This window comes from Bufo bufo, chromosome 5 (assembly GCF_905171765.1).
Source record: "Bufo bufo chromosome 5, aBufBuf1.1, whole genome shotgun sequence".
NCBI lineage: Eukaryota > Metazoa > Chordata > Amphibia > Anura > Bufonidae > Bufo > Bufo bufo.
In genome coordinates this window covers 493,675,126-493,819,304 of record NC_053393.1, presented here as the reverse complement: position 1 = coordinate 493,819,304, position 144,179 = coordinate 493,675,126, and the positions used below count along the sequence as shown (strand labels likewise).

The following is a 144,179-nucleotide window of genomic DNA, read 5'->3' as shown; positions in this document are numbered from 1 at the left end:
TTCCTGAGCTCAGGCAGCGTGGTCTTCCTCTATATGCTGTGCCGGGACCTCATCTCCCCAGAGGCAGACAGTATAGAACAGCTTCAAATGTCGCTCCTGACCTGCTACTTCATCACCCACTGCTACACCGGCAATGAGAATGGGTATCCAGAAACACCATTCCTGGTGGGCTCAAGGACGGCCTTTTGGGACCGATGCCTGTCATACATCAACATTATGAGCTCCAAGATGATGCAGATCAATTCCAACCGCCAGATTTATAGCGAGACACTTGCTGAGCTGAAAGCTATAGGGCGATAAGACTCAACCTGTGACCTGCCTTTAATATCAAGATGTATGCTGTATGAATTCCTAGTTTATACATGCCCCCCTCACAAGACGCTCTGGATCTCCGAGGACTTTTTATATTGATATCTCTTAGAGATGATACAATATGGCTCTCAGAGCAGACAATTTTTTTTCACATTGCTGCACTAAGGTGCAATGACATAAGTGATCAGACTGGACTTTGCAATTAAATGCATGATTTTTGTTTGGCTGGGAGCATTTCTTTGTAGTTGATAGCTGGAGAATCCCAGGGACCAAGTTTTTAATTTTGTAATTAACTTTTATTACAAAATTGTTCCCTGTTACGAGCACTCAGTCATGTGATCCTGGAAGCACTGTTGTGATCTGGTAGTGATGACCTTTTTTTTCCCACTGGTCACATGTTCCAGGCTCATAAATCATGCCCTGTGGACAGCACATCACCACTTTTGGGCTGGTGCTCTGTGCTGTGTGCAAGGTGCATGCGATGGCCAAGCATACAATAGCTGGATCCATGCATGCGCAGAGAAAAGAAGAGCTTGTCCTCTTCTACAATAAAGATGGCAGAGAAGTGAGAGGAAGTAGACAGCGACATTTGGCCCAAAAACACTGAAGCGCAGACAAGGAAATGTAGTTTTGTAACTACTGACATACTTTACAACTTCAGCTCCTTAATGTCAACAAACTGCGCATGACAAGGAGGTGGAAAACAGCAGAAACATCAATTTCAACAAGTGAAAATCAACACATGGCCTTCTGAACAAAAGATAGAAGTAGAAGCTTTGCTGAGATTTGAACTGTTTCCTATATACACCCAGTGGACTTAAGTTACTTAGGTAACTTTGCTTTTGAAGCATGCTGAATTTTCTTCTATTAAATAAACCGAATTTTACCATTTAGTTGTTTCTATTTTCTATAATTTTAAGGTTTCTGAGTAGTAAAGATAAGAGATAAAAAAACACAAACTATATAATAAATCCTGGATATGTAGTGCAATCAGGCCGAGTCTGCCAGAAAAGTTGTAAGAAAACTCCTGCTAAAAAGTGAGTTCTTCATGGGGGCTCTCTGGGACAAGGGAGAAGGAGAATTAATTTAATGCTGTAGGCTTGAGAAAATAGGGTTCGGATTGCTCTATCTGAACCCGATTCGGTTGAAAACTTTGTTTATAATATCTCCTCCATAGCGCACTAAAATGTATGGGTTCTGCCGAGGACTTGAAAATCTTGCTGTAAATAACGGGAGACTTGCTTCGTCTTACGTCTATGCTGTTACATTTCGCTTATACGCGTATAAATTATTTGAAATACTCTTTCAAAATCTCATTAACGAAGCGGAGTTCAGCTTTGGAATTTGAAACACTAATTTCTGCACATAACCGGAGTCTAACGTCATAGACGTGAGACAAAACAAGTCTTGTGTTATTTGCAGCAAAATTTTAGAAGCCTCAGCGGAGCCTATACATTTTAGCTCGCTACAGATGAGATATTGTAAACGAAGATTGCTGTATCCAAACCCAATTCGCTCAACACTATAAGGCTGTATGAAGTGGAGTACAAGTACAAGTGCTTTCATCACTTATAAAGGGCCATATTCATAGCTGATGCCACCCTAGGCACCAAGTCTTAATACTCCCTATCAGGGCTAGAATGAGGGGAGTTCTAGACGGAGTAGAAGCTCAAAGTGACAGACTATGGGGCTGACACAAGTATGGTCAAGTAGGTGGAGACAAATACTACTGTGCACCACCAGCCCCCTTTGACTATAATGGTATTTAGTGGTGTTTCGGCCGTATTCCAGCGGGATCCCAATATAGTCAATAGGGTCTGGCGGTGCACAGCAGTATCTGGCTAGGCCGGATATGGTGAACTTTAGTAGGCTGTTCCTCTGCCAGAACAGCCTGCCAGATAGATTTACCGCATGTGTGAAACTAGCCTTATTTCTATAAACTGGCTGTCGATGCCTCCAAAATATTACACTATGGGGAGATTTACTAACATATAGTATACCAGCCATTGTGTTAATGCCTGTGGGAATATGGCGCTATCTCATAAATCTGCTCATGCTCCCTTGAATCTATTACCTTTTCCTGAATATTAGATCAGACTACATAGAGTTTGTTTGTAGTCTGTTACCATGGAAAAATATAGGTTTGAACAGGGGCGTAGATAATGGCTCATGGGCCCTGGTGCAAGAGTTCTGCTTGGGCACCCCTCTTCCCTCAGTGCTTGTGCACCTAGCTTTTCTGCTGCCGGAGGCAAAAATTATCCTCAGGACAGGTCATCAATATCAGATCGGTAGGGGTCCAACACCCGGCAACCCCGCCGATCAGCTGTTTGAAGAGTAGCGATTGTATGAGAGTTGCTTTCTCTACTCTGTTTACCTGCTCGCCGTAGCATTTGCAGTGATGAGCAGGTAAACAGAGCAGAGAAGGCAGTACTCTTACGGAAAAAAAAAGGGACAAAGCCTTTGAAGACATACTTGGAACACATTACATACAGCGCTACAGAACATACAGGATAATACAGCCCCACATATGTACCTCTTACATCCAGTGACTTCTCTTCTCTGATGTAGATATTCTCTTTCCTCTTCTTCTCCTGTCAAACCAGACCGCCATGGTGACTTCCATCAGCCACACCTCGTCTCTGCAGAGTTTAAGAGACATATTATTTTCCTACTTTTCCATCATCCTCCTCACCTTCTCAACACCCCATCCTGCCACCCCCAATACTGTGTCCGCTATGCCCCAATACTATCCTACAGAAACAGACCCCCCTTTCAGATCAGACCCCCATATAAAACTCTAAATAAGCCCCCCCACTCAGACCAGACCCCCATTAGACCTCTATGTCAGACCCCATATAAGACCCCAGTTTTAGACCTCAGATCAGACCCCCATTAGACCTCCACGTCAGACCCCGACCCAATATCAGACCCCATATAAGATCCCCATTAGACCTTCAGGCCCCCCTATAAGACACCCATTAAACCTCCTGACCAGACCTGCAGAGCCCCATTACAACTCAGACCAGACCTCCAGACCCCATTACACCTCCAGACTCCCACTAGACCTTCATTAGACCTCCAGACCCCCAATCAGACCTCCATAGCCCCCATTAGACCTCTCCAGACCGCCAGTCAGACCTCCCCATTAGACCACTCCATACCCCCATTAGACCTCTCCAAACCACCAGTCAGACCTCCAGACCCCCCCATTAGACTTCTCCAGACCCCCAGTCAGAACTTCACAGACCCCCCAGTCAGACCTCCAGACCCCCCATTAGACCTCTCCAGACCCTTAGTCAGACCTCCCATTAGAACTCTCCAGACCCCCCCATTAGACCTCTCCAGACCCCCAGTCAGTCCTCCAGAGCCCCCATTAGACCTATTCAGACCCCCATTAGACCTCTCCAGACCTCTAGTCAGACCACTCCAGACCCCCTTATTAGACCTCTCCAGACCCCCAGTCAGACCTCCAGACACCACATTATACCTCTCCAGACCCCCAGTCAGACCCCACCATTAGACCTCTCCAGATCCCCAGTCAGACCACTCCAGACCCCAAATTAGACCTCACCAGACCCCCCATTAGACTTCTCCAGACCCCAGTCAGAGCTCCACAGACCCCCCATTAGAACTCCAGAACCCCATTAGACCTCTCCAGACCCCCCATTAGACCCTTCACACGCCCCCATATCAGACCTCAGATCAGACTGTAAAATAATAAAGTAACTTACGTCCTGTCCTGGCTCTCTTCCTTTCTCACGGCACAGTCACCCGACCTTCTGCAGCGTCAGGTCAGAGTGCGTTCTGTACGTCCTGACGCTGCAGGCAGCAAAGACACCGCAGTACCTGAGAAGAGCGAGAAGGAGGAGGGGTAAGTACAGCGCTCACAGCCCTTCCCTCTCCGCCTCCTGCATTCTATTGAGTGCTTCCATGAAAGCTCTCACTAGTATTCCCTTTATAAGATGCACTGCATCTTATAAAGGGAAAAGTACAGTACCACTGGTAAGGGGGGCCCTCTGGATCCCCCTGGCTTAGAGGCCCGGTCGCAACTGTGACCCTTTATAGTTACGCTAGTGACGGAGGCTATAGAAACAAAACTGTAGGAGATTTGAATTTAGGCAAAATGCAAACTTGTTTTATTTCTCATTAGATGCTTTGGAGAAGTAAAGTTAAAGTATAACTGTCGTATTGGATTGTGGTGATTAATATCTCCTTGGTGGCCCTATTTAAATTTTTCACTGTGTATTCAATTACCCCTTAATTCCACAGTTTTGTTCCCTGTACTGCCTACTTTTTCCTGTGCTTAAAATAAGGTTGCTAGGCATGGTCTGTCCTCTGTTGAAGGACGGAGGACACTGCGTGCAAGGTCAGATTACTGACAGCCAGGGACTGTAAGTAAATGATTAAAGCCAGGTCCTCCCCAGCAGCTGATAACAGTGCCTGGGCTGTGTGCACTTCTCTCTGTCCCTGCGCTTGGCAGACGCTCCCTCACTCAGCAGAGCTGGAGAATGCAGAGTTGGAGCAGCGCAGACCAGGGAAGGGAGATCTGCCATCTGCTCAGTGTATAAATGAAAGCAACATGTGGTAAGAGGACCCCTTTGTGCTGCAGGAGATTAACCCTTTAGGGGGGAGGGCTCTGGTTACTGAAACTTTTTGGGGGCTATTGTTACTGGCTAGTGAGGGCAGGCGGGATTAGCCTCAGGGTGAGGGCAGTGGCGGCCTTCTTAACTCAATAGTGAAATTGCAGTTTTATGCAGACTGGTTGCTAAGGGATGAATCTTATTAAATATGGGGTAAGTCAGTCTAATAGTAACTGATTCTGGAATATCATGTTATTAGTAACTACATATATGAAAATTTAAATTAGGGTCTGAAAGGAATCCATGTTTCTTTTTATGTCAAAACCAATTCTGCTTTTTGCTGAAGTTTCATTTCTCTGTTAGAAAATTACTCTGATTGCTGTTATACTAATTGCTGGTAAGTTTATTTTCTCTGTAACCCTGAATTTTATCTCTTTGGCACTACTCCCGGACAATATTCCTAATATGGAAGTTCCGTTTTTGTTTCTCATTTTCTGTCTGTAGAATAGAACTTGTTAATATGATAGGTTGAATACATAGCTTACGATGATATGCTAATAAAGGGGGTAAAGCCCCCTCTATATAACCTGTGTGCATTAAAAATAAACCTCAGAGTGTTCATTCAGTACATCACTGTTGTGTCATTTATTACCTACTGAGTGAAGCGCTCTCCTGACGTCAGAAAGGGACTCAAACCAAGCCGATACTAGAAGTTTGGTGCCAGGGGTACCAAGTGGAACGTTGAGATTCCTATCAGTTTGGGGGCTCGTGTCCGGGGATTGAGAAGGTCATCCTCGGGTTCGGTAAGAAAGGCATCTGTTATTGTCCTCTAGCCGATCCGAGGACCACGTCTCGATCTAGTAAGTAGAACCTACAACTTCTAGTATAATTACTGTATCAGGGATACAGGGAACAGACTCCGGGAGTCTGGGGGAGTGACCCGGGGACTCCGGGAGTCCGCCGTGAGGATCACTCAGAGAAAATATAGTGCGCACTAGATAATATTGTCTCAGGGAGACAAAGACGGAGCTTGGTTTGACTCTTTTTAAAGTTGTTTTAAAGCTGTTTTAAAGTATAAGAATATTAGAGTTGAGATAAGGATACTGATGTCCGGGTGGTAAGTGTACGGACTGAAGTTCACTATTTGCATATAGTTACAAAGCTACTGTAAAACCAGGTGTCATTTCAGTGTTCCAGAAACAATACCTACTGCCAAAAGAGAAACTCGATGGACTTAGGCCAATGATAAAAGAATTCCTACAAAAGGGGAATCCTGGAAGAGGTGATTTCACCCTACAACACGCCTGTAAATCCAGTGACAAAGGCAGATGGTACTACCCGCTTTGTACAGGATTTAAGGGCCATCAACAACATCATTGTGCCTAAAGCCCCTATTGTACCTGACATCACTCAATTACTATCTGCCATTCCAGCAGACGCTGTTTGGTTCAGTGTGAAAGATCTGAAAAATGCATTCTTTTCTATCCCAGTTGACAAGAAGACCAGACTACTTTTTGCTTCTTCCTTTGACAGACGTCAACTGACCTGGGGCAGAATGCCCCAGGGATGTGCTGATTCACCTGTAGTGTACAGCATAGTCCTCCAAGCCACGTTAGAACCATGGTACCCCCCCCCCCCCAAGGTTCTGTGCTGCTGCAATATGTCGATGATTTGTTACTGTGTAGCATGTCAGCGGAGGCCAGCATTCAGGAGGGTTTATCACTGTTACAATGGTTGTCAGGATGTGGTCACAAAGTGGCACTTAGGAAAATGCAATGGTGTAAACAGCAAGTCGAATACTTGGGGTTTGTCCTCACAAAGGGGGAAAGAAGGATCAGTCCAGGGAGAGTTCAGTCTGTAGCGGGCCTGGTCACCCCGCTCTCCAAGAAGGAAATGCTATCCTTCCTTGGAATGATAAACTACTGCAGACAATGGATCCCAGACTGTTCCTACTATGACAATATCTTGAGGCAGGCAACACTACAGGACAAACCTGATTTAATAAGATGGTCTTCAGAAATGTACAATGCATTTGATTATCTGAAATGTTCATTAATGTCAAGTCCAGGATTGGGCCTCCCTGACTACAAACTGCCCTTCCACATGTTTGCACGACAAAATTGTAAAACCATGGCGGGTGTACTGACACAAGAACACGGAGGCAAGTTGCGTCCTTGTGTATTTTTCTCGAAGGTAATGCCCACCCCTGTTCAAGGGATGCCGGCATGTCTGTGTTCTCTTGCAGCCTGTGCTATGATGGTAGAGTTGGCAGCTCCTTTCACAATGTGACTTTACACCATTTTTGCACACTACACATGATGTTGTAGGCCTACTCAAGGGCATCCACACTCAACACAGCAGGCAGCTGAGCTCATTGCACTCACTAGAGCATGTATTCTACATGCTGGCAGACCTGTGACCATCTATACTGATAGTAGATACGCACATGGGGTAGTGTGGGACCATGGTATGATTTGACAGAGGAGAGGATTCATGGCAGCAGATGGTAAGGATCATGTCTCACAGGGCAATGCGCTGGCAGATAAGGTGGCGAAACGAGTGGCCAAATGCAACCCCACCGGTCCATGTAACTATTGGGAGATGCCATGTTTGGCACCTCCAACCCCTGAGATGTCACAAATGCTTACTGATCTTCAAAGATATGCCACTGAACAGGAACAGCAAGACTGGTGTTATCCAGTATTGCAGAAAAATCCTAAGACAGGATTAGTCTGCAAAGAGGGGTAGGATATAACAGCATTGAGATTCCTTACAGATACTCATCGGAAGGCCTTTCCCCACCCCCTGGGCAAGACACCCAACAATAGTGCAGGAAGGAGACCTTGATTTAATAAGGGAAGAATATGTCAACAAATTGATACAGGTACTTAATAAAACTGAGGAAAAAGTTGCTTGTAAGTCTCCCTCTCTTCCACAGGAACCCACCCACCCATATAGGGTGGGGGATGAGGTAGTGATCAAAACACTGAAGAAAGGAAAATCCCAAGGTGACTTCGCATATGGCCCATCCACTACCATGGTCACAGTAACCAGAACAGCCGTGCTGACTGAACAGTCTCCAACTTGGATCCACACCACCCGAGTGAAGCTTGTGAGAGCAAGAGAGGAGGCAGAAACGGAGGCAGACAGCCTTGGCCTTGAAGAAGGACGAGAGGTACTAACGGGGGCAGACAGCCCTGACCTCCAACGAGGCCCAGAGGTACTATTGGGGGCAGACAGCCCTGACCTCCAACATGATGAGCTCCTCACTCTTTTCTGGAAAATGGTTGAATGTACTGACTAAGATTGCTTCAATAATCTTGTTGATTTTACCAATTAGCAGTATGGGAAAAGTAGCCGCAACTAGTAAGGGCGGCGTCATCACCTTTTGATATAATTAATCTAACACTCACGTAGCTACCTACACCTTTTGTCTTTGTGATATATTAAAAACATGTTCATATTATAACTACTGTTCCAACAACTATGTAGAAGGACAGGCCTATATATGTGTAACAGACTCATACTGGGGAAAAGGTTGTGAATATTGGGGATCAGTGTGATGGAATACAGGGACATAATGGGGATATAAACCAGAAAGCACCCTCAAAAGGAGGGATAAAAATTCTAAGTCCCTTTTGACTAGAATGACACTCCTTGAGAGAGGGACATTTTATGTGGACACCTCCTCATTGAATTATTCAGCGGAAATGAAAATTGTATTGACAATAGAAAACCCTGGTAAATATGATGAAGGAGATTATGTACTGGGATGGTACTTCCATAAAATGTGGGGAGCTGCGACTTCACGGGTAACACAAATGTTCAGACTTAGAGATATGTATAAGTCTAAGGAATACCAACCCATCACAGGTGTCCCCAAAAACCCACTAGCCCCACATATAGTTTCTCTAAAAAACCTAAGGGCCATATCTGATCCCACATATGAGGATACTTTCGCCATGGAGACGGGTTTTTCTGATGCTAATTTGTGGCTGGAGTGGATGAAGTATAGTGCAGCCTCTGTGAATAAAAGTAACTGTTACATATGCGGTGCTGCCTAGCCACACCTAGGTCGTACCCCTAGTGTTTGTAGCAAAATTCAAGGTTTAGGTTTATGCAACGCAATGATGGCTGCACGCGTTTCTTTGCAGGTCACCATGGTTAATGTCATGGTCTTACCTTCTTGCTGTTCTCCTTCGTTTGACATGTGCTGGCGGCCATCTTGGTTTCTGGGTTTCTTGTAGCCTTCCACCCTGCGGCTCCTCCTTCCCACTGGGAGGAGCTGGATGCCTAGCTCATATATATAGGAGGTCTGTGGCTTCAGTTCCTTGTTTGGTCCTCCTGTGTTCACATGCTTCTAAGACTGCTGCTGCTTCTGGTTCCTGATCCTGGCTTCGTCTGACTACCCTGCTGGTTCCTGATCCTGGCTTCGTCTGACTACCCTGCTGGTTCCTGATCCTGGCTTCGTCTGACTACCCTTCTGGTTCCTGATCTCTGGCCTCTCAAAGACTCTGCTTCGGTTTCACCATTCGTTTGGACTTTTGCTTTACAGCTTTATTTTCAATAAAGCCTTCTTATTTTCACTTATCTCTTGTTGTACGTCTGGTTCATGGTTCCGTGACATTAGGACCAAGCCATGAGTTCTGACGGTACAGGGCCATCCTTGCTACCCATGCTGGTTGCCAGACTTGATCAGCAGGATCACCTGTTGGGTCGGTTCGCTGTGGCGTTGCAAACCCTGCTTGAACGCACGGCTCATTTCGCTCCCGTTGCCGATGGGTCGGTTGTCGCTCCTACTGCCGCTCCGGTTGTTGCGCCAGAGTCTACCCCGACACCTGTTGTTGCGCCTGCGGTGTTTCGGGGTATGACCGGTTCTGCCCCTCTTCCACAGCGCTTTGGGGGAGAGCCAACTCAGTGCCGAGGTTTCCTTAACCAGGTGGGCATTTATTTCGAGTTGCTGCCACATGCCTTTCCTACTGAGAGATCAAAGGTGGGCTTCTTGATCTCGCTGCTCTCGGACAAGGCCTTGGCCTGGGCCAGCCCTTTATGGGAGAACAACAATCCGGTGGTTGCCGAGTTTTCCGGTTTTGTTGCTTCTCTTCGGAAGGTATTCGATGTGCCGGCTCGTGCTGCCTCTGCCGCGAAGCTCCTTATGTCCATCAGACAGGGTTCACGATCCGTAGCTGAATACGCCATTGAGTTTCATACCCTGGCAGCAGAGGTGGGCTGGAATAATGAGGCTCTGGTCGCTGCTTTCTCTCATGGTCTCTCGGATGCCTTGAAGGATGAGGTTGCAGCTAAGGACCTACCAGTGGAGCTCGAGTCTCTTATTTCTTTCCTGATTTTGATTGACACCAGACTCAGGGAGAGACCTTCCTTTAAGGAGAGCCTGCGGAGGTCTTCTAACAGATTGGCGCCTACGTTTGCTGTCCCACCCGTGCCTCCCTCTCCTCCCACGCCTCCTGGGGATGACTTGTCTGGGGGTGAACCCATGCAGCTGGGGTTTGCTCGCCTGTCCGGGGGGGAGAGGGTACTCCGGAGACGCGAGGGCCGATGCATGTACTGTGGTCTCGGTGGGCATTTTCGGTTGGCATGTCCGAACCGTCCGGGAAACGCTCGTACCTGAGATCCTGTCGGGGGCAGATCTTGGGTGGAGTCTCCTCGTCCCCGGTTTCCCGTGTTGACAAACCACTGATCACTGTTGTCCTCTCCTGGGTCGGGGGCTCGGTGACGACCCAGGCGTTGGTGGACTCTGGTGCTGGTGGTTTGTTCATTGATAGTGTGTTCGCTGCCGCCAATTCCATTCCTCTGCAGGCTCGAGGTTCCCCACTGGCTCTTGAGGCGATAGACGGCAGACCCCTTCTACCGCCACACGTGACTCATGAGACCCTTCCAGTGGGGATAGCCATTGGTGCCGTTCACAGAGAGTCGGTCTGCCTCCAGGTTATTTCGTCTCCACACTACTCGGTGGTCTTGGGGTACCCCTGGCTCCAGAAGCATAATCCGACTTTCGATTGGAGATCGGCCGAGATCCTCTCGTGGTCACCGCAGTGTGGGGCTAGTTGCATCCATGGGTCTGTCAAGTTGCTGTGTACTTCCTCGGACTCTCTGTTGCCTCCTGAATACGAGGAGTACCGGGATGTATTCGATAAGGTGCGCGCGGTTGCCCTACCTCCGCACCGCCCATACGATTGTGCCATAGAGTTACAACCTGGTGCCGTTCCTCCTCGTGGCTATCCACTGTCGGTAGCGGAGAATGAGGCCATGGAGGAGTACGTGAGGGAGGCGCTTTCACGCGGACACATTCGCAAATCCTCGTCCCCGGCAGGGGCTGGATTTTTCTTTGTGAAAAAGAAGGGCGGTGAGTTGAGGCCTTGCATCGATTACAGGGGTCTCAATCGCATCACGATCAAGAACGCTTACCCGATACCCTTGATTTCCGAGCTGTTCGATCGCCTTAAAGGGGCCACGGTCTTTACCAAACTCGACCTGAGGGCGGCATATAACCTGGTAAGGATCAAGGCGGGCGATGAGTGGAAGACCGCGTTTAACACCAGGACCGGTCATTATGAATCCTTGGTTATGCCCTTTGGGTTGTGCAATGCGCCCGCAGTCTTTCAGGAATTCATCAACGATGTTTTCCGTGACCTGTTGCAGCAGTGTGTGGTGGTCTATTTGGATGACATCTTGGTATATTCTGAATCCATGGAGGCCCACATTCTGGATGTCAGACGAGTGTTGCAACGGTTACGAGAGAACAAGCTGTTCGGTAAGCTTGAGAAATGCGAATTTCACCGATCCCAGGTAACCTTCTTAGGTTACATCATTTCCGCTGAGGGGTTCTCCATGGATCCTGAGAAGGTTTCGGCTGTCTTACAGTGGCCCCAGCCCAGTGGTCTTCGTTCCCTGCAGCGCTTTTTGGGCTTCGCCAATTATTATCGGAAGTTCATCAGGGACTTTTCCATGCTGGCCAAGCCTCTCACGGATCTGACCAGGAAGGGCAGTAATTCCCAGGTCTGGCCGCTCGAGGCCATCCGAGCTTTTGAGGCCCTAAAGTCCGCTTTTGTGTCGGCTCCGATTCTGTCGCATCCCAACCCTGGGTTGCCCTTTGTCCTCGAGGTGGACGCGTCTGAGACGGGAGTAGGCGCCCTTCTGTCTCAGCGTAGAACACCAGAGGGTCCTCTGCTTCCTTGTGGGTTTTACTCCCGGAAACTGTCTTCCGCGGAGTGCAACTATCAGATTGGTGACAGGGAGTTATTGGCCATCGTGCAGGCCCTTAAAGAATGGAGGCACTTGCTCGAGGGTTCGGTGGTTCCGGTTCTCATCCTGACGGACCATAAGAATCTGACCTACCTTTCTGAGGCCAAGAGATTGACACCACGTCAGGCCAGATGGGCTCTGTTCTTGTCACGTTTTAATTACGTGGTCTCCTACCTACCCGGTTCCAAGAACATCAGGGCGGATGCCCTATCACGGCAGTACTCCGAGCTGTCCAGGGAGGAGTCGATTCCGACTTCGGTCATACCTCCGAATCAGATCCTGGCCGCCATTCGCACCAGCCTGACCTCTCCCCTGGGTGAGCAGATTTTGGCGGCTCAATCTGGTGCTCCCTCTGGGAGACCCAACGGCAGATGTTTTGTGCCTGAGGAGTTGCGCACTCGGTTGTTGCGAACCTACCATAACTCCAAGACCGCGGGGCATCCTGGAAAGAATCAGCTGTCCTGGGCTGTTTCACGTCTGTTCTGGTGGCCTTCCCTACGTTCCGACATCGCCGCATATGTAGCGGCATGCTCCGTTTGTGCCCAGAGTAAATCCCCTCGGCACCTTCCGTTGGGCCTTCTGCAACCCATAGCCACCGGGGAGCGCCCATGGTCACACCTGGGGATGGATTTCATTGTGGACCTCCCTGCATCCCGAGGCCATACGGTCATTCTCATGATTGTGGATCGGTTTTCCAAAATGTGCCACTGTGTTCCTCTCAAGAAGTTACCCTCTGCACAAGAGTTGGCCACGATTTTTGCCAGGGAGGTCTTCCGGTTGCACGGTTTGCCCAAGGAGATTGTGTCGGATCGGGGGAGTCAGTTTGTGTCCAGGTTCTGGCGCGCCTTTTGCTCCCAGTTGGGGATTCATCTCTCCTTCTCCTCGGCCTACCACCCTCAGTCCAATGGGGCCGCAGAACGATCCAATCAGGCCTTGGAGCAATTCCTTCGTTGCTATGTCTCCGATCACCAAGACAATTGGGTTGACCTTCTGCCTTGGGCTGAGTTTGCCAGGAACACGGCGGTGAACTCTTCCTCTGGGACGTCTCCCTTCATGGCCAATTATGGGTTCCAACCTGCCGTGTTACCGGAGGTATTCTCTCCCCAGGATATTCCGGCTGTGGAGGATCACCTTTCCGTCCTACGTGCTTCTTGGGTACAGATCCAGAAGTCCCTTGAGGCCTCTGCGCAGCGCCAGAGACTCCAGGCTGATCGCAGACGAGCGCCTGCTCCTTCCTACCAGGTCGGAGACCGTATATGGTTGTCCACCCGCAACCTCAACCTTCGAGTGCCCACTCCCAAGCTGGCGCCTCGCTTTGTTGGTCCCTTCCGAGTGCTTCGCAGGGTAAACCCGGTAGCCTATGCCCTTGCGCTTCCTCCTGGCATGCGGATCTCTAACGTGTTTCATGTCTCCCTGTTGAAGCCACTGGTGTGTAATCGTTTCACTTCCTCGGTTCCTCGGCCTCGTCCGGTCCGAGTGGGCAATCATGAGGAGTATGAGGTGAGCAATATCCTGGACTCACGCCTGGTCCGCGGTCGGGTGCAGTTTTTGGTCCATTGGCGTGGTTATGGTCCAGAGGAGCGTTCCTGGGTTTCCTCCGCAGATGTCCATGCTCCTGTCTTGCTCCGAGCCTTCCACGCACGCTTCCCTCAGAAACCGTTTTTTGCTCCGCGGAGGAGGAGCCTTTGAGGGGGAGGTACTGTCATGGTCTTACCTTCTTGCTGTTCTCCTTCGTTTGACATGTGCTGGCGGCCATCTTGGTTTCTGGGTTTCTTGTAGCCTTCCACCCTGCGGCTCCTCCTTCCCACTGGGAGGAGCTGGATGCCTAGCTCATATATATAGGAGGTCTGTGGCTTCAGTTCCTTGCTTGGTCCTCCTGTGTTCACATGCTTCTAAGACTGCTGCTGCTTCTGGTTCCTGATCCTGGCTTCGTCTGACTACCCTGCTGGTTCCTGATCCTGGCTTCGTCTGACTACCCTGCTGGTTCCTGATCCTGGCTTCGTCTGACTACCCTTCTGGTTCCTGATCTCTGGCCTCTCAAAGACTCTGCTTCGGTTTCACCATTCAATTGGACTTTTGCTTTACAGCTTTATTTTCAATAAAGCCTTCTTATTTTCACTTATCTCTTGTTGTACGTCTGGTTCATGGTTCCGTGACAGTTAACAATGGAAGAACAATGATTTCAAGCATCACCCTCCTGTTACCAGAAAGTGTTGAAGAATGTTTTTTGACTCTTTTTGTTAATGTCTTATAACCACAGTGTATGTACAGAATGGAAATCAAAATACCCTCTGTTGTTAAAAAATCCTTGCTCTGGGGCAGGAATCCAGGTATATCCAGGTAACTACATATGTTACAAAGGGAGTACACATGGGAGGAATGTACAGAATTTCACCAAAGGTTATTGTCACAAATACAGCAATCTGAACATATCCCTCACTCAGAACCAAGTATACTCCATAGGAGATGTGTACTGGATCTGTGGAGATGGAAAAATAAGATCCAGATTGGAAGGTGCCTGGAAAGGTGAATGTGCGCTTGCCAAAGTTATAATGAACATACACATTTTTACTGAATCAGATATTATAGAAAAAGGGGTGCTAAAGATAAACAAAAGAAGCAGCCCCCTTTCAAGTTTTGATCCCCATGTGTATATAGATGCAATAGGTGTTCCAAGAGGGGTCCCAGATGAGTTCAAAGCTAGAGATCAAGTAGCTGCCGGATTTGAATCAATATTTCCCATCATTACTGTGAATAAAAATGTGGATTGGATAAATTACATATACTACAATCAGCAAAGGTTTGTAAACTATACCAGAGATGCATTACAAGGGGTAGCAGAAGAACTACAAGCAGACTCAATCATGACATTCCAGAATCGAATGGTGTTGGATATGATTCTTGCAGAGAAGGGCGGAGTGTGCCGAGTATTGACTGATCCAACCTCCTGTTGCACATACATACCAAATAATACTGGCCCCACTGGTAAGGTCACAATAGCTATAAAAAAGCTTGAAGATCTGTCAATAGAACTGAAAAAGAACTCAGGTATAAATAATCCATGGGATCAATACTTTGGGTGGTTCACAAGTTGGAAACAAGGTCTCATGCAACTAGGGATTGTCATACTAATAGTAATTGTAGTAATAGGTGTAGTAGCATTATGTGTTATTCCTTGTGTGAGACGAATGCTAGAAAAAGGGCTCTCTAATATGTCATTATATCAGACTACTCTACCCCAGGAGGATCGAAGCCCAGATGGGTATAAGAATTACCTAATATCATATAGAGAGAAAAATGACAAGAAAGGAAAGAACCATGTAGTGTGATACACTAAAGGTTCTTAAGAGGGGATTTGAAAGGAATCCATGTTTCTTTTTATGTCAAAACCAATTCTGCTTTTTGCTGAAGTTTCATTTCTCTGTTAGAAAATAACTCTGATTGCTGTTATATTAATTGCTGGTAAGTTTCTTTTCTCTGTAACCCTGAATTTTATCTCTTTGGCACTACTCCCGGACAATATTCCTAATATGGAAGTTCCATTTTTGTTTCTCATTTTCTGTCTGTAGAATAGAACGTGTTAATATGATAGGTTGAATACATAACTTACGATGATATGCTAATAAAGGGGGTAAAGCCCCCTCTATATAACCTGTGTGCATTAAAAATAAACCTCAGAGTGTTCTTTCAGTACATCACTGTTGTGTCATTTATTACCTACTGAGTGAAGCGCTCTCCTGACGTCAGAAAGGGACTCAAACCAAGCCGATACTAGAAGTTTGGTGCCAGGGGTACCAAGTGGGACGTTAAGATTCCTATCAGGGTCTAAGTGTGACAGTTATCCTTTAAGTATTTCTACGTTATTTTTGAGAGAAAAAAAAAAAACCTCTGTAATGTTATAAATACTCACCATACTCCTGTTGGTTTTCAGGTTTTCCAGTACCCCAGAACAGGCTCTTTATTTTATGTTATTTAATCTGTTCATGCTTTATATTACGCTTCGTATTCTTAAAAGCTCTCTGTAGGTGGCACTCTTTAGTTAATTATTTCCTGACTTAGCAGAGGGAAGTAGCTTTCCTCTCTGACAGAGGAGTTTTCTTGTGAGTACTGCATCAGCCAATTAAGTTTTAGCTCTGCCTGCTGTTCAGGAAAGATATGAGTTTAGCTCCAGGATCAGGGAGTGTACCGGGAGAAGAAGGGGTGCACCCTCGTGTCACTGCCCGGCCCTAGAGAGTATGGGTGTGAGGATTGCCACTGTGAATAATTATTTCAGCCACTTCCACTCCCATTCTCTGCTCCTCCAGGGCTTGCGGCATTTCTTCAATGAGAAACACTATTCGCCCTGAATACACATTACCATATGCACATACAGTCGTGGCCAAAATTTTGAGAATTACATAAATATTGGAAATTGGAAAAGTTGCTGCTGTTTTTATAATAGCAATTTGCATATACTCCAGAATGTTATGAAGAGTGATCAGATGAATTGCATAGTCCTTCTTTGCCATGAAAATTAACTTAATCCCAAAAAAACCTTACCACTGCATTTCATTGCTGTCATTAAAGGACCTGCTGAGATCATTTCAGTAATCGTCTTGTTAACTCAGGTGAGAATGTTGACGAGCACAAGGCTGGAGATCATTATGTCAGGCTGATTGGGTTAAAATGGCAGAATTGACATGTTAAAAGGAGGGTGATGCTTGAAATCATTGTTCTTCCATTGTTAACCATGGTGACCTACAAAGAAACGCGTGCAGCCATCATTGCGTTGCATAAAAATGGCTTTACAGGCAAGGATATTGTGGCTACTAAGATTGCACCTCAATCAACAATTTATAGGATCATCAAGAACTTCAAGGAAAGAGGTTAAATTCTTGTTAAGAAGGCTTCAGGGCGTCCAAGAAAGTCCAGCAAGCGCCAGGATCGTCTCCTAAAGAGGATTCAGCTGCGGGATCGGAGTGCCACCAGTGCAGAGCTTGCTCAGCAATGGCAGCAGGCAGGTGTGAGCGCATCTGCACGCACAGTGAGGCGAAGACTTTTGGAAGTTGGCCTGGTGTCAAGAAGGCCAGCAAAGAAGCCACTTCTCTCCAAAAAAACATCAGGGACAGATTGATCTTCTGCAGAAAGTATGGTGAATGGACTGCTGAGGACTGGGGCAAAGTCATATTCTCCGATGAAGCCTCTTTCCGATTGTTTGGGGCATCTGGAAAAAGGCTTGTCCGGAGAAGAAAAGGTGAGCGCTACCATCAGTCCTGTGTCATGCCAACAGTAAAGCATCCTGAGACCATTCATGTGTGGGGTTGCTTCTCATCCAAGAGAGTGGGCTCACTCACAATTTTGCCCAAAAACACAGCCATGAATAAAGAATGGTACCGAAACACCCTCCAACAGCAACTTCTTCCAACAATCCAACAACAGTTTGGTGAAAAACAATGCATTTTCCAGCACGATGGAACACCGTGCCATAAGGCAAAAGTGATAACTAAGTGGCTCGGGGACCAAAACATTGACATTTTGGGTCCATGGCCTGGAAACTCCCAGAAGTGATTATGAAAGAATGGGTTGCTATCAGTCAGGAATTGGCCCAGAAGTTGATTGAGAGCATGCCCAGTCGAATTGCAGAGGTCCTGAAAAAGAAGGGCCAACACTGCAAATACTGACTCTTTGCATAAATGTCATGTAATTGTCAATAAAAGCCTTTGAAACGTATGAAGTGTGTGTAATTATATTTCACTACATCACAGAAACAACTGAAACAAAGATCTAAAAGCAGTTTAGCAGCAAACTTTGTGAAAACTAATATTTGTGTCATTCTCAAAACTTTTGTCTACGACTGTACATTAGACACACAAACACACTACACACACACGGTAAATATATACAGTCAGGTCCTTAAATATTGGGACATCGACACAATTAGAACATTCTTGGCTCTATACACCACCACAATGGATTTGAAATGAAACGAACAAGATGTGCTTTAACTGCAGACTGTCAGCTTTCATTTGAGAGTATTTACATCCAAATCAGGTGAACGGTGTAGGGATTACAACAGTTTGCATATGTGCCTCCTACTTGTTAAGGAACCAAAAGTAAATGGGACAGAATAATAATCATACATCAAACTTTCACTTTTTAATACTTGGTTGCAAATCCTTTGCAGTCCTATACAGCTTGAAGTCTGGAACGCTTAGACATCACCAGACGCTGGGTTTCATCCCTGGTGATGCTCTGCCAGGCCTCTACTGCAACTGTCCTCAGTTCCTGCTTGTTCTTGGGGCATTTTACCTTCAGTTTTGTCTTCAGCAAGTGAAATGCATGCTCAATCGGATTCAGGTCAGGTGATTGACTTGGCCATTGCATAACATTCCACTTCTTTCCCTTAGAAAACTCTTTAGTTGCTTTTGCAGTATGCTATGGGTCATTGTCCATCTGCACTGTGAAGCGCCGTCCAATGAGTTCTGAAGCATTTGGCTGAATATGAGCAGATAATATTGCCCGAAACACTTCAGAATTCATCCTGCTGCTTTTCTCAGCAGTCACATCATCAATAAATACAAGAGAACCAGTACCATTGGCAACCATACATGCCCATGCCATGACACTACCACCACCATGCTTCACTGATGAGGTGGTATGCTTAGGATCATGAACAGTTCTTTTCCTTCTCCATACTCTTCTCTTCCCATCACTCTGGTACAAGTTGATCTTGGTCTCATCTGTCCATAGGATGTGGTTCCAGAACTGTGAAGGCTTTTTTTAGATGTCGTTTGGCAAACTCTAATCTGGCCTTCCTGTTTTTGAGGCTCACCAATGGTTTACATCTTGTGGTGAACCCTCTGTATTCACTCTGGTGAAGTCTTCTCTTGATTGTTGACTTTGACACACATACACCTAACTCCTGGAGAGTTCTCTTGATCTGGCCAACTGTTGTGAAGGGTGTTTTCTTCACCAGGGAAAGAATTCTTCAGTCATCCACCACAGTTGTTTTCCGGGTCTTTTGGTGTTGCTGATCTCACCGATGCAATCCTTCTTTCTAAGAATGTTCCAAACAGTTGTTTTGGCCACGCCTAATGTTTTTGCTATCTCTCTGATGGGTTTGTTTTGTTTTTTTCAGCCTAAAGATGGCTTGCTTCACTGATAGTGACAGCTCTTTGGATCTCATCTTGAGAGTTGACAGCAACAGATTCCAAATGCAAAAAGAACACTTGAAATGAACTCTGGACCTTTTATCTGCTCATTGTAATTGGGATAATGAGGGAATAACACACAACTGGCCAGGGAACACCTGAGAAGCCAATTGTCCCATTACTTTTGGTTCCTTAACAAGTGGGAGGCACATATGAAAACTGTTGTAATTCCTACACTGTTCACCTGATTTGGATGCAAATACCCTCAAATTAAAGCGGACAGTCTGCAGTTAAAGCACATCTTGTTCGATTCATTTCAAATCCATTGTGGTGGTGTATAGAGCCACAAATGTTAAAATTGTTTCGATGTCCCAATATTTATGGACCTGACTGTACATACACTTACTTTTTGTGCAGACTACTTGTAACGGATCTCCTGGGTACCTCCGTTGATGGATGCTCCTAGTGCTTCCCGAGGACTCCAAGCACTCCGCTCTACACCGTAACCACCACAGGAACAAGAACAGCTCTTACAAGAGCTAGGGGTTATAGCCAGGGGAGTATACAGCGTATAGCAATCCCCACACACATGAGACGAGGCTCTATGTTGAAGGCAAAACAGAAAAACTTTTTAATGGGTTATTTTTCAGCCTTTTATGCAGGTCTCCTAGCAAGGGACACCTTGTAGAAGACTGTGACAGTTTATATTTTAGCCAATCACATGCATTTACAGTATTGAGCCCAGATGCCAGCTCTTCCACTGGGGTAGCCTGTGGGGAGTCAGGCTCTGGACAAGAGGATAGGGGAGGGCAGAGGCCGACTGCACTCTGCCCAGATGCCAGCTCTTCCGCTGGGATGTGGTCAGGGAATCCTACCCCCAGGACCTTGTTGCAGATCGGCTGCGGAGAGGAGGAATCGCTTACCTCCTCCTCCTGGCATTCCTGCGGGGTTGGTGGGGGATCTGTACCGGCCGTCCAGCATCCCGGTAGGCCTAGTGAAGAGACTGCAGTCCCATCTGCACCATCTCTACCTGCCGTTGGGAGGTCTTCCCAGAACCAGTCGATGAAGTTCCCTACTTTGGGAGTTGGTAGGGAAGCAGGGGGTATCGCCGCCAAGTCTTCCCAGTTGTAGGGGGGCAGATCTGGCTCTGCTTGTCGGGTAGGTTGGGGATGAATGTAGCTGAGCAGGTGTTGGTAGGTCTGCTCCAGCTCCCACTCCCTTGTTACCAGGTGGGTCATGTCTTTGCTCACCTCCCATCCGTCAGCATAAACATGCATGCCCATCCGGTAGTCATAGATGTACCAAAATCTAGACTCCTCCATGCTGCCAAGATCAATGTCCTCCTCCAAGGCCTCCCATAGTAACCCAGGTCCATTATAGTAGTTCCCTTCAGGTAAGTCGTGCTCGGCCGTCCAGGGGGAACGTTGAATGACATGCCACCTTAGGGCCCGGTAAGCGTCCTCTACCCAAAGCTCCTTACATACCAGGCTCTGGTGCTCTGTTACCCACTCGTCCAGGGGCTGCTCTACCAAGAGACCCATCCGCATCGCCATACGCTTCTGTAGCCGCTGCTCATAACTGGGGAGGCGCTCACCTCGCCGCCGCTGGGCATTTTCCAGGGCATCATACCAGACTTCCTTTCTGTCTGCATCCCTGTAGTCCGCAGCTGCCTCCTCCTCCTCGTCATGGAACACTGTCCGAAGACTAGCCGATTCCATCCTGCTGTATCCAGGGGCGCTCTACGAATACTAGCATTTCCTTCAATTTTGTAAATCCACGAACGGTGTCTCCGAGCTGCTTCTCCTCCTCTCACTAGGAGGCCATCCCACTGCTGCCACCAATGTAACTGATCTCCTGGCACCCTGACTGGGTACCTCCGTTGATGGATGCTCCTAGTGCTTCCTGAGGACTCCAAGCACTCCGCTCTACACCGTAACCACCACAGGAACAAGGAACAGCTCTTACAAGAGCTAGGGGTTATAGCCAGGGGAGTATACAGCGTATAGCAATCCCCACACACATGAGACGAGGCTCTATGTTTAAGGCAAAACAGGAAAACTTTTTAATGGGGTATTTTTCTGCCTTTTATGCAGGTCTCCTAGCAAGGGACACTCCCCCTGGGGCCCTTGTAGAAGACTGTGACAGTTTATATTTTAGCCAATCACATGCATTTACAGTATTGAAACCTTCCCAGCAATTGTACACGAAAAACCCTTTCCTCTGTCTGTAACGCAATCAACAAGATACAATGGGCATGGTCTTTGACGCAATCAACAAAATACAATTACCAAAACACATTGGGCTCTGCCTGTGATACAATTACCAAACATAATGGGCTAACTTAATCAATCACAGGCAGAAAACACAAATTTTTCCCAAAACACAGAAAACACCTCTTAACCCCACATATCCCCATAATATATATATACATCCATGCATAGCTCTGATCTGGGTGAACAACATATCCCAAAATTACCCAGATCCGAGCAGGGGTTCCCGAATTCCATGGAAGTCACATTTGGCCGACCGCAAGCATGGCTTTCCTTCCCAAAACAGTTCCACAGATTTAAGCTGTGCGGCCGGTCTGTCTTCTCCTGTAAAGTTAGAATATGGGCCATAATCCTGAGGCAAGAGGCTGGCAAACAGGCCCCTCCAAAACCCAGTGGCGAGGTTATTTTCGCCACACATCTCCCCCTCCCAGGGAATACTAACCAGATACCTGACCTCACGCCGAAAACACTAGGGAGAGGTGCAGAGTACGACAGGACTTTCCTCAGGATTGTCCTCAGCCCAGCGTTGCAGAGCAGATACCTTCTCCATTCCTCTCACCTTTACTGCCGCCAGTTCATATTACAGCCATCCTGGAAGTTCTGGCTGTTACAGAACTCCCAATCATCCTGGATCCAGCAGGACAATCCTGGATTTCAGGTGCTGCCCCAATGTTCAGAGAAGTCAGCTTTATGTCCCACTCTAGAGCCCTACCCCCTTCTATATACAGCTCTTCTACACATATCAAGTATTCCATATAGTCCATAGGTGATTGGAAAGCACTTGGATCTCCTTCATTTTCCAAAACGTCATATGGAAAGTGCTTGTACTTCCCCAGCAGCGTCTCCATGCACCATCCAACCTCCTATGGACTATATGGACTGCTTGATTACTGAACACCTATAAATGAATATTTCTTGAATCCATCACCGATTGTGTATTGAACTGAATTTCCTACTACTGTGTGGACAATACTGAGGGATGAGAGAGTCCTTATTTTCTAGGACTATTGCGTGTATCGGTTTTATTTCATTTTTACTATGAAAACTGATTCATCCAACTTTATTGTAGTGACGTCTTTTAGGAAATGATGTGTGCATGGGCTCTATGTGTATACAAGGTTAGTGCATCACCAGTATTACTCAGTCGACAGCTTTCCCATTTTAGGGGTATTCCCATAAAAAAACACTAATACCATATCCACAGAATAGATGCAAAGGAGTAAAAAGTAATCAAAAAGTCATTCTCAGAATACGGCGACAAAAACAAATAATTTTTTATTTTATTTAAAAGTGATTGTTTTGTGCAAAAGTAATGACACTATTATGACCAAAATAAGTGATGTCCTGAAGGGGTTAAAAAGGATTCCAATTAGTGAAGATAGTTTCCCTTTAAGAAATAAAGTTGCAGTAACTATGAGAGGTGATGTTGTTATAGCAACCACTCTGTTCTATTGTCGTGTATTAGGTTCTAGAACACGAACACCTAGAACGTATGGGAATTACACGCAGCTTTTCCTCACATTTCACACATTACAGGTGAAGTGAACATTTACCTACCGTGCGATTACTACTACTACTAATATTAGCGGAAGGGAAATTACTAAAACAGATCTCCAGAGCTGAAAAGGTAAAGTATAATAAGTGTAAAGTACCGTCATATATAATCAGATATTGGGGAAAATGTATTAAGGTTGGTGTTTCATACGCTGGTATTAATATGTAATGTAGATGCCTCTTCTAGCATCTTTTCATGTTGCAGAGAAAAAGCTATGCCGCTTATCAGCTGGTGTAGATTTGCTCTATATTTTAAGCCAATTTATGGAGCAAATTAAAAATCTCTGGGAGGCCACATCCCACCCAATTTTTTAGTCCCTGTTTTGGATGATTCTTGGACAATCAGGGACTGTAAATATGATCTGACCGCACACTGCTGACCTGCAGTCATAGCTTTTGAGGTCTTATACTACATTCACAGTAGCGTTATGTGCAACTATTTGTCCATCTAAAAGCCATTATTACGCCGCAAAGCAGCTGGATCTCATTGTAGTCAATGGGATCTGGAAGTTTGTAGCATTATCTGGCTATGCCGGATACGGTGAACGTTGTCAGGCTGTTCCTCTGCGGGAGGAGCATGCCAGACTTCATGATGCTACTGTGAACGTGGCCTTAGACAGAACTAGATTATATGGTGCATTATTTTTAGTGTATTATGTGCTCTGCCACCAAAATGCCCAAATGCACATTTTCAGAAGTCTGGCCCCTTTATTATTTAAAAACCAGAGGTAAAAGCCCCATTTGATTGTGCAGGAAAGGTGGTGTTGCCGTGACAACCAGATCAATCGCTATTGTTTTATACCCAGTTCTAACTGGTTTACACTGGGGTTAAACGTTATGTAAATGAGAGACATTCATTCTATAATAAAAAGTTATACAATTTTTCAGTAAATTGCTGTCATTCACACAGCTCTCTCATATATGTATGTATCATGTGTCCAGGACAGGTTTTATTCCCTGAAAGTAAGCAATAAGGGGGACATTTATCATTTGTAGTTGTTTTTGTCTCAGTTTTAAGTCTGGCTTTGTGTTGTGTGTCTGCTCCAAATTTATGAACTGGTGCACCTTGATAACATATTTGGCTTGAGTGTAAAACTAGACCAGGGGGTTGCCTGGCGCTGGTTGTCACTTTTTTGCGACTTTTGCACAAAGGGCACATAGTAAATGAGCCATAATCTAGGTCTAATCTCACTTTTAGTTCTTAAAAATAGACCCCTTTGAGAAATGGCGAAGAACACCAAATGTTGTATAAATTGATGAAATGTTGCAGAAAACAGCACAATCTCCATGATTTGCGAATTATTTAAGCCACAAAACTGATATATCTGATTTGATAAATGTCCCCCTAAGTGTGTATTCACACAGAAATGGTTTTATTGTAATTGGCTGAGGTTTTGCAATGTGATAATTGGCTGTGCAATTTTCAGAGTTCAAGCATCGATAAAAATAAGTAAATAAAATATATAAAATAAAATAAATTCATTTCACCTTTAAAAAAAACAGAAGGCCAATAACTGCCTTGCAAAACTGCATCTTTTTAATGCAGTTTTGACACTTCTCTAACTATATGTGCCAGTTGTGCCACATTTTTTGCTGTGTTTCTAAAACCCTCATCAAATAAAGTGTGATAGGTTAGGGGACATGCCTGGGACCGGTACCAGTCTCAAGAATGTAGCCTTGTCTTGCGGCCGCAGTGAATGGAGAGGTGGCCATGCATTTCCTAGTCTCTCCATTCATTTCTATGGGAGTTCCAAAAATAGCCAAACACATTCACTCAACTAATTTTGAAACTACCATAGAAGTGAATGAAGCGAGATGTGCGTGCATGGCCCCGTCTACATTCTCTGTGCATGCAAGATGGGGCCTCTTTCTTGAATAAGGTGTAGGGCCCAATGGTGACACCCGTGCCTATTGGCAATCATGGCATATCCTGTGAAAACATCATAAATGTTCATATGGAAATACTTCTTTAATGTATACTAGAAACCAAGGCTCATAAATGAATTGTTCACATAATGGTTACCACTGACAGGTCTGACAGACCTTAATGAGTCCATCACGTTCCATTGAGGTCCTGTAATTTTATCAGGGAGAGCAGCGTTGTATGGGTTAAGTGACTAGAGCCTTACTTGGTATTTCATTGTCTGGAATGTATTGGCTTGTGAGGGTTATATTGTTTATATTGGATTTTTGTCTTTGAAGGGAGTGTGAGCTTCTAATATAACCATGGTGAAGAGACGCCACTGTTGTCCCGACTTACCAGCCAAACGGCGTCTGATTGACCCTGCACAATCATCTCAGAGGCGTCTTGTGCTCTACACCCCGTCCAGTGAGCTCCTGAGGTGTCTTGGACTATTTCTACATGGGAGGTGCTATAAACTTGATCTTTCGCCTACACAGGCTATAGGATGGCTGAGAAATATTGACAACTATCTCCTTATTATGGGTTACCAACCTGTAAGCTTCCTGAGCTCAGGCAGCGTGGTCTTCCTCTATATGCTGTGCCGGGACCTCATCTCCCCAGAGGCAGACAGTATAGAACAGCTTCAAATGTCGCTCCTGACCTGCTACTTCATCACCCACTGCTACACCGGCAATGAGAATGGGTATCCAGAAACACCATTCCTGGTGGGCTCAAGGACGGCCTTTTGGGACCGATGCCTGTCATACATCAACATTATGAGCTCCAAGATGATGCAGATCAATTCCAATCGCCAGATTTATAGCGAGACACTCACTGAGCTGAAAGCTATAGGGCGATAAGACTCAACCTGTGACCTGCCTTTAATATCAAGATGTATGCTGTATGAATTCCTAGTTTATACATGCCCCCCTCACAAGACGCTCTGGATCTCCGAGGACTTTTTATGTTGATATCTCTTAGAGATGATACAATATGGCTCTCAGAGCAGACAATTTATTTCACATTGCTGCACTAAGGTGCAATGACATAAGTGATCAGACTGGACTTTGCAATTAAATGCATGATTTTTATTTGGCTGGGAGCATTTCTTTGTAGTTGATAACTGGAGAATCCCAGGGACCAAGTTTTTAATTTTGTAATTAACTTTTATTACAAAATTGTTCCCTGTTACGAGCACTCAGTCATGTGATCCTGGAAGCACTGTTGTGATCTGGTAGTGATGACCTTTTTTTCCCACTGGTCACATGTTCCAGGCTCATAAATCATGCCCTGTGGACAGCACATCACCACTTTTGGGCTGGTGCTCTGTGCTGTGTGCAAGGTGCATGCGATGGCCAAGCATACAATAGCTGGATCCATGCATGCGCAGAGAAAAGAAGAGCTTGTCCTCTTCTACAATAAAGATGGCAGAGAAGTGAGAGGAAGTAGACAGCGACATTTGGCCCAAAAACACTGAAGCGCACACAAGGAAATGTAGTTTTGTAACTACTGACATACTTTACAACTTCAGCTCCTTAATGTCAACAAATTGCGCATGACAAGGAGGTGGAAAACAGCAGAAACATCAATTTCAACAAGTGAAAATCAACACATGGCCTTCTGAACAGCAGATAGAAGTAGAAGCTTTGCTGAGATTTGAACTGTTTCCTATATACAACCAGTGGACTTAAGTTACTTAGGTAACTTTGCTTTTGAAACATGCTGAATTTTCTTCTATTAAACAAACCGAATTTTACCATTTAGTTGTTTCTATTTTCTATAATTTTAGGGCTTCTGAGTAGTAAAGATAAGAGATAATACACAAACTATATAATAAATCCTGGATATGTAGTGCAAACAGGCTGAGTCTGCCAGAAAAGTTGTTGTAAGAAAACTCCTGCTAATAAGTGAACTCGTCATGGGAAATCTCTGTAGGCTTGAGCAAATAGGGTTCGGATTGCTCCATCCAAACACAATTCGTTTCAAAACTTCGTTTACAATATCTCCTCTATAGCACACTTAAATGTATGGGCTCCACTGAGGCCTTAAATCTTGCTGCAAATAACATGAGATTTGCTTCGGCTTGTGAATATAACATTATATAATTTATACGCGCAGAAGCGAAATGTAAATTACTGTTTTAAAATCTCATTAACGAAGCGGAGTTCCGTTCGGATTTTGAAACAGTAATTTATGCGCATAACCGAAGTGTAACTTCATAGACTTGAGACAAAGCAAGTCTTGTGTTATTTGTAGCAAGATTTTCCAGGCCTCAGCAGAGCCTATACATTTTAGCATGCTACAGAGCAGATATGGTAAACATTTTCAAATGAATCGGGTTAGGATACATCAATCCGAACCCGATTCACTCAAAACTATAAGGCCTCTTTCACACGGGCGTGTGCGCCCCGTGGTCTTGCTGCAGCATGCAAAATGCAGGCCACAATGCACAAGCACAGTCCGTGGGGCAGCCGCAGTGGATCGCAGACCCATTCACTTGAAAGAGTCCGCGATCCAGCCGTTCCGCAAAAAGATAAGACATGTTCTATCTTTTTGCGGAACTGAAGTACGGGACGAAACCCCACGGAAGCACTCCGTAGTGCTTCCATAGGGTTCCGTTCCGCACCATTCCGCATCTCTGGATTTGCGGACCCATTAAGGTGAATGGGTCCGCATCCGTGATGCGGAATGCCCACGGAACAACACCCGTGTATTGCGGATCCGCAAATGTGGTCCGCAATACGGCAACAGGGCGCACACACCCGTGTGAAAGAGGCCTAAGGCTGTATCAAGTGGAGTACAAGCAGCATTTTGCAGAAAAAAAATGCAAATTCATAAACTTTCAGTTTTTCGCTGCTTTTATCACTTATCCCGTATTTATAGCTGGTGCCACCCTAGGCACCAAGTCTGAATACTCCCTATCAGGGCCAGGATGAGGGGAGTTGTAGACAGAGTAGCGGCTCAAAGTGACAGACCACGGGGCCGACACAAGTAGGGTCAAGTCCAGTAGGTGGAGCTTACATACGTGCATGGAGTAGAGGGTCAGGATTTTGTGCACTTTGGTATTTAGTTCTGCAGCATACCAAAGTGCAGCACAATATACTGCCCCAGCAAAATCAAATACCACAGTGTAGCACAATATACTGCCCCAGCAGTACCAAGTACCACAATACAGAACAATATACTCCCCCAAAGAAACCAAATACCACAATCCAGCACAATACAGATCCCCAGCAAAACTTCATGTTCAGCTGCGGTATTAAAATGCCCCAATGCCTCCAGTTATATCCCCTATATTGTCCCCAGTAATGTCCCCTATAGTGCACACATATTGCAATAGTGATGTCTCCTACAGTGCCTCAGTAGTAAAAATGCCCGCAGTGAAGACCCCTATTGTGTCCAAGTATTAAAAGTCCCCAGTGATGCCCCCTATAGTGCTGTCAGTAAGGTCCAACAGTGCCACAACAGTAATGCCCCCCTAAAATAACATCCCCCAACAATAATGGCCCCCCATAGTAACATCTCCCCCACAGTGCCCCCTAACAGTAATATCATCCTAAAATAACATCCCCCAACAATAATGGCCCCCCACAGTAACATCTCCCCCACAGTGCCCTGAACAATAATGTAGCCCCCAAAATGCCTCCATATATAATGTCATCAAGTAGCCAGGTACAGCCTAGAACGATGGGGTGCAGGCGTCCAATCGCGATGACGTGACAAACACTACAAATTTACAATGGTAAATGCAATTTTTGAAATGTAAAGTGATTGAACTACATACTCTTTTTTTTTTTAACTTGTTTTATTAAAAGAGAATGACACAAGTATGGCGTACATAAGGCAGCATGATAACCCACGCAGGGGCTATTTAGAAATGCAAGGATAGCACTGTTACACAAGGACATTGATATATACCGGGAGTCCCGGGTGAGAGATTACATGATATTGACTTGGGAGGTACACATTTTCCATGAAGCAAACATAGTGCATACATAAAGGGCTTAACGTCAGTAGCTACACCATCAACACTGCAAAGTTCCTGCTCATGGGGTAAATGATCAGAGAGGACCGTCAGCTGTCGAGTGCAAATGCGAAGTATGCAAGGTGAGTGGAGATACACACCAGTCTCCCCAGACCTTATCAAATTTTTGTGGACACCCCCTGTGTTTATAGACAATATTCACCATGGAGACTGCATGGTTTACTAGAGAGAGCCACTGTCCCTTTGGGGCGGGGGCGGGGGGGGGGGGGAATCTCCCATCCATCTTAAGGCTATCGCTTTTCTGGCCAGAAATAATGTTTCCGCTAGGAAGATTCTGTGGTAATGCGACCACGACTCCTCATCTATAACTCCTAAAATACACATCTTGGGACATAATGGCAGTCTCACAGGAACCATGGTTGCGAGGACTTCCAGCACTAAAACCCAGTACTGGCGAATGATCTCACATTCCCACATCATATGCCAAAAATTAGCTCCCTCCGCATCGCACCTATGGCACCTGGAGTGATTAATCCTACCCATCTTTTGTCTAGTGGGTGTGAGGTAGCTGTAATGAAGGATAAAAAGCTGAATCATCTTATTGTTTATAGAGGGTGATACTTTGGTCGGGGCTATTAACGCCTCCTCCCATTCCTCAGAAGATAAAGAGGGTATTAGCAACTTCCACTTATCCTCGACAGCCAACCGGGTCACCGACATGCGGCAGTTAAGCAAGTGTGTATACAGAGCAGACACTATACCTCTAGGCCCCTGTGATTTCAAAACCCCAATGATGGGATATTTAGACATACTCCTGTTCCCACTTCGGAATTGGGCCTGCAGTGCGTGCCTCAGTTGAAGGTATCTGAAGAAAAGAGCGCGCGGCACCTGGAATTTATCTTGGATCTGGGAGAATGAACTTAGCTGCCCACTCTCATATAAGTCTCCCAACGTCAATATCCCGTACCTTTTCCACTCAGACACCCTTTCCAACTGTACTAAGTGAGGAAACATACAGTTGTCCCATATGGGGACTTCACTGGGTAAATCCTTGTAGGTATTTAATTTAGATGCCTGCCATATCTGATGGGCTAGTTTGTGTATTGGAAGGAGGCCCCTTTGTATATGGCGAGAGCCTTCCAGGACAAGCCACAGCGTGGATACCTGCAAGTAATCATGTAAATAGGATTCTGCGTTTGGCCTTGAAGCCTCAGTGACCCAGTATCTCAGAAATCTCAACTGACTTGCTATAAAATAAAGAAAAAAGTCAGGAAGAGAAGCGCCTCCCTGCAGCTTCGATCTTTGCAGAACCGACAGTGAGAGCTTCCTCCTAGATTTACCCCAAACAAATAAGGTTATCAGAGCATGGATGCACTTGAAAAAGCCCCGGGGAACCGGTGTACAAGCGTGGGACAATAGGTACAGACCTTTAGGCAATAGCACCATCTTTGGAGGATGACGGCACGGTCCACATGCACCACAAAAGGCATCCTATACACAACGAGGCATTGTTTGGATGAAATTATAATCATATACATCACAGAAAAAAGGCACCAAACGGATATGCCACTGACTATACTGGCTAGTCATAAATACAGATATTAAAAGCTGAGACTTTTGCCAATATATTCCTGTCAGGAAAATATCGAAGCCCATTATGCACCACGTCACGGTCTCTCAGCATGGCAAAGGGTCCTACCACTACGCTAACTATGGTGTGAACACGGTCTGAAGGTGATGAAATCCAGCTTGGGGTTTGAGCAGTTCCCCCATATTTGCCACTATATTTTTGTGATTTTGTTTTATATGTATTGAATGTGCCTTCACCTGGCATTTAAACATTCTTTTGCACCTGGTAGCCTCCATCACACAGTCTGATATGGGTGTGGCTTACAGTCTTGCTTTGTTCACATTGCATTAGTTGTCCTGCTATGCGGTTGTGTGGAAGCTTGGCTGTGAGCTGGATTACATCACCTTCAGACCTTGTTCACACCATAGTTAGCGTAGTGGTAGGACCCCTTGCCATGCTGAGTGACCGTGACGTGGTGCATAATGGGCTCCGATATTATCCTGACAGGAATATATTGGCAAAAGTCTCAGCTTTTAATATCTACTTGTATGACTAGCCAGTATAGTCAGTGGCATATCCGTTTGGTGCATTTTTTCTGTGATTTATATAATAGCACCATCTTTACCAGATTCAGTCTTCCCATAACTGACAATGGGAGAGCCTCCCATGTTTTCAACTTATCTTGAAACATGGACTCTAAGGGTTCAATATTCAAAACATAGGAGAGCTGAGGCTCTTTGGTGATTATTACTCCTAGATATTTAAACCTGTCAACTACAGGCAAGTTATACCGACATTCAGGCCAATCATGCATCCAAAGGGGCATGATGGCAGACTTGCCCCAATTTATGTGTAGTCCGGAGTATTGCCCAAAGCGCTCTATGATTTCAATTGCTCTTGAGATAGACACTTCCGGATCCGACATAAACAAGATCAGGTCGTCTGCATACAGTCCTATCCTCTCTACCTCCCACACTTACCCCTGCATATACCTGATCCTGTCTAAATCTGATGGCCAGATGCTCTATTGCTATCGCAAACAGCAAGGGCGAGAGTGGGCAACCTTGCCTTGTGCCTCTAAGTAAAGGGAGCTTGTCAGAGTGAGAACCATTAGGCTGAATACTGGCAGTGGGGTTCTTATATAGTATTTCTATTCCACTTAATGAATTTGGGACCAAAGCCAAAGCTCCCCAGCACAGTTACCAAAAAGGGCCATTCTAGCAAATCGAAAGCTTTAGCCGTGTCTAGCGAGGCCAGTGCCCACCTCACTTTCTCAGCAGTGCCTACCTGCGCAACCACTTGAGCTCTCCTAATATTGTCCGAAGTGGACCTTCCGGGCATAAAGCCCGATTGATCAGAATGGATTACTGACGTGATTACCTTGTTCAACCTGTTGGCTAGAATTCTGGTCAGGATTTCATAGTCCAAGTTCAAAAGAGAAATTGGACGATAAGATCCACAGTCCAACGGGTCCTTGCCGGGTTTCAAGATCACAACAATGGAAGCATCGTACATGGAATCCGACAAGGAGCCACGGGAATGCGCCGCCCGATACAAATTCAATAGCTGAGGGCTCAGATTTTCCCCATATCTAGAGTAGACCTCTACCGGGATGCCATCCAGGCCGGGAGCTTTCCCTAGCGGTAAATCCTTGATAGCTCGCTCCACCTCCTCTAGCGTAACATCCTCCTCCATGAGACCTTTATCCAGATCTCCTAGCCGAGGATGGGACACTTCACCGAGGTAAGACTCTAAATCTTGCCCTACATTTCAATATGTCTTGCACCGACTCCACTAAGTGACCATCAGCCTCTTGTAGGCGGAGTACGGGTGGAGCCATATTGTTGGTATGTGCGATATGCGCAAGTAGCTTCCCTGTCTGGTTACCTGTTTCAAACGCCTGCTGCTTAAGGAAAAAGAGCTTCCTTTTGCTCTTTTCTTCCAAATGCAGTATATACATTCTCCCTCTGGACAACCACTCCACTCTGCGCTCCTCAGAGGGGGATTCAGTAAACGCCTTCTCTGCCTCCCTACAGTTGGCATGCAAGTCATTCTCCTTACGCTGCGTGTCCCTCTTAACATAAGAAATGGAGGATTTGATACACCCCCTGAGGTACGCCTTTAATGTCTCCCACAGGAGCAGAGCGTCAGTAGAATCGCCCTGTACTTCAAAAAACATCTTCAATTGATCAGGAATTCTGTCATTTAAACCGAACAGGGACAGCCAGAAAGGATGTATACGCATCTTACTGCTAGTGCTAACATAATCAGTCAGGGCCAGTTCCGCCAATACTGGGGCATGATCGGAAGGTCCCTGAGGCCCGTAGTGGATATCCACCAGGTCAGTATACACTGTGGCGTTACCGAACAGGTAGTCGATTCTAGATAGAGCTCCTCTGGCTGGGGTGAAGAAGGAGTACTCCCTTGTGTGTGGATTCCTGGCTCTCCACATGTCTATCCAGCCCATCTCCTGAGAAATTCTGGCAAGGATCGTGGTATCCCTTCCTAGCCCCCCTCTGTCGGCTCTACAGCTAAACCTATCTAAGTCCTCACTCACTACTTGATTGAAATCCCCCATACAGAGGAAGCGGGTAGTGGGGTAGTTAGCCACGAAACCCGCGACTGCTTGTAGCAGGGAAAGAGATGCAGGAGGGGAATTATACAAGTTAACAATCACATAGGGGACGCAGTTGATATGAGCATGAATGAAGATGTACTGTCCTCCTTGATCCACAGCTGAATAGTGAATCTCGCATCTGAGGCTTCTATGGAACAACAGGGTGACTCCTCTGGAATGGGAAGTGCCGTAGGCATTGAATAAGTGTTGGGCCCAGGGCTTCTTTAGCCTATTCCCCGTTTCCGGGGTGAGATGGGTTTCCTGAAGGCCCAGTATATGTGGGTTAAAGGAACGGATTTGGGAGAACACCGCCATGCTCTTTTTAGGATCACCCAATCCCCTCACATTCCATGACATCACTCTTATGGAAGCCATGGTAGCGCTAGTTTTGAATCAAGGACATATGCCCACACCCATAATGAATGTACTGGCGGTTCAGATATTTGATCTATATGAAGCAAAGACTCCCTTGCTGCTATCATGAAGGAATATAACCATACTTGAGACATATAAGCTTGAGCATACAAAAACATAATGCAGAACATTAACATTGATAACCTGAAAGTGTCGGAACCAGAACCGACTAACTTGGTGGCCCTTAACTCGGGGACCTGCATAGTGTAGCTAGATGTTATATCCATACAGGAGGTGCTCCTACCCTCTTTTCAGCATAGATATGATAAACTGCTAGTATTGATACATGACAGTGGGACATATTAATAAGACGTCCAGGGCTGCATACAGGGAAACCCCCTATAATTAAGTGAGTTCCATCATAAGTCCAACAATAATGAACGACATCGTTAAACTGTGGCCGAGAATAACTATACCGCATATTAAACAACATCAGACTCAGGGGGTCCTCGGTCAAATCCCATTAGAAGTAGGCATGAGGGGTGATTAATACTTGCTGTGAACAAACAGTAAGGAGTTCAGCGTGGTCCAGGGCGCGCAGACTTCCTTGAGGCCCAGTCCTCAGCTTCTCTGGGGTCACTGAAGAAAACGGCTTTATCGCCATCTATGACTCTGAGGCGAGCCAGGTAAGCCATTGAGTACTGAAAATGTAAATCCCGGAGGCGACGTTTAACCGCAACAAATGTGGCTCTCCTCTTCTGGAGATCAGCAGAGAAATCCGGGAAAAGGGAGACCCATGCATTGTCATGCCTGATGTCTTGCTTGCTTCTGGCCTGGCTAAGGATAAGATCCCGGTCTCTCCAGTTCAAAAGGCGCGCTAACAGGGGTCTTGGAGGAGCCCCAGGTGGGGGGTATCTGGCTGGAACATGATGTGCCCTCTCCACAGCATACGCAGGAGAGAAGGGCGCCTCAGGAAGTTGCTCTTTGAACCAAGCCTCTAAGAAGACCGCAGGATCTCTGCCTTCAACCTTTTCTGGTAGGCCCAGGATCCTTACATTATTGCGACGCAATCTATTTTCCAGGTCGTCACATTTCCGTTGCCACTGACCCACGAATCGCTCCAAATCTTGCAGCTTCCCAGACATTGGTCTGGTCAGGTCTTCCAGCTCAGACACTCGGTCTTCAGTGTTCTTGATCCGGACTCTCAGCTGTTGCATGTCATGGCGGAGCAGGCTCACATCCACTCTCACCTCCTCCAGCTTCCCGGTGAGTGAGGACTGGCATTATGATATCACCACCAGCAGCTGTTCATAAGCGGCTTTAAGAGTAAACTCTGGCTCGGTGCTGTCTTCAGCTTCAGCCTGCTGGGCAGCCTGCCCGCGGGTAACAGCCGCGCGCGTTGGAGTTGCGGTCGCGGCGCCATTTTGGGCCTCTGATCGGGCGAACTCTTTTAGCCTCTCAGCAGCCGTTTGCGCTTTGCTGGGCCCCATATTCGGTGTGCGGGGTCTCCTCCTGCGTCTACACACCGTCCACTCTGTGCCTGGAGTCGGCAGTTTGTCAGGATGGTGCAGGATCGTTGAGGGTAAGCGGAGCTGCTCTCAGACGCGTGCTTACATGCCGGCTGCTGGCCACGCCCCCCCGAACTACATACTCTAATGCAGAAATATTGGCCCTTCAAACACTTGGGTGTGACAATTTTTGCGCAGTAATAAACGCCTATTCAACTAGATGCTGTGATGCAGTATGCCTTCACTAACAAGTTGCAATTTGCGTTACAGCTGTGGAATGAGGTAGAATTATTGAAAGCTTTTCTCACAGCATAACACGCATTCACTAAAACTCATGAAAGATTTTTGCAGTGAAAAAGTGATACATGACGCGTCTTTTCAACTGGACACTGTGATGCAGTGTGCCTTCACTAACAGTTGTGAAAGAGATGCTTTTCAAAAAAATAAAAATAAAAAATTTGGCAGGAATCTAATGTAGAACTAGTTGCCAGAAGATAAGCTGACAGTAACCTGCCAGCAAATACACCTGACAGTGGCCAGTTCCCACTCCCTCCCTCTATAATCTTCTTACGCTGCCCCTTCCTATCAAATAATTCTCTCTATATAATTTTCTTATACTGTCTCTAGGTAGGATGCTCAGCCTGCAGAGCCACAACACTGCTTCCTGCCAGGTCACAATTACACAGCAGAATGGCATTCTGCACAGGCACCTTCATGTCTGCTGCCCACTGCCAGGGTGGTCTAGACTGCCCGGTAGCCTGCTAGCCAATCAGGGTAAGCCCTACCCGCCACTTCCTCTCATTGTCATGTGAGCATTATTCTTTCCCTGTGATTTTCCCAAATTCCCACAGTAAAATGAAGCTGCATGCTGTTTTAAGTTATTAATCAGAAGCAAATCACAAAAATAAAAAATTTGAGATGCAAAAGTATTCACCCCCCTTGACTGGTATTTTGTTACATTACAGCCTTAAGTTCAATGTTTTGGTAATCTGAATTGTATGTGATGGATCAGAACACAATAGTCTAAGTTGGTGAAGTGAAATTAGAAAAATATATAAATAAAACTATTGTTTAGAAATAGAAAACAGAACATTGGCATGTGCGTATGTATTCACCCCCTTTGTTAGGAAGCCCATAGAAAGCTCTGGTGCAACCAATTACCTTCAGAAGTCACATAATTAGTAAAATGATGTCCACCTATGTGCAATCTAAGTGTCACATGATCTGTCATTACATATAAAACACCTTTTTGGAAAGGCCTCAGAGGCTGCAACACCTAAGCAAGAGGCATCACTAACCAAACACGGCCATGAAGACCAAGGAACTCTCCAAGCAAGTAAGGGACAATGTTGTTGAGAAGTACAAGTCAGGGTTAGGTTATGAAAAAATATCCAAATCTTTGATGATCCCCAGGAGCACCATCAAATCATAACCAAATGGAAAGAACATGGCACAACAGCATACCTGCCGAGAGACGGCCTCCCACCAAAACTCATGGAAAAGGCAAGGAGGGCATTAATCAGAGAGGCAGCACAGAGACCTAAGGTAACCCTGGACAAGCTACAGAGTTCAACAGCAGAGACTGGAGTATCTGTACATAGGACGACAATAAGCCGTACGCTCCATAGAATAGGGCTTTATGGCAGAGTGGCCAGAAGAAAGCCATTACTTCCAGCTAAAAACAAAAAGTCACGTTGTGAGTTTGTTAAAAGGCACGTGGGAGACTCCCAAAATGTATGGAGGAAGGTGCTCTGGTCTGATGAAAATTTTACTTTTCGGCCATGAAAGAAAACGCTATGTCTGGCGCAAACCCAACACATCACATCACCCAAAGAACACCATCCCCACAGTGAGACATGGTGGTGGCAGCATCATGCTGTTGGGATGTTTTTCAGTAGCCGGGACTGGGAAACTGGTCAGAGTTGAGGGAAAGATGGATGGTGCTAAATACAGGGATATTCTTGAGCAAAACCTGTACCACTCTGTGCGTGATTTGAGGCTAGGACGGAGGGAGGTTCACCTTCCAGCAGGACAATGACCCCAAACACACTGCTAAAGCAACACTTGACTGGTTTAGGGGGAAACGTGTAAATAGTCAAAGCTCATATCTCAATCCAATAAAAAAAAATCTGTGGTCACACTTAAAGATTGCTGTTGTTAACAAGCACAAACCATCAAACTTGAAGGAGCTGGAGTAGTTTTGCAAGGAGGAATGGGCAAAAATCCCAGTGGTAGGATGTGGCAAGCTCATAGAGACTTATCTAAAGCGACTTGGATGGCTCTACAAAGTACTGACTTTAGGGGGGTGAACAGTTATGCACATTGACTTTTTCTGTTATTTTGTCCTATTTGTTGTTTGCTTCACAATAAAAAACAAACCAACATCTTCATAGTTGTGGGCATGTTCTGTAAATTAAATTATGCAAATCCTCAAACAATCCATGTTAATTCCAGGTTGTGAGGCACCAAAATACAAACAAAGTCAAGGCGGTGAATACATTTGCTAGGCATTGTATTTGAGAAAAAAAAAAAAGCTAGCCACTATTTTTTCCCCACCCACTGCACATTCTTACCCTTGCAGCGTGCTCAATTCTACACTGCTGGATATAGTGTCGATGAAAAAATAAGGACAGAACAGACAGGTCTCCACAGCAAAAACACTTTATCCTCCTGGTCAAGTAGCGATCAGTGTAGGTCACGAGTCCGATCCAGCCCCCAGGTCACAGTATGTGATGTGTAGGACGTGGATTAAGCATCACACCACTAGCTCCACCTGACCTCTTGTTCTGATCTGAACAAAGTGGAGCTAGTGGTGTGATGCAGGCATCCGCCACCCGAGTCCTGCCTCTGCTCCACTGGCTCTATTGACAGGAGGGCCCAGCTGCTGAGTAGCAGTGACAGGGGAGGGCCCCTTTTCAGGATGGTGGCAGGATGCCGCCACCAATCTTAGCCCTGCATGGCACAGGTTTTGGCCCACAACGTCTCATTTAAACACAGCTAGAAAAGTCGGAAAAAGGAGATTTTTGTATAACTTACCAGTAAAATCTTTCTCGCTCTTCATTCGGGGACACAGGAACCGTGGGTATAGCTATGTCCTTTAGGAGGCGTTGACACTTGTAAAAGCTGTTAGCTCCTCCCCTGGCAGCTATACCCCCTCCAGCCTGGAGAGAGAGCTTCAGTTTGTGTACAAGCAGCAGGAGAAGCAAGCCAACCAAAGAAAAAAAACATGGAACACCAACCATGCCAAAAGACCCAACGGGGCTCAAACCAGCAATAGCCACAACTGTGGTCGAACAACAATACTGGGTGGGTGCTGTGTCCCCCAATGAAGAGTGAGAAAGAGATTTTACTGGTAAGTTATACAAAAATCTCCTTTTCTCGCCCATATTCATTGGGGGACACAGGAACCGTGGGACGTCCGAAAGCAGTCCACAGGGAGGGAAAAACCACAGACCCACAGAAGCAAGCGTCCCTGCAGACATCTAAGAACTGTCGCCTGCAAGACCACGTGGCCCAATGCCGGGACCGCCGATGCATAAGTATGCACCTGGTAATTTTTTGTGAACGTATTTAAGGAGAACCAGTAGCCACCTTACCCAACTGAACAGCCGAAGCGCGATGCCCCCAAGCCCAAGAAGCGCCCACCGCTCTGTGGAGTGAGCTGTGACACCTAAGAGCGGAACCCTGCTCCGGGCGCGGTATGTTTTAGCACTTGCAGATCGAATCCAACGTGCAATCGCCACCTTGGAGGCCGCCAATTGCTAGCGAGGACCCTTAGGAAGACAAAAAGGGGTTCCGTACGCTGGAAGAGACTGGAGGCTGCCAAATAATGATCGGAGCTCTGACAACGTCAATTATGTAACTCACTTCCGTAGGGTGTGAAGCGGAGGAACAGTGAAGGAAGAACAATGTCCCCATTGACATGGAAGCCAGAGACCACCTTCGGGAGAAGAAGGAATGAGCCGGAGAACCACCTTATCCTTGTGAAGAACCAGGAAGGGCTTCTGCAAGAGAGCGCCCCCAACCCGGACTCCCGACTGATGGATGTGATAGCCACAAGAAAAGACCACCTTCTAGGACCGGAGCCAGAGTGAGATCTTCCGCAAGGGCTCAAAGGGAGAAGACTGGAACGCTGAGAGAACTATATTCGGATCCCAAGGCGGTAAAGGACGGTACGGAGGAACCGTATGTGCCACTCTCTAAAGGAAGCCTCCGTGGAACCAGGGAGATCAGAGTACACTGGAAGCTGCCCCAGGATAGAAGCACCAACACCGGTCCCATAAAGGACTAAGGGCTAAACCAGGTAAAACCCTGATTGTAGAAAGGATAGGACCGTGGGGAGAGAAAAGACGGAGTGAGGGGATGTCCCGGCTTCACAGAAGCCCAGGAAGGACCTCCAGGTCCTAATAGAGCCTGGGCGATGCAGGCTTCCTGGCCTGAAACATAGTGCGGATGACGTCCGCCGAAAACCCTCTCCATGTCAGAATGGCGGATTAAACAGCCACGCCGTCAACCAAAGACCCTAATGCTGATGTAAGACGGGACCCTGTGAAAGAAGGTCGTCTCTGAGTGGCATTGACCAAGGGACATCTCCTAGAAGGAGACCGAGGCCAGCGTGCCACGCGCGACGGCCAATCCAGAGCGACTAGGATTCATTGGAATGCCCTCCCTCTTGATCTTCCCAAGAACCTGGGTAGGAGGGCCAGGAGAACAAAAAACACGTAAGGAGGGAAAACTTCCGCCAAGGAGATATCAGGGCGTCCACGCCGCATGCTTCCGGAACTCTTGCTCGGGATAGAAAAGTGGGAAGCTTTTGTGTAGATACTGTTAGCACACCCGGACCAATGGAAGAAGTCCCTGTTGAAGGAGGGATGAGGAGGACGCCACAGTCCACCAGTCGGACCGGAACGAGTCTGGAAATGGAAGGCCACCAAACGAATGCCCCGTGCAAATGCAGAGGAGGGAAGGTAGTAACATGGGAACTACCAAGGCCTGTGGGGTGGGTATGAACCATGAGCCAGAGGAGGAAAAAGACAGGAGAAGAATAGGTCTAAGTCCATTCCCCGTATGAGACCGGCACTATACAGAAGTAGCCAAGGATTAGGAGGCTGTGCAAAAACAAAAACTCTGCCTGAGGATGAAAACCAGGCAAGGGGAGTCACACTGTATTGCTAGCCCCATACCCCGGCAGAGGAGGGGGCCACCCTCAGAGGCCACCAATGAAATGCTAGAAGAGTCCACTACCTGAAGAGTGAGCTGAAGAAGAACCTAAGTATGTAGTGGTAACACAAATACCACTCGCACAGTAGTAGCCAGCGCTTGCCCGTGAGAGCAAAACCGAGGGGGGAAGCCTGAGACTATCTGTAGAAGCCACGTACCATAACGCCCGTGTCAAGTAGAGCAAACTTAAAAACCCTACCCGGGAGGGCGCTGGACAGGAGCAACCACCAAGCTAGCGCCAGGGTAAGGCCCCTAACTGAGGGGGAAGTCCCACTGCGGCGACTACGAACTCATTAGCAAAAAAGCTGCATCTGTGGAGAGTGCCAGCATAACCACTTCCCAGAGAAGGAGGAGTGGTGGATAGAGAATACAGAGTCAGTGAAACACTCGACTCGCTGGAACGTACTCACCAAATATGTGCACTGGTGCACGCACTACGCATTGATGCAGATAATATCATGACCGACAGGAATGGTGGAGGCCCATGGAGATTGGGGGGGGGTGTCTCTGGGACACATATGTGATGCTAGGCAACCCCCTGAAGACAGAGGATGAACATGTCCAAAACCCGCACCAAAAGAAGGAAGGAATAGCCACCGTATCCACTGGCGGCACCAGTATACTACTAGAGTAAAAGTACTGACTGCTGCCACGCCCCTTTGTGAAAAGCGAAGGCACCTAGAGCCGTGGCGTAGTTGAAATGCAACATCCGAGACGTTTAGATATTCCCCGCTAGTGGATCACTTGCGAAAGGGGCTAATGCAACAGGAAGCACAGTGAAGTGCAACACTCCGCCCCTTGGCAAGGGATAGCGCGAAGTCGGGACCGTATGCAATGGCAGTGCAATTACTCTACCTATGGAAGGTGGAATGCATACGGCAAGCACTTAAGCCAGTGGTAGGGAAAATACTCCACCTATGAAGGGGGGGTTAATGCCCACGGCGGAAACTAGTGCATATGGCGAGTCCTGTACCCCGTGGGAGTGCAATTATTGCACCTAAGTAAGGGTGTAACGCCTACAGCACACAATGGAACTAGATATGTCAGCGCGCAACCTAAGGAAGGGCTAATGCATACGGCAGGTACTGAACCCAGTGGAGATGCAATTTCACCACCTACAGAAGGGGGAAAGTATACTCCCGGCCCTGAAACCAGTGTCCCGGTACTTAGTCCGGGACACTAGATGTCCTGCTGTGGTCCGCTTGCGCGTAGGACTACCCTTTAGAATCTCGCCCCTGGCAGTTGTGGACTGCGCAGGTGGGGACTATCAACCAAACTACCCAGGGGGTGGAGTGGGAACTTCTAGAGGTCCGTCCACCGGATTGCGCAGGCGGTGCATTATCAACCAAACAACCCCGGAGGGAGGATTGGGAAGTTCCAGAGGTCCTCTGCTGGATAGCGCAGTTGGAGAATTATCAACCAAACGATCCGGGAGGGCGGATTGTAATATCAGAGGTCCTTATTGAATTGCACAGGTGGAGAATTATCAACCAAACGACCCAGGAGGGTGGATTGGGAAGTCAGAGGTCCTCTATTGAATTGCGCAGGGGGAGAATATAGACCAAACGACCCAGGAACGTCAGAGATCCTCCTTGATTGCGCAGGTGGAGGATTGTCAGCCAACGGCCCCGGAGAACGTATTGGGAATCCTGCAGGGTTCCCTGTATTGCGCAGGTGCACGCAGAAGTATCAACCAAGCGGCCGAGTAGGGCGGATTGGGACTGAGAGGTCCTCCTGACCGGAACAGGGTACGGGCCCAGTCTGTACCGCACGGTCATTATATGTGCTGAGGGGGACCGTATTAAATGCTCCCTTTTTGTTTTTATTTTATTTGTATGGAGAAGTATTTAGGGTTACTTCCATAGTAAGAGACCGCACTTATATCCAACCCTTAGATGACCCAGCTCCGGCCTAAGAAAAGGCTGGCCAGGAAGGGTTAAAAAGTGCCTGAGACAGGGGCAGTGCTCAGCTGGCTTCTGGGGGAGGGGATCAGCTAGGCGGGAGAATTCACGCCAGTCCGCCGTGCCCCCGCCCGCCCCTGCACCAGCAGGGATGAGTTTTGGCCTAGTCTTTGCAAAACGCGGGCCTAAATTTACACACGCGGCCGACCGGGGGAAAAAAAAAGGAGGCTGGAGCGGGGAGTGAGCGCATCGCCCCCGCCGGCCGGGGGTGCTCCGGGAGGAACAGACACTGCCGCTGGATCCACACTCCTCGGGTATTCACCCCCGCAGCCAGAGAGAGCTCCACTCATAGGAGTGTACCCTTTAGGCTATGCAAATCTCAGGTTGACCAGGAGGGGCGATATGGAGGATTGCATTGCTTTATTTTTAATGTGGAATGTGTACTGTTATTCCTGTATATTCCTCCGCCATTTTCTAGCACTGTCCTGACTCAGGCGCTTGCATTTACGTCTTCACTGTCGCACTTACATATACTGATGCTTGGAGACTTTAATAACTTTGCAAATAAAGTACTGGATACATTTCCTGAGAGGCAGGGGCCACCTGGCGACCCAAGCACTCCCTTTGGCAGGTTATTGGACGAGCTGGGGTTGGTAGATATTTGGAGGATCAGGAATCCAGATGAGAGATGTTTTTCTTGCGATTCAGGGACATACGCTTCTCTCTCACGTATTGATTTAGCGTTAAGTAATCATGTAATGCTACCATGGGTGGGACAGGTGTCGTATGCCCCTAGGGTGATCTCAGACCACTCTATCCTGTCAGTAAGTCTGTGTATGGAGGGGGGAGGGGGGGGAGATGGAGGAATGGAGGTTGGAAAATGAACCCATTCTGGATTAAACTCATGAAGATAGGGGAGATCCGAACACAGGTAGAAGAATTTTTGAGGATTAATGAGGGCTCAGCTGGCATGGGGGTGTTGTGGGATGCCCTAAAGGCGTTTTTGAGAGGCATCTTTATTGCACAGATCTCCAAGATTAAAAAACAAACGAAAGCCATGGGGAAGGAGCTTAGCCGCAGGTTGACAGAAAAAGAGATGCTGCATGTCCAAAACCCTACTCCAACATCAATGGCGAATTGGAAGGAGGCACAGGAGGCATTTAATGCATACAGTTTAGAGCAGGCGAGCAACAGACGCTTCTTCATGAGGCAAAAATATTTTGAGGAAGGTGAACAGGCAGGACATATGTTGGCAAAAATAGCTAGGGCGCAGTCGGAGTCTTCATATGTGCACAAGATGCGAACCGGGTCAGGGATGGTGGTCACTAAGACCGCGGACATTCTAAAGGTGTTTCAGCAGTTTTACAAAGAGCTCTACACTTCAAAATGTAGATATAATGAGGAAGGCCTGATACAATATTTGAGTCATGTGACCTTACCAGAACTATCGCAGGAGGAGAGAGAGAGTCTAGAATTACCCATCACATTAGAGGAGCTGAAAATAGCCTTAAGTAGTATGGCAAATGAAAAGGCACCTGATCCAGACGGACTGCTGGTGGAAATGTTCAAGTCCCTGGGAGAGAAATTACTGCCAACAATGCTAAATGTCTATGAAAAAACACTAGAAGTAGGTCAGCTACCAGACTCCCTTTATGATGCCATCATAGTAGTCATTCCTAAGCTAGGGAAGGATCCTGATCTCCCAGAATCATATAGACCTATTTCTCTACTAACAGCAGATGTAAAGATCCTGGCAAAAGTACTTGCCAATAGGCTGGCGAGGGTAATTTCATCTGTTATACACCCAGAACAATCAGGGTTCATACCGTCTAAATCTACTGCTATTAATCTGAGAAGGCTGTTCCTAAATATGCAGGCAATTCCAGGGGGCCCAGCGGGTAAGGCAGTGATGACATTGGATGCTGCAAAAGCGTTCGATAGTGTTGAGTGGGGATACTTATGGGCTGTTCTGCGGCGTATGGGATTTGGGCCAGTATTCCTTTCATGGGTTTGGTTATTATATGTGGTGCCTAGAGCCAAAATTAGAGTAAATAATGAAATATCCGATAGCTTTGACCTGGAGAGAGGGACGCGGCAGGGGTGTCCGCTATCACCACTCCTATTTGCAGTGGCTATAGAGCCATTGGCTGCGCTTATTAGGCAGGATTCTCAGATTAAGGGCTTTAAATACGCAGAGTCTGAGGAAAAGATGGCATTATATGCCGACGACATGCTATTATTTTTGGATGATGTGAGAATCTCTGTGGGTCGGGTTATGGAGATTATAGATCTGTTTGGCAGCTACTCAGGGTTATCTATTAACTGGACCAAATCGGCAATTATGCTGATGTCTCCGCAAGAAGATAAGAGGTGGGTGGAGAAGATCCCAATCCTGAGTGTAGATACCTTTAAATATTTAGGCATTTGGATAACCCGTAATGCACAAGATTACTGTGTTTATAATATTCTTCCGATACTGGGTAAAATGAAACAAAAGATACAGTCTTGGCTCAAACTGCCTCTTTCAATGATGAGACGGGCTAATCTGGCTAAAATGATTTTAATGCCACAATTATTATATGTCTTACATAATGCACCAGTATGGGTTCCAGGTTACCTACAGTGGCGGAAATAATTATTTGACCCCTCACTGATTTTGTAAGTTTGTCCAATGACAAAGAAATGAAAAGTCTCAGAACAGTATCATTTCAATGGTAGGTTTATTGTAACAGTGGCAGATAGCACATCAAAAGGAAAATCGAAAAAATAACTTTAAATAAAAGATAGCAACTGATTTGCATTTCATTGAGTGAAATAAGTATTTGAACCCTCTAACAAAAAAAGACTTAATACTTGGTGGAAAAACCCTTGTTTGCAAGCACAGAGGTCAAACGTTTCTTGTAATTGATGACCAAGTTTGCGCACATTTTAGGAGGAATGTTGGTCCACTCCTCTTTGCAGATCATCTCTAAATCCCTAAGGTTTCGAGGCTGTCTCTGTGCAACTCTGAGCTTGAGCTCCCTCCATAGGTTTTCGATTGGATTAAGGTCCGGAGACTGACTAGGCCACTCCATGACCTTAATGTGCTTCTTCTTGAGCTACTCCTTTGTTGCCTTTGCTGTATGTTTTGGGTCATTGTCGTGCTGGAACACCCATCCACGACCCATTTTCAGTTTCCTGGCAGAGGGAAGGAGGTTGTCGCTCAGGATTTCACGATACATGGCTCCGTCCATTTTCCCGTTTATGCGAATAAGTTGTCCTGTGCCCTTAGCAGAAAAACACCCCCAAAGCAAAATGTTTCCACCCCCATGCTTGACGGTGGGGACGGTGTTTTGGGGGTCATAGGCAGCATTTTTCTTCCTCCAAACACAGCGAGTTGAGTTAATGCCAAAGAGCTCTATTTTGGTCTCATCAGACCACAGCACCTTCTCCCAGTCACTCTCTGAATCATTCAGGTGTTCATTGGCAAACTTCAGACGGGCCTGCACATGTGCCTTCCTGAGCAGGGGGACCTTGCGAGCCCTGCAGGATTTTAATCCATTGCGGTGTAATGTGTTTCCAATGGTTTTCTTGGTGACTGTGGTCCCTGCTAATTTGAGGTCATTAACTAACTCCTCCCGTGTAGTTCTAGGATGCTTTTTCACCTTTCTCAGAACCATTGACACCCCACGAGGTGAGATCTTGCGTGGAGCCCCAGAGCGAGGTCGATTGATGGTCATTTTGTGCTCCTTCCATTTTCGAACAATCGCACCAACAGTTGTCACCTTCTCTCCCAGCTTCTTGCTAATGGTTTTGTAGCCCATTCCAGCCTTGTGCAGGTCTACAATTTTGTCTCTGACATCCTTGGACAGCTCTTTGGTCTTTCCCATGTTGGAGAGTTTGGAGTCTGCTTGATTGATTGATTCTGTGGACAGGTGTCTTTTATACAGGTGACTAGTTAAGACAGGTGTCCTTAATGAGGGTGACTAATTGAGTAGAAGTGTCTAACCACTCTGTGGGAGCCAGAACTCTTAATGGTTGGTAGGGGTTCAAATACTTATTTCACTCAATGAAATGCAAATCAGTTGCTATCTTTTATTTAAAGTTATTTTTTCGATTTTCCTTTGATGTGCTATCTGCCACTGTTACAATAAACCTACCATTGAAATGATACTGTTCTGAGACTTTTCATTTCTTTGTCATTGGACAAACTTACAAAATCAGTGAGGGGTCAAATAATTATTTCCGCCACTGTATATTCAAAGAGGCACTGTACAGAAATTTAAGAAGCAATGGCATGTGTGGCTGGCTGGACCTGGGGGGGAAGTCTCAGAGATTGATGCATATTTGGAATGGAGAGAATTAGAGCATTTTTGTCCATGGTGAGGGAGATGACCACACGGAGAGGGGGAGGTGGGAAGGGAGTTGGGGGGGACTGGGAGATTTAATAAAGGTTTATTTGATGCAGTGTTATTGCCGTGCTGATCTGGATAAAGTATGATTGAATTAACTGTATTGATATCCTATTGTCATATAATGTATGGTTTATCTGAATAATTGGCTGTATGTAAAACCTTTAATAAAAATGATCTGATTAAAAAAAAAAAAAAAAAGAGCTCCACAGCGCGAGGCGTCCGATATGTAGTCCGCCATTAACCCCTTCGGAGCGGCGCGCATGGCGCCCGCTCCTGACAGGGGCGGAATATGAGCCGGATAGCGGGGGGAGGGAGCCTCTCTCTCCCGCTGTAGTTTGAAGTGATTCTACCCAGCATCTATTAACCCCCTATGAGCCGTACAGTCAGCCCAGAGGGGGAGTGAGAGGGACAGATTTAGGGGTGATGTGCTCCCTTTTCCAAGATAAGAAGCAGGGAGCCTTGTGCCTTGCTGTGTCCCCCTCAGAAAACTCTGAGCTGTATTGTTAGCTCCATTGATAGGTTGAGATACAGGGGAGGGGAGATCTATGCCAAGAGGGAGGGGGAAGAGGTTAATACTTACCTAGTCCCGTGTACTCACCTCATCTTCTGTCCGGCCACCATCTTCACCCTTCCTCTGTTCCAACAGGGTCACCCCTTCAGCTACTGGCACCGTAGTGGCAGAACGCTGGAAAAAGGGGCTTAAATGGGTGACCCTTGTGCTGGCGGGATGCAGGGGAGCAAGGCTGCCCTGTTCCACCTTGTCTTCTGTGGGGGAGGCAGCAGTGAGAGTGACCGGCGCTGGCGCAACTCAACCCCAGGAGAACAGGGAGGCGAGGCGTCCACTGTTTTCCCATCTGAAAAAGGAAAAAAATCTTCAGGAGATTCCCTGCAGAGCAGGGAGGTCTGCCTTCTATTGACACTAGAAAAAACTGAAGCTCTCTCTCCAGGCTGGAGGGGGTATAGCTGCCAGGGGAGGAGCTAACAGCTTTTACTAGTGTCAACGCCTCCTAGAGGACATAGCTATACCCACGGTTCTTGTGTCCCCCAATGAATATGGGCGAGAAAAGCGTCTTAGAGTGTGTAACACGGTTAATAAATCCATTTCACCATCTTATTAGTATAACTACATCTTTAAGTGGAACTGGCAGATCACTCAGTATGGAGACTTACTGACAATGCTCCATGGGTAATAAATATGCAAATGGCTCACTCAGAGGTAAAGAGAAGTGACAGCTCCATATAAAGAGGACCAGTCACCTCTCCAGACATGTCTGTTGTAGTAAGTACTTACAATAATTCTGGAACATCTAGTCTTATGACTATGTTGTGCTGTTCCTGTTATTTCTACTAAAACATGACAAATGAATCTCCAGCAGCCTGCAGTAAGAGTACAGATGGGTGTTACCAGTTGGGGGTGTGTCCCTGTACAGAGACACCAGAAGCACTGGTCAGACACACCCGCAACTGGTAACACTCAGCAGTACCTTTACTGCAGACTGCTGGCTATTTGCAAACTTCTAGCAGGAATAATACAGAGTTATAAGAATAGATGCTCCAGAAGTGGTATTATATGGAGAACGCATTTAGTTACTAACACAGGCATGTCAGGAGAGCCGACAGCTACTCAATCAATTGAGACTCTATAAACACGACTTTGGGACATGATCAGGAATAGCCAAGCCCCGTATATATGACTTGACCCACCCTGGTAATGTTCCAAAAAAAAAAAAATATAATAAGTTGCAATTCTCAGTTCTTCTGTCCATTCTTCACAACAGCCCAAAAGGTTTCAATGTGGATGATTTGAGTTTCCAGGTTAAGGTAAACCGGCACTCAGACAAAATTGCCCTTAACCCCTTAAGGACCGGGCTCATTTTCACCTTAAGGACCAGGCCATTTTTTGGAAATCTGACCAGTGTCACTTTAAGTGCTAATAACTTTAAAATGCTTTGACTTATCCAGGCCGTTCTGAGATTGTTTTTTCGTCACATATTGTACTTCATGACATTGGTAAAATGAAGTAAAAAAAAATATTTTTTTTGCACAAAAAAAATACCTAATTTACCAAAAATTTAGAAAAATTAGCAAATTTCAAAGTTTGTTTCTCTACTTCTGTAATACATAGTAATACCCCAAAAAATTGTGATGACTTTACATTCCCCATATGTCTACTTCATGCTTGAATTGTTTTGGGAATGATATTTTATTTTTTGGGGATGTTATAAGGCTTAGAAGTTTAGAAGCAAACCTTGAAATTTTTCCGAAATTTACAAAAACTCAATTTTTAGGGACCAGTTCAGGTTTGAAGTCACTTTGCGAGGCTTACATAATAGAAACCACCCAAAAATGACCCCATCTAAGAAACTACACCCCTCAAGGTATTCAAAACTGATTTTGAATACATTGTTAACCCTTTAGGTGTTGCACAAGAGTTATTGGCAAATGGAGATGAAATTTGAGAATTTAATTTTTTTGCCTAATTTTCAATTTTAACCCATTTTTTCCACTAACAAAGCAAGGGTTAACAGCCAAACAAAACTATCTTTATTGCCGTGACTCTGCTGTTCACAGAAACACCCCATATGTGGCCGTAAACTACTGTATGGCCACACAGCGGGGCGTAGAGTGAAAGGTGCGCCGTTTGGTTTTTGGAGGGCTAATTTTGCTGGACTGTTTTTTTGACACCATGTCCCATTTGAAGCCCCCCTGATGCACCCCTAGAGTAGAAACTCCATAAAAGTGACCCCATCTAAGAAACTACCCCCCTCAAGGTATTCAAAACTGATTTTACAAACTTTGTTAACCCTTTAGGTGTTGCACAAGATTTAATGGAAAATAGAGACACAATTTCAAAATTTCACATTTTTGGCAGATTTTCCATTTTAATATTTTTTTTCCAGTTACAAAGCAAGGGTTAACAGCCAAACAAAACTCATTACTTATGGCCCTGATTCTGTAGTTTACAGAAACACCCCATATGTGGTCGTAAACCGCTGTACGGGCACACGGCAAGGCGCAGAAGGAAAGGAATGCCATACGGTTTTTGGAAGGCAGGTTTTGCTGGACTGTTTTTTTTTTTACACCATGTCCCATTTGAAGCCCCCCCGATGCCCCCCTAGAGTAGAAACTCCAAAAAAGTGACCCTATTTTAGAAACGGCAGGATAGGGTGGCAGTTTTGTTGGTACTAGTTTAGGGTACATATGATTTTTGGTTGATCTATATTACACTTTTTGTGCGGCAAGGTAACAAGAAATAGCTTTTTTGGCACGTTTTTTTTTTTTTGTTATTTACAACTTTCATCTGACAGGTTAGATCATGTGGTAATTTTATAGAGCAGGTTGTCACGGACGCGGCGATACCTAATATGTATAGAATTTTTTTTATTTATGTAAGTTTTATACAATAACTTCATTTTTAAAACCAAAAAAATGTTTTAGTGTCTCCATAGTCTCAGAGCCATAGTTTTTTCAGTTTTTGGGCGATTATCTTAAGTAGGGTCTCATTTTTTGCGGGATGAGATGACGGTTTGATTGGCACTATTTTGGGGTGCATATGACTTTGATCGCTTGCTATTACACTTTTTGTGACGTAAGATGGCAAAAGATTGCTTTTTTTTTTACACTTTTTTTTTTTTTTTACGGTGGTCACCTGAGGGGTTAGGTCATGTGATATTTTTATAGAGCCGGTCGATACGGACGCGGCGATACCTAATATGTATACTTTATTTTTATTTATGTAAGTTTTACACAATGATTTCATTTTTGAAACAAAAAAAAAATCATGTTTTAGTGTTTCCATAGTCTAAGAGCCAGTTTTTTCAGTTTTTGGGCGATTATCTTGAGGTGGGTCTCATTTTTTGAAGGATGAGATGACGGTTTGATTGGTACTATTTTGGCGTACATGCGACTTTTTTGATCACTTTTATTACCTTTTTTGGGAAGTAAGGTGGGCAAAATTTCAATTTTCTCATAGTTTTTATTTTTTATTTTTAGGGCGTTCACCATGTGGGGAAAATAACATGACCGTTTTATAGATCAGGTCGTTACGGACGTGGCGATACCTAATATGTGTAGTTTATTTTATTTTTTTAATTTTTATTCAGTGATAAGTTTTTTTTTTTAATCTTAACTTTTTTCACTTTTTTTTTTAATTTTTTTGACCCAGACCCACTTGGTTCTTGAAGATCCAGTGGGTCTGATGTCTGTATAATACAGTACAATATATATTGTACTGTACTGTATTTTACTTACACTGAACAGATCTATGCTTTTAGCATAGATCTGTTCAGCACCATGGACAGCAGGACGCCTGAGTAGGCGTCCTGTTGCCATGGGAACCTTCCCCGTCTGCCACAACTTCGCAGACGGGGAAGGGTAAGCACAGGGCTCAGGGGGGCTCTCTCCCTCTCCATCGGGGGGCTGCAAAGGCACAGCAGCCCCCCGATGGAGAGGGAGGGAGCTCCCTGACCGATGACAGTAACTTTTTCCATACAGCGGTCCGTACGGACCGCGGTATGGAAAGGGTTAAACGGCTGACATTTGCACAGATGTCAGCCGTTTATACCAGGGTGCCAGCAATGTGCTGGCACCCTGGTATACCCACTAGAAGCCAACGATCGTTCATGGGGAGGCGGGCGGGGGATCGCGATCCCGCCTGCCGCACCGCCCGCCTCCCGCAACGCCCCCACCGCCGGCATCAAATCATGCAGGGGTGCAGGGGGGGGTGAAAAATATTGATTTTAGGCACTGTAAAGTTTCTGATCCCCGCGGATCAGAAACTGCAAAAAGCGCAGCAAACCGCAGGTCTGAATTGACCTGCGGTTTGCTGCGATCGCCGACACTGGGGGGTCACATGACCCCCCCTGGCGTTGTGACAGGATGCCGGCTGAATGATTTCAGCCGGCATCCTGTTCAGATTAACCCCTGGGGCGCCGGAATGCCTATTTAAAGTTAGGACGTACCGGTACGTCCTTGGTCCTTAAGGACTCGGGAAATAGGGCGTACCGGTACGTCCTATGTCCTTAAGGGGTTAAAGGGATTACATAGTAACAGTTTATAAAGGCTTAAAAAACACATCTGTCCATTCAGTTCAGCCTGTTATCCTGCAAGTTGATTCACAGGATTGCACACTATATATTTTTTTAGGAACACATGCAGCAGTGATGTCTATGCAGGAAACTGACAGACAGGTACTGAAGTGCAGTGAAGAAGCCAGGGAGCCACAGAGCTGGAAACAAACAACGGGGAACAACATATCCAGTCATTACTCTTTATACGCTATCCTAGGATACCGGTCCAGTGTACTATGCTGGAAAACATGTATCACTTCCAATAAGACAGTATGGTTGTTATCTACTAAATAAACAGAGTATAAATTATTTCAAGTTTTTTATTTTTATTATTTTAAACACAAATACATTTACAGCATGCAGAAAGACTGATGGAAATGGCAATTGTTCTGTCCCAATATCAGTGTATTATGTGCAGGACCTGTTACTGGCATGTATTCTGTCACCCATGGCCAGTAATAGCCACGGTATTAAACAATTAAAATAATTTAGCCGGTCGCCATTAATAAATAGGTACATACTGTGCTTGCATTGCTGTGCTAGTCCCGACATATGTATGTGCCAAGGAGAAAACATGAGAACGAAAGACGAACCAAAATGGTTCAAAAACAAACCCTTCTGATCTAAGCTAGAAGCATTTACCACAAACCATTTCATGGAAGCCTGACGTAGGGAAAACGAGGAGACAAACCATTCATATAGTGTAGATTTTAGGAGATTTATTTTCACCGTTCAGTTTGACAGAGCAAAAACATATCCGGATATGAAGCTAAAACCTGAAAAAAGAACAAAAATGCAGACGACGACTGAGGCACAAAAGGAAAATATTCTGCTTCCTGTTAGTGTAGTGTGCATCGGTCTCTTACTATATACCTGTGGTTTCTAAACAGGGGGCGACACCGTTCTTGTGTAAATCTGGTGACCGCTATGTAGTAGCATCACGGTGGAATTATACTTGTCATAAACGCTCCTGGCTTGCACGGCACAGCCCAGCATTGATCTACTGACTATGATAACAGGTACAGGTCGTATATTAGTTCAGCCCACAAAAGTCTGTTTGTTTAAAGCGACTGGTACATTTTAAACCCGCTAGACCACTTATGCACTGTCCGAGACCGCATGAAGGAAGGGATTAGTGTTAATCATATATTTTATAGAAAGTCAGTATGAATAACCCTACAACTCTTGGAGTGTATGTGATACCTAGGATAATTCAAACATTCAGCTTCCATATAGGAATGATGGACATAAGCAGATATAGCCACTACGTGAAGCCAGTCTACCGCCATTATCTGTCTATTTCAGTCTATACCAGCTCATGTAATAACGGTAAGCAATAAAAGGCTTTATTATGGGAGAGTGTATAAGCTCCAATAGTATTTCATGACTGGCTTCTCATGTGGCTGCAGAAGGAAGATCACTGAAGCAGCAGACACAGCCATCAGCATGTCTAAGCTAGGGATGAGCAAACTTGTTTCAGGTTCGGCGTACAAGGTTCGTGTTATCTAAGAATTTCCGTTATGGATTCTGCTACCACGGACCATAAGTTAAGGTCTGTGGTAGCGGAAGCCATAACAAAACTCTTAGATAACCCAAACCCTGTATGCCGAACTTGAAACACAAGTTCGCTCATCCCTAGTCTTAGCATCAGGTAAACTGTAGTGACCGTAAATGGTTATGCTAAACTGTTAGCATCCGTGCATTCATATATATATTAAAAAAAATAAAAAATTAAGTCAAAATCAAAGTCTACACAATAATCTCCATTTATAACTGCACGAGAACGTCAAATCAATTATGGAGGTAGAGCGCCAAATCAATGAAAAATAAAAATCCATCAAGTTTTAGGTACAAATCATTAAACAAAAAAAAAAAAAAAAAGTCTAAATTTCCTACCTACAAATTCCTATCTTTCAAAGAGGAATCGTCACCACTCAGACACATCTGCGGTAGTAAATACCTCTAATAAAACTATTCTCCACCATCTTTTCTTAGACGTTTCTGTTAATCCTAGCTTATTCTTCATGGAAACAATCTTAAAAGCTAGGCGTTACTATTCCCCTTGCCAGTAGCATGTTTTCCTACACAGATACTGTAGCACCTATATGTCACATTTCCCAGAGGAATAATGGAGGAGCAGCACAAGTCAGAGTTCTAAGAAACGTTGGGACAGAATTGTTATTTCGCAACTATTTACTGCAACAGACATGTTGAGCTGACAGGTCCCCCTGTCAAGACGCCCTTTTAATCCTCTTTTCTAAACCAGATACTAGTTATATACCGGCAGTGGAACACCCAGATTTCTGTTAAATAACTAAGGGAAAAAACATTGCTTTTCCAGTGCATGTAAATATATAATCATTCCATAAAAACACCCCTGCAAGGAATGTATATAGACTTTAATACTACAATGGATAATCCAGAGTGGTATGATGGGTAAATTAAATATATACATAAAGAAAAACTATAGCCAGTGCAAGCGCCGTTATACATGGATAGGTATCGCTGATCCCATACACATTTATTAATAGGATAAAGCAGAACGTTTTCACACAGTAACGCTCATGAACAGGACAGTCTCTGAACAGTCTTGGATATAAAAGTTTTCCTCCTGCGTCTTGTTCCTATACATTATTTAAAACGACAACCACACGGCAGCAGATCTTCCACCACAGAATAATAGAGCGGCCGCGAGTATCCTGAAATCTTAAGAGTATTTGGTAGTATAGATTTCAGGCCAGCGACCGGTATAGTAAAGCACACTTTAGTAGCTAGACGCTGTACAATCTACAGTATTTTATTGTAGCGCTGATATTAAAGTCACGAGTCTACCGCCCCTGTATAATGACACAGTAGACTCGTAATGTATTGTAAAAGGTTAACCTGGAAGTGTATTAAACCGTTAATTTGCTCCATGTCCCTATGACGAAGATTTACAGAAACGTAACTAGGTTCTACCCGACCAGTAACGTACATTCAGACTTGGCACAGTGCAGACTATATTTAAGACATGGAGACCAAACTGTGCAATAGATGGAGCCATTAAATTACATGTCATTTCAAAATACATCAAAATTGCACTCTAAGTTTTGCTGCAAATAGAGAAAAAAAATAATAAATGCAAAAAAAATAAAAATAAAATTGGGAGAAAGGAAGAGCTGTACAGGCCAGATATAAATTACAATTTCAAAAACAATCCTACAATCCCCAAAGTTAAGTGAACCCCAGTAGTGATCACCACTTGACTGTTCTCAATGCCATCGATGCGTCGGTGAGACTTCAGCAGCTGAAAAACAAAATGTACAGGTAGAAGGTCAACTTCATAAACCACTAACACTGGCAAGTGCAATGATCGGTTCTATACTTCAAATGTATACAACTATCTTACACTGCTAAAGTAATCTTCATTAAATGTTTCTTATTACATTGGACTTCAAACCAGTTAAAACCACAAATGTCCATCGACGTGTCCCCTCATATCTGAACAATAGTAACGCTAAATATGAAACTATAGTGCACCAAGCTGTTACAAGTTAAGGGGTTGCCCGAGATTTTTATACATCAGTATCTGTTGGTGGTGGTCCGACACCTGGGACCCCTGCCAATCAGCTGTCTGAGAAGGCAGCAGCAATTCTGTCTCAAGGTAAGTGATGACACATTTATCTGTCACCTGACCTAGGAGCAACTTAGCCCCATTCAAGGGGGTGTCAGACTCCAACCGAGATAGATATAGATATAGATATAGATATAGATATAGATATAGAGAGAGAGAGAGAGAGAGAGAGAGAGAGAGAGAGAGAGAGAGAGAGAGAGAGAGAGAGAGAGAGAGAGAGAGAGAGAGAGAGAGAGAGAGATATATATAAAAATCTCAGAAAATCTATTTAATTATGAGTTAATTGATCATCCATTTAGAGGTTATTCTGTTTTAGAGACTCATTAAGTGTTTTAGCACTGAAATCAGCTATCCTGGAAACAGTTAACAGGGTTGTTGCACCATTAAATATTATTTAAATATAATTCAGCAAGAACAACTAGTTACTTTTGTAATTTACATTGTTAAAAAAATGCTCCAGTTCTTAGATATTCTATTTACTTCATTATAATGTCACCCACGGTCTTGAATCGGTATAGTAATGTGCAGGTCCACCTGCCGTATCTACTGTTAGAAGCAAGGGTGTGCCCCCTGAGCTACCAGCCTGAATAGAATCTAACAGCAATTGGAGAAATCAATGGAAGATCTCTGGATTCATATGACTAATTTATTTTTTTATAAGGAGGAAAAACAACAAAAATATAAAATTGCTAAGTAAGGTTTGTGGAAGCTACAAGTCTAACCTTTGATACTAAGGGCTCTTTCACACTTGCGTTGTCCGGATCCGTCATGTACTCCATTTGCCGGAATTACACGCCGGATCCGGAAAAATACAAGTGAACTGAAAGCATTTGAAGACGGATCAGTCTTCAAAATGCGTTCAGTGTTACTATGGCAGCCAGGATGCTATTAAAGTCCTGGCTGCCATAGTAGTAGTGGGGAGCGGGGGAGCAGTATACTTACAGTCTGTGCGGCTCCCGGGGCGCTCCAGAATGACGTCAGAGCGCCCCATGCGCATGAATGACGTGTCCATGCGATCACGTCATCCATGCGCGTGGGGCGCCCTGACGTCACTCTGGAGCGCCCGGGGAGCCGCACGGACGGTAAGTATACTGCTCCCCCGCTCCCCACTACACTTTACCATGGCTGCCAGGACTTTAGCATCTTGGCAGCCATGGTAACCATTCAGAAAAAGCTAAACGTCGGATTAAGGCCGGATCCGGATTAATGTCTTTCAATGGGCATTAATTCCGGATCCGGCCTTGCGGCAAGTGTTCAGGATTTTTGGCCGGAGCAAAAAGCGCAGCATGCTGCGGTATTTTCTCCGGCCAAAAAACGTTCCGTTCCGGAACTGAAGACATCCTGATGCATCCTGAACTGATTTCTCTCCATTCAGAATGCATTGGGATAATCCTGATCAGGATTCTTCCGGCATAGAGCCCCGACGACGGAAAAAAATTCTTAGCCCCATAATGTAACCATTTTGGAAGATTTTTTTCTTATAATTCTGAGCTAAACAGATCCTATTGACTATAAAGAGGTCAGTTCAGTTTCTGTTTGAGAATCCGCTTTTTCAGCAAAGCTGCATGCAGCAAGTTTTTTTTTCTCTGCTTTTGACAGACTAAATGATGGAGGCCGCAAACTGAACAAGGCCTTGCCAATTGGGGGTTTATCCCTGCACAGTCTGATACTATCCAATCAGTGCCGTCATTGCCAGTCTGTGTAGGGGAACATACTTTTGACAAAGTAAATGGTAACATCCAGTTGTGTGTTTCTTCATACATTTCTAAGAGGAAAGGCACAATTCTAAAACAGTAAATACTTCTATTCTCATTAAAATAACTAAGACAAGTCAAGACAGCTCACGGATACTTTTAAAACTCCCACTGTATCAGTATAGTTCTAAAAAACAAAACAAAAAAAAACCACCCATATAAAACTTACATTTTGTCTTGCTTAACACTTCCTCCACGGATAGGCATAGGCTGATTATTCTGAGGGAACACAGTTCCGCCGCGAATTGCATTTGGGTGCGTTGGTGAGGCAGCTGGGTGCTGACCGGGACGGATTGGTTTAGCTAAATATAAATGACAAAAAAAAAATTATGTATTACACAACTTACTTGTGCTCCATTTTATAGTTTCGTTAAGCATAATATTCTAAAATGTTACCAACTTATCACAATTTTTTTGGTAGACAAGTCTCTCCCAACGGTACTTGAGACAGCTGAAGAAGGCCCATAGGCTACAATAGAAGTATTTCCGTAGTCTTCAACTGGGAGAAGATGAACGGACGCAAGCAGGCAGTGTACGCTATGACAGCTCTATTAGCAGCTTTCATTCTTAGAAATTATGGGGGTCTTCGTGTTCAGACCCCACACATGAAAACTGGAGGTATTCTTCAAATATCAGGAACACAGGAAAGTTCATGCAGTCCAACAAACCAACATAAAAGAGTACGTACCAATCTGTGCAGAATGTCCCCTTCTTGCCATATTCTTGGATCTAACGGCTTCTTTAATGCGATCCACCTCTTGTTGATACCGCTTCCTATCACGAGATGCATTTTCTTTGGCTTCTTTTAGCGCAGACTCCAAGGCTTTAACTCGTTCAGCTGTAGCTCTAAGCCGTTTTTCCAGCTTTGGAAGCTCACAACGCAGGTCTGCATTATCGCGTACCAGCTGTAGAAAATAATATTTCAGAATAATTTTTGTACAGATTCTACTCTGCACAAAATAAAACTATTAGGTAAGTGGGAATCCTTACATACCTGTTTATGGACCTTGGTTAGCTGCTCAAGGTTATTTTCCAGAAAGGAGATCTTCTGTTTCTGTGCAGCGCTCCCCCCAGTATCATCCGAGTCCATTTCCGCACTCTATACAGGCAGAACATACCACAATGAGCAAATGGAAAACCAGAGCATTCCATAAAAGTAGGTATCTGGAAATGGATTACCTTTTTCACTCTAGTTGTCAAATCCTGAACAAATAGCTTTCTGAGATTATGCAAGGTCTGGAGCTCCTTAGCCTAGAATTAGAGATTTAAGATTCATTTTTAAGAAACATTAGATAATTAAATACATTATTATAATGTAATGCTTGCTTACCACTGTCTCTTCAAGTCCCTTCAGATCCTGACGTGCTTGCTCCCTTCTGTCCTGCATAACCCTGAAGAAATATTGCAAGTAAGCAAGCAAATTGGACGTTTAAATTTTTTTTTTTTTTTACTTTAAGCAAGTGTGTAAAAACCCAGAGCCTTAAAGGGGTTGTACAAGAATGGAAAAACATGCAAGACTTCAGAGGAGCTGGATCTGTCAGAACATCTCTTTGTTCAAATTAGTTAAATAAGAGGAGGGGGTCCTCAAGTTGGAGACCTCTTTCTATGACAGGGATCAGCAACCTCCAGCGCTCCAGCTGTTCAGAAACTACACGTTGTAGTTTGACAGCAGCTGGAGTGCCAAAGGTTGCCGATGCCTGTTCTATGAGGTATGTAATCCTTATTAGGGCATATGGACATAGGTTCAGAAATGGTGACAAATTAAACCTATGATCTTAATACGAGGTCTAGCGCGAAAATTATTATGGTTTAAATGAGCACAACAACTTTTTGCACAGTTCTGCATATTTCAATAGTGAAGGCAAAGAAAGTTTGCAATATATTTTATCAGAAAAAAGTCTCTCTCCTCTCCTCAGCTCTTTTCATGCTCCCCTTTTACTAAACTAACAAACATTCTCTTAATTCTGCGATAAATCAGGCTTAAGAGACCAAGACGGACTGTCAACTCACTGGAGGAGCAAATTACAAGCCCCTGTAGAAGTCTATGGAGAAAAAAAAAAGAAAGAAAAGAGCTGTAGAGCTAGAAACAGGCAAAGAGAAACAAACAAGGAGGCTGGAGTAGATAACAGTAAGTGTTCTATTCCACTCCAAGTGCTTTACTCATGTCTATGTATGTCCTACAGTATATGGTGCTTCTGAGTAAGAGAATTAGGAAGCAGAATCTGCTACTTCCATTTACAGTCTATGGGCAGACATCACGATAGCTAAGTCTGAAGTTGTAAGTACTTTTTGAGGATCTTTATGTACTTACGTGAGATCATGCAACTTCTTGCTTTTCTCCTGATCTGCACATTTTAATTTTTCATGCTCTACCCGCAGTCGTTCTTGCTCAAGGATCATCTTCTGGTTTTGGCTGCAATAATCAAACAGTATTATAATGGAGGAAGCAACGTATGTCTCTGATTTGTACTTGGCCTCTTAATCCTGCACACAAATCGGAATATAGTGATCGATTACAACATCGAAATTCCATGTTGTAATATTACCCTAATAAGAAACAATGACATGGATTTCAAGTTGAGACTTTTTGTTTTACCAAAAATGCCAAGTCACAAGAAATAGTAGGCAGTTTTCCTACCAGTAAATGTACCACATTTTGCGCTCCATACGATGCACTTGGTTCCCCCCCCCCCCCCAAAAGTGTGTGTGTGGGGGGATGGCAGTGCATCTTATCCAGAGAATACTAGTGAGCGCTTCCATTATGGAAGAGCTCACTAGTAACACAGTAGGACCAGGAGTGGTCAGTACAACGTTCTTGCTCTTGGCTGTACTCACCACAACCCGGTCTTCTCCAGACACCGTGCAGCACTGTCCTAATTGCGTACAGAGTCAGGATGTAGTGTACACAACGAGGGTCTGATCTGAGGCCTAATAATCAATGGGGGTCTGATATGAGGAATGGGGGTTTGATCTGAGGTCTAATCAGCACTGGCAGTCAGATTTGGTAGATCCAATGAAATGTTTTTTCTTAATTTCTTCCTAGGTGTGTCTTATGATCCAGGGCGTCTTATGGAGAGGAAAATATGGTAATTTATCTTCACATTACTTTTAGATTAAAAAGTCTGGAGAAGTCTAACCTACATAATCCATTATAGTCAATGATTATTAATGACTTACTCTTGGAGGTCAGTGATAATCTTCTCCTTTGTATCAATCTCATCCCTCAGGCTGCTCAGCTGCTTGTGATGAGTTTCCCGATGACTTTGAATCTGCTGTTCCACAGCGTGCTAAAGAAGAATAATTCATTAAATTCTGAAACATTATCAGTTTTTCCTATTAATACCCAGGATTGTATCGTTTCCAGGATATGAAGTAATAAACAACTGATTATAGAAACTTGTATGCCCAGGCCACAATACGGGCACAACATCAACCTTTGCAGTTCTATTTCAAGCTTATGGTGATCCACGTTTGGTTTAGAAGAACAGAGGAGTTTCCTGGCTGGGAATGTAATACAGATCCCAAAATGTAGTTTACTTCAGGGTGGTGTGAGACTGGCCTTAATCTGCAGAATGCATTGCACATGCACTTAATCTTAAGGAACTGTTCACATCACATTGTTGTCCCATATGTTAAAAGGATGCCTCAGGTGAATACCATGTGGAGCAAAAGCCATCTGCAAAAGGTTTCTTCTTTAATTTAATGTTATGTCATGTATTGCTATGTTGTGTACTGCAACCAGCATAGCCGTGCAAGGATGGCATAGTCATGGTTAATAACCCAGGCTCATTCTTGCAGGTTGATAGGTGCTGGCTGCCTCCACCCTTAGCCGTAGAAAGTTTTGGGAAGAGTTCAGAGAGCAAGGAAGCTGTGCCCTGTGCTCCTTCTTACTAGGCCCAAGAAAGCTACAGAGACTAACCGATCTCTGCAAAATCTACAGAAAGAGAAGGAGACAAAAATAAAGGAGAGAATTGGGGAACTTGGAATCTGCATGGCTAAGCATGGAAGTCAGCAAGGTAATCTGCTTATACAGCTAGACTTTGCTGCTGTGAGGGACACTGTTAAGACACCCTTCACAGACGTACACGTCCTGGCCAAACATACCATCAAAACCCTGTATCTCGCAGTGGACACTACAGCCAACATTACCAGAGTACTACTAGTTGCCATAGATTCTGAGAGAAACTTTAGCAAGATAGTGTACAAAGAGGGTCATAACGCCTAAATCTATACATTGCTATGCAGGAGAAAATTGCAATGAGTACAGTTGGAACTGTGTTTTGCTATTATGGGATGTACTACAACTCCCATTTTGCACCGCAGTAAAGAAAAACTTTATTCTTCTACCTCTGGCTCGGTTTCCTGACTCCTATACTATAAGCCAGCTGTTGCACTGTACACGTCCTGCATTGCACCCAAACACCTAACATCTAGGGCACTTCAATTACCATCAAGCAGGAGCCCCCAGAATCAGGGTGTGCCCCGAGAGAACAAAAAGGTGCCTCCTCCTGTTCACTGCACAGCCCTAGGAAGCAACCGTGAGAGGACAGCTGTGACAGCCAGTGTGATGATTCACTGTGAGAGCCAGAGCCACTACCACTCCCATGCTGCGCTCTGGCATCTCATGGGCTTGCTGCACATGCATCTGATATGATAGGGTTTCATTGTATTTTCATATAAAACAAAATTAAAAAAAAAAAAAAAAAAGGGTATCCGTTTGTGGGTTTTTTTTTTTTGCTGGAAAAGAATGTACTATGCTTTTGCATCCTCTTAACTAAAATATATAATTATATATATATATATATATATATATATATATATATATATATACACACACATACACACACACATATATATACACACACACACAGTTCCTAAAATACTCTTGAAGTTCTAAGGTTTATGAATGTAAAAATGGAGGAGATAACGTGTTAAAAGGGTTTTCTGGTACTTAGATATTGATCAATTCTCAGGATAAGTGAGGAATAACAGAGCAGTTGAGGTTTGACACCCTACATCCCCATCAATCAGCTGTTTCAAGTAGCTACAGGAAACTATATTGTGGAAAAAGCCTGAAGAACATGGTTCTGTTCACTGTGTAATGGCCATAGAAGCGAGTCAGAGCTGAGCCGCAGAATGCTGGTGACTATACAATGGATGAATCCTTCTGTTGCAAGTATAGTTTCCAGCGCCAGTGGCTACCTGACACAGGTGATTAGCTGCGGTGCCAGGTCTCAGACCGCTAACTGATCTGATATGGACAAACCATCCTGAGGATAGGTCATCAATATCCAAATATCGGAAACCCCTTTAATTTGCTAGACGGATTAGCAAACGTCTAATCGTTCACATTATATAAACACAATAGATCCTAAAAAACATCTAAGTACTGATAAATCTTCCAGAAATCTTTTGAAGGCTTTTAAGAAATGATTTAACTATTTGTATACTGATTGAAATATCTAATTATTATTCTCCTTTAAAAAAAAAAATGTGTTGATAATTTGGTAGTCCCCTGTCAGTCTTTGCAGAACTATTTAGTGAAGTAGTGGATGGCTTGGTTACTGTAGAACTTCATATACGTCGCTTACCAATCGTCGTCAAGTAAGGCAGAGCAGTCTGATGACAGATCTGCTTTAAAACAAGTACAACTGACTTCATATAATCTTTACAAAAATAGAAGGAAAACCCCCTTTAAAGGGTGCCGACACACCTTTAGGTTTTTTAATGCAGTTTTTGTAGCCAAAACCAGAAGAAGTTGTACCTGTCCTTCATTCTTATTCTTCTACTATGATCCATACCTGATTTTGGCTTCAAAAACTGCATTAAAAAGTCTGACAGTTTCACACTAGCATTTGAGAGCTGAGCTCTGCTAGGCTGTTACGGCAGCCAGCCTGAGCTCTCTGAACCTGGCATTGGCAGAAGCTGCCTGAATGCCCGCCAGCCCCATTAAAGGGGTTGTCCTCCACAGGATAGGTCATAAATATCAGATCATCTGTGGCTAGGTAATCAATAGTAAAAAGCGGACAACCCCTTTAACAATAATGGGGACCAGGGGAGATCTGGCCGCAACTCAACAAATATGCAGAGAATCAGCCGGACTAAAACCACTGTGTGCAGCTGTATTTGTCAGACCGATTCTTGCCATATTTGTCGAGTTGTGGCTAAATCTACGGCAGTCCCCATACAGTTGTCAATCATGCAGCTTCTGGCAATTTCATATCCAGAGGACTTTGGCAGGCTGTCAGCTCTGAAACTATTGTGAAACTAGCCCAATTCAAAATGAAAAATACAGCTCTTGTGAGGTCAATAAAAAAAGCAAACATGTTCAGCACAGTGTCAAATAATTTGATACTCACCCTACTGTTGCAATGATTCCCAGTTCTCTGCTGGCCTGTACTTCCTTGTCTCTCTTGACAGATAGGAAGTAACCGTTCAGCTGATCGCTGACCCGCCTCAGCCTGTGATTGGTTGAACGGTCATTTCCTGTGTATTAAGAGGGACCAGGAAGTGGAGACCGCTGGGGATCTGGCAAGCATCCGAACAGTGAATATTAACTTATTTTTTATTGCTCTTGGCAGCATTAAAAAAAGTAATCCGCTGAACATACCTTAACTTCATTTGCTGTCTGTACTTTATTCAAGTGCTCCTTCTCCATTTCATGAACTTTTTCTAAAATAAAAACACAACAAAAAGAACAGTCATGAAAATTGTATTCACCAATACAACACAAGAAGCACACCACAACCATTAAGCAATGAAGTGGTAAAATTCTTCACACTAACAACCCCGATTGAAACCTTCCGGAAAGACCCAGAAGCTTCTGTACAGTGCACTTCGGGGCTTGTTTTGGTTTTTGCGTTGGGGAGGTGGAGAGGAAATATGAGTTTTTATATGTATAAAACTAATGTACTAAAGGTGTAACGACCAATATCATAACTAAGTGCTGCCAGTTGAAACAATCATACAATGAAAGACTATTACATATCACTGCCTTACAAATACTCACACCTATAAAGAATAAATCACTGGACTGGTCATATTGGAAATCTTAGCTGGCGCTTTCTGAAGCTCACAATTCTCTGCACAAATTATTTGGCACACAAGTGATGGCTTTAATAAAATACATGCAGGGGACTGTTAAGGCTGTGTCTTATGAAATTTAGCTCTCCTCTAGAAGGAAGAAAACGATAGTCTTACTTGGCCCTTTTCCACATGCTATTTGAAGGAACTCCCTTGCAAAATGTCAAAGCATGCCGTCACCTAAATTTGTTTTTAACATATTCAGTGTTAACAGTGTGTATATTACTAGTGTATCACTTTCTGGGGGTAACTGTGTACTGAACAACACAGCCAGGCGATGGATGGCAAATGAAGAGCAATCTTCATAGCATTTACAGGGAATGAATTAATATAGGAGTAGTACTGCCCACAGGAGTCCAAATCACTATTTTTTGTTTTCCTACTGCAAGGCTGTACTTTAAAGCACAGTCCGGACTGCGGTCAATTATTATTTTTTTCATTCACTCAACTTTTTGAGACGGTCAATACTTGAAGGCAGAAATCTGAGACCTGTCACACCTCCCAGTTTTCATAAAATACTTAGTGAGATTTCTCGTATATCTGGTCTGTGTAGTTCGTAAAGACTTTTAAAGAATGATTATAAAGCATAACACAGCAAGATGCCCCACCCTGTGCCCGAAGCTTGACAAGCTCCTCATTTAAAGAATCCACGGACTCCTCCATTTGCCTCTTCTTCTGCTCCAGGTTCTGCACATATTCTGTCAGTGACTTGATCTTTGCTTCATGCTTTAAAGAGACATGAAAATGGTAGTCAATGTAAAATTACCCCCTTCTTCATTAGGAGAACCCCCTTAGATGAGCTGATAATTGGGGTCCAGCTGCTGGAACAGCTAGTGATTAACTTGTCACCAGAAAAAAAAAGATGCATATACATATTAGAGCAGCCCTACCTCCACTGCACCTCCTATATTAAATCATGCACATCCTTCTACTAACTATACAGATTACAGGGCACCCCGAACCCAAATCAGTGACTCATACATCATAGCGATAGTGTGTCCTCTATGGGAAATATTAAATGTAGGACACCATTTATAGTGGTGTTTTTTCACCCTTGAGGTGCATCTTTTTGTGTCGATAGCATTTTATTCAAATAGCAGCACGCTCTGATATTTCTTCCTTTTTCACCATTAGACATCCACTGCTTTTTGCAGCTTGGGCTATGTGTCTTGGTGTTTTTTAACAATGGTTTTCCCCATACAGATCCAAAGAGAAAGGGACATCAGAGCTGGGCACATACTTTCATCTAAAAAAATAAATGGCAGGCATGTAAAAGTGGCATAAAAAAAACGCCAAGTGGTAGAGCACTTTATATGGACAGAATCGCCCAAAAAATTTAATAAAAAATAAAACACAAAAACGATGATCGTTCTCCTCAAGTGTTTTTTGTTTGTTTTTTTCACCCGAAAGAAAAACAGCAGCACCAAAACTTTGTGTGAAGGAACGTTAAAGTTTCACAACCCAGCGTGTTTAGCTGTCACAGACAACCAACAGGTGAGACTGGAAGCACTTACCTGAGAGATACGAAGCTGGCATGCAGCAAGTTCCTTCTCGTTCTCTTCCATCTTCTTGTTGCTCTCAGTCTGGGTGCCTTCCAGCTGTTTGCAGCGTTTCACCATGGTCTTCACTTCAGATTTCATCTTACTAATGTACAGCCTGGCAACTGTGAACTCCTCGTCGATCATGCCACTCACTTCAGGTTGCTATCGTGGAAGATTATGTGAAAGGTTTTATTTGTGTCAAAAACCTAACTCCACAGATAATCAACACCGGCTGACTCAGTAAAAATATTGAACTATGGTATAGCAATGAACACATTCATTAAAACAGATATGCCTATATAACTGGCAGAGAACAGCAGGACAGGTCGACTATGAACAGGGGCATCTGGGACATTTAATAACCATTAAAGAATTTGCCAGAGTAGGGCAACTTGACAAAAAAAATAAAAATAAAAAAGGAGAAGGGGGGGGGGGGGGAGGGGGGCAGACACACAAAAAAAATAAATAAAAGCATTACTTATCCCTGTCCCCTGAAATCCTAGTGGTGCCACTCATTATCCACACTGGTCTCTGCTTTCTAGACTGCAGCTGCAACATGCCAGTATACCTATGTGACTGCTGCAGCTAATAAATGGCCTCAGCAGTATAGGGCACAAGACAGCTGAGGTTAGTAACTGGCTGCAGTGGTCATGTGGGTTATATGTGTACTATATGTCACAGGCACTGAGAAAAAGCAGCTCATTTTCTTCCTGGCTGTGACACTCTCCGCTGCGATTGGACCATGCCACAGCCAGGGAGAAGGAGACGTCCCCTGAGAAGCACCAGTGTCTCCTCCTGCTTGTACCGATGCAATCTATTAGCATACAGGGCGCAAAAACAGAACAGTGAAAGGTCCTCTAAGTGGATGTATTATTACAATTCTTGCATACAGAGGGCAACTAAATTTGCACAATTAACAACAAATATATTCACAAGGAATGGACAATGTAAAAAGTGGGAAGAATAACCTTTGAGTCATTGTTTCCCACTGCTATGCCAATCTCTGCCAGATCCTTCAGTAAAGAGGTCATCATCTCCGTAGCCCTTTTTTTCTGATGGTTAGTCATCTCTTTCAGCTTCTGGAGCTCTGAGTCTAAACTGGACAAAATTACCTTCAAAAATAAAGAAAAAAATAATTCAAAAACGTGCTCAGTAGACAAGAATCACAAAGACAATGTTATAAAAAAAAACCAAAAAAAAAAACACCACATTAATGAAAAAATAATTGGAGAGGTCTCAATCTAAGGTCTTCTGCACACGAACATGTGCTGCTTGTTGCCGTATTGCGGACCTGCAATACACAGGTGCCGTTCGGTGGGCATTCCGTATCACGGATGCAGACCCATTCACTTCAATGGGTCCGCAAATCCGGAGATGCGGAACTGAAGCGCGGAGCGGAACCCTACGGAAGCACTACGGAGTGCTTCCGTGGGGTTCCATCCCGTACTTCCGTTCCGCAAAAAGATAGAACAGGTCCTATCTTTTTAAGGAACAGGCGGATCGCGGACCCACTAAAGTGAATGGGTCCGCAATCTGCTGCGGCTGCCCCACGGACGGTGTTCGTGCATTGCTGGCCGTAATTTGCGGGCCACACACGTTCGTGTGCAGGAGGTTTAAGTGCAATTATAACACAAAAGACTAGCCCATTAACAGCCTAATACAAACTGCCCTATCACTAAAGGATTGTCCTGGGCTAGAAAAACATGACTGCGTTGTATGACAAAACACTACATCTGTTCAGTCCCTTTCACATCAATGGAGCAGAGCTGCAATACCACACACAACCTGTGGACAGTTGTGGCACTGGCTTGGAACAAAAGCAGCAACATTTTCCAAACCCTGTAATACTACTGTACACCATCGCCACCCTTTCACTCTGCTGCAGGCAAACAATGATTCTGTATGGGGAAGAGTGATGGCATTAGCAATCACTCCTGTCCATACTGTGGAGGAGATCGCTGCATGTAAATGTCTCCTTCATTGAGAAGCAGGTGATTGCCGGGACGGAACACTTACTTTCCGACAATAGTCTGCTCAACTGAGCAGTGTAAAGGGGACTTTAGTGTTCAGTTTCCATGCGGCGACAAAACAGGGATACTAAGAATTAGGCTCCATTCACACACCCGCAATTCCATTCCACATTTTGCAGAACGGAATTGCGGACCCATACATTTCTATGGGGCCGCACGGATAAGAATAGGCATATTCTCTTAGTGCCGGCAATGTGCGGTCCGCAAAATGCGGAACGCACATTGCCGCTGTCCGTGTTTTGCGGATCCGCAAAACACACACGGATGTGGGGATGGACCCTTACACGGTGTCCATTCAAATCAATAGATTCTCTGTGTAATATAGGACAGGATAGGTCCTTCAGAGGGAGCTACACTCTCCACTATGAAATACTGGACAGAGCCCTCCCCTCTATTAACTTAAAGGAATGTGTCAACAACATTTTTATCTGCTAGTTAAAACCAGATAGTAACACAACTCCTTTTTTCGAATCTGTTTTTATTTTCAAATTGCACATTTTTAACTATTTCCTGACCATGATTATGGGGGCGGCCATCTTGCCTGAGCTGTTCTTAACAGCATTCAGAAAGCATTAAGAAAATTGCTTTACGCCAGACACATGGTGCATAGACACAATGGTCAGGAGGGGACCTCAGTGACTTCTATGGGAGAGTATGACCTGTGCAGAGGTCCTTGTACAAGGAAAGAAGAGATAAGCTCCGACAATCGCTGATTGTGAATGGTGGATCTAGTCTTATCTGTACGCACAATCTGCGACATGTTCCCCCCCAGTCGGCCAGTCTCATTTACCATTTTCTACACCTGGTTTAGGCTTAGATAATGGTCTAAATGTAAGACAGCAGGGAAGGGAAGAGGCCAGCACATCTACATAACTGCAGTGGATCCACCGCCAATGTAGAGCTTTAGCAAGACCAGTTTAAAAAACGCTGGTCTTAAAAAAAAAAAAAAAAAAATGTGCCCCTAAGTCATTTTCTGATGACACATTCCCTTTAAAATTTACTAATAGGTTATGTGAAAATTTGTTTTCCCAAACTGGACAATCCATTTAAGGGTCCCCAGCAGTACTAATGACATTTTATATTTATTGTACAGTGACCCTTCTCTGCCTCACCGATTTCTGGCTGAGCTCTTCGCTCAGAATCTCATACTCCTTCGCCTTGTCCTCCACTTCCTGTGATTTCTGATCATAATTGACAGCCAGTTCTTCCAAGGCTTGAAGCACTTCTTTCACTTCCTCTTTGGATGCATCATTTTCAGCCTGCAGACGATTTAACTCTGCTTGCATATTATCCTGGTCTCGTCTTGTGGAAGCCAACAGCTGAAAGTTGCGAAAAATACATTAAAGTTTTTCTGAGACTTTTTAAATTGATGAACTATCCTCTGTATAGGGTGCAAAGCAGTTTACTTGTCAGAAGGTGTTCAATAAAAAGAATTACAAAGTTCAAAGGTGGCCAGGCAAGCCAAATAAAATTAGGTCCATTTATGTTATTGCGGATGTCGTAACAATTAGGCTATGTTCAAATGGCAAATTTTGCCAATGTTAAAAATCTGCTGTGGATTCATTGACAGAAACACTGGCTTCTGTTGTGGCTTTTCAATTTGAATGCTGCAAATTCACCTGCAGTTTTAAAGGGGTTCTGCACTTTGTTTAAACTGATGGTCTATCCTCTGGATAGAGCAGTATCTGATTGGCGGGGGTCCGACACCCGGGACCACCGCCGATCAGCTGTTTGAGAAGGCAATGGCGCTCCAGCAGCGCCGCGGCCTTCTCACTGTTTACCGCTGGCCGAGTGACGTCACGACTTGTATCAACTGGCCTGGGCGGGGGCTAAGCTCTATTCAAGGGAACGGAGCTTAGCCGCGCCCAGGCCAGTGATACTAGTCGTGACGTCACTGGGCCTGCGGTAAACAGTGAGAAGGCTGTGGCGTTGCTGGAGCGCCGCTGTCTTCTCAAACAACTGATCGGCAGGGGTTCCGGATGTCAGACTTCCGCCGATCAGATGCTGATGATCTATCCAGAGGATAGATCAGTTTAAACAAAGTGCAGAACCCCTTTAAAGTCCCACTGAATGGAGCTAATGCGCAAACACACTGCCACCAAATATGCCAAGAAAGGGAAGGTCCATTCTTGGTGCGGTGTGGTGAACCACAAGAAATTAATCTGCATGAATAGCAGAGCAGACTCCTATTGAAAACAATAGGTAGTGGTTTCTGCGCAGATGCCACATGGTTTTCAGCATGGAATCAGTGCTGAAATAATTGAACAAAATTTAGCATATAAATATAGCCTTACTAAAAACAATCGGAGGCATTAAAGGGGTTTTCAGAGTTTTTAATATTGATGACCTATCCTCAGGTTAGGTCATCAGTATCTGATCAGTGGGGGTCCGACTCCCTGGTCCCCTGCCGATCAGCCATTTGAGAAGGCACCAGCGCTCCTGTGAGCGTCACGGCCTTCTCAATGATTTTCCTATGCCAGTGATGACACGTTCATTGGTCACGTGGCCTAGGAGCAGCTCAGCCCCACGCAACTGAATGGGGCTGAGCACGATACCAAGCACAGCCGATATACAATGTACAACGCTCACAAGAGCGCCACTGCCTTCTCGCTCCAGCTGATAGGTGGGTGACCAAGGAAAACCCTTTTAAACACTTATGTATTAAAGCCATTACTATTTTAATAATGGCAATAACTGGGGAAGTGGGGGGGGGGGGGGGGGAGAAAGATATACCCACTTATAACCTACCTCTTCTTGATCCAACATTTGCTGTTTTAGTTTTTCGACCAGTTGACTCTGCTGGTTGATCTCTTCATCCTGAAAAAATAAGAATGTATATATTTAAAAAAAAATATATTAAGTATAAATAATACAGCACAAAACCAATAACTCTTTACATAAACTAAAGAACAAAACTATGATGTAAAAAACTGTTCTATGGTCCCAAATACAGGAGTCAAATTATAGGATAGGGGTTAACTATTAGATTGGTTGGGGTCCTACCACTGAATCGGTGAACATTTGAACAGTATAGTCAATTCTAAACACAAAAGCATGTCCGATGCTGCAAAACACTTTGTGAATATGCACCAAGGAGATACAAGCTCACTCCAGATGAAAGCAATAGAAAAAGTGCACTGACCCAAAGAGGAGGGTTCTCCTCAGACGTAAAGCCTTTTGGATACTCCCTATGGAGAGCTGTTATCCAAACGGCTTAAACCTCAAATCGGATTTGGCTTATTTTTATTAATTATGCCATTATTCTTTATTTTTTATTGGTGTCTGTTCACATTAGGTTACTGAAAATCATTTGCGTTTTCCATGTATTCTTGTGCTTTCTTGCATATTCTCTATAGGCACAGTCCACTTTTCCATGTCAGATTTTCCAAAGTGTTGTTCTCTGTGCAAGCCTTGCTTTTCTGAATTTAAACTAATTTTTTTTTAATGCATTATGCCATGACTAAAGGGCTTATCTGCCCAAAAGCGGTCGGCGCTATGTTTTTAACTTGTTTATGTCCTGAGATGAAATAGACATTTTATGCTTATCCTGCGAGTGCTGGGCAAACCACACTTCAGACAACGCGTTTATCCTGGGACCCACCCCTGTGTTCGTGAACTGCACCCAACCCCCCTCAATGGCCAAGATAGGAATACCCCTTTAAAGTTCTAGAGGTCCTCCCTATATATTGTTTTGAACAGGGGCACTGAACAGTTAAGGCCCAAACTATTACATGTCAACGAGACTTTGACATGTAATAGTGTGGTCGTCATCAGGGTCTCACTGAAGTGTAATAGTGTGGATGTTATCAAGTTCTCATTGACACATAATAGTGTGGGCCTTATCCATTTAATTCAGTGCCCCTGTTCAACATAATATATAGAGAGGTCCTAAAAATTATATATATAATTTTTTTTAACTAGAAGCAGAACACAATAAGAATATCAAAAATAGATTTGATACACATTCACTCTCCATCCATTTCCAAATACATCACAACCAAAATCCAGGTCTGATGTTTACAACTTTGCAAACTGTAAGACCAAACTGGAGGGGGTGAAGATCTAATTCCATAAATATCACTGGCAGAACCTAGGAAGATTTGGATTTGGTTGGTCCCAGGGGGGTTTAGATGAAAATACGGCAGTCTTTAGTTTTCTGCGTGCCTTCCCAATAATTACTTGCTTGCTCTGCACATCTAAATGTGCAATTAATGTAGCTGCTTGCAAATGTCCATGCTGAAAGAGCTATAGATAAAACTTTACTTTGCATATTATGAGAATTATTTTGGATAAGAAAGTGACAAAAAACATTTTTGGTAAGAAAAAAAACAAAAAAGAACAAAGTGCATATTTAGATGCTTCAACAAGACCAGCTTACAATAGATCAGCTTTTAACCCCTTAGGCTGGGTTCACACTTGAGCGTTTTACAGCGCGTTCAAACGCGCAGTAAAACGCTCAACACATGAAAACCAATGCTTCCCTATGGCCCTGGTTCTCACTTGAGCGTTTTACAGCGCGTTTGAACGCGCTGAAAAACGCCCTACGCTCAAACAAGTTCTTGAGCTTCTTTGGGGCGTTTTGACGCGCGTTTGTGGCCATAGGACACTGCAGTCAATCACACAAACGTGCGTCAAACGCGCGTTTACTATTGCATAAAAACGCGCGTTAAACGCGCAAATCAAATACGCTCAGGTCTGAACCCAGCCTTAAGGACTCTGCCATTTTTCACCTTCAGTACCAGGCCATTTTTAGCAAATCTGACATGTCACTTTATGTGGTGATAACTTTAAAACGCTTTTACTTATCCAAGCCATTCTGAGATGGTTTTCTCGTCACATATTGTACTTCATGACAGTGGAAAAATGGAGTCAAAAAATTACATTTTTATTTATAAAAATAAATAAAAATTACCAAAAATGTCCAAATTTCCATTTCTCTACTCTTATAATAGATATTAATAACTCAAAAAAATTGCTTTTTTGACACTTTTTATGGTGTTGACCTGAGGGGTTAGGTCATGTAAAAATTTTTATACAGCAGGTTCTTACGGACGCGATGATACCCAATATGTATACTTTTTTTTTTACGTTTTACACATTAACAGCATTTTTTAAACAAAAAAAAAATATATATTTCTCACCCAGTTTCCTTGGGGGACACAGAAGACCTTGGGTATAGCTCATCTCCATAGGAGGCGTGACACTAAGTGAAGACTGTTAAGCCCCTCCTCCACAGCTATACCCTCAGCCTGGAGAGAGAGACTGCCAGTTTTTTGCTTAGTGTCCAAGGAGGCAAGACACTCCCTGCTCTGCAGGGCTGGTTTCTCCTTGTTTAAATTTTGATTTTTACTTTTCTTTTTGTTCCAGATCATCAGGGACAACAGAGACGCACTGTTTCTCCCGGGGTTGAGCTGCGCCAGTGCCGGTCACCCGCACTGTTGCCTCCCCCACAGAAGACAAGGTGGATCAGGGCAGCCCAGCTCCCCTACATCCCGCCAGCGCAAGGGTCGCCTGCACGCCAAGTCCCTCTTCCAGCGTCCTGCCACCACGGTGCCAGTAGCTGAAGGGGCGACCCTGCTGGAACGGACCGAGGGTGAAGACGGCTGTGGTAAGAGAGTGGCTTCTCCAGCCCTACGTTCCCCTCCCTGGTCTCCTGCGTGCTGGACCCCCATGCTAGTCCCTGCTGGACCTATGCTGGCCCCTGGGGTGCCGTAGGTGAACAGCCATGTTTCTGGCTCCAGAGCTGTCGCTCATATCCAGCTGTTGCCCAATAATTATATAGCCCCACACCACCACCATACTGGTTACCGCGGGGCGACAATACAATGCCCCTCCATAGGGGATTGCACAGGGGTGAGCATGGCATTGCTGTGGAGGAATTCTCTAGGGCCAGAGACCTGCTCCTAGCTGCCCCTGACACAGGGATTATGCCGACCCTCCCCCTTACCGGCCGCAGATTCAGTACAGGGGGCCCGCGCTAGCTGCCCCTGTCTCTCCTCTACGGGTGCCTGTCTATTAGGGCAGGGGGTGCAGTGCTGGACTTCAGGGTCTCCCTCCTTACCGGTGTGCTAGGGCCAAGGGGCCGCTCCAGACACTGCCGGACGCAAGGACCTCGCGGCCTGCATGTGGTGAACGCGATGCTCCAACAGGCCCCAGCCGACTGCTGATGCTTCCGGTCAGTCGGGTGCCGCAAACTTTGACCCAGGCTTTGGCCTGCTCGACCGCAATCGGGTCCTCTGTCTCTGCCGGCCCGCGGGGTGGGCACCCGCGGCCGTTAGTACATGCGTCAGCCGGCTCCCTCCAGGTCCAGCTGACCGTCGTTGCCTCCTGGCCGGCCGGGCGCCGCAAAAATCTAGGCCCCGGCTTCGCGACCTACTAGGCCGCAAAATTCCGGCCTCGGTTGGAGGGGGCAGGAACGTCTCGCGGCGCGAATTCTTTCCGCCCGGAGGTCCCCCGCCCCCAGGGGATCGCAGCGCCGCCCCCAGGGGATCGCAGCGCCACCCCCCAGGCCGGATCTTTGTTAACCTGTTGGGTACCGGCCATCTCCAAGGGCCGGCTCCCATCTAGAGGACCCCCTCTATGTTCTGGTGGGCTTCCTAATAAGCCTGTACGAGGCTGTGCCCCTGTATGGTGGCCCCTTTCTTGCCTCGAGTGGCTTTTTTTTTTTTTTTTTTTTTTTTTTTAAAAACACAAAGGGCTTCCATGGCGGAGTTAATAAATAACGGAATGGCTGCGCAGAACGCTGCAGCATGATACAGTAGTGCTGGCCGCATGCTATGCCCCCCTTCCATAGGCGGCATGTCGCGCTCCCCGGCTGCGGTGCTGGCCAGCTGCATGTCTCCTTTTTAGGCGGACCCTTGCCATCTCCCGGGATACGGCGCTGGCCAAGTGTAGGCGCCCCTCTTCCGCCTGTTCTATGGCAGGACGTCACCTCTCCAGTTATGGTGCTGGCCATGGGCATGACCCCCTTCCTAAGTGGAATTCTGCGCTCTCTGGCCGCAGGCTGGCCATGTGCATAACCCCCTTCTATAGGTGGAATACTACATTCACCGGATCGGTGCTGACCATGGCACAACCCCCCCCCCCCCCCCCTTCCTTAGGGGAACGCTGCATTTACTGGATTTAATGCTGGACAGGTGCATGACCCCCTTCTGGGGCGGAATAATTGCACTCTCACCGGATACAGTGCTGGCCATGTGCACGACCCCCCTCCTTAGGGGAGCGCGGCACTCTCACTGGATTCCCTGCCGGCCATGCGGCCATGTGTGTAACCCCCTTCTTAGGCGGTACGCTGCACTCTCACTGGGTTCGCTGTCGGCCATGTGTATGAAACCCTTCCTTAAGAGGAACTCCGCACTCTCGCCAGATGCGGTGCTGACCATGTGCACGTCCCCCTTCCATAAGCAGAACACTGCACTCTTACTGGATTCACTGCCGGCCATGTGCATGACTCCCTTTCATAAGCGGAATGCTGCACTCTCATTGGTTTTGCTGCCGGCCTTGAGCATGCCTCCTTCTCTCAGGCGGCATACATACACTCTTACTGGCTGGGGTTGTTCTCTCGCGGTAGGTTGCTGGCCACGTGCCTGACCCTCTTCCATGGTTGGGTGCTTGCACTCTCACCGGATCCGCTGCCGGCTATATGCATGGCCCCCTTCCGTGGGCGGTGTTCCGCACTCTCGCTGGATTGCTGCCGGCATGGCCATGCCTCCTCTCCTCAGGCGACATTCATGCACTTCACTGACTGGGTTTGTTATTGTGCCAGCACGTTGCCGGACAGGTGCATGACCCCCATCCATAGCGGGATGCTCGCGCTCTCCTGGGATGCGATGCTGGCCATGTGCACCCCCCCCCCCCCTTCTGGGAGGATCACTGCACTTTCACCGAATACATTGCGGGCCCTGAGCATGGCTCTAACAGGGGTGCGCTGCTTGCACTCCCTTTGGAAATGGTGTTGGCTTTGTGCATGACCACTTCTCATTCCATGGGCGGAAATTTGTACGCTCACGAGATTCACGGCTGTCCTTGTGTATGCTGTACTGGACGTTCCCCTTTCATGGGCGGAGTAGTTGCACTCTCACGAAATTCGGAGTTGGGTAGATTATTGCACAATCATTTAATGCTAGGATAATCCGGTGCATGCCCCCCTTTCACTAGGTCCTTTTGGTGCGGGCCTTTGCACTCTTGCCATCTGCAGAGTTTGCCAGGTACCTTCCCCCCCCCCCCCCCCCCTTTTCCGGGCGGACTGCTTGCGTTCCATCGCATGCCTGTACTGGTCTTGTGCATAACTCCTTTTCAGGTTGCACTTTACACTTCCGTGGATACTGTGGGACGCTGTGGCTGTGCGCTCTGTGCGGTGTTTGGGCCGTGTATGCCTTCTCCTCCCGTGGGTGGGTTGGCCTTCTCGCTGCCTGCAGGGTTGCTAGTACGTATGCCTCCCTTCTTCCTGCGACATACTTTTTTCTCTTGGGGTGAGGTTGCTTGTCGCAAGCTTTGCACTCTTCTCTGAGGAGATCATTTTGTCCACTTATGAGCCTAAGGTGTTGTTGTCCAACACGCAACAATGAATGCTCAATGTATTCACAGCTGTATATCTTGTATATACGTAGACGAGCTCTGCTGGCTCGCTACTGCACCGAGCTGAGTGGTACCCATTCTCTGGTGTGGTCCAGTTGTGTCGGCACCCACCATGTTCGTTGGCCTTTCCACCTGGGGAGTGTTCGGGTTCCTTGATGCGTACCCATTCGTCATCCCGTGACATTGTTTCCCCACGCAACCGGTCGGGGTTGAGAGTGTTGTCTGCAGTGCCGCTCGACTTCTACGTTGGCTCTGGCGGGACTACGGTTCCCTCGCCTACTACCATTTCCTCCTCTCGGATGCAGTGTGGTATGGGTCCTTCCTATTGGCGCCCTTTGCGCTTCAGTCTGCTGCTACCAAGTTCAGACTGCTCCTCTCGGGTAGGTCACCCAACTCTTCTTGGGTGCTTGATTATCCAGGTCCTGGTCCTCCACTTTTGGCTTCTTCAGGGTATTCGCCTGCGGTGTGCAGGTCGTCTCACAGAATAGCGGGGATTTGGCTCTGCTTTTCCTCGCCGGCTCGTTTTTTTTTGGCTTCTGCTCTGGGTTTGTCGCTCCAATGTGGCTTCTGCCCCGGCCAGGCCTCAGAGGCTGTTCCGTCATTTGGTCGGCGTTCGGTCTCTTGTGTTTCCAGGAGGTCAGTGCAAAAGGTTGATGGCCTCCAGGGTGGCTTCCTCCGCTTTCTCAGAGTGTCTATTGCTGTGGTTATCGCACCAATGGCAGGGTTCTGCTTTCGGTGTCACCGTTCATTTCACCAGAGCAGTCGGTGCCTCCTGGGGCGGAGGCATTAGGTTTCGGCCATACATTTGTGCAAGGCGGTCACTTCTTCCTTGCACACCTTACCGAGTTCTACAGGGTGCATACTCGGGCTTCGGCGTATGCTGCCTTGGGCCACCTGGTCTGCAGGCGGTGGTTTCTTGATGCCTTCGGGTGCTTCGCCTTGGTGCTGTGGTCCCTCCCCTCTTGGACTGCTATTGAACGTCCCAAGGTCTTCTGTGTCCCCCAAGGAAACTGGGCGAGAAAACGAGATTTTTGTATAACTTACCAGTAAAATCTCTCTCGCTCTTTCCTTGGGGGACACAGCACCCACCCATTCTTTGTTTTTTCTTTACACAGTTTCCGAGTTTGTTTTACCCGTTGGGTAGTTGGCTTGTTGGTTCCACTTTTAGACTTTGCCTTTTCTCACTACTTGGACACGCAACTGGCAGTCTCTCTCTCCAGGCTGAGGGTATAGCTGTGGAGGAGGGGCTTAACAGTCTTTACTTAGTGTCACGCCTCCTATGGAGATGAGCTATACCCAAGGTCTTCTGTGTCCCCCAAGGAAAGAGCGAGAAAGAGATTTAACTGGTAAGTTATACAAAAATCTCGTTGTTTGTTTTAGTGTCTCCCTAGTCTGAGTGCCATAGTTATTTTTTTATTTTTTGGGCAATTGCCTTACTTCGGACCTCATTTTTTGCCGGATGAGATGACGGTTTGATTGGTATGATTTTGGGGTGCGTATGACTTTTTGATCGCTTGGTATTACACTTTTTGATTTAAGGTGACCAAAAATTGCTTTTTTTTTTTTTTTTTTTACACAGTTAATTTTTTACAGGGTTCACCTGAGGGGTTAGGTCATGTGATATTTTTATAGAGCAGGTTGTTACAGACGTGTCAATAGCTAATATATATCCTTTTTAATTTAGTTAAATTTTACACAATATTTTTGAAATAAAAAAAACAAAAACATGTTTTAGTGTCTCCATAGTGACTGAGAGCCATATTTTTTTTGGGCGATTGTCTTAGTTAGGACCTCATTTTTTGTGGGATGAGATGACGGTTAGATTGTTACTATTTGATCGCTTGGTGTTGCACTTTTAGTGATGTAAGATGACATCACTAAAAGGCGTTCATCTGAGGGGTTAGGTCACGTGATATTTTTATAGAACCAGTCGATACAGACGCGTCGATACCCAATGTCTACTTTTCTTTTTTTTTGCCTATTTTTTACTTTATTTTGGGAAAAGGGCGCTTTTTTTTTTTACTTGAAAACGTTTTTTTTTTTTTAAAACGATTTTTTAAAACTTTTTTCATTTTATTTTTTTGTCCCACTATGGGACTTCTAGATTTCAGGGTCTGATCCCTGTTTTAATACAGCACAATACATCTGTACAAGCTGCCGCAAACCCGCTGTCTGCCGCTTTCAGCGTGACCGTGGCATACAGGGGGGTTAATCCGCCTGGAAGATACAGCAGGGGCCCGGCTGTCAGTATCAGCCGGACCCCTGCTGCTGATCGCGGCAGCACGTGTGGGGCAGCGCATTAACCCTAGGACGAGAATGCTTGTCCGAGTTAAGTACCTGCAAGTTAGGACGAGCATTCTCATCCAAGGTCCTGAACGTGTTAGATTTTTATAACCCCTAACGGATCTCGTTCACTAGTCAGTCAGGTTCCATATTTTATGTCAAGAATATAAAGCTGCAGAACATGGTATTTGCCATCAGTAAGTGAGAGAAAATTTCACTGTGAAGACAGCCCATGTTGTAGACTGGACTAACAAGGTATCTGAGCAGAGAATCTGTCAAAATGAAATGATACTAGGACTGGATTCTGAACAGAGAAAATACCATTGTGAACAGATCCTGTGTTGTAGACTGGACTCTCATTGACACTGAAGATGCTGACCAAGCAAAGAATCAAAACTAAAAGAATACTCGGACTGGATTCTGAAGTTTTCAAATATATACCTTGTCATCCAGTTGTTTGTACAGTTTAGCAACTTCATCTTCACATTTCCTCCTCTCAGCATCCGTAAAATTAGCAGCAAGGGTGACAGCAGGCTTGTCGTTTGCTACCACATTGTCCACTACAAATGCATCCAGATTGGCCTTTTCCTTATCAAACTGCTCCTCAACTGGTACATTTTCACCTGCAACACATAAGTAGTTAACCCCTGCTGAGATATTCTGACCGACCTTATCAATACACGGGTTAAATAGTATTATCCAGTTAAAGGTTCTTTTCTGGAAACTAAATATTAATACCCTATCCTCAGGATCGGGCATAAGAATCAGATTAGAAGCGGTCAAGCTCCTGACATCCTCGTCACCAGCTGTCTGAAGAGGCCACAAATCTTATGCGAGTCACAGCCTCTTCAAACAGCTAATCCACAAAAGGTGCCCGGGGTCTGACCTACACCGATCAAATTTTGAAACGTTATCATTAAATTCAGTACAAAACACCAATAAGTATGCAGCAACAATGCCTGGTCACTAGAGCAGAACCTACAATGTGAAACTATAAAGGGACAATCACTGAAACAGTGCTTTCAAGTGTATTTTTACTGCATTTTTCGGCACCTGCCTCTTGCTACACATTTTGTGGAAAAACCGCCAGCTCCAGATGTTAGCTGAGGGTCTATGGTAGGGATGGCCAACCTGCGTCCCTCCAGCTGTTGTAAAACTACAACTCCCACCATGCCCTGCTATAGACTGATATCTGTAGGCAGTCTGGGCATGCTGGGAGTTATAAGTTTTGCAACAGCTGGAGGGACGCAGGTTGGCCATCCCTGGTCTATGGGAAATAGGAAATGCAGGACAAACTTTTCTTTGTTAATTAGGTGTCTTTTTTTACTTTTGCTTTTTTTTTTTTTTAACATAGCATGATAGATCTTTTGGTGTTTTACAAAGTTTTCACATCACTTTATAGGGGAAAAATTTAATGAAGAAAAACAGCAGAAGACCCACTGTGTGAAAAAAATTAGATTTTTTGTACTCCCTGTAAAATCCTTTTCTCGTAGTAGGCATTGGGGGACACAGCACCATGGGTATATGTCCAACTACCACTAGGAGGCACTAGACACAAAAAGTGTTGGCTCCTCCCAGGTGGCCTATACCCTCTCCACAGGCACAAGGCTATTCAGTTTGTACCAAAAGCAGTAGGAGAGAGAAAAAAAGCAAGGAACCAACAACTCCCGTACCGGGAAAGATCGAGACCAGCCCGGAGAATCGTAAGTAAAAACATAGGGTGAGATCTGTGTCCCCCAATGCCTACTACGAGAAAAGGATTTTACGGTGAGTACAAAAAAAAAATTTAATTTTCTCGTGCATGGCATTGGGGGACACAGCACCATGGGACGTCCAAAAGCAGTCCCTGAGGGTGGGAAAAGGACAGCCATACCACCGGTTGGGTATACAGGTGCAGGAGAACCACGTGACCCAACAGGAAAAAACACAGAATGGGCAAGAGGTTCCATAACAAGAAAGAAACCTCAAGGAAGAATCAGTGAAGACTGTCAGCACCCCAGGAAAAATGCCTGGAAGAAAATCCCAAATGCAAGAAGGCGGCAAAAGGGAACACCGAGCTCAGCCAAGGGCTGGAGAAAAAATTAGGACAGCACCGCGTGTTGGAACTACCTAACGCTCTAAATTGTCTCAGACCCAAAGAGCGAAAAAACCTGTGGCCAACCCCTGACAGGCCAGGGGAGAAAGGAAACAAGGAAGTACTGGAAGCCAAACTAGTGAGGGAAGCCATAGCAAGGCTCACATGGGAAGGGAGCAGGTCTCCACTCACCGCAAGGCCAGGTGATGAAGTTAAGCGTCCTATTTAAAAGGCGAAAACCCAAGGCTGCTAGAGGAAACCGCCAACACTTGGAGAAGGAGGAGGTTGTAGGTAAAAGCCAGGAAAAGGAGAGTAAGACCTGCGTCCAAAAAAAAGGAAACGAGGCTCGAGCCTCTGAAAGAAAAAAAAAGAATAAAAAAGAAAATAAAACAGCAGGACCTGCAAAAACAGCAGGACCTGCAAAAAAAGCAGGACAGGTCTGCCTCCTACGGACACTAGACAAAAACTGAATAGCCTTGTGCCTGTGGAGAGGGTATAGCCCACCTGGGAGGAGCCAACACTTTGTGTCTAGTGCCTCCTAGTGGTAGTTGGACATATACCCATGGTGCTGTGTCCCCCAATGCCATGCACGAGAAAATTTTATTAAACAAAACATCGCGCTTTCAGGCAGTTAAAGAAAGAAAATAACCGCCAGAAGCAAATTCACATATGCCAGCACCCAAACCGTCAACTTACCTTTACGCCAGCGAGCCAGCTCATTCTCAAGCCACTGCACCATATTCCGCAAAGTCTTTGTTTTCTCTTTTTCTCTCTCATATTTCTTCTTCCACTGCTCAGCAGTGAGCTCCACATTAACACATACTGTATTCTTGATGGTCTTCGCTCTAAACAGAAGTCAGAGTAAGGCTACAAGCACATGACAATGTGTTTTGCAGTCCGCAAAAAACAAAAACAAAAAAAAAAAAAACGGACGACATCCGTATGCCATCAGTTTTTTTTTTTTCCGGATCCATTGTAACAATGCCTAAAACAGACAAGAATAGGACATGTAAGTGTGCGTCTCTCTGTTCAGGCTTTCTCGGCGTCTCACGTGGAGTGGTACTTCCAAGTTCCGTTGTAATGGAGCGATGTCGTATAGTCCTGACGTAAGCAGTGACGCTGGGGTTACCTTTTGCACGTGACCCGGATGCCGGAGAGCAGTACGCTGGATTCAATGGAGTACTTTTGATGAAGGGACTACGTGTCTCGAAACGCGTTTGAGGATTTTGGGGATGTACCCTCTGCTTGCAAGCTAGGAAAATAACTTTGTTTGGCCTTTCAATTTGAAATAACCAGAAAGCGCATGGTGATATCAATGTGAATAGCGATAAAAAGGTACTCCATTAAATCCAGCGTACTGCTCTCCGGCATCCGGGTCACGTGCAAAAAGTAACCCCAGCGTCACTGCTTACGTCAGGACTATACAACATCGCTCCATTACAAAGGAACTTGGAAGTAGCACCCCATGTGAGACGCTGAGAAAGCCTGAACAGAGATGCACACTTACGGGACTGCAGAGGGAAAACTTTAGGAAAGTTAATTACCGGATTGTATACTGTAGAACTTGCGGGACGCCGCACTAAAGCAATCCGGCCTGTGATCCATTCCACCCTCAATTACAGGTCCTTCATTTATTTGAATCTTAGTTGCGCTTCCGCTGGTAGATATAAACTACCACTATTTCTGATCACATTGCAACTATTATGACATTCAGTTTTTCTATGGATTATTGATTCGAACCAAAGTACTCTCCTTACAATTGGAACATTCAGCGAATGATTGCAGTTATTTGTTCATATACATATCGATCTCCATTGAACTTGATCGATCTCCACCAGCTGCTGCTTTTACTTGTTCATCTTTGCTATTTTGCACCATATTTACTTGGCGCTTGTCATTTGCTATATTGCATCCAATTGCACTAGCTGCCTTATATTTTAATAGTATTTGTTTTTAACATTTAATAATAAATATGTGCTCCTTATGTAAGTGCTGCCTGCTACCCTATTTTCATTTTCAATATTTAGAGTGGGTGAGTTTAATAGCAGTGCACCTATCCGTTTTTTACCCCTGGTTGAGCAACCAATCTTATTTTTGCTTCTAAGAATAGGACATGTTCTATATTTTGGCGGGGCTACCGAACGGACATACTGATGGGGACACAGCACACGGTGTGCTGTGCGCATTTTTTGCGGACCCATTGAAATGAATGGGTCCGCATCCTATCCGCAAAAAAACACAAAAACAGAACGGACAAGGAAACAACGTTCGTGTGCATGTAGCCTAAGAGGCAAGTATGAGGTCCAAAAAGAAAGAGCAAAATAAATAAATAATTGTACCTTTGTAGCTTATGTGTATTAGGGCGTATGCACACTACCGTATGCCCTTCGAGACGGTCCGTGAGCCGGCCATATGTCCCAGAGCGGCATACATCGTGCGCACGGGAGTACACAGCATCATAGATTACAATGATGCTGTGCACGTTGGGCCGCCCGCGGCGCTCTTGTCCAGCACTCATATGATCATATTATAATCTATGATGCTGTATACTCCCGTGCGCACGATGTATGCCGCTCACAGACCTTATGTCTCGGAGGGCATACAGTCGTGTGTATGAACTCTTATTAACTACCCTACCTACTCTAATGCTCTGTATGAAATTGCTTTTCCTAGTGTGTAAGCTTTTTCCTATAGTGTCTAAGCACAGCCTCCGTTGCTGACGATAAATGCCATTTGCTGAAGTGAGACAACCTTTTTAATATGTGTAGTCACACATCAGTGGTTTTCCATCCATGTTTAGTCTGTGGCTTTCGGGGCTCTTTGCTAGGATATGCCCTGGAAATTTTCACCCTAGCAATGTATGTAAGGCAAAAAACAGACAAGGCCCAAACATAAATCCTTCGTGGATGAACCCATGACCAGTTTCAAACGGATATCACAGACGTGTGAAATAGACCTAAGCCAGTTTGTGTGTTACTCTGACAGCTGTTCTTCAAGATTGAAATTACAAACCTTTGTCCAAATAGAAGTGTAGACTTTGTCTCTGATTCGTTATAAGATGATGGTGAACAACAAATGACAATAGTGGTTCTGCAGTTTCCTCCCAAGGAGTCTTGGAGGATTCTGGTCATTTTACTATCACGATATGGAATATAGACCTGTATGAAAAATGACAGAATAGTACGTTACAAGCTAAACCATCAATGCAACATAATGGAACATACAGCCAGTTCAGAGAGTTTGTCTCTTCATATGGAGAACATCCAGTTAAATAAAACTGACACTGTAAAGCCAAACCAGTTAGTTAAAATTTTAAAATGGTTTTCCGGGATTTTCTTACTAATAACCTACCCTCAGGATAGAAAGGCTTGAGAAAGGCTACCATGTAGCCCAAACGTCGCACTTTATTTGACCTTGTGTACTGTCTCCTGGACCCTGTATAAACTGAATAAACTTTTGGATTGGAGATGCTGCCACCACTCTTCATCAGTATCTGACTGGTGGGGGTCAGACATCCATGACCCCCACCGATCACCTGTTTGGGAAGGCACTGCGGAGGAGCAGCTCAGCCCCATTCAAGTGAATGGAGCCGAGTGCAATACTAAGCACAGCAGCTATACTATGTACAGCGCTGTGCTTGGTGAGCTTCAAGAAGACCGCGGCGCTCACAGGAATGCCTGCGTCTTCTCCAACAGCTTATAGGAGAGGGTGGCGGATGTCATACCTCCACCAATCACATACTGATAACCTATCCAAAAAGACAGGTCATCAGTAAAAAGAAATCCTGGAAAACCCTTTTAATTTATGCCCAGCTACGGAGATAAACAAGTAGGGATGACAGCGTGGTTGAGATGTGAGTGAACAGCTGGTTTACCACAAATGACCAAAGCTTTGAAAGCGGATGTTTATTTCCAAGAGAACAGTGTGAACATCAGTTTTATCCGCATAAATGTGCCAATAACAGAGGAAAACCGCATTGACCTAAAACCACAGTGTGGCCCCTATGAATGTCCGGTAAAAGCAACTGCATGGCTTGCAAACTAAATTAGGGTCCATTCACACGTCCGCAGTATTTGGTGGATCTGCAAAACATTGGGGCAACACCCCAATAGAAATGCCTATTCTTGTTGCGGACAAGAATAGGCCACGTTCTATTTTATTTTTCAGGGCCGCAGACCGGAAATGCGGACAGCACACTGTCCGCATGTTTTCCGTCCCATTTGAAAATGAGTGGGTCCGCACCCGTTCCGCATAATTGCAGAACTGATCCGGGCCCAGAATGCAGACGTCTGAACGGAGCCTAAAACAAAACCGTAATCACATACTCAGTTTCAGGTATAGGAAGCCAGACACTTCTCACTTTTGTATCCACTTCTGCCACAAAAAAGCAAGTGCGATTCCAGTCACAGGGCCTTTGCAGTAAAGAATAGGGTCCTGTTCACCCACATCTATCTGAGTCGAAAGCAGCAACAATGAGCATCTAATGTGTTTGTCTATCACCACGCCAAGTCCTTCACTTCAAATGAGGAGAATTGCTAAAACATGGGGCAGAAGCTCTCAGCCGAGCAAAGGTCTCTTCACATTAGAAGGAGATGGGCTTGTAGACTTTCGCTCTTTTGGGCACTCCTTTAACAACTGGAGGGGTGTTAGCGCAGAGAACCCCACAAATCAAAACTTTGACATAAGATTTGAGTTACACTTAATTTATTTTATTCTACTTGGAAAAAAAAAATGTTAAACTTGAGAAAAATGTACTCGTCAATGGCAGACTGAATAAGAGTGTTATGGTTCATGAGATAAATGCACATAATGCTAGGAACAGCACACTGCGTTACTCACATTGCCTTCTGCTAGGGCTGAGATGACATTGCCAAGAGATGACAAGGACTTATTAATGTTCTTAGCTTCATCCAACAACGCACCTTCAGCTCCAGTTTTGCTGACCTAAAACAATAGGAAGTGAAAATCAATATACCGGTAGTTAGTCTGTAATGGTCACATCAACTGTATTACTGACAACAGCCTCCAATTTAACTCCCCCAGCTGATCTGATGCTGGACGGCACAGCTGCCAAAGCAACCGTATGACACACGGAGGGCCCTGGGCACAGATCATATGATAACTAATAGGATTTATGCACAAGACTGCAGGCATCATGCAGTGGATCTGGCACACTTACCACCCAGCAGGCACTAATCACATCTCTGTTCATATTAATCTTACCATAATCCTTTTGAAATCTACATTGTAATCTGGATGGGGTGTGAAGGGCATTTTACACAGGCCAGTAATCAAAAATCAGGAATGTTTGTTGTGCCAATTACTGGCCCATCTGAACACGCCACTGACCAGCTGCCAGCATCCATCGGCTTGAGTAAAGGTTTGTTTCAGCATCGACCACCGCCCATTATGGCCCTTACAAACTAGTACTGTAGTACACTGCTCAAAAAAAATTAAGGGAACACAAAAATAACACATCCTAGATCTGAGTTAATTAAATATTCTTCTGAAATACTTTGTTCTTTACATAGTTGAATGTGCTGACAACAAAATCACAAAAAAATAAAAAAATGGAAAACAAATTTTTCAACCCATGGAGGTCTGGATTTGGAGTCACACTCAAAGTGGAAAAACACACTACAGGCTGATCCAACTTTCATGTAATGTCCTTAAAACAAGTCAAAATGAGGCTCAGTAGTGTGTGTGGCCTCCACGTGGCTGTATGACCTCCCTACAACGCCTGTGCATGCTCCTGATGAGGTGGCGGACGGTCTCCTGAGGGATCTCCTCCCAGACCTGGACTAAAGCATCTGCCAACTCCTGGACAGTCTGTGGTGCAACGTGACGTTGGTGGATAGAGCGAGACATGATGTCCCAGATGTGCTCAATTGGATTCAGGTCTGGGGAACAGGCGGGCCAGTCCATAGCATCAATGCCTTAGTCTTGCAGGAACTGCTGACACACTCCAGCCACATGAGGTCTAGCATTGTCTTGCATTAGGAGGAACCCAGGGCCAACCGTACCAGCATATGGTATCACAAGGGGACTGAGGATCTCATCTCGGTACCTAATGGCAGTCAGGCTACCTCTGGCGAGCACATGGAGGGCTGTGCGGCCCTCCAAAGAAATGCCACCCCACACCATTACTGACCCAATGCCAAACCGGTCATGCTGGATGATGTTGCAGGCAGCAGAACGTTCTCCACAGCGCCTCCAGACTCTGTCACGTCTGTCACATGTGCTCAGTGTGAACCTGCTTTCATCTGTGAAGAGCACAGGGCGCCAGTGGCGAATTTGCCAATCTTAGTGTTCTCTGGCAAAAGCCAAACGTCCTGCACGGTGTTGGGCTGTAAGCAAAACCCCCACCTGTGGACGTCCGGCCCTCATAATCACCCTCATGGAGGCTGACAGTTTGAGCAGACACATGCACATTTGTGGCCCGCTGGAGGTCATTTTGCAGGGCTCTGGCAGTGCTCCACCTGTTCCTCCTTGCACAAAGGTGGAGGTAGCGGTCCTGCTGCTGGGTTGTTGCCCTCCTACGGCCTCCTCCACGTCTCCTGATGTACTGGCATGTCTCCTGGTAGCGCCTCCATGCTCTGGACACTAAGCTGACAGACACAGCAAACCTTCTTGCCACAGCTCACATTGATGTGCCATCCTGGATAAGCTGCACTACCTGAGCCACTTGTGTGGGTTGTAGACTCCGTCTCATGCTACCACTAGAGTGAAAGCACCGCCAGCATTCAAAAGTGACCAAAACATCAGCCAAGAAGCATAGGAACTGAGAAGTGGTCGGTGGTCATCACCTGCAGAACCACTCCTTTATTAGGGGTGTCTTGCTAATTGCCTATAATTTCCACCTGTTGTCTATCCCGTTTGCACAACAGCATGTGAAATTGATTGTCACTCAGTGTTGCTTCCTAAGTGGACAGTTTGATTTCACAGAAGCGTGATTGACTTGGAGTTACATTGTGTTGTTTAAGTGTTCCCTTTATTGTTTTGAGCAGTGTATATGTGCCTCCATATTCTTCTCCCCTGGTAGTGCACACACTGTACATTGACTTCCATTCTGTACATTAAATGTATAATAGGCCGCCATTCAAAGCGTTTTTCCTGCAGCTTTTCATTGACAGAAACCATAGTGGAAAAACATTACAGTAAACCGCACAATACATTGTGGCTTGTAAGGGGGTTCTGAAATGGGGCAATGGTTCGGCTTTGTGTTGCACAACTACCACAAAAGTGACTAGAGCCAGAAGTGAAGTAAACTGTGCCCTATAGCTCAATTATACTAGTACAGTGATGGCTAACCTCCGGCGCTCCAGCTGTGGTGAAACTAGGACTCCCAGCATGGTCCATTCATTTCTATTGAGTTCTGAAAACAGCCAAGCATGGGTGCATCTTGGGAGTTCTAGTTTTACCACAGCTGGCATGCCGGAGGTTAGCCATCAGAGGACTAGGAAATATCTAACTCTGAAAGGCCTGGGCACAAGGGGTTTTCTTTAGACAAAAAGCTTTGTTTTATTTAATAGCTGTGGAGCTGCTGTATAGAGTTACAAAAGAAATCTGCTGTAAGGTACCTCAGCTATTCACCTGCCTAGAGTAGGAAGCCGAGAAGCAAATGACAACTTATCAGCTTTCATGTTATACCACAACTGAGCAACCTTCGAACAGGATTTATTATTTTATAGAGTCAGGCCCATAAATATTGGGACATCGACACAATTGTAACATTTTTGGCTCTATACACCACCACAATGGATTTGAAATGAAACAAACAAGATGCGCTTTAACTGTAGACTGTCAGCTTTAATTTGAGGGTATTTACATCCAAATCAGGTGAACGGTGTAGGAATTACAACAGTTTGCATATGTGCCTCCCACTTGTTAAGGGACCAAAAGTAATGGGACAATTGGCTTCTCAGGTGTTCCCTGGCCAGTTGTGTGTTATTCCCTCATTATCCCAATTACAATGAGCAGATAAAAAGGTCCAGAGTTCATTTCCAGTGTGCTATTTGCATTTGGAATCTGTTGCTGTCAACTCTCAAGATGAGATCCAAAGAGCTGTCACTATCAGTGAAGCAAGCCATCATTAGGCTGAAAAAAGACAACAAACCCATCAGAGATATAGCAAACATTAGGCCTGGCCAAAACAACTGTTTGGAACATTCTTAAAAAGAAGGAACGCACCGGTGAGCTCAGCAACACCAAAAGACCACAGAAAACAACTGTGGTGGATGACCGAAGAATTCTTTCCCTGGTGAAGAAAACACCCTTCACAACAGTTGGCCTGATCAACACCACTCTCCAGGAGGTAGGTGTATGTGTGTCAAAGTCAACAATCAAGAGAAGACTTCACCAGAGTGAATACAGAGGGTTCACCACAAGATGCAAACCATTGGTGAGCCTCAAAAACAGGAGACCAGATTAGAGTTTGCCAAACGACATCTAAAAAAGCCTTCACAGTTCTGGAACAACATCCTATGGACAGATGAGACCAAGATCAACTTGTACCAGAGTGATGGGAAGAGAAGAGTATGGAGAAGGAAAGGAACTGCTCATGATCCTAAGCATACCACCTCATCAGTAAAGCATGTTAGTGGTAGTGTCATCACGTGGGCATGTATGGCTGCCAATGGAACTGGTTCTCTTGTATTTATTGATGTGACTGCTGAGAAAAGCAGCAGGATGAATTCTGAAGTGTTTCAGGCAATATTATCTGCTCATATTCAGCCAAATGCTTCAGAACTCATTGGACGGTGCTTCACAGTGCAGATGGACAATGACCCAAAGCATACTGCAAAAGCAACCAAAGAGTTTAAGGGAAAGAAGTGGAATGTTATGCAATGGCCAAGTCTATGACCTAACCTGAATCCGATTGAGCATGCATTTCACTTGCAGAAGACAAAACTGAAGGGAAAATGCCCCAAGAACAAGCAGGAACTGAAGACAGTTGCAGTAGAGGCCTGGCAGAGCATCACCAGGGATGAAACCCAGCGTCTGGTGATGTCTATGCGTTCCAGACTTCAGGCTGTAATTGACTGCAAAGGATTTGCAACCAAGTATTAAAAAGTGAAAGTTTGATTTATGATTATTATTCTGTCCCATTACTTTTGGTCCCTTAACAAGTGGGAGGCACATATGCAAGCAAACTGTTGTAATTCCTGCACCGTTCACCTGATTTGGATGTAAATACCCTCAAATTAAAGCTGACAGTCTGCAGTTAAAGCACATCTTGTTTGTTTCATTTCAAATCCATTGTGGTGATGTATAGAGCCAGAAATCTTAGAATTGTATCGATGTCCCAACATTTATGGACCTGACTGTACACATGCATCACACCAACATAATCCAGTGCTGTACGGACATCTGTACCTGAGGCACCACATTTATATTCCAAATGAACCCATCAATACGTTTTGGCAGAAAACCCAGGCAAACATCGGAAGGACAGAAACTATATAGATGTTGCCCTTAGTTGGATCCCAACCCAGGACCCCAATGTTACACATCAACAGTGCTGCTAACCACAGAGCCATGCTCCCAGAAGATGAAACTGAGGGATTATCCACCCCCCAAAAAATAGTGTATAAACAACAATTGGGTAATCTTCACTAATATTAAAGAGGACCTTTCACCTATTATGACATTGTGAACTAAGTATACAGACATTGAGAGCGGCGCCCGGGGATCTCACTGCACTTACTATTATCCCTGGGCGCTGCTCCGTTCTCCCGCTATGCCCTCCGGTATCTTCGCTCAGTAAGTTATAGTAGGCGGAGATTTCAGTCTCTAAGTTATGGTAGGCGGAGTCAGTCCTTGTTCTGCTGTAGCGCTGGCCAATCGCAGCGCAGAGCTCACAGCCTGGGAGGTTCTTTTCTCCCAGGCTGTGAGCTCTGCAATGCGATTGGCCAGTGCTACAGCAGAACAAGGACTGACTCCGCCTACCATAACTTTGTGACCGAAGATATCGGAGGGCATAGCGGGAGAACGGAGCGGCGCCCAGGGATAATAGTAAGTGCAGTGAGATCCCCGGGCGCCGCTCTCCGTGTCTATATACTTCGTTCACATTATCATAATCGGTGAAAGGTCCTCTTTAAGGGGTTAAAGGGTTTTCCAAGACTGATGAAGCAATGATGGCCAAGTGTTGCTGTGCCCTATAGAATTCATTTAAATTGGACTAATTTGCAGTTTTAAATGGGTTGTCTCACCTCATTCATTGGTGGCTTATTGTTAGGATGTGTCACCAATGGGTGAGGGTCCCACCTCTGGGACACACATCTTTCTCTAGAATGGAGCCCACAGAGTGAAGAGTGGATCGCGTGTGTGTGACCATCCTCCATTTATTTCTATAGGACTGCTAAAAATATCAGAGCGCCGGCTCGGCTATCTTAGTCAGCCCCACAGAAATGAATGAAGTTGTGATTGCGCTTGTGCAGTGCGCTACCCATTCATTTCTATAGGGCTTCAGAAAATAGCACGCCACTTGGCTATTTTTGGCACTCCTATAGAAATTAAAGGACGACACACATGCGTGATCCATGTACTCCCATTTAGGGTTCAGTTTCAAACATTGGTAGCATATCCTAGTGATATGCTACCAATGCTCGACATGACACAGCCCCTTTAAGCACAGACATCCATACAAACAAGATGCTGTGCTTCCCTAAACAAGAGAGGGCAATAGTACAAGCCATCAATTTTTAAAGAGTACCTGACAACTCTCCTGAATGTAGTATGTACTAACTATTCTGGACCATCTGTTCTAATGACTGTTGTGTCATTTTGTTTTCTTTATTATTCCTACATAAGTTTATAAACTAATTGCTGGCAGTTTGCAAAACAAGTACAGTTGAGGGGGTGTCCCTGCACAGTCTGACACAGGCAGCACTGATTGGATGAGGCCATACTTGTTTTGCAAACCTCTAGTAATTTAAATTTATAAGTTCTAGTAGGAATAATAAAGGAATAGCACATCATAGAGTTATATGAATAGATGCTTCAGAATTATTATAAGGGGGATGCAAGTACTTGCTGAAATACACACGTCAGGAGAGGTCCTCTGTAAGCTCTGGTAATACATTTTAACCTAAGGCCATAAGGGCACATCAGTGATGAAATGGATGCTACACCGGCTTCTTGGCCCACCATCTACATATTTATTTGCCCTGTAACTGGTAAGTAGAAATACCAAAATTAACAGGCAGATGGGACTGGTTACAAAAAAGGTATGGAGGATGGCTAGGTCTACGCAGAGGTGCTTTTGTAGTCTAGACTTTACAATTATAACATCTGAGTGATAGCTGCTGTCCACAGGAGTGAAATCACTAGCAAGCAACTCAGAAGTATTCCACAGGAGAGCAGCTTGACAGTGAAGGCTATGTTCACATCTTTGACATATATGTAGACGATGTATACGTTAAACGGATGCCCCCGACAGATGAAATACAGTGTCCTCTGTCTCCATAGGGTTCCTTTGAATATTAGGGGTGGGGGGGGGGGGTGGGTATCCTTTAACGTATACATTTTTTTTACTGGACTCTGCAGTATGGAAAGTATAGTCTACTACACTTTTGCATCCTTTTTTCTGCCAAGGTATATGTTAAATGCAAGGCAAAAATTTGATGTGAACAGCCCATACTGGAAACTTGTACTACAGAACATCTCCATACCTTATAACAGTGTGGGCCACATCTGATGACGTATCAGAAAGTGGTGTAAAGATGGTCCTTATGCACTGTAGACATGTCGTTAAAACGAAGATGTACAAAGATATCATTTATCAAAACAAACTGGAAAAAAAAGCACATCCAAGCAGCTGTACTACCCAGACCAAACGCAAAAGTAAAAGCTGGAAATGATTAATTGCTCACCTTTTCACTACCTGCCAAGTCCACTAGGTAAAGTTTACCACTTAGCTTTTGCTCCGTTTGGGTATTTTCTTGCTTGACATTTATTAAAAAAATGCTGTGACTTCTAGAACTGTGTTCATTCATGTCTGTAAGGCAAATGTAATACAGTCAGACAGTGACAAAGCGGGAACACCATCCTGGGGTTAGAGGGGGCTTCAGCATACAAGATAAATAACTGTTCATCAGGAACTTCTGTGCTTGCAGTCTGCTTGTGATAATCATACAGGTGCTTGGCTCCTTAAGACCCCTTCACATGGCCCAATGGAGCAGACTGTTGTTGAAAAGGAAACAAACACTCGTTACCAATAATCTACCAGACATCAGGCAGCCAAGGGGCCTTAGGCCTCATGCACACGACTGTGTGCCGGCCGCGGCCATGCTACAGACCGCAAATGTGGTTCCGAAATGCACGGGCAACAACTGTGTGCCCACCGTCTGCGGACGCAGAGGCCCGGACAGAAAACCCACAGAAGCATTCTGTAGTGCTTCCAATCTGTGCCTCTGTTTACACCGCATTTTCCGTTAATGGGTCTGCTTCCGTGATACAGTGCGCACAAGGCTGGTGCCCGCTGTCTGAGAGATGCAATTTGGGCACGGACCTGCTACGGTTGTGTGCACGAGGCCTTAAAAGGAGGATTTAAATGGTGCAATAATCGGGCAGATTATCGGGAAAAAATGTTGCTGCAAACGCACGTTTCCGACAATCTGCGGTGCATCCGATCACCCAATGAACATGTGAAATGCTCGTTCATAAGGTGAAACGGATATAGAGAAAAAAAAAAAAAAATGTAAAAAATATATATATATATATATATATATATATATATATATATATATATATATATATATATATATATATATATATATATATATATATATATATATATAATAAATAGCAGCACATCTAGTTGGCGAACAACAGTGGGATCCCTTATTCACCCATGCAATGTTTCGATACGCTTGCTGGGACCATTCTCGGCTTGAGAATGGTCCCAGCAAGCGGATCGAAACGTTGCATGGGTGAATAAGGGATCCCACTGTTTTTCGCCAACTGCATGTGCTGCGGTTTATTTATTTATTTTGGATCATCACTTTGGTACAGTGTTATACCGCTGGCACCCAACTGTTTGCTACAAGGTGTGCTGCCCTGAATTCTTTGAATATATAATAAATAAAAAAATAAAATAAAAATAAAAAAAATAATAAAAATATAAATAAAAAATATATATATTATATAATAAAAAATAAATATATAAATAAATTACACACAAATACACCGTGCCTTGCAAAAGTATTCACCCCCTTGACTTTGTTATTTTGTTACAATACAGCCATAAGTTCAATGTTTTTTTAATCTGAATTTTATTTGATGGATCAGAACACAATAGTCTAAGGTGGTGAAGTGAAATGAGAAAAATAAATAAAACTATTATTTAGAAATAGAAAACTGGCATGTGCGTATGTATTCACCCCTTTGTTAGGAAGCCCATAAAAAGCTCTGGTGCAACCAATTAACTTCAGATGTCACATAATTAGTGACATGATGTCACCTGTGTGCAATCTAAGTGTCACATGATCTGTCATTACATATACACACCTTTTTTGAAAGGCCCCAGAGGCTGCAACACCTAAGCAAGAGGCATCACTAACCAAACACTGCCATGAAGACCAAGAAACTCTCCAAACAAGTAAGGGACAATGTTGTTGAGAAGTACAAGTCAGGGTTAGGTTATTAAAAATAAAAAAAATATCCAAATCTTTGATGATCCCTAGGAGCACCATCAAATCTATCATAACCAAATGGAAAGAAAATGACAGCAAACCTGCCAAAAGACGGCTGCCCACCAAAACTCACTGACCGGGCAAGGAGGGCATTAATCAGAGAGGCAGCACAGAGACCTAAGGTAACCCTGAAGGAGCTACAGAGTTCTACAGCAGAGACTGGAGTATCTGTACATAGGACGACATAGAGTTGGGCTTTATGGCAGAGTGGCCAGAAGAAAGCCATTACTTTCAGCTAAAAACAAAAAGACACGTTGTGAGTTTGCAAAAAGGCATGTGGGAGACTCCTAAAATGTGTGGAGGAAGGTGTTCTGATCTGATGAGACTAAAAATTTAACTTTTTGGCCATCAAAGAAAACACTATATCTGGCGTAAACCCAACACATCACATCACCCAAAGAACACCATCCCCACAGTGAGACCTGGCGATGGCAGTATCATGCTGTGGGGATGTTTTTCAGCAGCCGGGACTGGGAAACTGGTCAGAGATGAGGGAAAGATGGATGGTGCTAAATACAGGGATATTCTTGAGCAAAACCTGTCCCACTCTGTGCGTGATCTGAGGCTAGGACGGAGGTTCACCTTCCAGCAGGACAATGACCCCAAACACACTGCTGAAGCAACACTTGAGTGGTTTAAAGGGCTTCTGTCACCCCACTAAAGTGATTTTTTTTTTTTGGGGCTAGTTAAATTAGTTATATAGCGATATATGAAAATATAATTGTGTTACTTACATTGATCCAGCAGTTTATTCAAAAAACGAAGTTTTATCATATGCAAATTCGGTCTCTACCAGCAAGTAGGGCGGCTACTTGCTGGTAGCTGCTGCAGAAATCCGCCCCCCTCCTCTTGTTGATTGACAGGGCCAGCCGGGATCTCCTCCTCCGGCCAGCCCTGTCGGCATTTCAAAAATCGCGCGCCCGTGTTGATTCGGCGCAGGCGCTCTGAGATGAGGAGGCTCGTCTCCTCAGAACTCCCTCAGTGCGCCTGCGCCGATGACATCACCGAAATAGAAGACGTCATAGGCGCAGGCGCACTGAGGGAGTTCTGAGGAGACGAGCCTCCTCATCTCAGAGCGCCTGCGCCGAATCAACACGGGCGCGCGATTTTTGAAATGCCGACAGGGCTGGCCGGAGGAGGAGATCCCGGCTGGCCCTGTCAATCAACAAGAGGAGGGGGCGGATTTCTACAGCAACTACCAGCAAGTAGCCGCCCTACTTGCTGGTAGAGACCGAATTTGCATATGATAAAACTTCGTTTTTTGAATAAACTGCTGGATCAATGTAAGTAACACAATTATATTTTCATATATCGCTATATAACTAATTTAACTAACCCCAAAAAAAAAAACACACTTTAGTGGGATGACAGAAGCCCTTTAAGGGGTAACATGTAAATGTGTTGGAATGGCCTAGTCAAAGCTCAGATCACAGTCCAATAGAAAATCTGTGGTCAGACTTAGATCGCTGTTCACAAGCGCAAACCATCCAACCTGAAGGAGCTGGAGCAGTTTTGCAAGGAGGAATGGGCAAAAATCCCAGTGGTAAGATGTGGCAAGCTCATGGAGACTTATCCAAAGCGACTTGGGGCTGTGATTGCCACAAAAGGCGGCTCTACAAAGTATTGACTTTAGGGGGGTGAATAGTTATGCACATTGACTTTTTCTGTTATTTTGTCCTATTTGTTGTTTGCTTCACAATAAAAACTAAAAACAACATCTTCATAGTTGTCGGCATGTTCTGTAAATTAAATTATGCAAATCCTCAAACAATCAATGTTAATTCCAGGTTGTGAGGCACCAAAAAACAAAAAAAAGTCAAGGGGGGGTGAATACTTTTGCAAGGCACTGTATATATAAAATCCCCCACTTGCAGCAGTTTCCAGGCTCCCTTGCCTGCTCTCATGCTGGTCTCTAAAATCAGGCCTCAGGGGGGCCCTTATTTCCATATATTAGAAATCCATATTCTAAGGTGGGGTCTCCATGGCCCGATCAATAGCTTTGTCCAGTTTCAGCTGTTTTTAGACTTCTATGACCTTTTTCTTGTAGTTGCTGGTTGCGTCTCTTCTTAGGACACCTTACCATGGTAGACATATTAAGTACAACCATGCAACTTCTTTTATCAGTGGGCAGGAGGGGGATGTTTGGATATTTCTTGAGTGATGTAATGGCCATCCTTTCTTGTGTAGTCAAGTCGAATGGGGGCTGCAGACCTTTAAGACCAACTTGTTCAGCCTCATCTTGTGCTATTTTGTTGTTATGGATGGAGGGTTCTGTGGCTGAGATATTATCCACCACTGGGATGGTTTTGGGGGCAATAGCAAAGTTCAGCCCTTTAGCCACAATGTCCATCTCCAGCTGGGTAACAACCACATCAGACAGGTTCTTCCTCCACATTCCTTGGCTTTGTCACAGCTACTTCCCTTCATGTCCAGCTTAATTCCTCGTCTGTATGGCTTCTGTCAGTTTGGCCTCATGGAATGAAAACTCTGTTGTCTCTCCTTGCCCTTGGTGTGTTGAGCTAGCTGTGCGTGTTCTGCAAATTCCACCATTTCCAGGTCATGGTATATTAGCATTGATAAGTCAGAGGAACTGAAGACGTTTCCTTGAAGACGTTTCTCTAGTCATCTGACTGGTTTTCTCAATTAGAATCCAATTCATGACTGAAGTACAAGTCACCAGTATTAAATGCTAAAGAATTCTGGTACAAGCCATTCTAATTGGGAATGCCAGTCGGCTGACTAGTAAAACATCTTCAATGGAAAAAAAAAAATACAAGTCCAGTTGCTCTGACTTGTCATTACTGATGTACCATGACCTGGATAAAGAAGAACCGTCAGACACATATCACCCATGTCCTGCAGCTGAAAGCCACACAATTTGTTGCAGATTTGCCACAATATGTGCCAATAACCATAAATCGAATGCTGCAACACAATAGTGAAAAGTGCACTGGGAGAACAAAAGGTTTTCTCTTGAAAAGTGTGATTACAGATGAAGTCAAACCATTGTAATCACCAGGCTTAATGGAGTAATTTTTATATGTAAGAAAAACTGCAAACAACGACTGATGCCTGCAATTGGCGCCATTTTGACAAATGTGCTTCTGGTCTGGTCAATTAAACTTTGCTAAAGGCCTATTAGGAGGGAGCTTAGTCATTATTTATACGTCCGTGTCCAAGATTACATCCATGAGAATACAGCGTTTCATTCATGAAGGGTCCGGTGTTAGTCCGTGTTCCACGTGCAGTGCTAGGCTGAAAAGGGATTTTCAGAGCATCTCCTACCAATGGACATTGAAAATCACTGACAGAACACGAAGGACATTAGTGTTCTTTCACAGACCAATAGGCTTCAATGGGCCAAAAGTAGTGCATATTGTTATTCCACTAACCCATGGTCAATGGAAAACCACTGGTGTGAAGAAAAAAAACAAATCTACAGTCAAAGGATCAGTGTGAATAAGTCCTTACAGTGCAATCTGCAAATTAATTTCAAAGGGAATCTGTCAGCCATGAAACACTTCCCAACTGGAGCTAGCGGTGTACTGTGAAAGTGATGCAGAGTCCGGTAATGTCATTTTTATCTTCAGACTCACGTGCATTCTGATGCTGTGCTTCAACAAACCAGAAGTCAAATGCATTGAGGACTCCTGTGTTCACACACACAATGGACAGGACCAAAAGAGGAGTCCTCTCAATGCATTTTTACTGCTAGTTTGTGAGAGCGAAAGGTCAGAATGCAAGAGGGTATGAAGAAAAAAAAATATATATTACAAAATAGGACTGAGCGTTACTTACGCTATACACTGCTTACTCTAATTTGGCGGGTGTTTTGGAGCTGACAGATTCCCTTTAATGCACTCTGACTGGTATACAAGTATCTTACATAGAAACAGCAAGAATTCTGCACAGAGAACAGAAAGAAAATGGTGTGCGCGCTTACTTGTCACTGCTACATGTCTGTTCGATTTTCCTTCATCTATAGTATCCATAACTTCTTCAGGACTACATACAAAACGTTCAGTACAACCCTTTAGAGAGGAAAGCAAAAAAAGTTACAAGGACGCTGCAACAAAGCAGACAAAACAAAGGCAAAAATCGGCTGTAACACCCACCTTTACATACGGCACTCTATTTTTGTCTTCATGGACAGAAAGATTTATTTTTGACACTGAAATATAGGAGATAAAGCATCAGCTGTAAAGCGAGGACGTAGTTATTGCCCCAAGGCTTGTGTACAGAAGATAACATGGCTGGTCCTATCATATGAAGAAAAGCTGTTCTGACAGTATTGAAGCAGCAGAGATCAAACTCATCACACAGACCATTAGACTTCAAGAAAATTATGGTTTCAAAGTATCACATAAATGGCAATATTTCAGTGGGTTCCTTGTATTAAAACTAGAGTTCAAAGTGATTGGCGCACTCTCACACAGAGATCTCACACCTGCTAAAACAGGAGAGGACATTTGTTGGGGGGGTGGGGGGGGGGGAATCCTTTTGTCTGAGGGATCCAAGGATAAATAAATGTCCATAGGACTATCAAATGCTGGGTGAATCAAAGATTCCTTTTTTTTTGTCTGATTTTATTAACTTCCACAAACTACATACCTTCCTTATCCCTCATATCAGCTTTAAAGGGGTTTTACTCTGAGTTAAATATTGATGACCCATTCTCTAATCAACATCTCATCAGTGGGGGAATACCACCACCAGGACCCCTGCAGATCAGCAGTTGGAAGGGCCTATTCCTTGGCCAGTGACATACCCACCGGTCTCATGGTCTTTCTGCAGCTCAATCCCAGTCCAGTGAATTCAGTATGGAATGTACGCCGCTGTTCTAAGTATACGATGAAGAAGCTGCAGCATTAGTCCAAATGCTGTTTCCCATTCACACAGCGGATCGTTGTGGTTTAAGGAGCTGGACCTCACCAATTGGATATTTATGATCTATCCCGGGGCGAACCCCTTTAAAGCCGATATGAACCCAGACATATCCCCATTTTCGCCCCCAGTGATATGAAATGCTGTCCTTTGCCCTGCGTTGAATTGAGCAGGGAAAATACTTTGAGATCCGGTGACGTTCTGGGCTCTCCATCGGGACTGCTAGGTGAAGGCTTCTTCCCTGTAACGTCACAGGCACTAATAGGCGGGCTTTAGCAATGCCCTAGCCTGTAAAACGGCTAGGGCAGTGCTAAAGCCCGCCAATCAGAACCGGTGATGTCATCTGACGTCCCCGTTGCTACTAGAGGCTCATTTGCATATATTAAAACATTGTTTTTCTCAGTAATGCGGACAGATATGAACATGGGACCAACACAGATGCCTTCAGCGGCCAAGTGCACATGTAACAGGTCAGCCAGTGTCATAGGGACAAATCTGCTGACAGATGCAGTTTAGAAGGATGATGTAGTATCATTCTGAAAAGTCTAACTAGTAACCCCACACAGACTAGTAATTAACACTTACCATCCAGTAAATCTCTTATCTTGTCCAAATAGATTTCAAAATATGACACCTAAACAAAATTAAAATACACTTCAAATTCTACAAAACCACTAAATATATAGAGAGGCATCAATAATTCATTACAGAAGATCGGAGAGTAAAATGGATTGAGACAGCATGAATCAACTCCCTATAAACTCCCTATAATGCTGACCCCCTAGGAAATGCACACTAGAAAATGAGAGCACTTTATGCACTCTCACTATGAAATAATTGGGTTTAGTACCCTTAACGAGGACTTTTCATGGGATTATGGGTTATAAACTAGTATGCTTACCAGATAGGGCAGCCCCTACAGATGCCAGCACTTTTTTTCCCCAATACCCCCCTGCTCTGGCGCTGTGTCCCCCACTGTTTTTGGCACCTCATATGTTAGCTTAGAGTATCAGTACAGGGAGGAGGAGGAGACAGGTTTCTCAATGGGCGTCTCCTACCTGTAGCGTAGTGCGGTCCAATCGCAGCAGAGCGTAACAGCCAAAAAAAAAAAAAAAACAACAGCTCACCTTCTCCTCTGGCTGCGATACTGTCAGCTGCGAATGGACTGCGCTACAGCCAGGGAGAAAGACGTCCAATGAGAAACCCGGCAGTCTCCTCCCTGTACCAATGCTCTAAATTAACATACTGGGCACAAAAAACAGTGGGGGACACAGCGCTGGAATGGAGGAGTATTTTAAAGAGAAAAAAAAAGTGCTGGCATCTGTAGGGGCCGCACTATCTGGTAAGCATACCAGTTTCTAACATATAAACCCATGAAAGGTCCTCATTAAACAGATTTCCAGTGTCATCTCTGTAAAATCAGCTCACAAAGTAGCAACACTATTCATTGGGATAATAATTCTGTCAGGCGCTCCATGATCAAACAGAGTTATAGGCAAAACGGTTATATAATAGGATGTGAAATATACATACGCAGCTTTTTATGGATGATCACTAATCCATATTTTCTCATTACCTTTATATGAAACTCCAGGTTCTCATCCATGGAGTAAATGTAGTTAAATATATCCTGAACTATCCTGGGAATGATCCCCATCCCATCTGGATCATGCAACTTCCCCTGAAAAAGAAAACCATCATTTATTAATACACATCACCAGATCCTTGTGGCGGTAAAAGGCAACAGATTTACCTCCATAGTGTGGGTCTTTCCAGAAGAGGTCTGTCCATAAGCAAATATTGTACCATTGTAGCCTTCAAGTACATCTGGAAAACAAAACAATGGCCAAATATTATAGATCTACAGACTCAGTGTGAAAGTCATTGATACGACCCCTTCTGCCTATACTGCCAGAATCGGAGATATTTCAGATACATTTACGATCATGCGCCTATAGAGACCTCTGTAGCTGACACATTTAGGGCACAGTCACACGCAGCAGTAACCGGGCTGCTGAACGCAGAGGACTGTGGTTTTTGTCACCGCTGTTAGGCCTCCTGTACACAACCGTTTCCCCCCCCGAAAACCGAAACCGAAACGGCCTTTTTGCCCAAATACTTTTAAAATACTTTTTTTATTAATGATTTTATTAATAATTCTTTTTCATGAATGAAATTCATCTGTGGGTGGCGCTGTTATGGAGAGGGGGATCTGTGGGTGGCGCTGTTATGGAGAGGGGGGATCTGTGGGTGGCGCTGTTATGGAGAGGGGGGATCTGTGGGTGGCGCTGTTATGGAGAGGGGGATCTGTGGGTGGCGCTGTTATGGAGAGGGGGATCTGTGGGTGGCGCTGTTATGGAGAGGGGGATCTGTGGGTGGCGCTGTTATGGAGAGGGGGATCTGTGGGTGGCGCTGTTATGGAGAGGGGGATCTGTGGGTGGCGCTGTTATGGAGAGGGGGATCTGTGGGTGGCGCTGTTATGGAGAGGGGGATCTGTGGGTGGCGCTGTTATGGAGAGGGGGATCTGTGGGTGGCGCTGTTATGGAGAGGGGGATCTGTGGGTGGCGCTGTTATGGAGAGGGGGATCTGTGGGTGGCGCTGTTATGGAGAGGGGGATCTGTGGGTGGCGCTGTTATGGAGAGGGGGATCTGTGGGTGGCGCTGTTATGGAGAGGGGGATCTGTGGGTGGCGCTGTTATGGAGAGGGGGATCTGTGGGTGGCGCTGTTATGGAGCGGGGGATCTGTGGGTGGCGCTGTTATGGAGAGGGGGATCTGTGGGTGGCGCTGTTATGGAGAGGGGGATCTGTGGGTGGCGCTGTTATGGAGAGGGGGATCTGTGGGTGGCGCTGTTATGGAGAGGGGGATCTGTGGGTGGCGCTGTTATGGAGAGGGGGATCTGTGGGTGGCGCTGTTATGGAGAGGGGGATCTGTGGGTGGCGCTGTTATGGAGAGGGGGATCTGTGGGTGGCGCTGTTATGGAGAGGGGGATCTGTGGGTGGCGCTGTTATGGAGAGGGGGATCTGTGGGTGGCGCTGTTATGGAGAGGGGGATCTGTGGGTGGCGCTGTTATGGAGAGGGGGATCTGTGGGTGGCGCTGTTATGGAGAGGGGGATCTGTGGGTGGCGCTGTTATGGAGAGGGGGATCTGTGGGTGGCGCTGTTATGGAGAGGGGGATCTGTGGGTGGCGCTGTTATGGAGAGGGGGATCTGTGGGTGGCGCTGTTATGGAGAGGGGGATCTGTGGGTGGCGCTGTTATGGAGAGGGGGCTCTGTGGGTGGCGCTGTTATGGAGAGGGGGCTCTGTGGGTGGCGCTGTTATGGAGAGGGGGCTCTGTGGGTGGCGCTGTTATGGAGAGGGGGATCTGTGGGTGGCGCTGTTATGGAGAGGGGGATCTGTGGGTGGCGCTGTTATGGAGAGGGGGATCTGTGGGTGGCGCTGTTATGGAGAGGGGGATCTGTGGGTGGCGCTGTTATGGAGAGGGGGATCTGTGGGTGGCGCTGTTATGGAGAGGGGGATCTGTGGGTGGCGCTGTTATGGAGAGGGGGATCTGTGGGTGGCGCTGTTATGGAGAGGGGGATCTGTGGGTGGCGCTGTTATGGAGAGGGGGATCTGTGGGTGGCGCTGTTATGGAGAGGGGGATCTGTGGGTGGCGCTGTTATGGAGAGGGGGATCTGTGGGTGGCGCTGTTATGGAGAGGGGGATCTGTGGGTGGCGCTGTTATGGAAAGGGGGCTCTGTGGGTGGCGCTGTTATGGAGAGGGGGCTCTGTGGGTGGCGCTGTTATGGAGAGGGGGATCTGTGGGTGGCGCTGTTATGGAGAGGGGGATCTGTGGGTGGCGCTGTTATGGAGAGGGGGATCTGTGGGTGGCGCTGTTATGGAGAGGGGGATCTGTGGGTGGCGCTGTTATGGAGAGGGGGATCTGTGCACTGTTATGGAAAGGGGATATGTGCACTGTTATGGGCATAACAGTGCACAGATCCCTTTCCCCATAACAGTGCACAGATCCCTTTCCCCATAACAGTGCACAGATTCCCCCCTCCCCATAGCAGTGCCATAGACCGATCCCCCTACCCATAACAGCCCCGGCCCTGCTGCTCACAGCATCACTCACTGCATCTTTATTTTACCTTACAATCGTGACGCTCCAGTAACAACTCTGCAGGCAGAGCGGCGGCGTAACGTCACTTACTCACGTGACGCACCTGCTCCGCCCACTTTATGAATGAAGGAGGCGGAGCAGGCGCGTCACGTGAGTAAGTGACGTTACGCCGCCCTCCGCTCTGCCTGCAGAGTTGTTAGTTACTGGAGCCTCACGATTGTAAGGTAAAATTAAGATGCAGTGACAAAGTAAACCGCCCGCCCGCAGATGGTGGGTGACAAATCCCACACCCCATATTTTCGGCCGATATGTAACAATATCGGCCGAAGTGGATTAGGTGCATTTTCGGCCGATATTTTCGGCTGCCGGAATTTCGGTGCACCCCTAATTTTCGTTATTTGTTAGAGTGGTTGAATTATATAATGTAAGGCTACTTTCACACTTGCGTTTGGGTTTCCGCTTGTGAGATCAGTTTGAGGGCTCTCACAAGCGGCCCCGAACGGATCCGTTCATCCCCAATGCATTCTGAATGGATAAGGATCCGTTCAGAATGCATCAGTTTGGCTCAGTTGCGCCTCCATTCCGCTCTGGAGGCAGACACCAAAACGCAGCTTTAGGCTACTTTCACACTTGTGTTCGGAGCGGATCCGTCTGGTGTCTGCACAGACGGATCTGCTCCTATAATGCAAACGATGGTATCCGTTCAGAACGGATCCGTCTGCATTATATTTCACAAAAAAATCTAAGTGTGAAAGTTAGTCAGACGGATCCGTCCAGACTTTGCATTGAAAGTCAATGGGGGACGGATCCGTTTGAAAAATTGCACTGCAAGCTGCGTTCGGTTGTCCGCCTGCTGAGCGGGACGGAGGCCAAGCTGAGCCAGACTGAGGCATTCTGAGCGGATCCGCATCCATTTAGAATGCATTGGGGCTGGACGGATGCGTTCGGGGCCGATTGTGAGACCCTTCAAACGGAGCTCACAAGCGGAACCCCGAACGCAAGTGTGAAAGTAGCCTTAGTGAGTGGAGAATAATTTGTTGTTATAACATCTGGTTTTCAGTTATTAATTCATGTATATCCATACAAAAAGACACACGTGTATATGTGCATATACATACACACCCGTGAATGTCCTACATACATATCCATACATTAACAACTACAAATAATTATATAAGTCAACACTCAAGTGATATTAAAATTAATAAAAGGGATAGGTTGGACATGCCGATATGAGTTAATGAATAGTTAATAACATTGATTTTAAATATGAATATAAACATGTGCACAGGCATTAAGTAACATAACTAAACAACAGTTCGAATACATGTGCATATGTGTAAAAACGCGCACCCACATCCGCACACATATGCATTCATACATCCACAGCCTGTGCTTTTTCACAGTTTACCCCTTACCTTTAACAATTGCTCTTGCACATGCATTGTAAACTTGTTCTTGGCTTGTGTTGGACTGGAACACACGGTCAAAGTTGTAAGGTTTGGACTATAAAAGAGAAAAAAAAAAAAAAAAAAAAAAAAAAAAAAGGAACATAAGACAGGGCCAAAATATACAAGTAGAACCTCAAGATAGATCTCTATCTCTATATATATATATTCAAATATTATATAAGGATCGGATCACTGGGATAAGAAGTACAAAGGGCAAGTGAAAAGCTGCTCATTTTTATTTATATAGTTATATTTTTTAAGATCAAAGTCCCATGTAAGTGCCCCTTTAAAAAGGAACCCGTTAGAAAATTTAGGAGCATTTAACCACCAGCATGCCACTATGTAGCTGTGGTAAAGGGTCCCAAATCTGTCCATCTGCCGCTGCAAAGTATAGTAAATTAAGATCTTAACACCTTCAGCAACACTGAGTGCATGGGCATTGCTTTAAAGAGGAGCTGTCACCTGTCCTGACATGTCTGCTTTATGTAACAATTCTGGAGCATCTATTCTTATGGATCTATGATGTGCCGTTCCTTTATTATTTGTACTAGAAGTTATGAATGAATTTCTAGCAGTCTGCAGTAAGGGTACAGAGGGGCGTTAATCAGTTGGGGGTGTGTAACTGCCTAGTGTGACAATAGCAGCACTGAACAAATAGAGTGAGACTGTTTAACGACACAATCCTAACTGGTTACCTCCCCTCTGTACCCTTACTGCAGACTGCTAGCAATTCATTGATGACTTCTAGTAGAAATAATAAAGGAACGGCACAACATACAGACATAAGAATAGATGCTCCAGAATTGTTATTACATGGGGAATGTATGTAGCTATTAAAACAGGCAGGTCAGGAGCGGTGACAGGTCCTCTTTAAAGGCTATGTAGAACTTTGGGGCAATGTTTCTTATTGAATTGTACTCATTTTGAGCTAAAAATCATTTTTTCAAATTTGTATTTATAAATAAAAAAAAATGTAACCCCTTTCTCTGTACAGCCTTGAGATTCTCTATTAGAAGGCTCTGTACTTTTAGTCTGTTCCATCAGGCAGCTCCTAATCCCTGACCTCCTAAACACTCATTACAGCTCAATTGTCATCTTACTGATAAGAATAGAGCTTAAATAAAGTGTTTATGACCTTTTAGTAATTTAGAGAGATTTATTAGATGACTGGCACTGAAACTGACAAACTTTTAAATACATAAAAGGTAAAAGAGGAGAGAATATTTAAAAGAATAAAAACTGCTACAAGAGGACAGTTTTAAATTAGAGGGGCAAAGGTTTAAAAGTAATATCAGGAAGTATTACTTTACTGAGAGAGTAGTGGATGCATGGAATAGCCTTCCTGCAGAAGTGGTAGCTGCAAATACAGTGAAGGAGTTTAAGCATGCATGGGATAGGCATAAGGCCATCCTTCATATAAGATAGGGCCAGGGGCTATTCATAGTATTCAGTATATTGGGCAGACTAGATGGGCCAAATTATTTTTTTTTCCAATTGGTCTTTATTTTTGTCTAATAGAAACATAGAATGAGTCATTCTATGTTTCTATTAGACAAAAATAAAGACCAATTGAAAAAAAAAAAAAAAAAAGTACATAGTCTATAGTGAAGCCTGCTCATGCACCTAAGGCTAGTTTCACACTAGCGGCACGGACCTCCGGCAGGCTGTTCAGGCGGGTGAACAGCCTGTCGGATCCGTCCTGCCACTAGTGAACGCGTGCCCCCGGACTATCGCTCCGGCCCCATTGACTATAATGGGGGTGGCGTTCTGGCGGCAGAGCATGCAGAGAGGCCGCCGGAATAGAATTACGGCATGTACTTTTATTCCGGCGGCCTCTCGGCATGCGCTAATGTGCTGCCATTATAGTCAATGAGACCAGAGCGGTAGTCCGGGGGCACACGTTCACTAGTGGCAGGATGGATCCGACAGGCTGTACACCCGCTGGTGGTCATCCGTGCCACCAGTGTGAAAGTACCCTAATGTTGCTGAAGAGGGGGGGGGGGGGCAGGTGGCATTAATATGGACAGATTTCAGACTCAAACCTCAGCTGGTAACATCATTCTGGTGGTTCAGTGGCACCAAACCCTGTGACAGGTCCCCGTTAAGCTGTATAATAGCGGGAGAAAACATGTTGAGTACACAGATATCCAGGAGATTACAGCTGTGCTGTACAGGGATATATTAGCTCCTAGCTTTCATCTGCATGCCCCTCTGTGTACAAGTTATAGCTGTAATTAAAAGGAGCCATAGAAAGCATTAGAGGATGGAAAACACGCAAGCGATCAATACAGCAGCCTGGTTACAGAGGGCAGAGAAATTAGGTTCCACCGAAGGATGAGCTCTGTTACTCTCAGTGATTGTTTAATTCTTCTAATTGTGTAAATGTACTGCGGAGCGCAGATAATAATCAGCCATAAAGTATCAGGTGCAAAGCGGCTTTCATCCTGATAATTCTCTGCATATTTTCCGGGTTGCAGGTGGGTCTCCACCAGGTACCATCTGGCAATGCCGGACCCAGAGAACTCCGGTACGCTGTTCCCTGCTGGATCTAGTCTCAGAGATTCTTGGGACTGGACGGACGTCAGTATGTGGAGATCAGGATTTCTGCTCATCTACCCTAGCAGCTATCTAGTATATACGACTACAGTAAGGTCTGTTTCACACAAGCAGGTTTTCCATCCGGACGTGATGCATGTGGTGATCACATAGCATCCAGACTGAATCCTGACCACCTTTACATTTAGGGGGGGGGGGAAAAAAAAAAAAAAAAAAAAAAAAAATCGCAGCAGGTTCTATATTCTGCATTTTTCACACAGCTCTGGCTCCATAGAAATTAAAGGGGCTTGTGCGAAAAACGAAAGGCAACCGGATACAATGCTTTTTTTTTTTTACTTGGTTGCTGGGAGATACAGATGGTTATTCTTCATATTTTCTTCAAGTGCGCGAAAAACACAAAACTGATTGATTTTTCTGTGCAGATTCAAACACTGGATGTAATCACAGACAAAACTGATTGAACTTGCGTCTAAAAACATCAGTTTTTCACTGAACAGACACTGACTAGGTATGAGCGAACCCGAACTTTACAGGTTCAGGGTGCGGACAGCAGAGGAATCCCACTATGGATTCCATTATAACGGAATTCTATGTCTGAATGCAAAATGGAAGCCTTTAAGAGACATTCCGTTTTGATCCATCCCAATAGAAGTCTATGGCCAAGCATAAGGGATCCGTCTGGTTTCCATTATGCAGGACTTTGTTTTCCGTCCTGCATAACAGAAACCAGACGGATCCTCTATGCTTGGCCATAGACTTCTATTATGACAGTAACTGGCATGAAATCGGCGCATGCGCACTGCATATCTGTGCCTCTGCCCACAGTGAGCAGAACACTGCACATGCCCGAGCCCGGCAGCGACGCACAAACGGCCTATAGGGAAATCTGATGTCACAGGGCTGGCCGAAGTTTACTAAGGGGTGGAGTCAGGCGCGAGTGAGGCAGGGGAACTTGGGCACTTTCAGCAAACTCTCCGCCCCTAGGCACTTGGGATGGCTCATTAACATATCAAAAACTACTTTTTGGGCGATTTGGATGATCTGAAAAAAGAAACAAAGATACCATCTGTGTCATTTCTTTGTGTCCCACTGAACTATGATCGGTTTAAAACCGGTCAGGTTGGTGACAGACTCACTTTAAAGGATTTCATTATAATAGAATCCATAACGGGATTCCTCCACTGCCCGAACGCCAGACCTGTAAAGTTCGGGTTCACTCATCCCTAACCCCGACACAATCCGTATAATCTGTATTGTACCCAACAGGCCACAATTACTTATGGGACATCCAGATCTTATGGGTGGTTGATTTGCAGGATTAGGCCCCACTCATGGGTCAATGAGTCTGGGAAAAAACAAAAAAAAAAACAAACACGGATGCAACACGGACTTGATCCAAAATATATGTGGTCCTGTGAATGCATCCTTAACTTCTTAAAATTAAACTTAACCTGAGAAAGCAGCCTGAGAAACATCAATACCAAAATTTACACAAGGTAACCGACTTAAGCATTCACAACTCGTAGCCCAGAAATGTATCATCTGTAGTACATGGGAAATATTTCTATATAAAAAAAAGATAACATGATATAGAAAGTAAGGATCGACCGATATTGATTTTTTAGGGCTGATACCGATAATTTGTGAACTTATATAAGCAAAACTTCGTGGCACTCTGCCGTCCGTTTGCCGCTGGAAGTCGGGTTCCCACCCTGTTTCATTAAGAATATAAAAACTTCTGCAATAGCGTTGCAAAAAAGGAATCTTTTAATAGACCTTTGCGGCTGTGTACAATTCGTGATGTTTCGGCCACACATTGGCCTTCATCAGACGTCTGCCGCTTTGGGGTAGATATCCAGGATATAGGCGTCTGGGTAAACGTGCAATCGCACTGTCAATCGCATCCCAGACAGTGCGATTGGTTCGGCCAAGCATGCATGTGCTCGGAATGGTGAGAAGGGAGAAAGCATCTGTCAGAGGCTTCTGTCCCTGAGAAGAAAGGACTGGGCAAGAGAAATTATAAGGCCAAACCCTCATCTGTCCAAATATTTGCCACTGGGAGAGAGTTGGAAGGCTACATAACAGGCTACTTTCACACTCGCGTTTGGTGCGGATCCGTCATGGATCCGCACAAACACATCCGCTCAGATAATACAACCGTCTGCATCCGTTCAGAACGGATCCGTTTGTATTCTCTTTAATATACCCAAGACTGATCAGTTTTCTATTGCGTCAATGTGTCAGTGAAAACGGATCCGTCCCCATTTAGAATGCATTAGGGCAAAACTGATCCGTTTGGGACCGCTTGCGAGAGCCCTAAACGGATCTCAAACGGAAAGCCAAACGCCAGTGTGAAAGTAGACTTAGACGTTCAGCCATTCTGTCAGAAATTGGCAGCAAACATTAATGTGTAGGATCAGCTTAAAGGGAACCTGTCATCAGCTTTATGCTGACCTCACTGAGGGCAGTATAAAATAGTGACAGAAATGCTGATGTCAGCGGTGTGTCACTCATCAGCTAATAGTAAGTGGTTGCTGAGAACCAGCATCATAATCATTGCAGCCCAGGCCTGGAAAAGAGTCACATCTACCTGAGAAGAGTCCTGGTTATTCATAATCTCCTGCTCTCCTCGCCCATCTAGGTATTAGACTGTCCGTCATCAGCAGGAGGGCAGGAGATTATAATAAACATGACTCTTCTCAGGTGGCGGTGACTCTTTTCCAGGCCTGGGCTGCAATGATTGTGATGTTGGTTCTCAGCAACCACTTACTTTTAACTTTCTAATGACAGACAGTGAAATCAACTCGCCTGTCTCTACTTTATTCTGCCGTTAGTATGGGCAGCATAAAGTTGATGACGGGTTCCGACAAAACAAGGGCATCAATAAGGTGAGCACAAAGGGGTAATTTATTAAGACCGGTGTCTATAACCCCTATAGCTGGCGCTTCTAAATGTAAGACTGCTCCCTTGCCATCTTACATTTAGACCATTCTCTATGCCTAAAACAGGTGTAGAAAATGATGAATGAGACAGGCCTGCCGGTCCACCCCCTTCCCCGCCCACTGTTTTAGTGTCGTGAGCTGAGAAAAGTCGCAGATTGTGGCGCAAATAACCTTTACACCACAATTTGTGCCAGAAATATGCCTAATATTTTTGGATAGTAAATTACCCCCAAAGAGTTTACTCTATTTGGTGTTATTCTCGATCATATAAAGTAATCACTAGGTCATCACGCTTTATGATAGCATTGTTCTGACCTCCAATCAACAGCCTCAGCGGCAGCAGCGGTCCCTTGCTGTGCCTGCACACGTCACCGCTGAGGTCACCGAATGCACGGCAGAGGCGACGTGTCTAGACAGCACCTCATACTTCAGGTGCAGCGGGGACAGAAAGCAGAGAAGGGAGCTCAGTGCTGGAACCAGAGTGTGGTCACCGGCCAGTGTTTTTTATTTTTTTTTAATTAACACCCACACCCTGCCTGGCCCATACAAAAATGGGTTGTTGGTCCCAGATAATGCAGTTAGAGGGGTATGCCCAGATTTTAAAACGGATGGCCTGTCGCCAGGTTTCTGCATACAAATCTGCACTAAATATACACACACGTGGCCATATCCTTACAGTTCTTAAAGGGGTTGTACCATGTGTTTAAGATATCACCTAATAGGACAGTGGTGGCGAACCTACATGGCATGGGTGCCAGTGGCGGCACTTGGAGCCCACTGTGGGCACCCGCACCCTGGAAAAAGTATGGTGTAGCAATATGCCGTAGACTTTTCCTACCATTCATCAGCGCAGGGCGCACTATGAACCACGCAGGCAGGCTGTTATAGCTAAATCATAAAGTACATAGAAGATATACTATATTGGGCTGTAGTATTTAGGTTAGATTGCCATGTTAGCACTTTGCGATAAGTGGGTTTTGGGTTGCAGTTTGGGCACTCGGTCTCTAAAAAGGTTCACTATCACTGGTATAGGGGATCCCTAGCTGGTCGAGCACATTCCCTGCAGCTCCATTCATTCTCTATTCATTCTCACACGATTTCTACAGTGATTGCATGTCATAACGTATAATCCTTCATCTTGGTCAGCAGATCCCTGTTTAGGCAGCACGATCTGCTGCACTGAAACAATGATTTCTGGCGACGGCCGAATGACAGGCTTGCCCAATGAAGGAGAATTTGCTCAATCATTAGGGGATCAGCAGCACCTTTTGCACAGGCAAGTCATTATACCGATAACTGGTCCGGTAGAGGACCAGTGCCTTCATACTGGTTCATCATATCTCCTAAGATATGTATGGCCGTCCATATTGATTAGGCAAGCCTACTCTGCCTTAACCAATGTGCTACATTCTTTGAGAAGGAATACAGAGCTACACGATAATTAAAGGGGTTATTTAGGAGTTGCATACAGGTGCCCTATTCTCATTATATGAGATTGGCGGGAGTTGAAGTCCCGCCATCCCTGCGAGTAAACTGTTTGAGAAAGCCGCATCGCTCACCGGAGCCATGACTTCCTCATAGCTCACCAAGTACAGCGCCATACATTGTAAAGCGGCTGTGCTTGGTGTAGCAGCTCAGATCCATTCACTTGCATGGAGCCGAGCTGCAGATGTATGGAGGTGTCACTGGCCTAGGCACTCACTGCGGCCTCTTCAAATAGCTGATTGGTGGGGCTTCCGTAAAATTTCCAGATAACTATTTTAACCATTTATGTGCTAAAAAGGGAGAGAGAAAAAATGGAAGGTACTTGGCAGGTTATTCTTAGCGACACTATGGAAAAGAGATTGCAAAGTCATTTTCACCATAGACAAATGGAAAACTATAATTATCCATCCAGTCATTACACAAAGCATAGGCATGTGACAGATGCTTAACATTTATACTCCAAGGCTAGTCTAAGGGTACTTTCACACTAGCGTTTTTCTTTTCTGGCACCGAGTTCCGTACAAGGTTCGGGTTATCTAAGAAATCTGTTATGGATTCCGCTACCACAGACCACAACTTATGGTCCGTGTTAGCAGAATCCGTAACGAAATTCTTAGAAAACTCGAACCTTGTACGCCGAACTCGAAAACACAAGTTCTCTCATCCCTATCCATAACAGGTTATCACGCTCACACATGGAGTGTGATTTCTGCACAGGATACGCTTGTCTCAAACAGGCCTAAAAAAAGTGAGACCGCGGGGACCAAAGACATAAAAGAAAGAGCTGAAAATGACATCAGCAGCTCCCAATATTAGCCATTCACGAACCAGCCAGCCTCCGGTTTTGGATTTTTCCCTGCATTCTAAAAGCCACAAGCTTTCTATTTTGAGAGCTTGTTTTTTGTACTTTCTAACAGCACCATTTATCATGCATTTGGGTAGCTGGAAAAAAATATAAATAAATCATTATGGAGTGGAATTAGAGGGCTTTTTTTTATTATTATTATTATTTTTTTTGTACGTTTTATTGATACCATTTTGGGCCAAGAATGACTTTTTGATCCCATGTTACCAAAAAAAAATGATTTGGCCATATGGATACTTTTTTTCCACATTGCGGCTCGAAAGTACTGGAGAAATACTTTTTTACTGTTTGAGGTTTTTTTTATTATTCTTATTTGTAAGGCTACTTTCACACTCACGTTTTGGTTTCCGTTTGAGAGATCCGTCCAGGGCACCAAAACGGATCAGTTTTGCCCTTAATGCATTTTGAATGGATAAGGATCCGCTCAGAATGCATCAGTTTGCCTCTGTTCTGCCTCTATTCCGCTTTGGAGGTGGACACCAAAACGTTGCCTGCGGCGGTTTTCTGTCCATCCAGGGATGCGGAGCGAGACCGGCACAAAATGCAAGTCAATGGGGACTGATCAGTTTTCTCTAACACAATCTGGCACAATACAAATATAACCTTTACCTCTTGATCTGGGTGCATAAATTGCAGTTGGAGCACCATAGAAGTCCTAAGGCAGGGTGAGCCGCCCCATTTATTCTTCGTTGCAAACAAAACGGATCCGTCTTGAACACCATTGAAAGTGACTTTCAATGGTGTTCATGATGGTTCCGTCATGGCTATAGAAGACATAATACAACCGGATCCGTTCATGAATGATGCAGACGGTTGTAATATATATGTAACAGAAGCGTTTTTGCAGATCCATGACGGATCCGCCAAACAGACAGGTTTATAAAATCCTACTAGGCCTCAGTTTGTAGTTCCTGAGACCACATGAAAAGGTGAGCTTTTGACTTCTGTTCACATGGTGCAGTGCTGTGCCCGAGGGTTGGCGCTGCCTTAGTCTGACAGCAGGGGTGCTGTTGGATGACTGGGTTGCTCCGCCTACTGGTGAGGCATTGCGGCGGTTGCCATGTGTTGCTGCACCAATTTGGAGAAGGTACCCACTCGTAGAGCCAACCTTGGCATGGTGAGTGGGCCTATGCTTTTTGATCAAAACATATACTAATGCCTCATGTAAGGCTTGATATACTATTAATTATGCTGAAAAGCTATATGAATTGTACCAATAATAGATCAATGCATTGCATACCATGGGGATGTGTGATGCATGCTTTTTTTCGGAGTGAAACTACAACTCCCAGCATGCATACTTGCTCTTCTCAGAACTCCCATAGAAACGAATGGAGCATGCTGGGAATTATAGTTTCACAACAGCTGGAGTGCCAAAGCTTGCTGACCCCTGTTCTGTAATTCGCAGATGACATCTGTGTGCAGTCCGCATTTTTTGAGGCCCAACAGATGGATCTGCGTGCGATCTTAAAAAAAAAAAAAAAAAAAAAAAAAGAAATAGAAAAGCTGATCGGACACAGACTGAAAATACGATTGTGTGAATGAGGCCTAACAGATGCCACTGCAAAGTGTCTGTTGCCCATATGATATATTAGGGATCGACCGATACTGATTTTTTAAGGCCGATACCGATAATTTGAGAACTTTCAGGCCGATAGCCGATAATTTATACCGATATTCTGGGTATTTTTTTTTTTGAGAAAAAAAAAAAATTCCTACACAAATCTGCTGAAAATTAATATGTTTATTGTTAACGTGTATTTTTTTTTTTTTTGTAAATCTTTTTCATTTATACTTAATATTTTTGTGTGTTTTTTTTTTTTTTTACTAACTTTTAGCCCCCTTAGGGACTAGAACCCTTGTCCTATTCACCCTGATAGATCTCTATTAGGGTGAATAGGAGCTCACACTGTCCCTGCTGCTCTGTGCTTTGTGCACACAGCAGCAGGGAGCTGAACATGGCAGCCAGGGCTTCAGTAGCGTCCTGGCTGCCATGGTAACCGATCGGAGCCCCAGGATTACACAGCTGGGGCTCCGATCGGAGGAGGAGAGGATCCTGTGGCCACTGCCACCAATGATTAATACTGGGGGGGGGGGGGGGGGGGCGCACTGCGCCACCAATGTTTTTACTATTGGGATGGGGGTGGGGGGCGCACTGCGCCACCAATGATTAATACGGGGGGGCTTGGGGGGCGCACTGCGCCACCAATGAAGATAAGTCTCATTCATATACAGGAGGCGGCGGGAGCTGGCTGCAGAATCACTACCTCTATGAGCGGTAGCTGCAATCCGCGGCACCTAAGGGGTTAACTACCGCGGACCGTAGCCACATACAGCTCATAGAGGTCGGGAGCCGGCTATGTGATTCTGCAGCCAGCTCCCGCCTCCTGTATATGAATTAATGAAAGGCTCATCTTCATTGGTGGCGCAGCAGCCACACCCCCTTCCCCTCCTTCCGTCTCCCTCCCCCTGTGCTGCAGCAGCAGCACAGGGGGAGGGAGACACTGCTTCCTTCTCCCCTGTGCTGCGGAGGGAACACAGAGCGCTGAGAGCAGCGCGTTGTGTTCCCAATACGTTATCGGAATATCGGCAAAATAGATGCAGATACCTGTCAAAATCCTCAATATCTGCCGACAATATCGGCAAAACCGATAATCGGTCGATCCCTATGATAGTGACCTGGTGGACTGCACAATATCAAACTCTTTGCTCCTTATACAAGTAACCACAATAACCTGAATATAAGCAACAGGACAGAGTTATATAACGTGGAATGCTAACTGCTCTCCCTCAATGAAGTCAGTCAATATATATAGAGAAGCCTTTGTGCTAAAATGAGAAAAGTATGCCTTCCGGGTGCACCCATGTTGTATGGAAAGACACCCAGGAGATGAAGCCTCGCTGAGCAGTATAACAAAGCCGGGTTTCATTTAGCAGACTGAACTACATTTATATGTATGTAAGAACAGTTATGACAAGGTGTCACTTGATTTTCAACCAATAACTCCATCCAAACAATCCAGTACTGTCAAACTCAAATAAAAGGGGTTATCTGGTATGAAATATTGATGACCTAGCCCCAATATCAGCTGGTCGAAAAGGCTGGCGCCCCAAGGCCATGTGACATCCCGCACATAGTCACATGGCCTAGGCCAGTTGTGGCGACCCTATGGCACAGGTGCCAGAGGCGGCACTCAGAGCCCTCTCTGTGGGCACCCACACCCTGGAAAAAGTCTATGGTGTACCCATATGCCTTAGACTTTTCCTGCCATTCATCAGCACAGAGCGCACTATGAACAGCACAGGCAGCGCACTGAATGTAGACAGGCTGTTGTAGCTAAGTGATAAAGTACATGGAAGATATACTATATTGGGCTGTAGTATTCAGGGTAAATTGCGTGTTGGCACTTTGCAATAAATAAGTGGGCTTTGAGTTGCAATTTGGGCACTCTGTCTCTAAAAGATTCACCATTACTGGCCTAGGCGCTGGTCAGCCCCATTGAAGCAAATGGGGCTGAGCTGCAATACCAAGCACAGCCACTATGCTAAGTACAGCGCTGTGCTTGGGAGAGATGCCTGGAGCAGGCTGCGTTCACCATCCATCAGGGGTGTCGGACTTAGACCCGCGCCAATATGATGATTATGACCTATCCCTAGTATAGGTCCCCATTATAGATTACTTGATATACCCTTTAAAGCCTAATATTCCAAGCAAGTATGAATCGAAAATGTACATGAGGCTCTGTTCACATAAAACAATGCGATTGAGCCGAGACTTGTGACAAAGTATAAACTGCTAGTGGTGCTTGGTCAATGATCATACAACCAAGGTGGTGCTCCATAATTTTGGGTTCTTCAGCATTGGATATGTGGAGGCAGGGGCACATTAATACTGGGTGCCATCTCCCCTTGCTGCGATACAGGATGTCACTCTGGCATGGTTAGGGATGAGCGAATAGACTTCGGATGAAACATTCAAAGTTGATTTGCATAATACCTTTATAAATCATTTTCTACTGTAAAAAAAAGCCAATACATTCTAATACTGTACCGAGCGCATGCTCCGTACAGTATTCAAACTAAGTATTATGCGAATCGACTTAGGATGAAACATCCAAAGTCGATTCGCTCGTCCCTAGTAATGGTCATACAGATCCTGGATGTCCTCCTGAGGTTTGTCATTCCAAGCTCTTTCAGCCAAGGTGGCTGTTGGCTGCTGTGCATGAGAGATCCATCGCCCCATCCAGTCCAAGTCAATTTCGATGGGGCGAAGATCTGGTGATTGAGATGGCCAGGGGAACCGCTGGATAACCCGAAGGGCACGTTGTGTAGTGCAGGCAATAAGTGGATGGGTGCGACCTTGTTGGATCACCTTGTCTTGCGAGTGAAAAAGGCAGTAGGACTGGTTCCACAATGTCTTGGATATACCCAAGGCTGGTCAGTGTTCCCTCCTCAAATACCAGGCAGTAACAGCCATGGCAGCTAATAGCACCCCCCACACCATGGCACCTGGTCTTGGTCTCTGCATCATGCATGATGGCAGTAGGTGCCCTCCTGCAAATTCACCTTACAGAATCCAACTTTCGGCTGCACAGAAGCACCATACATTGCAGAAAAGAGCTTCACGTCATTACTAATTACAAGGAACAAGAATTAGGTGACTGTCACAAAATCCATCCAAGTCCAAACCTGGTGTCAGTCGTTTCACACACAGACTTGCTTAGTCAGGGTTTAGACACAATGGCAGGACACTCCCTTACCTCAAGAGAAATGCTAAACAGACAACCTTGACCTTCCACGTTAGCACAGTGCTGGAGGACAATCTACCCACCAAAAGAAATCCTAAATGCAGGAGCCAATAAGTATCTGATGGAGGAAGCACACAGACATGGTGACGGGAAACTGAGGGCAAGCTATTCATGGAGCTCTCAGCAGGAGAGATGTTACTAGAAAACAACACAAAGACCTCGACTACACACAGCTAAGATTAGGGGGGCTGACTGGTCCACAACCCCCATGACACAATGCCCAGCCTCCTGGCACAAGCTGGTCGCTGTAGTGAGCGCACAGTTTCTGACGCAGGTTTTTTCAGCCAAGGCCAGGACTGGATCCATGAAGAACTTGCATACTTCCTTTCTTCTGTCCCATATACAGCTGGTGTGAATACAGCCTGCAGCGCTTTAACAGCAGTATGACCGGTCTGCGCATATCTTATCAGGTCAGAGAGGATTTCAGAAGGTCTTTGAAAAAAAGCTTACATCAGTGTTTGCCAAACAGAGTTTCAAAGAACAATGTTCTTAATAAGGACATCAGTGGGGGCCGCCCTATAAGATAAGACCCTAATTAGACTAGGGCTAGACAGATGAAAGGTCCTCTTTAAGTAACAGCTACTCAGCAACATCAAAAGGTACCCCCAAGGTTATGATAATACATGACTGTGCTGCCCCTGTTAAAAACAGGTCGAGTGCAGTGGGCTATCCCCAAAAGACATGGGCATACACCAAAGTACCACAGATTGACAACCTAGGCATTAGAAGGCAGCAGCTGCCCAAGATCAGGATGATTGATTCGGACATGCCCAAGCCTTCTGTTCTTGGTGGACATCAACCATCACCAGACTTATCCGGCAGCGGCTTACTCCCTCTCCCCATTTAGTATGCGGGCTCGCTTCGCTAAACATGCAAAGTGAGGGGCATGTCGGCTGTGTAAGAGAACCTGCCACCCCGATTTTGGACCATAAGAAGTACTGCAGATATATTTTTTTATCAGATAAATTTTATTGAATTTTTTTTTAACATTTTACAGGAAAAGAAAAAAACATCCAATCCAGACACAAGATATATTAGTGAGTACACTCATTCAATTGAAAATATGCAGCATGTTTGAGACTGTGTTGCAGATCACATTCAGAATACGACAATAAAAGATAAAAGTACATGGTACCAAAACATACTCCGATATCAGTAGTTTATGTTATTGCATACATACAGACCACCCAACAACTCACCCCCCCCCCCCCCCCACCAGCGATGAGACGGACACGTCCACACCGAGATGCTCAAGATGTACCTGAACAGCGAGACAGCCGACACCCATACTATAGAATATGTACACCGTGCTTAGCCTTGGCCGAAAGTATATAAACCCTTGCACAGCAGCATTCCCCGATATTCATTCAGATTTCCCTTCCCATTTCAAATCTCACATGTGTACGATACTACATAAGGCTACTTCACACCCGCGTTTTGGCTTTCCGTCTGCGAGATCCGTCATGGGCTCTCACAAGCGGTCCAAAACGGATCAGTTTTGCCCTAATGCATTCTGAATGGAGAAGGATCCGCTCAGAATGCATCAGATCAGCCACCATTCTGTTCTGGAGGCTGCTTGCAGCGTTTTGGTGTCCGTGTGACGAAACTGAGCCAAACGGATCCGTCCTGACACACAATGCAAGTCAATGGGGACGGATCTGTTTTCTATGACAACAGAAACCGGATCCGTCCTCCATTGACTTTCAATGGTGTTCAAGACGGATCTGTCTTGGCTATGTTAAAGATAATACAAACAGATCCGTTATGCAGGCCATAGACTTCTATTATGAAGGAATGAATAACAGAATGTCTGTAAAGGCATTCAGATATGCATTCCGTAATAGAATTGCGTTATGGTCCATGGTAACGGAATCCATAACGCAATTCGCCTTTTACCAGCAAAGTGTGAACGAATTTCATAAGCAGAAATTCGCTCATCTCTAGTCATCAGTATCTGTGGGGGTCAGCATTACATGTTCAAAACATCGGAATAATACTGTACAGAGATCAGTCTCCGTACAGTATTAGAATGTATGGGCTCTGATGAGCTGAAGTTAGTTAATCACGCTGCGCGTGACTTCGTTGAATAACTTCAAGTGGAAAACCACTTTAAAACTTAAAACCAAACTCCGCTTCGGTTAAGAGGTACTAGTTTTCCACTTTAAAAATCAACTACCTTAGTTATTCAACGAAGTCATGCGCGACGTGATTAACTTACTTCGCTCACTTAGGTCATCAGCATAAAAAAGTCTTGGAAAACTCTTTTAAAGCAACCATCCAGTTCAATAAAAAAATATTCACAGATCCACGCTAATTGTTGGCCTACAAGAGCCACACTGGGCATCGGTGGCCCAAGACACTTGGTTTTGGTTTGACCAGCGCCGTTCATGTGAGCAGCGTTGGCCAAGCCAAGGGCAGCAGGAAGTGTCTCTGACTAAATTTTTTTTTCTTATAGTTACTTTAGTTTAGAGGGGGTTGTCCCATGCCCGATAACGGTCTGTTCATCGGGTGTCCATGAAAAGACAACCCATCTCCCTGGTTGAACGGACTGAAATACATGCTGCATTCAACTCTATAGGACTGCTGGAGATAGCTGAGCCTTTGTACGCTATCTCAGGCAATCTGAAGTAATTGCTGCTCCATTTAAACAGGAGAGAACGTGACATCATTTTTATGATCAGAGAGGCCTAGAGTTCAGACTCCCCCTCATCAGACACATCCCCTATTCTGTGGATTGTGCATCAGTTGATTTCATAGGACAACTCTTTAGAAGGAGGATTTGCTTGCTTGTTATAGATCCTGTATAATAACAGATTCCCTCAAACTGAGCCTCCTAAGGCTACTTTCACACCTGCGTTAGGTGCGGATCCGTCTGGTATCTGCACAGACGGATCCGCACCTATAATGCAAACGCTTAGATCCGTTCAGAACGGATCCGTTTGCATTACCATGAAATGATAATGCAAACGGATCCGTTTTGACTTTACATTGAAAGTCAATAGGGGACGGATCCGTTTGAAAATTTAGCTATATTGTGTCAACTTCAAACGGATCCGTCCCCATTGACTTACATTGTAAGTCTGGACGGATCCGTTTGCCTCCGCACGGCCAGGCGGACACCCGAACGCTGCAAGCTGCGTTCAGGGGTCCGCCTGCTGAGCGGAGCGGAGGACAAACGGTGCCAAACTGATGCATTCTGAGCAGATCCGCATCCACTCAGAATGCATTAGGGCTGGACGGATCCGTTTGGGGCCGCTTGTGAGAGCCTTCAAACGAAACTCACAAGCGGAGCCCCGAACGCTAGTGTGAAAGTAGCCTAAGTCTGCTACAACTACACCATAATGTTTACAGGGGTTTCCTCTCTTTAGCAAATAGCATTTATTACGTAGAGACAGTTACTACCAGGCTCTTACTAATGTATTGTGATTGTCCTTATTGTCTTCTTTGCTGGCTGGATTCATTTTTCCATCACATTATACACTGCTTGTTGCCATGGTTACGACCACCATGCAATCCATCAGTAGTGGTCGTGCTTGCACACTATAGAAAAAATAAATAAAAATAAAATCACTGGCTGATGTGCACTCCCAGCCACTAGAGATGCCAGCGCTTTTTCCTATAGTGTGCAATCACAACCACCACTGCTGGATTGCAGAGTGGTCGTAACCATGGATACAAGCAGTATATAATGTGATAGAAAAATGAATCCAGCCACCAAAGGAGGCAACATGGACAATCACAATACATTGATTGACTTGTATTAACTTTCTCTACATAATAAGTGTGATTTGCTTAAGTTTTACGGACGTGTGAAAGGACCCTTATTATCTCTTCCAGCCCCATAGAGAATGAATGGGTCCGGATTCGTTTCGCAACGTTGCAGAACGGATCCGGACCCATTCCACGGATGTGTGAATGGACCCTTATCGTCAGCACATCTCGCCGTGTAATCAGGAATGTGTTGCCGATAATCAATAGAATTAGGGAGGAATGACTGTGGCAGTGATCATTCCTCCCCAGACACTTTGCATTAGCCTGTGTAATAGGCTGATGCAAACAAGCACTGATTAACTTTTTTTTTGCAGCCCCTTGAAATAATGCGATGTGACAATGCGGCACCCAGACCAAAAAAGGTTGTGCACCCCTGCTTTAAAAGGGTCACACCAGGCAAAAACTAAGAATTCACCCTTTGGCTATACATGCTCCTAAAAGGTTCATTGCCTGAATGTTTCCATTGCAGAGATCGCCTGCTGCCCCTACTAGGCCGCAGCTGAAGCCTGTGCTGCCATCCTAGAGCAGTGCTCAGACATTTCAGATACACGGCAACACATAATATAACTATGGGGACCACACGTGCAGGATACAATGGCAACTGCTCCCCTGCTGGACACCAGTGATGATGGGGCTCAGCTAAAGTCAAAGGGTTTGTGCCAAGATTATAAATGATCCACAGGGAATAACTAGTGGATCGCTGAAGGTCCAACCTCTAAGGCCCCTTTCACACGAGCGAGAATTCCGCACGGGGGCAAATCGTGATTCATTCATTTAAATGGGTCCGTGTCCGTGAGCGGTGGTTTTCACGCATCACTTTTGCTTTGCGTGGAAAAATAATAAATAAAATCGCAGCATGTTCTATATTCTGCCCCGTAGAAGTGAATGGAGCTGCGTGTAAAATCGCATCCGCAAGAAAGGGGATGTGATTTTTCACGGATGGTTGCTAAGAGATGTTGTTTGTAAACATTCCGTTTTTTATCACGCGCGATAAAGACTGAACGCGATTGCAAACAAAACTGAATGGCTCTCTTTGCGAAATTTTCAATAAAAGCATCCGCAACACACTCATCTGCAAGGGGCTTAAGACTTCCACTAATCTCAAGAACTGTTGTCCCGTTCCCCCATCCTGAAGGAGTAGCAGGTTGAGCACTCGTCCTTTCGCTCTATTCATTCTCTATGGGAGCGACAGATTGCCGAGCACTGTAATCCGTTATCTCCAGCGCTCTCACAGGAGGATAAATGGAGCTGCAATGTGAACGCACAACTTGTTGCTCCATCAGAACGGGGGGTCGGGACCACGATTCTCATTATTAATGGTGGTCACCACATTTGGATCCCCAGTGATCAGCTAGTCGTCCCCTATTGTGTGGATAGACGATAATGGGGTTGTGCCACTTAACCTAAAAATTAAGATGTAAAATTACCGGTAGCTCAGGTTTATGTCTCTCGGACTCCATGACGCATTATCTGTAACTACCAGTCTCATCTCTGTGGGAGGGGCTTAGCTGAGAGGTAATTGCTATACAGCCGACTGGAGGCATGGAGATAACAGCCACTAGATCCTGCGATGTGGAAAATATGGGGTAACAGAAAATATAAATAAGTAGAAAGCCTGAAAAAAGTAAGGTAGAAAACATAAATACTAAGTAATGGCTAATTTATTTTGTAGTGGTCCTTTAAGTGTAGAGACTCCATTTATCTAAAGGTAGGTATACCCCTAAGATAATAGTCAGCCAACTGCTCTCTCCCGATCCTCCTTGCACGTCCGGCATGAACAGGATCGGGAAGTTAAATTCAACATGCCTGATCCTTATCTCCCCAGACATGGGCCGTCAGCAGATAGTCTGGAGGCTGGCCAGATAGATATTAGGTCAGCCAACCCTGACAAAATTGTACGGTCTATTGCATATGGGCAGCTTAAAGGGGATGTCCCATTTCGTCACTATTAGGTGTTTGGGATGGAGGGAGCCAGTGCTCCATTGTTTCAGCAGCTTCCGTTGCAGTGCATGGGAGCGATGGAAACAGCATAGCACAGCAAGATGTTTGAGCTAGGAAACAGAATTAGGCCTCTTGCACACGACCGTATGCCCTCCTAGATATTTGGCTGCTCACGGACCGTGTGTCCCAGAGCGGCATTGGTCGCCATCTGGAGCCCTGCATGGTGAAAGGAATGAAGCTTACTGAAGTGTCAGATCTCAGCTGCATGGCACACACCCTGCAACTTGTAGTAAGTGATGGTCTGTCAAGCCCAGAGAGCTGTGAGCGACATAACTGCCATGCTAAAGAAGTGCGCAAGTCATTTCCACCAATTATTGCCAAGCACCAACTGAGGTGCATTCAGTCAGACCTTGGCCTGCCCCAAAACAGCCTGATTCAGGCTGTTCCAACACGGTGGAACTCCCCACGCCACAAAGAATGCTGGAACAGAAGCGAGCTCTTAGCATCTATGCTGGTGAACATGGAGGATATTCTTGCCCTAATGCTGATCAGTAGGAGATTGTAGAAAATCTGATTCAGACCCTCCTCCCAATAGAGGAAGTGACCCTAGAGGTTAGCCATAACGACTCAAGTGTGTCATCCGTCATTCCATGTGTGAGAGTGCTGAAGATGCTCCTTCAAGAGAATAAAGGGCCCACTACACGAGGCATTAAAACACTCAGGGAGGTCATGAACCTCAAACGTTTTTTGAAGTATGAAGAGAATATAAACATAGTGTTGGCATGTCTTTTAGATCCTCGATTCAAACATCATGCTTTCTCTTCTGATAATGTATTGAGCAAGGCAAAAGAACGGCTGACAGAAGATATGCAAAAGGAGGTGCAGGTTCTAGAAAGGTCACGCGAGGAAGAGCCTGCTGCTACCAGCGCGGAAGAGCCTGCTGCTACCAGCGCGGAAGAGCCTGCTGCTACCAGCGCGGAAGAGCCTGCTGCTACCAGCGCGGAAGAGCCTGCTGCTACCAGCGCGGAAGAGCCTGCTGCTACCAGCGCGGAAGAGCCTGCTGCTACCAGCGCGGAAGAGCCTGCTGCTACCAGCGCGGAAGAGCCTGCTGCTACCAGCGCGGAAGAGCCTGCTGCTACCAGCGCGGAAGAGCCTGCTGCTACCAGCGCGGAAGAGCCTGCTGCTACCAGCGCGGAAGAGCCTGCTGCTACCAGCGCGGAAGAGCCTGCTGCTACCAGCGCGGAAGAGCCTGCTGCTACCAGCGCGGAAGAGCCTGCTGCTACCAGCGCGGAAGAGCCTGCTGCTACCAGCGCGGAAGAGCCTGCTGCTACCAGCGCGGAAGAGCCTGCTGCTACCAGCGCGGAAGAGCCTGCTGCTACCAGCGCGGAAGAGCCTGCTGCTACCAGCGCGGAAGAGCCTGCTGCTACCAGCGCGGAAGAGCCTGCTGCTACCAGCGCGGAAGAGCCTGCTGCTACCAGCGCGGAAGAGCCTGCTGCTACCAGCGCGGAAGAGCCTGCTGCTACCAGCGCGGAAGAGCCTGCTGCTACCAGCGCGGAAGAGCCTGCTGCTACCAGCGCGGAAGAGCCTGCTGCTACCAGCGCGGAAGAGCCTGCTGCTACCAGCGCGGAAGAGCCTGCTGCTACCAGCGCGGAAGAGCCTGCTGCTACCAGCGCGGAAGAGCCTGCTGCTACCAGCGCGGAAGAGCCTGCTGCTACCAGCGCGGAAGAGCCTGCTGCTACCAGCGCGGAAGAGCCTGCTGCTACCAGCGCGGAAGAGCCTGCTGCTACCAGCGCGGAAGAGCCTGCTGCTACCAGCGCGGAAGAGCCTGCTGCTACCAGCGCGGAAGAGCCTGCTGCTACCAGCGCGGAAGAGCCTGCTGCTACCAGCGCGGAAGAGCCTGCTGCTACCAGCGCGGAAGAGCCTGCTGCTACCAGCGCGGAAGAGCCTGCTGCTACCAGCGCGGAAGAGCCTGCTGCTACCAGCGCGGAAGAGCCTGCTGCTACCAGCGCGGAAGAGCCTGCTGCTACCAGCGCGGAAGAGCCTGCTGCTACCAGCGCGGAAGAGCCTGCTGCTACCAGCGCGGAAGAGCCTGCTGCTACCAGCGCGGAAGAGCCTGCTGCTACCAGCGCGGAAGAGCCTGCTGCTACCAGCGCGGAAGAGCCTGCTGCTACCAGCGCGGAAGAGCCTGCTGCTACCAGCGCGGAAGAGCCTGCTGCTACCAGCGCGGAAGAGCCTGCTGCTACCAGCGCGGAAGAGCCTGCTGCTACCAGCGCGGAAGAGCCTGCTGCTACCAGCGCGGAAGAGCCTGCTGCTACTAGTATTACTATTCTGGAAGAGCCTGCTGCTACCAGCGCGGAAGAGCCTGCTGCTACTAGTATTACTATTCTGGAAGAGCCTGCTACTAGTCTGGAAGAGAAGGACGATGATGCAACAGAAACATACAAATTCCCAAATAGGAAACACATGGGAAAAAAAATAACTGATTGATGCCATGTTCAGCCTTTTATTGGGGCCTCATGTAGAGGATTCTCTAACTTTACCAAAAGTCAGCCTTGATGATGAGCTTCATCTTTATTTGAAAGAACCGGTGGTCAATAGAAAGGACAATCTACTTGAGTGGTGGAAAGAAAATGAGGCGCACTTTAAAAGCCTTGCTTCTGATGCCAGAAGATACCTTTGCTCTCCACCCTCCTCTGTACCTAGTGAGCGTGTTTTTAGTGAAGTGTCAGCAATCTATGAAAGAAACAGAAGCCGTTTAACAGGAGAACATGCAGAAATGTTGTGCTTTCTGCACTACAATGTACTCCTTCTCAACTGGAAGTATTGAAGAAATTCTAAATGTTCTGTGTACGGCATGAACCAAGCCGGGCTCTCAGCACATAAATGTGAAAGGATAAATTCCAGCACTGGATAAATTTACCGTTGCACTTCCATCGTCTTTATTTTTCATTTTTTTAATCACAGGTTACATCTTGTGGACATCACCTCCCACCACCACAGGTTGACATGTTTCAAATGTCCAGAAGGCTGGACCTCTAGCAGAATCTGGGGTCCCATGATGGACCAGCTCACAGACATTCTGCACCGCCAGAGATAATTGTCCAGACTGGATACAAATGCATCAAACCTTCAGCTGTGAGAAGTATTGGGTCTGCAACCCCGGGATGTAAAACATTTCCATTCACTGACAGAGCTCATTATACGATAATATATTAAGCTTACAGTGTACCTGAACTTTAAAAAAACAAACAAAACTAATGACAAATGATTTTGAGTGCCCGCCCCCCCCCCCCCCCCACCAATCACTAGAACAGGAGATGGACTTGAGACAGGCTCACTGATTTGGGGCTCATGCACATGACCGTATGTATTTTGCGGTCCGCAAAACATACAGATGACGTTCATGTGTTTATTTTGTGGAACGGAACAGCTGGACCCTAAGGCCTCGTTCACACTTCAGTGTTTGGTCAGTGATTTCCATCAGTGATTTCTCAGCCAAAACCAGGTGTGGGTCAAAACCACAGAACAGGTGCAGATCCATCCATTATACCGTGGCTTCACTTTGGGTTTTGGCTCACAAATCACTGATGGAAATCACTGAAGTGTGAACGAGGCCTAACAGAACAGTACTATCCTTGTCCGTAATGCGGACAATAATAGGACATGTTCTATATTTTTGCGGAACAGAAATACGGAAACGGAGTGCACATGGAGTAACTTCCGGTTTTTGTGGACTTACTGCAATGAATAGTTCCGCATACGGTCAGCGAAAATAATAATAATAATAATAATAAAACGGACATGAAAAGAGAATACGTTCGTGGGCAAGAAGCCTTATAGAGTGCTCCGACAGGCTCACTGACTTGGAGTGCTCTGGGTCAGAACTTCTTTCACGTCGTTCCAGTAATCACTGGGGATCTCAGCTCTCAGACCCACCGCAAAACCCCAAAAAAATTCATAAATAAAAAATAAAAAACACACAACATAAGAAACTTTTGAGAATTAGAGGGACACATTAATTTCTACAAGACTGGACAACCCCAGTAAAGCCATCAGGAGATCACTGTGACTACAATAATGAGCGTGATGAGAGAGATGACTAATAGAGAGGAGCACGCCCAGGTATTATGGCTGAGACAGCTGCTGCCACAACTCCAGGGTGAGAATACAGGAGGGATCAGAAATCCCACAGGTGACCGCACAGCCTCCAACAACAAGGATGAAGTCATCCAGCAGACACGTCCGATTAGAAGGCTCGTCAGCGGCAGATAGTTTATACGGATACAGTAGAAGGATGCTCGCTAGGAGCAGATAATTGCAAGTCACAGGCCAGACGTTAGGCCTCATCGTCGGATCATCTACAAGCTGCAGATTTTCATTATGGAGAGAAGCAGTGAACATCTGGGCTCGGCCGCCCGCTCTCTGCCAGATCAGGCACAATCAGTCTGCTGTTAAGGAGAACAATCTCCTTTATGGAGAAAACCAAAGCAAGATCAAGAATTTACCCAAATCTGCATGTCGTCTGCTGCTTGCAGGAAAGAGCCTATTGTGCGTCATCGCCACACAGGAGCAGTACGCCGACCATTATGACAGAAGCGTGCCGAGTGCACTGCCGTGTGTGTGTGTATCATCAGGGCACCCTTTTATTTCAGAAATGAATGAAATTTAAATATCTGAATATCCCAGCAAGTACGGCTACTTTCACAGTCACGTTTGGTGCGGATCCGTCATGGATCTGCACAAACGCATCCGTTCAGAACAGATCCGGTTGTATTAGGTCTTCTATAGCCATGACGGAACCGTCTTGAACACCATTGAAAGTCAATGGAGGACGGTTCCGTTTTCTATTGTGCCAGAGAAAACGGATCCGTCCCCATTGACTTACACTGTGCACCAGGACGGATCCGTTTGGCTCAGTTTCTTCAGACGGACACCAAAGCACGCCTCCAAAGCGGAAAGGAGAAGGAACGCAGGCAAACTGATGCATTCTGAGCGGATCCTTTTCCATTCAGAATGCATTAGGGCAAAACTGATCAGTTTCAGACCGCTTGTGAGAGCCCTGAACGGATCTCACAAACGGAAAGCCAAAACGCTAGTGTGAATGTAGTCAGAAAAACAAAAAAGATGACCCAGGGAAGGGTGAAGGACAGTGCCCACCCAATGCAACCACAAAGGACACACCAAGAGTATGACTCGGCAAAAGCTCCCGAGTAAAACAGCAGAAACACAAAGAAAAGGAGCTCATAGTACCAAAAGAATACATTTTATTAAAGCATGATTAAAATGACATAAATAGAAAAAGCAAATAAATGTGATGCCGTTAAACATGATGAAACAAGAGCGGAGGACAGAAAAAGAAGAGCGCCACCCCGGGAAGAGGGCACACGGATCAAAAAATACTAAATATCTATGAAGCATGGGAATGAATGTTGGGTACAATGCCCAACCCATGCAAGGATAATAGGACCAGTGAGTGCCAGATGAGACAGTGGTCAACACATACACTCCTGATGGCAATAAATGGTATGCAGACACCGATAAAGGTGGAAATATGCTGCAAACCAACCAGTGAAAGACCATGTGTAAATAAACAACAAAGTCGAGTGGCCTAAGGAGAGTAGCAGAGCTCACCTAAAGCGGACCGTGTGCAAAGAGACCCAGGGTGGTGCAGCATATTTCCACCTTTATCGGTGTCTGCATAGCATTTATTGCCATCAGGAGTGTATGTGTTGACCACTGTCTCATCTGGCACTCACTGGTCCTATTATCCTTGCATGGGTTGGGCATTGTACCCAGCATTCATTCCCATGCTTCATAGATATTTTGTATTTTTTGATCCGTGTGGCGCTCTTCTTTTTCTGTCCTCCGCTCTTGTTTCATCATGTTTACCGGCATCACATTTATTTGCTTTTTCTATTTATGTCATTTTAATCATGCTTTAATAAAATTTATTCTTTTGGTACTATGAGCTCCTTTTTTTTGTGTTTCTGCTAGTGTGAATGTAGCCTAATTGGCGAGGGGGCATATCTTTTAGACTATGTCCAGAACATGGCCGCCATCTTAAAAGAATCTTAAAATTGGATCAAGGACAAAATATATTAATATATTAGGGAGTTTAATTTTTTTCCAAAAATGTGATTTTCATATGACTTTGCTTCCACCCGAGTCTCAATGATGTAAACGATATATAGGCCAAATTTCAAGAAGATTGGATAATATTTAGGGGTTGCACACATTGATCACCTATTACTACTCTCACTCCTGTACCTAGGAGGTTGGTCTAAAAACGACTTCGGTTTCAGGACCCCAGGGGCTCTGCATCAAGCAAGGTGGAAGGCAAAGGCAATATATGCACTTAAAACTGTCCTCTTAACTGAACAGTTGAATATTCCTCAATGAGAATTGAAAGGAATGAAACGGGTTGCACATTTTGTCAGCCTCATACATGTTCACTTTTTGCACGAGGCAATTGTAGGTCGATGGGCTCCAAAGGATGATTTGGATATGCTACAGCTTCTGAGCTCCTACCCAGATGCAGACGTCAAAAAAAGTGCTCTCACAGTCGCTAAGAGACCCCTTTGGTATCTGTCAGAAACAAACGTAGGATTGGCTTTTTTGGACGAACGTATAACTCAGGCTGTTAAGGAAAACACAACTAAAAATAATAATTTAGAAACCAAACCTGCAAAGAAGAAGTAAATGAAATGATTAGAGGGTAAAAACCTAGTTTTTGAAGGAAAAGACCTGAGCCATTTCGTTACTAATAAAACAAAGACGTTCTTTGAACTGTTTGGGATCCACGACAGAAAACTGCAGTGATTCTCTAAGAAGCCATGTGAACGCTCTCAAGGTGGTCAGTGATACCGCAGAAAGAGGAATCGCTCCGATAAAAGTTTAATGAATCGGTCAGGGGCGAACAACAAAAACTATTCTTGTTGAGGGCAGTCGAGCATCACAGAAAAGACGTCACCAAGCGAAAGAAGGGATTGCATCGTTCAAAGCGGAACATTATAACACGTTTTGCCCATCATACTACCTATTAATCTTAGTGTCTAGTTTTATTTTACGTTTGTGATTTCTAGTTTTCCCAATAAAAGTAATTAACATTGAAAAATCATATTTTTTGCCTACTTTTACAAAACCGATCAAAGTGTGCAACCGCTAAATATTATCCAATCTTCTTGAAATTTGGCATATATATATATCTTTTACATCACCGAGACTCGGGTGGTAAGCAAAGTCTTACAAAATAAAAATATTGAGATAGATAGAGATTATATATAATATATATACCGTGCATCGCGTGACTGATTGATGTAACGCATGCCGGATACATCACCACTGCTGCAGCCCTATCAAACTGGACGCTGACGCATGGGACCGGAGGGCCTCAGTGGCGGCACCCAAAAGACGGCAGCAGGCACGTGTGCTTCCCCTCTCAGGTCCCCAGAGGTACGGGGGTGTTGGAGGGTCTGGTTGGAAGGATTGGCCAAAAGACACCCCCCCACACACACGGACAACCTGTAAGAATTCTCCTCATGATACATCTCCTCCACTGTCCGCAGCCATTCATTTACCAGCTACAGAGGACAAACTGCAGCAATTCTTCCGATTTAGGCCTCATGCACACACAGTTTTTTGCGGCTCAGATGCGGACCCGTTCACTTCAATGGGGCCGCAAAAGATGCGGACAGCACTCCGTGTGTTGTCCGCATCCGTTGCACCGTTCCGTGGCCCCGCAAACAAAATATAGCATGTCCTATTCTTGTCCGTTTTGCAGACAAGAACAGGCATTTCTACACGGCCGGCTTCCGTTTTCTGCGGATCCACGGTTTGCGGACCACAAAAAAAAAACCGGAACGGTCGTGTGCATGAGGCCTTACTTTGAAACTGAATATTTTAACACAAGACTAAATATCCCCGGGCATTTAAAGGGATATTCTAGTTTTCGTAAGTGACCAAAACTGTACTGAACAGAAATCCAGGCGGAAAAAAAATGCACGTAATCTGCAACGTGTGCAGGGGACCTTAAGAGTAAGTATGGATTTGTCCGCAGAAAATCTGCATTAAAATCTACATAATCGGCACAACTTACTGCGGTTTTGGTGCAGATATTCTGTTTTGTTAGACGTCTATGGGGAAACCGCTGGGGATTTCAAAATCAGCAGGACAGGTCAATATCCACACAGAAAAAAATTATAATCTAAGTTTACTTGAGATTTGTCTAATCTCTTTTACTTTGCTGAAGTTTTTCCCTAAGAGGGCCACTAAGGGAGGATCCCACAGACGTGGGGCAGGCGGCTCCCCTGAGGTTTTTTCAGCCAAACCCAGAAGTGGATCCAGCAGGGACGTCCTTCCTTTATAGTTTTGGTTCCTTTCGAATCCACATCTGGCTTTGGCTGAAAAACCTAAAGTGAAATCTGCCTAAAAAAAATAAAAATAAAAATAACCTAAAATGTAAAAGAGCAGCTTATAAGACGAGCTCGTACTATCAGCCGCACATCCAGAAGTAAATGGTCGTGGACATTCAGGGAAAGGCAGATCTGTCAGATATAAGGCAGCGCGGCCGACAGACGTAGAAGGAGTTCAACGCAAGTCCGAGAAATCATAGAAAAAGGAGTATGTACAGTCGGGCTGGAATCATAGGTAGGTGGAGAGGATGCGACTAACGACCACACAAGTCACCAAGCAGCAAAACCAAAGCCTGCAGTTACTGGAAAGAATCATCTAAAGCACAAGGATATAAATAGAAAAATAATCCCAAGAGCTAACACTCAGCTTTCCTATGCTCCTGAGCGACATGCCTGCTAGCCCGGAGAACTAGGACAGGTTATGTCTACATAGTGTGGCACTACAAGTACCAGGCATGCGTCTTCCATCTGATCATGGCCCCATTCAATATGGACTTTCTTTTAGAAACGGGCACCTGGAGAGGGAGAGGCCGCAAGAACACACAGACAGTGGGAATACTTCTTCATGCTCGTCCGGCAAGATAGGAACTGCCCAAACGTCCCCCGACACCGGGCAGGAGCGCCTCCACCAGGGTGATGTGGTGGCACAGGGACACTGCTCATAGGTGGCAGAACTAGGAGCAAATCCAGGTACAAAAACCAAGCGACACCAGTCATTAGTGACAAGAACGGCAACAACAACCCAGAGTGGCCATGGAAGCCGCCATCACCAGACATGCCCATTGTGACGCCAGTCATGGGCAGCGCAACCAAGTCAAATCCACCAACGCCAGTCATGGGCAGCGCAACCAAGTCAAAACCACCAGCGCCAGTCATGGGCAGAGCAACCAGTTAACAAATCACCGACGCCAGTCATGGGCAGAGCAACCAGTTAACAAATCACTGACGCCAGTCATGGGCAGCATAACCCACACTGACATCAGCTTGGAAATAAGACAGCGGGCACTGCAGGGAGGTCACCCACCAATGGTAACACCAGCCTCTGGGGCAGGACCTAAGCATCAAGGGTAACTGGGCAATCACCAGTGGAGAGAGGTGGCACTGGTCCTGGTTGGCAGAACCTAGATGGGTGCCAGTGTGAAAACATACAGTGACAGAACAGCGCCCCCAGTGAGGAGCGGCGGAAGCCCATGAGAACACCCCCACTCCCCTGTCAGACAGCGGGCACTGCCCGGGGGGTCGCCCACACTCACCGTGATGACCACCGTGTCCTCCCCCTGGAACTTGGCCACGTACTTGTCGCCCCTGATCACCTCAGAGTCGTTCAGAGGCCTGAAGCGGCACATTACTTTGATGCTGCACTCTGCCGGGTCCGCCATCTTGTCCGCTTTCTCCTCCGCCTCACGGCCGGGGCGTGTGTCAGGCAAAGAAGAATAGCCGGGAGAGGAGCGGGTGAGGCGCAGAACACCGTGAACTAGCTCCAACCGCCGCGGCCGCCACTCTCCAGGCCCGGTCCGTGCGCCACCAAGCTCAGTGGGCGGAGGAATGAGGCTCACTTCCCATCCAATATGGCAGCCATGGCGGAGGCCGGCGGTGACGCGCCCCTGCTCCTCCTCTCCTGCCGGCGGTTGACTGGCGATAACGTCATGTTCGCCCACACAGTCAGGAATCGCCTAGGTTTTACTGCGCATGCGTCAAAGGCATACGTCTGCCCTGCCTAGACAGGGAGCGTGACTAGAGTCTGTGCGCGCTAGAGGTAAAAATGTTACAGTGTGAAACTACGTCCCCGCGATCCGCTGCTATGTATGTGCGGCAGGCGCCATTTTGATGGAGAACAGTGTCGTTGACTGTAATATATCAGTCTACGAGAAAATGTCTCTTGTGATGGGGACATGACGTAAAAAAGGCTAAACTATGATATGAAGGGATTAGAGTTTGAATGGAAGTTTTGAGCCCTTACTTTTATGATGTCATTATTAACCCCTTAGTGACCACACACATTTTTTTCAAAATTGCATTCCAAGAGCTATAACTTTTTGTTTTTTTCATCAATATACCTTTATGGGGCCTTATTTTTGCAGGACAAGTTATAGTTTTTAATGCACCATTTTGGGTACATATAATAAAAGCACTAACTGCAGGATTCCCCATAAACAGTGTCAGAGAGTGCTAGTTGTGTTCTTCTATTGACTGTATATAGAGGTTATGTGGCATTTATATGTAGGGGATACAGTTCTGGTTTTCTTTTGGGGTGCTGCGGAACACAGTTTATTTTTTTATTTTTTTTGAGGGGGAGGGGGTAATTGACATAAAAAACGCTGGACTTGCTCAGTTTTTTGTTTTTTTTAGGTGTTTTTGGCCATATAATGTGTTTTACCACTTGGCATTTTTACATACCCTTCTTTATATGCCTTGCGTTTTTTCTGTAGAAAATTATGTACCCCCTTATACCATCAGTTAAAAATAATGGAGGTCTATGGGCTAACCAAACAATGGGGGGAAAACATCAGGCCCAAAAAACGCTGCTATTTGACAATAAAAATAAAAAAAAGAAAGAAAAGAAAAACCATTGACCCCAAAAACATACCTCAAGGGTGAAAAAACACGACTACGAAAATGGCTGCATTTAACCACCTCAGCCCCCAGTGCCTAAACACCCTGAAAGACCAGGCCACTTTTTACACTTCTGACCTACACTACTTTCACCGTTTATTGCTCGGTCATGCAACTTACCACCCAAATGAATTTTACCTCCTTTTCTTCTCACTAATAGAGCTTTCATTTGGTGGTATTTCATTGCTGCTGACATTTTTACTTTTTTTGTTATTAATCGAAATTTAACGATTTTTTTGCAAAAAAATGACATTTTTCACTTTCAGTTGTAAAATTTTACAAAAAAAATGACATCCATATAGAAATTTTGCTCTAAATTTATTGTTCTACATGTCTTTGATAAAAAAAAAATGTTTGGGTAAAAAAAAAATGGTTTGGGTAAAAGTTATAGCGTTTACAAACTATGGTACAAAAATGTGAATTTCCGCTTTTTGAAGCAGCTCTGACTTTCTGAGCACCTGTCATGTTTCCTGAGGTTCTACAATGCCCAGACAGTACAAACACCCCACAAATGACCCCATTTCTGAAAGTACACACCCTAAGGTATTCGCTGATGGGCATAGTGAGTTCATAGAACTTTTTATTTTTTGTCACAAGTTAGCGGAAAATGATGATTTTTTTTTTTTTTTTTTTCTTACAAAGTCTCATATTCCACTAACTTGTGACAAAAAATAAAAACTTCCATGAACTCACTATGCCCATCACGAAATACCTTGGGGTCTCTTTTTTCCAAAATGGGGTCACTTGTGGGGTAGTTATACTGCCCTGGCATTCTAGGGGCCCAAATGTGTGGTAAGGAGTTTGAAATCAAATTCTGTAAAAACTGACCTGTGAAATCCGAAAGGTGCTCTTTGGAATATGGGCCCCTTTGCCCACCTAGGCTGCAAAAAAATGTCACACATCTGGTATTTCCGTATTCAGTAGAAGTTGGGGAATGTGTTTTGGGGTGTCATTTTACATATACCCATGCTGGGTGAGATAAATATCTTGGTCAAATGCCAACTTTGTATAAAAAAATGGGAAAAGTTGTCTTTTGCCAAGATATTTCTCTCACCCAGCATGGGTATATGTAAAAAGACACCCCAAAACACATTCCCCAACTTCTCCTGAATACGGAGATACCAGATGTGTGACACTTTTTTGCAGCCTAGGTGGGCAAAGGGGCCATATTCCAAAGAGCACCTTTCGGATTTCACTGGTCATTTTTTACAGAATTTGATTTCAAACTCCTTACCACACATTCGGGCCCCTAGAATGCCAGGGCAGTATAACTACCCCACAAGTGACCCCATTTTGGAAAGAAGAGACCCCAAGGTATTCGCTGATGGGCATAGTGAGTTCATGGAAGTTTTTATTTTTTGTCACAAGTTAGTGGAATATGAGACTTTGTATGAAAAAAAATAAAAAAATAAATAAAATCATCATTTTCCACTAACTTGTGACAAAAAATAAAAAATTCTAGGAACTCGCCATGCCCCTCATTAATACCTTGGGGTGTCTTCTTTCCAAAATGGGGTCACTTGTGGGGTAGTTATACTGCCCTGGCATTTTCCAGGGGCCCTAATGTGTGGTAAGTAGGTAAATGACCAGTGAAATCCGAAAGGTGCTCTTTGGAATATGGGCCCCTTTGCCCACCTAGGCTGCAAAAAAGTGTCACACATCTGGTATCTCCGTACTCGGGAGAAGTTGGGGAATGTGTTTTGGTGTGTCTTTTTACATATACCCATGCTGGGTGAGAGAAATATCTTGGCAAAAGACAACTTTTCCCATTTTTTTTATACAAAGTTGGCATTTGACCAAGATATTTCTCTCACCCAGCATGGGTATATGTAAAATGACACCCCAAAACACATTCCTCAACTTCTCCTGAGTACGGCGATACCAGATGTGTGACACTTTTTTGCAGCCTAGATGCGCAAAGGGGCCCAAATTCCCTTTAGGAGGGCATTTTTAGACATTTGGATACCAGACTTCTTCTCACGCTTTGGGGCCCCTAGAATGCCAGGGCAGTATAAATACCCCACATGTGACCCCATTTTGGAAAGAAGACACCCCAAGGTATTCAATGAGGGGCATGGCGAGTTCATAGAAATTTTTTTTTTTTGGCACAAGTTAGCGGAAATTGATATTTTTTATTTTTTTCTCACAAAGTCTCCCGTTCCGCTAACTTGGGACAAAAATTTCAATCTTTCATGGACTCAATATGCCCCTCACGGAATACCTGGGGGTGTCTTCTTTCCGAAATGGGGTCACATGTGGGGTATTTATACTGCCCTGGCATTCTAGGGGCCCTAAAGCGTGAGAAGAAGTCTGGAATATAAATGTCTAAAAAATTTTACGCATTTGGATTCCGTGAGGGGTATGGTGAGTTCATGTGAGATTTAATTTTTTGTCACAAGTTAGTGGAATATGAGACTTTGTAAGAAAAAAAAAAAATAATTCCGCTAACTTCGGCCAAAAAAATGTCTGAATGGAGCCTTACAGGGGGGTGATCAATGACAGGGGGGTGATCAATGACAGGGGGGTGATCAATGACAGGGGGGTTGATCAATGACAGGGGGTTGATCAATGACAGGGGGGTGATCAATGACAGGGGGGTGATCAATGACAGGGGGGTGATCAATGACAGGGGGGGTGATCAATGACAGGGGTGGTGATCAATGACAGGGGGGTGATCAATGACAGGGGGGTGATCAATGACAGGGGGGTGATCAATGACAGGGGGGTGATCAGGGAGTCTATATGGGGTGATAACCACAGTCATTGATCACGCCCGTGTAAGGCTTCATTCAGACGTCCGGATGCGTTTTGCGGATCCGATCCATCTATCAGTGGATCCGTAAAAATCATGCGGACGTCTGAATGGAGCTTTACAGGGGGGTGATCAATGACAGGGGGGTAATCAATGACAGGGGGGTGATCAGGGAGTCTATATGGGGTGATCACCACAGTCATTGATCATGCCCCTGTAAGGCTTCATTCAGACGTCCGGATGCGTTTTGCGGATCCGATCCATCTATCAGTGGATCCGTAAAAATCATGCGGACGTCTGAATGGAGCTTTACAGGGGGGTAATCAATGACAGGGGGGTAATCAATGACAGGGGGGTGATCAGGGAGTCTATATGGGGTGATAACCACAGTCATTGATCATGCCCCTGTAAGGCTTCATTCAGACGTCCGGATGCGTTTTGCGGATCCGATCCATCTATCAGTGGATCCGTAAAAATCATGCGGACATCTGAATGGAGCTTTACAGGGGGTTGATCAATGACAGGGGGGTAATCAATGACAGGGGGGTGATCAGGGAGTCTATATGGGGTGATCAGGGGTGATCAGGGGCTAATAAGGGGTTAATAAGTGACGGGGGGGGGGGGGGTAGTGTAGTGGTGCTTGGTGGGACTTTACTGAGCTACCTGTGTCCTCTGGTGGTCGATCCAAACAAATGGGACCACCAGAGGACCAGGTAGCAGGTATATTAGACGCTGTTATCAAAACAGCGTCTAATATACCTGTTAGGGGTTAAAAAAAACACATCTCCAGCCTGCCAGCGAACGATCGCCGCTGGCAGGCTGGAGATCAACTCTCTTACCTTCCGTTCCTGTGCGCGCGTTCACAGGAAATCTCGCGTCTCGCGAGATGACGCGTATATGCGTCCACTCGGAATGAATCAACCACCTCCAGGACGCGTCTGTGCGTACAGCGGTCCGGAGGTGGTTAAAAGGGTTTTCCGGGATTTTGATATTGATGGTCTGTCCTCAGGACAGGTCACCAATATTTGACAGGTGGGCGTCCATCTCCCGGCACCCCTGCTGATGAGCTGTTTGAAGAGGCTGCAGCGCTGAGACCTCTTCCTAGGTAAGTCACACCACGTTCGTTGGTCACCTGACCTAGGGGCAGCTCAGTACCATTCAAATGAATGGGGCTGAGCTGCAGTACTAAGCATAGCCGCTATACAATCTATGGCAGTGTGCTTGATAAACTGTGAGGAGGCCACAGCACTCATCGAAGCACCGCGGCGGGGTAGCCAGGAGACGGATCCCCACCATTCAGATATTGACAACCTGCCCCAAGAATAGGCCATCAATATTATAATCCCAGATTATATATTCCCATCTTGGACACTGGGGGCATATCACTAGGATATGCCCCCAGTGTCTGATAGGTGCGAGAGGGCATGGCCTCCCTCCATTTATTACTATGGGAGTGCCAATTTCGGAAGTCCCATTGAAATGAATGGGAAGTGCGCCGCACAAGCGCAGTCCCCGCTCCCTTCACTTCTATGGGGCAGTTGGAAATTGCCGAGCCAGTGCTTGACTATTTTCGGTACGACCTCCGGAACTTTGCGGGCTGTGGTCTAAGTATCTGTGCAGGTCCGACCCTATCAGACATTAGGAGCATATCCTAGCGACAATCCCCCAATGTCCAAGATAGGAATACCTCTTTAAGACCCCTTTCACACAAGCGTGGCAGATTGTCTCCGGATGCGTTCAGGGTGCGTTCAGTGAAACTCGCACCATTTTGCAAGCAGGTTCAGTCAGTTTTGTCTGCGATTGCGTTCAGCTTAGTTTTTTCCGCGCGGGTGCAATGCATTTTGATGCGTTTTTCACGCGTGTGATAAAAACCACAACATCTCTTAGCTACCGTCAGTGAAAAACGCATCGCATCTGGACTTGCTTGCGGATGCAATGAGTTTTTCACGTAAACCCATTCACTTCTATGGGGCCAGGGCTGCGTTTAAAACGCAGAATATAGAACATGCTGCGATTTTCACGCAACTCAGAACTGATGAAATAAATAAATGGGTCAGGATTCAGTGCGGATTCTATGCGTTCACATCACGCATGACACCCGCGCGGAAAACTCGCTCGTGTGAAAGAGGCCTAATATTTCCCATATACTTTTTTGCCTAAAAACTCAGTAAGACCAGCTGCACACATTGCGCAATATGTGCGTTTTTTTCCACGCGGATTCCCATACGGAATAAACGCAGTGTAATACAGTATCAGCAAAGTATATGAGATTACATTAATCTCATGTACACTTTGCAGATTTTTTCCTTGTGGAAATTGACTTTCATTGCGGTTTTTAAATTAAATAGCATGTCAATAAATTTTGCGGATTTCACTCTTTTCCAATGAGTGAGTGAGCCCTGTGGCAAAACCACATCAAAGCGGCACCCAAAACCACTGTTAGACATTGCAGATATTGGTGCGGATACGCTGCAGAAACACACAGAAATCCATATGAAAATTTGTGTGGATCTTATGTGCGCTCACCCAGGTAGCCTAAAATAGGCAGCATAAAAATGCACCAAAAACCATAAAATCTCTCAAAAACACAAAAATGTGTGTGTGACACTAGCCCAAGGGAACTTTCATAGAGTTTTCATCTCCAGAATTTGGCGCTGTCTCTGGACAAAAAAAACATCGGCTAGCCAAATGGTAACGGCCTCTCATTATTGTCAATGGTAGACCGCACTGCTATTCATGCAATTATGGTTTACCTTAGATGACCGTGCCAAGAAAGGACATCTTTCCTTAAAGGGAACCTGTCACCAGGATTTTGTGCATAGAGCTGGGGACATGGGCTGCTAGATGGCCGCTAGCACATCTGCAATACCCAGTCCCCACAGCTCTCTGTGCTTTTAATGTGTTAAAAAACCGTTTTGATCCATATGCAAATGAACCTGATATGTGTCCTGTGTCCGGAGATGAGTCCAGCGGAAAGGAGCCCAGCACCGCCCCGCGTCCTCCGAATCTCCTCCTTGCTGGCTGACGTCACAGAGCTGGAGTGCTGAAATCTCGCGATGCGCGAGCTAGCGCATGCGCAGTGTCGGCATCATGTTCATTCCCTGTGCTGGCATCAGCACAGGGAACGAACTACGCATGTGCTAGCTCGCGCATCGCGAGATTTCGGCGCTCCAGCTCTGTGACGTCAGCCAACAAGGAGGAGATTCGGAGGACGCGGGGCGGTGCTCGGCTCCTTTCCGCTGGACTCATCTCCGGACACAGGACTCATATCAGGTTCATTTGCATATGGATCAAAACGGTTTTTTAACACATTAAAAGCGCAGAGAGCTATGGGGACTGGGTATTGCGGATGTGCTAGCGGCCATCTAGCAGCCCATGTCCCCAGCTCTATGCACAAAATCCTGGTGACAGGTTCCCTTTAAGTGAATCTGTCAGCTTTAAAATACCCCCAAAACTAGCGAAGCAGTGTATAGTGTAAGTGATGCTGAGTCCGGTTATGTAACTTTTATCTTCATACTCACTTGCATTCTGACGCTGTGCTCCCACAAACCAGCAGCAAAATGCATTGAGAAGACTCCTCTTTCAGTCCCCTCCATTATGTGCATGCAGATTTATGTGCGTTTCTGCAACATATCCACCTCAAAATCTAACAGCAGTTATGGGTGCGGATTTGATGCAGTTTTGCTGAAGATCTCACCCTTCATTGAAAAAGTACTCTCCATTAAAGGGGTTGTCTGGGTTTAGAGCTGAACCACATACATACCCCCATTTTCACCCCGGCAGCCCCCCTGACTTGAGCATCGGAGCATGAACTGCTCTGATGCTCTCCTTTGCCCTGATTCACTGAATAATAATATTATTGTAGACGTACTACTCCAAAAATAGTGTTTACTGCCTATATAAAGTACGCTAAAAACATTTTCTTAAATGCTATAAAAATATATCTCCACATAAATAGGCTTGATAGGGTGAATGGGAATATCTCAGACTATAGTATGCTGATTCCTACAGACACCCTACCACTGGAACTCCTTATTTTAGGAGTATAGAAATGCTGGTGTAGTTCCTCTAATGATCAGCATGAGTGTAATACACATTCCACATGGCAGGGCTATAAACCCTTAAAGGCCATGCAATAATGGATCTAGTGCCGGGATAGAGAGTCCCAGATATCTACAACAGATACAGCCTCCTTTATGTTTAGGAGGATATGGACTGGTTAGGGAGATAGATACAATGATCCAACACTGTGTATCGCCACCATTAGAGGATACCCTATAAGGCTCTGATGTGAAACAAGAGTCAGTCTGCATATATGTAAATGCAGTATTTGCTCGACGCGTTTCCCTATTCAAATTGTTATTGATTCATCAGGAGCAAGTTACTAGGTCTTCTGCCGATATCAGATATTGCCACCCTGACGCTGGGTATGCAACAAATAGCAAAAGACCTTGAATTTTAACTGACTAGAAACGCTGCACGCCTCTGATGTCGTGCGTGCAGCAACGAGCCTCCGTCATATATTGGCCGTGACGCCCGCGTAGTGCAGGCTTGTTTAAATGGAGGAAACTCCTCCCATCTGCATATCACACCTACAACAGACATCCAATACAAAACTAACACGCCACATAGCCTCACCGCCTACCATCGTCATCACCGAGGGACAAATGGTCTATTATTGTATCGTCATACACGGGACAGGCAGACAACTGGCTCCGCCCCCCGTATGCGTCACTACAAAAAAACAAGACCGCCCATTGATAGTAACTGGCGAGGCTCCGCCCACTCACAGCGCCATCAAATCAGTATGGCAGAGGGGAGGACGGGCGTGTGACGTGTATTCCGTCTGCTCCCAACGTATTGGTGGATATGTTAAGGGGGAGGAGACTAAGTCTGTGACGTATGCTTGAGTCACCAAATAGGCGGGGGACAGAATACAAAATGTTTTGTTGGCATTAATACATTTCAATGGAAATTAATGCAGAATCTGGCAAGTGTTCCGGAATTTTGGCCAAAGAAAATACTGCAGCATGCTGCGGTATTTTCTCTGGCCAAATACCAAAAAAAGGGACGGAACGGAAGACATTGCTTTCCATTCAGATTGCATTAGGACAAAACTGATGCGTTTTTTCCGGTATTGAGCCCCTATGACGGAACTCAATACCAGAAAACTTTAACGCTAGTGTAAAAGTACCCTAAGAAAAAAAAGGTAAAAAAAGTTTTAAAAAAATTTCCCCCCATTTATTATAAAAAAAAGTAGACATAAATGATCCAAAATACTAAAATATCACAATATTTATCTAGCATGGTAAATGATGTAAAAATAATCACCTTCTAAAAAACTATAGTATAAATATTAATAATAAACTGAGTATAAAATAATTAAAAAATTAAATGTATCCCAAAAGGTCACCAATAAAAACTACAGTAGCTGACCCTGCCAAAAAAAAAATCTCACATAGCTAGATCAATGGAAAAATAAATATATATGGGTGTCAAAATCTGGTAACAGAAAGCTAACTTTTCAGTGTTTTTAATTTTTTAAAAGTAGTAAAACATAAAAATTATTTTCAAAAATTTGGTATTGCGAGAATTAAACTGCCCTGCAGAGTAAGGTTATAATGTAAATTTTACTACATAGATGACGCAGTTTTGCTTTTTTTTTCTATTACCTCTTAAGCTATTTTCACACTTGCGTTTTTGCCTGATCCGGCATGGATCAGCAAAAACGATTACGTTACTGATAATACAACCATCTGCATCCGTTATGAACGGATCCGGTTGTATTATCTTTAACATAGCAATGACGGATCCGCCATGAATACCTTTGAAAGTCAATGGGGAAGGGATCTGTTTTCTATTGTGTCTGATCCGTTTTGCTCTGCATCCCACGACAGAAAGAATATCGCAGCTTGCTCTCCGGTATGGAAACACAACCAAACGGAATGGAACGCATTCTGGTGCACTCCGTTCTGTTCAGTTCCGTTTTTCCCCCATTGACAATGAATGGGGACAAAATGGAAGCGTTTTTCTCCGGTATTGAGATCCTCTGCCGGTTCTCAATACCGGAAAATGTAAACGCTAGTGTAAAAGTAGCCTTAGAAAATATTTTTTACAGTGGTACAGTGCATTATACGGAGTTAAGTGGTACGGCTGTGTCAACGGAAAAAGAAAAAAAGTTATGACTTTTGGAATGCAGGGAGGAAAAAAGAAAAGATTGTTGCCTAAATTTGCTTGGTTCTGAAGGGGTTAACTGATGGTTCACGGTTAATAAATGTAACCTCCATTTGATTGTGGTCATACATATTTCTGTAATGTGGCTCATATCCGCCGGTTATCTTACAAAGTGTCCTTCAAGCTAAAAAAGACCTCTGATCTATCTGCACATTGCTGCCATTTTTAAAGAATGCTATTCATCTTGTAATGCCTTATGCTGCAGTCCTGTCAGTCAGCCCTAGGCGCCTGGCTCTCCATAATATTTAGCCACATTCATGGGTATGGTTGCCCTGCTGTCTGATAGATGATAGTATAATAGGTTAAAAGTCAAGATCACCGTATGACAGCTCCAAATTGTACACAGCCATAATACATCACTCATAAAAATCTATAGAGCCCACTGCAGCTCTGTATGCATTTTTTGCCTCTTTCACACTACCGTCTTTTATTTCCGTTTGGCGGGCCGTTTTTTGCGTTCCGTATACGCCCCCCCCCCACCCCCGCCCCTCTCTTCTGAACAGAGATTACTCCAAGAGGTAGTGGCCTGATGGTTCACCTGCAGCAGAGTCCAGATCCATGTACAGCCCTAAGGCCTCCTGCACACGACCGTATGGCTTTTTCAGTGTTTTGCGGGCCGTTTTTCACGGATCCGTTGTTCCGTTTTTTGTTTCTGTTGTGTTTCCGTTTATGTTTAGTTTTTCCCTTCCGTTTTTCCGTATGGCATATACAGTGTACAGTAATTACATAGATAAAATTGGGCTGGGCATAACATTTTCAATAGATGGTTCCGCAAAAAACGGAACGGAAACGGAAGACATACGGATGCATTTCCGTATGTGTTCAGTTTTTTTGCCGACACATTGACTTTAATGGAGCCACGGAACGTGATTTGCGGGCAATAATAGGACATGTTCTATCTTTAAACGGAACGGAAAAACGGAAATACGGAAACGGAATGCATACGGAGTACATTCAGTTTTTTTTGCGGAATCATTGAAATGAATGGTTCCGTATACGGACCGTATACGGAACGTGAAAAACGGCCAGTAAACGGGGGGAAAAAACGGTCGTGTGCAGGAGGCCTAAGTCAAATCTTTTCATTATAC

The 144,179-nt window shown here is 45.3% G+C and overlaps 1 protein-coding gene across 1 annotated transcript; it reads right to left on the bottom strand.

Moving 5' to 3' along the window:
* Positions 1–54,111: 54,111 nt before the first annotated feature.
* On the bottom strand, positions 54,112–133,129 carry KIF5B (kinesin family member 5B). The gene is made up of 26 exons (XM_040434264.1): positions 132,746–133,129; positions 104,681–104,768; positions 100,917–100,990; positions 100,740–100,844; positions 99,749–99,797; positions 98,395–98,450; positions 98,223–98,310; positions 92,459–92,583; positions 85,425–85,529; positions 83,598–83,743; positions 81,282–81,430; positions 78,953–79,134; positions 70,400–70,468; positions 68,764–68,970; positions 66,590–66,733; positions 65,595–65,783; positions 64,689–64,806; positions 63,608–63,669; positions 60,175–60,284; positions 59,309–59,410; positions 58,328–58,388; positions 58,177–58,248; positions 57,992–58,096; positions 57,686–57,902; positions 57,167–57,299; positions 54,112–54,916 (listed from the first exon to the last, which is right to left on the bottom strand). The coding sequence occupies exons 1-26, from the start codon at positions 132,869–132,871 to the stop codon at positions 54,910–54,912; spliced, it is 2,889 nt and encodes a 962-aa protein (XP_040290198.1). The 5' UTR covers positions 132,872–133,129; the 3' UTR covers positions 54,112–54,909.
* Between the last annotated feature and the right edge of the window lie 11,050 nt (positions 133,130–144,179).

Bases quoted from the DNA above. Each gene is read 5' to 3' on its own strand.
- KIF5B (XM_040434264.1), bottom strand. From the start codon at position 132,871: ATGGCGGACCCGGCAGAGTGCAGCATCAAAGTAATGTGCCGCTTCAGG. The intron at 58,097-58,176 runs GTAATCCATTTC...CTGCCTGTATAG, and splicing joins TGACAACTAGAGTGAAAAAG to AGTGCGGAAATGGACTCGGA. The intron at 57,300-57,685 runs GTACGTACTCTT...ATTTATATTTAG, and splicing joins GGGACATTCTGCACAGATTG to CTAAACCAATCCGTCCCGGT.